Consider the following 108,368-nt stretch of genomic DNA (forward strand, 5'->3'; position numbering starts at 1 on the left):
CTCTACGATGGAAAGAGACTTCAAGTTAGAATTTTAGACAAAGTCAAGGTTGTAGAATCCTGTTGATGCTTATTGCGAGTACAGGAGTCTTATCCAATGTCAGGGTGGTCAAGCATTCATGTATGTAGAGTGGGAAAGTATTATTTCCCTTTTATGATGCAAATTGGTAGTTATTTTTTGCGATAATTACCCTCTTTTTGTTTTTTTGTTTTTGTTTTTTTATCTTGGCAACTTTCTTCTTGCTGGTTGCCCGTGCTTACCTTTATGAATAAATCCCTCGTCTTGATAACTTTCTTAGGAAAATAATTTCAGCAATTAACTACCTAAAGATGACCTTTATAAAAATGACAAGCGGCTAAACATGGTTTCTTTAAATGTTACGCACAAATGATTTACCAAATTCCAAATCTTAATCGTCTTATATTTTTGATCATTTACTCTAATGTATCAATGACCGATTAATTTTTGGAGAAACATTACCCCCCATGCCTCGATGAAAATCTAAATATTTTTGTTGAGTCAAATTGTCATGTATTATGTGTACTTTGAATTCTTTAATCTGCCCCACTCTATGATTCATTTCGCCAAATTCGGTAGAAAAGCTGCTTATGATTTTTCTTGTGAGGTCTGTGGTGGAAGCGGAATGCTTGGGCTGACAGGCCCAAGACGAAAGTCCATCACTAATCTTTTCCAAGGGTGCGGGGGAGGAGTCCTACAGTATGAACTCAACACGACTTTGATATACATCTTTTTTTTTTTAATTTCTTTCTTGGACAACATGAGAGACAAAGTGTATTGGGGTTAAGATTTTGTTGAGAGGTGGCTTTATTTTTTGTACTCCATCTTTTTGATTGTCATAGAAACTCTACTCCATCCTCGCTTGTTGATGTAGGTCTGTGACCAAACCACGTAACTCTATTTGCAACATCTTTTCTCTCCATCTTCTTTAGTTTTTTTTTTTCTGCTTCTTCAGTTTCATCTAGATCTGTTCCATCATTATATGTTCGAAAATATAAAATGCTAGGTCAGCTAATAATCGGTCAATCATCTTGACCACAACATATTGTCATAATATCTAATCCATTGACCATGCATATTAAGTACGATGCATGATGCAATTTAAAGTCAGCTAGGCATGCTATTAGCCAGCCCATAAGTTCGAATGTGTCAATCGTATTTATCAATCATGATAATTGCTATAATTTTAATTAGGCTGATCATATTTATCAACCATAATAGTAGATATAGTTTCGAATAGACCGATCATGCTAATTGGTCATGGTAAATTACTCAATCATTCTTAACAACCGTAATAATAATTATATTGTTGAATATGTAGATCATACTCATCGACCATCATAATGGCCATAGATTTGCATAGGTCGATCATATTCACCGGCGATGATGGTGGCTCTAGTTTTGAATAGGCTAACCATGCTGATTGGTCATAATAGTGGCCATAGTTTTGAATTGATTGGTTGTTTTCTTATGGACCACGACAATGACTATATTGCTGGATAGGTTGATCATATTTATCAACCATCAAAGTGCCCATTGTTTGGAATAAGTTGATCATACTCGTGAGTCAAGCTTGAGACCCAGAGAGAGGAAGACTTGGAGACATGTTTCCACCATCTACACCTTTCATCAAGCTTAAGCCAGTGACCCAACTGTTAGCCTTTGAAGTACTCCAACGGAATTTTTCGTATGCTTGTCATGCAGCTCCTTGTTCCCGAGTACTCCAGCAAGCTTCCTTTCTCTAGGCCTGCACTTCTTTGTCTACCATAAGCAACCTCATCGTCCAAGCTATATCCTCCCTAACAAAGGAGCCATACTCTTCCTTTCTCAGAACCACTACCCTGAACTTCTTATCCATTATGAGTCGAGCATTGAGGCCTTGGTCGTAGGCGAATGGTAGGAGCACGAGGGTGACCCTTAACTGGAGAGCCTCCACAAGCGAGCTCCCGTCCCATTAGGTCAAGAACCAAGTGGATGAGCGGAGGGAGGTCACAGTTGGATGCGAACGGGCTTTAGATGAAGGTTGAGATAGAGAGTTAAGTCTAGCTCGAGCCCCTTACTACCCGCTGAAGAAGGATGTCCTCTGGCCTCTGTATGGGATTCGTCATCCAGGAGGGCCTCTTGGTGGTGACGACGGCGGCGTCCTCCTCCTTCACCTCTGGTGTTCGTCCATGGGAGCTTCCACACGGCCTGGTGCTGGGCCAAGCATTGGCTTCCCTTCTTCTCTGCACCAGCTTGGACTTTGATGCCCTTAACCTCTTCGAGTCAGGTCTAACCCCTTTTGATCCCTTATTTTCATTTTTAATTTGTTTTTATTCATGCATATAATTTGGATATAAACGTATATGTTGGCTCAAGCTTGATGGACGGGACCGGGATCTTATTATGTTGGAGGGCAGTTTGTTCATTTCATAAACATCATCGACAGTGTCGTATGGGAGACAAGGATGAATGTGGCACTGCAACAAGGCTTAGGCCCTGTTTGGGGGAGCTGTTGGCAGTAGAGCTGTTGGAAGTAGAGCTGTTGGAAGTAGAGCTGTTATAAAAAGCTGTTTGCTGTTTGGTAACTACATTTCTAAAGTGCTGTGGCACTTTAACATTTGTTTGGTAAACAACTGAGAAAGTACTTTTGTATGACAAAATGACCATAAAGGACATTACTAGTATTATACAATAGTGCATAATAAAATATAATATATATTAATACATAAATATATGATATAGTATAATATTAATGTAATGTAACATAATATTATTATAATATAGTACTATAACATTGTATACTATAGGATAATAATTTAATATAATATTAAATTATTTAATATAACATAATATTATATTATATTATATTTATAGTATAATACAATAATAAATGTATAAAATATTATAATTATTAGTATAAATTAATTTTTTACTCTTTTGATGACCATTTATTTCTCTAACAAATTTTCTAACTAGGTGAAAAAATTGGTTAAATAATTACTAATATTTTTTATTTATTTATTTATTTATTATTTTATTTCATTGAAATATATTTATTTATTATTTTATTTATTTATTTATTCGTTCATTTATGTACATATTTATTTATTTATTTATTTTTCTTTTTTTTCTTTTTCGGCGGTATTGAGGAGAAGGAGATAGAGAGGGAGAGAGAGAGAGGGGGGATGGTGAGAGAGAAAGAGGCGGTGCGATTGAGATTTTTGGGAGGAAAAAGAAACTTTTAAATGGGGGTATTTTGGTCAAAAATACAGCTTCCCGACAAAGCTGAAAACAGCGTTTTCGGAAAGCTCCAAAATTGAGCTTCTGCCAAAAAGCTGTTTTCAGCTTCCCGCAAAAGCTGAAACAGCTTCTTGGAATTTTTACCAAACACACTTTTTTACCTAAAAAGTGCTTTTGGAGGGCCAGAAAGTGCTTTTTGGCCCTCCAAAAGCTCCCCCAAACAGGGCCTTAGTCTTTAAGAAAATATGAGACCTATCAGTTTGTGCATTTATTTTTATTGTAAGTTGAGGGTGTTAGTTTGGAGAGAAGGACCTTTAATAATCCTTTTCTTTTCCTTTTTTTTTGTGTGGCTTGAGACCGTTTACGAACGACCATTTTGGCATGCACATTGCACTTGACAACTTTTTGAGGCTTTGATTTTTTTTTAATTTTTTGATTTACATTAACAAAATGTGGGACGTATCTCCTAGATGGTTGATCATATAAGTAAAATTTGACATACTGGTGTAACCTATAATCGGCTACTATAGGTGTAGATTGATTTTATAATAGTCAATTATGGTGCGATTGATTAGACACTTATGCAAATGCTCATCATCCCAAAAGATCATCATAAATGTATATGAACACAAAATAAAACATGATAGATATCTTATTAATAAAGCCTAATTAATAAAATATAACTAGTGCAGCAAATTAAAAATACCTACAACAGAATATTAAAAAAAATATTGCCAATAAACTTGGGTTCCAAGGTGTGATAGCTGGCAACGATGGTAATGATGATGGGTAGAGATAATGATTGGTGGATGAAGAAATGAGAGTTGGGTAAAAGATGGTGATAGAACTAGTCGAATAATTATCTCTGCGAGTTTGATCCCTCCAATCTAGTGAGAATATTCAGGCCATGCTCTACTAAGGTATCGAGACGAAGGATGACGGGGTCGAGAAGGTGGCTCCAAGAAGAAATAGGTCAAGAAGTAGGATGAAAATGGAAGAAAAAGGATTTCTCAGGGCTTTCCCGATGATGACACTCACCTTTCTAGGTCCCCCCCCCCCCCCCCTTTTTTTTTTAATGGCTATTGTCCCTTCTTTTTTATAGGCGCCAAAACAGCTGAACAATCTTCCTAAAATTCTCTAAAACGGTTCCTATAACTCCTTCAGTAATTCTTATCCAACAACTTTTCCAATAGTCCTTATCTTTCTCCCACTCATCCTTATCTTCCGTCTATGACTATTCCATGAACAGTAACTCAGGTCGGGTTACTGTAGTACTGCCCACGCCTAGTGTCTACTCCTCACACGTTAAGAATATCCTCAATACCCTTATGAAAACTGGACTTTGAGCTGATGCTGGGTGGATCTGGAACTGCAACCGCCTTTGGTGGATCTTCATGTAACAGGTACAGGTCAGCGACATTAAAAATTGGGAAAGTCTGGACATTGTCTATAAGCTCCAATAAATAGGTATTCTCCCCCAGCCTTTGACGTATGCGGAATGGACCATACTTTCGCGGGTTAAGCTTGTTGTAACTACCCAATGAAAATCTCTCTCTCCTGAAATAGGCCATCACCAGATCGCTCTTTGCAAAGTGAACGTTCATGCGATGACGGTCAGCATCATCCTTATACCTAGCACTGGAGTCAAGCAAGCACTGACGGACTTCCTATTGGATGTGATGGACCTTGTGGAGTGATTGATCATAACCCTATTTGATTTTGATGAGCTCAAAGCATCTGAGTATATCTCTTGTTTACTAATGAATTCAATTGAGTGTTTCAGTGAAAATCTTGTCTAAAGTGTTTCTAGACTTGGTTCATAATATTTTGGATAAGTTAAGAAGTCAGTTTGAACCAAAGTCTGAGACTCGAGTCGACTCCAGAGTATTACGAGTCGACTCCAAGCGTATCAGAATCACTGGCACGGGCTCGAGGCGACTCCGGATCATTATGAGTCGACTCCGACTGAGAACAGACAGACGAGCAGAAAGCATCAACTCAAAACCTGTCAGCGAGTCGACTCCTGAAGTGCGCGAGTCGACTCCGATGTTTACCGAGTCGACTCCGGAGTAGTATGAGTCGACTCCAAGGAGTTACAGACAGAAAAGTCAGAGAGCGAATTTCGACCCTGAGATTCGAGTCGACTCCTGTGGAACGCGAGTCGACTCCGATGGTTGGTAGGTCGACTCCAAAGAAAGCGAGAGTCGACTCTCAGTGGTTCACAAAGCAAAAGTCAGAGAGCAGTTTTCGGACTCTGAGATTCGAGTCGACTCCCGTAATGCGCGAGTCGACTCCGAGACAGCGCGACCCCAAAAAGACAGAAGACCGAATTATTGTCTCTGAGAGCCGAGTCGACTCCCAGACAGCTCGAGTCGACCCCAAGGCAGCGCTATACCAAAAAGGCAGAAGGCCATGTTTCGGAAACTGAGAGCCGAGTCGACTCCAGAACAGTCCGAGTCGACTCCAAGACTGGACGAGCCAAAAGACAGAAGATCGGGAGTTCGGGCTCTGAGCGCCGAGTCGACTCCCAGGATTGTCGAGTCGACTCGAGTGGGCCAGGTTGAAAATTGGCTCCGTGGACTTCATGGGATGAGCCGACTCCAAAAATGCCAAGTCAGCTCCAGAAGTTGGCGAGTCGACTCCGGGTCAAGTCGAGTCGACTCCCAGTCGAAGAGGCCACTTTAATTCAAATCCGAAACAGTTGCCGAGTCGACTCCAGAAAAGCATGAGTCGACTCCCGCTACAGCCGAGTCGACTCCTGATCGCGCGAGTCGACTCCGACCCCCAACGGACATATTGTCAGGTTGTGCAGAGTGTGCAGAACGGGCAGAAAAAGGTGTCTAACGGCTAGTTTCCGTGGGGGATGGCTTAAATAGCCACAGAGGACTGTAGCAAGGCAGGGAAGCACCATTCCATTCAAAGAAATCAAGCATTCATTCTCTGCATACTTGTCTTCAACGAAAAGAAGGAAGAGCGCCATTAACTCCATCCAACTTCCTCTTCCCAGCATTTTAAAGAAGCCTCCTCCTGCATTCAAGTCGACCAGACATTCCAGAGGAGACTCAAAGTTCAAGAAGCCCTACTCTACTCCAACTCAAAAGTGTTTGAGGGCTCTTAACTTCTCTCTAGTTTATATTGTAGCAAATCTGCTTTTTAAGAAGCTCAGTTTTTCTGTTTGTTTCTTATTCTTTCCATATTGTCTTTGCTTGATTTAATCGGGGGATTGAATCAAGGGTGTAGAGGTTGGTTGGTGAGCCGAGTGTAAAACCAACGTGTAAGGGTTCGATTGTGATCCCGGAAAAACAATCGGGGTGGTTCTAGTCGGTGAGCCAGGAAAAACCGACCGAGTTCGTTGTGAGCTCGTAAAACAACAAGTTTGGTTGTGAGCTTGTAAAACAACCGGCTGTAATCCGAGGGGTTATAGTGAATTCCCAAGTGAGACTTGGGGAGTGGACGTAGGAGCAAGGGTTAGCTCCGAACCACTATAAAAGCCTTGTGTTTGTGATTGTGTGTCTCTTTTTTTTACTCTCATTTCATTCACAGCACATAGCAATTAATTAATCATCTTGGTAAAGCATTAATTAGTCATCCACAACGTTTTAATTGCAAAATTATTTTAAAACCCAATTCACCCCCCCTCTTGGGTTGTCTATCTGGGCAACAAGTGGTATCAGAGCCTAAACTCTTCTACCCTAAGAGTAAAAGATCAAAATGACAACCCCATTTGGATCTTCCCACATTGAGGGTCAGTCCACCCAAAGACCCCCATTCTTTAATGGATCCGACTACTCATATTGGAAGGCTAGGATGAGAATATTCATCCAAGCCCAAGACTATGAGATGTGGACCATTGTAGTAAATGGACCATACATCCCATCCATCTATGTAGAGGGTGTCACTGTACCTAAACTAGAAAAGGATTGGGATGAACATGACATGAGAAAGGCACAACTCAATTCTAAAGCAATGAATGTGCTTTACTGTGCATTAGATAGGAATGAATTCAATAGAGTCTCTACTTGCAATTCTGCAAAAGAGATTTGGGACAGACTTGAAGTGACCCATGAGGGCACGAATCAAGTCAAAGAATCCAAAATAAATATATTAGTTCATAAGTATGAACTATTTAAGATGGATTCTAATGAGACAATCACTAGCATGTTTACTAGGTTTACTGACATTGTCAATGGCCTAAAAAGCCTTGGCAAAAACTATACTAATAGTGATCTTGTCAGGAAAATTCTTCGTTGTCTACCAAGGTCATGGGAAGCCAAGGTGACGGCAATCCAAGAAGCTAAGGACTTGAACAAGCTTCCACTTGAAGAGCTCCTTGGATCCCTAATGACTCACGAGCTAACAATGAAGCAGCACAGCGAAGAAGAGTCCTCCCATAAGAAAAAGGTAATAGCTCTCAAATCTACATCATCTAACAAAGATTTGTCTTGCAGTAGCAGCAGTGAAGAAGAAGATCATGAGGGAGATGATGATGAGGCTCTTCTTGTGCGCAAGTTCAGAAAATTCATCAACCACAAGAAGTCCTATCATCAAAGGAGAGGCCCCTCAAATTCCTATCGCAAGGATAAAGGTAAGGAAAGAAAAAATGAGGGGATTGGGTGTTATGAGTGCAAGAAGCTGGGGCACATCAGAGCTGAGTGTCCCTTACTAAAGAAGGGCAGCAAGTACAAGAAGAAGAAAGCCCTTGTCACCACCTTATCGGACTCCGACGCATCATCTTCATCATCGGATGAGGAACAAGAAGAAAAGGCCAATTTCTGTTTCATGGCCAATGAAAATGAGGTAACATCCAACACGCATCTCGATTTTACCTTTGATGAATTGTATGATGCATTTAATGAACTAATGATTGAATATAAGGCCATAAATCTTAAGAATAAAGAACTAAAAATAGCTAATCAATCTTACCTACATAAATACGATAAGTTAGTTAAGGATAAGGATTGTATCACCAAAGAAAATGCAGAACTTAAAACAAGCAACCAAATCTTGATACAAAAGAATAATACCTTAACTAAAGAAAATGAAAGGCTGAACAAAGAAACAGTAGAACCCAAAAATAATAAACATATAAATGAGAGTATCACAAAAGAACTGAATGATTTAAAAGCAGAAAAACAAACACTAACTAAAGAACTTGAAAAATACAAACTCTTGGTTGAAAAATTTACATATAGTTCAGAAAAACTGAATATGATACTTAATAGTCAACGAGCAGTATTCAATAGAGCAGGTTTAGGATATAAACCTAAAAATAAGCAAGAACTTCTGAGTAACTTCTTTGTTAAAGCTGGAGAAAGCAAAACTAAGAAAGTAACCTGCTTTTGTTGTGGAACTGTAGGACATAAAGCAAATGTATGTGACTATAGGAAAGGGAAAACTAAAAGAAAAATTAAAAGGATATGGGTTCCAAAAGGAACCAATATGACTAACCATGAAGGACCCAAGAAAACTTGGGTACCTAAGATTATATGATCTGCTTGTGTAGGAGTGTCTTACAGCCAAGGTCAACAAAAATTGCTGGTACTTGGATAGTGGCTGCTCAAGACACATGACGGGTGACAAGGATCAATTCTTCACCCTTGAAGCTAAGAAGGAAGGTGCTGTGACTTTTGGAGACAATAACCAGGGTCACATCATTGGTATAGGTAAAGTTCAAATTATCCCTTCTACTTTTATTGATAATGTTCGCTATGTTGATGGTCTTAAGCATAATTTATTAAGCATTAGTCAATTATGTGATAGAGGTTATAATGTTATGTTTAAACCATCACTATGCATCATAACAAACCCAAATGACAATAGTTTAGTTTTTAAAGGAATAAGACGTGGAAATGTGTATGTTGTAGACCTTGAGGATCTTGCCAAACACAATCCATGTTTAGTTGTTAATGAAACTAAGGACAATGATGCTAGTTGGTTATGGCACCATAAGTTAGGTCATGCAAGCATGGACACAATATCTAAACTAGTTAAAAGAGATTCGGTGATAGGTTTGCCAAAATTAAAGTTTGAAAAGAATAAAATATGTGAAGCATGTCAATTTGGCAAACAATCAAAGAACTCCTTTAAATCTATAAATAGTGTCTCAACCTCTAGACCTCTAGAACTACTACACATGGACCTATTCGGACCAACTAGAACCACAAGCCTAGGTGGAAATAAATATGGTCTAGTTATTGTAGATGATTATTCTAGATACACTTGGGTCATGTTCTTAGCTCATAAGGATCAAGCTTTTTCAGTTTTCAAAAAATTTCATAAAGAAGTAACCAATGCTAGAGATACTTCAGTAATAGCTATTAGAAGTGACCATGGTACCGAATTCGAAAATCATTTATTTGATGAGTTTTGTAGTAAAAAGGGGATAACACACAATTTTTCTGCACCTAGGACACCACAACAAAATGGAGTTGTGGAGAGGAAAAATAGAACTCTAGAGGAAATGGCTAGAACCATGTTATGTGAAAGTAACCTCCCTAAGTACTTTTGGGGAGAAGCCATTAATACTTCTTGTCATATATTAAATAGAGTTTTATTGAGACCTATTATAAAGAAAACACCTTATGAACTTTGGAAAAACAGAAAACCAAAGGTAAACTATTTTCATATCTTTGGATGTAGGTGTTTTGTTCATAATAATGGGAAAGATAATCTAGGAAAATTTGATTCTAAATCTGATGAGGGCATATTCTTGGGGTACTCTACAACTAGTAAAGCATATAGAGTCTTTAATAAAAGAACCCTAGTTATAGAAGAATCCATACATGTTGTCTTCGATGATTCTAGTGATATCTCTTCTAGTAAGAGAGTTAATTTTGATGATGATACGGAAATTCTTGAAGAAAAGATTGACGAGATGACATTACAAGATAATAATCAAAAATTAATTGGAGATGCATCATCAAGCCAAGAGATTATAGTAGATCATGGGCTAACTAAGGCGTGGAGGTTTGCTCACGGGCATCCTAAGGAATTAATTCTAGATGATCCATCTCAACCCGTTAGGACAAGAGCATCCCTTAGGAACTTAAACACTCATCTAGCTTTCGTTTCACATTTTGAGCCCAAACACATAGAAGAAGCTGAAAAAGATGTAAATTGGATAAATGCAATGCAAGAAGAATTAAACCAATTTACTAGAAACAAGGTATGGAATCTAGTCGAAAGACCTTCAGAATATCCAATTATAGGTACCAAATGGATTTATAAAAATAAACTTGATGAAAATAGAATTGTCATAAGGAATAAGGCTAGACTAGTAGCAAAGGGCTATAATCAAGAAGAAGGTATAGATTTTGATGAAACCTTTGCTCCTGTAGCTAGACTTGAGGCTATTAGATTATTATTAGCATATGCATGCTCTAAGGACTTCAAACTATTTCAAATGGATGTAAAAAGTGCATTTTTAAATGGGTATATTAATGAGGAGGTATATGTAGAACAACCTCCTGGTTTTGAAAATCATCAATACCCTAATCATGTATATAAATTGAACAAAGCACTTTATGGTTTGAAACAAGCACCTAGAGCATGGTATGAGAGGCTTAGCAAATTCCTATTAGAACATGAGTTTTCTAGGGGTAATGTAGATACAACACTATTTCTGAAAAAGTAAAACAAAGATATGTTATTAGTGCAGATTTACGTTGATGATATTATTTTCGGTGCTACTAACAATCGCCTCTGCGAAGAATTTGCTGATTTGATGCAGAGTGAATTTGAGATGAGCATGATGGGAGAGCTGAACTACTTCCTCGGGCTTCAAATCAAACAGTCTGAAGGAGGCATCTTCATCAATCAAGCCAAATATATCAAGGAGATGCTTAAAAAGTTTGATATGGAGGGGAACAAGTCAATCAGCACCCCCATGAGCTCATCATACAAATTAGACCAAGATGAATCAGGTAAATCTGTAGATCAGAAACTATATAGAGGTATGATAGGATCTTTATTGTGTCTTACTGCAAGTAGACCTGATATCATGTTTAGTGTTTGCATGTGTGCTAGATATCAGTCTAATCCTAAGGAATCACATCTAATTGCAGTTAAGAGAATCTTTAAATACCTAATAGGAACTAAGAATATAGGTTTATGGTATTCTAAAGAATCTAGCCTAAAATTAATAGGATACACAGATTCAAACTTTGCTGGATGTAAACTTGATAGAAAAAGTACCAGCGGGTCTTGTCAATTTCTAGGAGAAAACTTAATCTCATGGTTTAGCAAGAAACAAAACTCGGTTGCATTATCTACTGCTGAAGCTGAATATGTTGCAGCCGGGAGTTGTTGTGCTCAAATCTTATGGATCAAACAACAATTAGAAGATTATGGCATTAAACAAGATAAAATACCCATTAATTGTGATAATACAAGTGCCATTAATCTAACTAAGAATCCAATTCAGCATTCAAGAACTAAACATATTGAGATAAGACATCACTTCATAAGAGATCATGTACTGAATGGTGATGTGACACTACATTTTGTTTGTACTGATGATCAATTAGCTGACATTTTTACAAAACCCCTAAGTGAAGAGAGATTTAGTGTGCTTAGGAGGGGATTAGGAGTGATTAATCCATGCTAGTGGTGTTTTCCACTAGTTCATTGATTTTGATGATTAGATCGTGGTTAATTTAGAGTCTCTTTACAATGATCATCAAATCAAATCATAACTTAGTGATTTTCCCTCATTCGGCACGAACATAGCATGATTTTTAGGTACGTGCCAGAGTTCGAGACGACTCGAGTAAGTTTCAGAGTCGGCTCGTAAGGGGGAGTCGACTCGCACATTTACGGGAGTCGACTCGAAAACAATGGCAGCAGAGGGGGAGTCGACTCGCATACAGTAAGGAGTCGACTCGAGGTCAACAGGCGCCTAAGGAGAGTCGACTCGCGCATATTTTGGAGTCGACTCGAGGTCGAGTCGACTCGCGACTCAGTGGAGTCGACTCGCAGTCGGGATCCGACTTTTTAACCCTAACTCCATCGTTTAGAAAACACTTATTTTCACCGCCGCCACTGTTCAAAACCCTAGAGCCGACTCCTAGAACGTCTCCGGCCGCCCCTAGGTCCTTTTCCCGTTGATCCTTCATCGTCCATTAGGATTTCATACCATTCTAGGTCAACCATGCCTCGCAAAGCCACTGTCCCAAGCCGGAAGAGGCCCCATTCCGCGACCGGTGCCGAGCGGCGTTCCAAGGCTCGGAACGACCCCGTGAGGCCACAACCTCCGGCTCGTTCCCCGCCGAGGGCCGTTCCCTCGAGGCCGTGTGCCGGGAAGGCGGTCTCCACCGGGAGATACGTCGATTTCGACTATCTCTCCCGGGAGGGCTTCACTATAGGAGATAGACTTAGGGCCCAGGGTTTAGAGTACTTTTGTTTCCTAGACCTCCCCACATATCCTGGCCTAATTAGAGAGTTCTATGGTACTGTCCATAGGGGAAATGGGGGAATAGAGGAAACCGTAGCCGGTGTCCCATTGTTTATTTCCGAGGATTTCATAGCCCAAATTCTCCACCTTCCACAGTTAGGGGTGGCTCCCACACACCCCGAAGATAGGACTGAGGCCCTTACGGCCATTCTAGGGCATCCACCCCAGTTCCCTTTAGATGAGGTGTCCGCCAACTCACTTTCAGTTGAGATGCGGCTCCTCTTGAGCATCATTTCTCGGTCTTTGTTCCCAAAGACCGAACGGTTTGATTTTGTGTCTGAGAGGGACCTAGACCTCATGTACTATATTCTTCAGGATACCCCCATAAACTTTCCCAAGATGATATATAGATACCTATGTGAGCCACTAGATAGACCTAGGCTCACCCTCCCCTATGGCATGATGTTCACCCTTATCTTTAGGGAGGCCGAGATCCCTATTCCTGAGGGGGAACCCTCTCGCGCATTGCGATGGACAGATCGCATGCGTCCGGGGACCCTACACAGGATGTGGTTTCGAAAGGTAGAGGGGACTTGGGTTAGAAAGTCTTCCACCTCCACACATACCACCAGACATTCCCCTAGTCCTGAGCCAGACTCAGATTATCCTGACTTTCCCTCCACTTCTGCTCCTACCACCTCAGCCGGACCCTCCTCCTCAGCTCCTCAGCCCATGGAGGTCCAGATCGCTCCTGAGCAGCTCCGGGAGTTGCGCCAGGAGATAGTTAGAGACCTGCGGGATGATCTACTTCGGGAGCTCCGGGGTTCAGTGCCTGCTCCCTCTCCTGCACCATCTTCAGCGTTGGTCCCTTCCTTGACAGCCGTGACTGAGATGACGGCCCATGTGCGGAAAGAGATCGACAATGTACGGTTCCTGGTCCAAGCCCAGTTCCATAGCATGAGCGAAGTCTCGAGCACCACTCGGAAGATGCGCGATAACGTCCGACAGGATATGGGCACCACTACCCAGGGGGCCGAGCGCTTGGCGAATGTGCTCATCGACAAGCTGGACACACTTCAGAAGTCGGTGACCGAGCTCGATACGACACATAGCAGGGCCACCTCGGCCATTATCCGACAGCTCGAGCACGTCACCAATGCAGTCACACTACTTGCAGAGCGCATGCCCCGGGGACCCGCATCCTCCTTGAGGAAGCCTTAGATCATTTTGTGTTATTTTGACATGTACTTTTTTGCTTTACTTATTGTATTCTAAAATGCATTTACATACACATCAATACAATGAGTAGACATATTCTCTTCAATTGTGTGCAATTTGATCTCTAAGTGATTGTTTGTTCTGCTTACCTCCTTTTTGATATGATGACAAAAAGGGGGAGAAATATTTAGTAGATATGTAAATGGAATCAACATAAAAGAATTCAAAATGAGAATCAAAAATTAAAACATAATTTGTTCTTAGTGGATTTGGTACCTCGAGGCTCATTATCTCTCTGTTGGGGCTCCTAATGGAGTAATCTTCAGAATCTATTCAAGGGATATTCCGAGATTAGCTGAATCCTACTCAAGAACAAATTGACAGATTTTCCCTCTAAAAACCAAAAATTTCAGTTCAAAAACTTCAATGCATTAAAAGAAAATTCAGAGAATCAAAACAAAGTTGAATGCATATGTTGAGGGGGAGAATCTGAATTTTTAAGAAAGCTAAATCATTAAATATATATAAGCCAAACAATTGATTGCATGATATGAAGGCTTATATAATTTCAAATGAAAGGGGGAGCTTTAATTCCAAAATTTATTGTTTCACACCTTTCAAGCTTGGATAAATTAAATAACCAGACACTTGAATTTATTTATGGATTTTATTTTTTTGTTTATTGAGCAATTCACTTTACATATACTCAATGTTTTGTCATCATCAAAAAGAGGGAGATTGTGGAGTGATTGATCATAACCCTATTTGATTTTGATGAGCTCAAAGCATCTGAGTATATCTCTTGTTTACTAATGAATTCAATTGAGTGTTTCAGTGAAAATCTTGTCTAAAGTATTTCTAGACTTGGTTCATAATATTTTGGATAAGTTAAGAAGTCAGTTTGAACCAAAGTCTGAGACTCGAGTCGACTCCAGAGTATTACGAGTCGACTCCAAGCGTATCAGAATCACTGGCACGGGCTCGAGTCGACTCCGGATCATTACGAGTCGACTCCGACTGAGAACAGACAGACGAGCAGAAAGCATCAACTCAAAACCTGTCAGCGAGTCGACTCCTGAAGTGCGCGAGTCGACTCCGATGTTTACCGAGTCGACTCCGGAGTAGTATGAGTCGACTCCAAGGAGTTACAGACAGAAAAGTCAGAGAGCGAATTTCGACCCTGAGATTCGAGTCGACTCCTGTGGAACGCGAGTCGACTCCGATGGTTGGTAGGTCGACTCCAAAGAAAGCGAGAGTCGACTCTCAGTGGTTCACAAGGCAAAAGTCAGAGAGCAGTTTTCGGACTCTGAGATTCGAGTCGACTCCCGCAATGCGCGAGTCGACTCCGAGACAGCGCGACCCCAAAAAGATAGAAGACCGAATTATTGTCTCTGAGAGCCGAGTCGACTCCCAGACAGCTCGAGTCGACCCCAAGGCAGCGCTACACCAAAAAGGCAGAAGGCCATGTTTCGAAAACTGAGAGCCGAGTCGACTCCAGAACAGTCCGAGTCGACTCCAAGACTGGACGAGCCAAAAGACAGAAGATCGGGAGTTCGGGCTCTGAGCGCCGAGTCGACTCCCAGGATTGTCGAGTCGACTCGAGTGGGCCAGGTTGAAAATTGGCTCCGTGGACTTCATGGGATGAGCCGACTCCGAAAATGCCAAGTCAGCTCCAGAAGTTGGCGAGTCGACTTCGGGTCAAGTCGAGTCGACTCCCAGTCGAAGAGGCCACTTTAATTCAAATCCGGAACAGTTGCCGAGTCGACTCCAGAAAAGCATGAGTCGACTCCCGCTACAGCCGAGTCGACTCCTGATCGCGCGAGTCGACTCCGACCCCCAACGGACATATTGTCAGGTTGTGCAGAGTGTGCAGAACGGGCAGAAAAAGGTGTCTAACGGCTAGTTTTCGTGGGGGATGGCTTAAATAGCCACAGAGGACTGTAGCAAGGCAGGGAAGCACCATTCCATTCAAAGAAATCAAGCATTCATTCTCTGCATACTTGTCTTCAACGAAAAGAAGGAAGAGCGTCATTAACTCCATCCAACTTCCTCTTTCCAGCATTTTAAAGAAGCCTCCTCCTGCATTCAAGTCGACCAGACATTCCAGAGGAGACTCAAAGTTCAAGAAGCCCTACTCTACTCCAACTCAAAAGTGTTTGAGGGCTCTTAACTTCTCTCTAGTTTATATTGTAGCAAATCTGCTTTTTAAGAAGCTCAGTTTTTCTGTTTGTTTCTTATTCTTTCCATATTGTCTTTGCTTGGTTCAATCGGGGGATTGAATCAAGGGTGTAGAGGTTGGTTGGTGAGCCGAGTGTAAAACCAACGTGTAAGGGTTCGATTGTGATCCCGGAAAAACAATCGGGGTGGTTCTAGTCGGTGAGCCAGGAAAAACCGACCGAGTTCGTTGTGAGCTCGTAAAACAACAAATTTGGTTGTGAGCTTGTAAAACAACCGGCTGTAATCCGAGGGGTTATAGTGAATTTCCAAGTGAGACTTGGGGAGTGGACGTAGGAGCAAGGGTTAGCTCCGAACCACTATAAAAGCCTTGTGTTTGTGATTGTGTGTCTCTTTCTTTTATTCTTATTTCATTCACAGCACATAGCAATTAATTAATCATCTTGGTAAAGCATTAATTAGTCATCCACAACGTTTTAATTGCAAAATTATTTTAAAACCCAATTCACCCCCCCCCCTCTTGGGTTGTCTATCTGGGCAACAGACCTGCTCATTATTGTCTTTTGCTTCGACACTTATCCGACCATGATAGAGAATGGAAGCACGTTTAAGTATGTGTGGAATAGGAAAACCATAGATGGAGACTTAGTAATAGTATGATTTATAAAGTTATTGTATGCAAATTCAGCCTGTGCTAAAACCAAGTCTCACTAAGTAGGACGCTCACTAACCAAACATCTAAGGATGTTACCAAGTGTACGGTTTACTTTTCTTCCTCTTGAAAGTTCTCTCTCTTCATTGATTGATTTCGTTTCCAATGAAAAAACTGAAAGATAAAGAGAAGGTTCCCTCGGGGAATCGAAGAAGGCACTGAAAGAGATAGTGAATTTAATTTTGTTAAGGGAGTGATAAGCATTGCTGAAGTTTAATTTTGTTCCTAATTTGCTCCAAAGAGTTTTTAAAAAATAACTAGTGAATTTTGTGTCCCTATCAGATGTGAATGATCTTGGAAAACCATGCAGTGTAACAATTTCTTAAAAAAATAAATATGCTATATGAGATGCATCAGATGTTTTCCTACATGGAATGAAATGTGCCATTTTTTAAAATTGGTCCATCACAACAAAAATCGAATCAACCTTCCTAGCTGTCATGGGTAGTCCTACAATGAAGTCCATGGTGACATCCTCCTAAAGGCCACTAAGGATAGGCAACAGAGTGTACAAGTTTGTATTCTGGACCTTTTCCTTTTCTTGTTGATAATATTGACATTTTCGCATGTATCTAATGACGTCGTCTATCATCTTAGGCCAGAAATACCTCTCAATTAGGAATCCTAAAGTGCGGCTTTGTCCATCATGAGCAGCTAACCCTCCTTTATGAAATTCTCGAATTAAAGTCTCACGCAATTCATCTCCACATATGCACAAGCGTGATCCTCTAAACAGGAATCCGTCCTGAATGTGAAAGCTATCGGACGAAACTGACCCAGTCGTCTGATATGACTCTCAAATCTCACCAAAATATGGGTCAGTAGCATACTTATCCTTCATGGCATCAAAGTTTGTAACTCACGCCCTCAAAGTGGCTAACAAATAAACTCGACGACTCAAGGCATCTGCCACTTTGTTAGTGGTTCTAGACTTATATTTCAAGTGGAATGTATACTCTTGCAGGAAAGTGGACCACTTAGCATGTCTTCTATTCATTTGTAAATTCAAGTATTTCAAAGCCTCGTGGTCAGAGTTGAGTACAAACTCCCGTTGAATGAGATAATGCATCCAATAGCGCAAAGCCTAAACGACTGCATAAAATTCTATGTCATACGTAGAGTAACGTGAATGAGTGTTATTCAATTTTTCACTAAAGTAAGCCACAAGACGTCCTTCCTGACTCAGGACAGTTCTTATGCCTACATGTGAGGCATCACAATCCACCTCGAAGACCTTATCAAAGTTGGATTATGCAAGGACAGATGCACTGATCAGCTTGGTCTTAACGAGTTGGAAACTCTTTTCTGCTGCGGGTGTTCACTTGATGGGATTCTTCTTTAGACAATCAGTTATTGGGGCTACCAAGGTACTGAAATTACGAATGAACTGTCGGTAAAATGAAGCTAACCCATGGAAACTCCTGGTTTTCGTGATCGTCTTAGATGCAGGCCACGACTCGATGGCCTTTACCTTATTAGGGTCAACCTTTATGCCCTCTGATGACACAATGTAACCCAAAAAAATCAGACTATCAGACAAAAAGACACATTTCTTTAGATTTGTATACAATTTATGGTCTCGAAGTGTCTACAACACTAGCCTCAAATGATCTAAGTGAGACTCAGGGCTAGGACTATATATCAAAATATCGTTAAAGTACACCACTATGAACTTTCTTATGAATGGTCTAAGTACCTTGTTTATGGTGCATATGAATGTACTTGGGGCATTGGATAGACCAAATGGCATGACCAACCACCCATATAATCCTTTGATTTTAAGGCAGTCTTCCAGTCATCTCTTGGGCATATCCTAATCTGATAGTACCTACTCTTGAGATCAACTTTGGAGAAAAGTAGGTACATCACATGGACTTATGCTCTTACGAATGAAACCCTTTCGTAAGAGTTCGGTCACCTGCTTGTTCAGCTCCTCGTACTCAATCGAACTCATCCTATAGTGAGGTAAGTGTGACAAACTTGCACCCAGGACTAGATTAATGTAATACTGAATGTCCCTCATGGATGTTAAGCCATCTGGAAGATCCTCATAAATTAGGTCCTTGAATTCAGACAATAAAGGTTGGACTGCCTTTGGAATCTCCACTTCCTCCTAGATCTCTTTTTCTACTACCGAGTCCTCTTTCAGTTTAGCCTTGAAAGATTTTAAATTTAAAATCAAGACCCTTTGAGTAGGTTTTTTGCCTCTTTCTTTCACAGAATTTTTCATGTTATACCCATACAATTCTTTTTATGGATAGAGTGTTATATTCATTTTATCTTTCACAAAATAATATGTATTCTTTCCTCCGTCATGTTGGGTCTTTCTATCATACTGCCAAGGCCTACCCAACAACACGTGGCACACTTTTATAGGTATAATGTCACACCATACCTGATCTTGGTAACATTTCCCAATGGAAAACTCTACTAGACACATGTGGGTGACTGAAATCTTAACTCCCTCCTTAAACCAAGACACCTTATATAGTTTATGAATCTTTTGTGTAGGTATCTTTAGTTTATCAACCATGTGTTGAGACACAAAGTTTTCAGTACTGTCACTATCAATCAAGATAGAACATCTATATCCTCCTGCAGTATCTATAGTTAAGAAAATACTTCGCCTCAACCAATTATCCTAGACAAGTTGCTTAGGTGCGACCATGACACGGTGAATCACCATGAGTGGGCCCACCTCATCACTTGTAATGTGGACATTGTCGTTCTCCAACTCATCGTCCTGTTCAGATTCACCCTCATTTGCCTCTAGATTGGGTTCATCTAAATCATTCTGGCATCCTTGCTCAATCAGATGTGACTGAGGCCGAGATTTTCTCAGGGGACATTCAGAGGATTTGTGTCCGGATTATCGGCACTTATAGCAAATGATAGTGGAATCAGGTGCTGGTGCTAGTACGCCTTTGCCTTAGTCCCATAATTCTTTATTAGAATTGGGCTTTAGGGCAGTTATGGTCTTAGTAGGGTTCTGAAAACTTATTGTCTTATTCACTGACTTTTTTCTTGGGTAGTGGAGTTTCTGTTTGAGTTCCACTTTCGACCACTGGTTCATTTTTGTTGTGCTTCTACTCTCAGTGCACGGCGATGGGCATCATCAATACTCAAGACATCGAACATCTCCACCTGGTCTAGGATGTCCCATCTCAAGCCATTGATATATCTATTGGCAACATGAATAGAGTCCTCACTAAGGTCGTTTCTTGCTTGGAGCTCATAGAACTCCTCGGTGTACTCATCCACGGTCCTAGTCCTTTGTCGGAGATTTTTGAATTTCAAATAGAAGTTTTGGCAATAATCCAACGGGACAAATCGCTGCATCAACTTCTCCTTTATCTTACTCCAGGTACGGATCTTATCCTTACCTTGTTGAACTCTTCGTTCCTGGAGTTGCTTCGACCAAACCAGTGCATGTTCCTTTAATTTGAGGATCACAAATTTGACTTCTTTATCCTCAGAAATTTTCTTCAAATCAAAATATTAGTCGATTTTGTCGACCCAATCAATAAAAGCATCTGGCTAAAAATGCCCCTCAAAATTCTCAATATCTATCTTAATGCCATCATCCCAATATCTAGCACGAGGGGGTTTTACATATGGTGGTCTCTCTCTATTTCTACATAATGGACGGTCATCTAAGTCATTTTTTATCTCATCTAACTCACTATTCTCGCCTACCCTTTGATTGACTCTTTGTCTACCTTGAGGTCTGACTCTACGTCTTAGTTCATTCTGATGATATTTCTCTCTCCCAGATCTTACTATCTCAGGTATGTTCAATTCTAGTCTAGTCATGAAATTGAAGCGGTGTTCTACCTATCGTTGGATTTGCTCTAAGGTTTGCTGTTGGGCTCTAAATACATCTTGCCAATTTTTAAACATGATTGTAGGCTAAGATTCGACCCAAAATTATTTTGAAGGTATTTCTAATGTTATGGAGGTGAAACAGATTTTTTTCAATTTTTTTATTTTTTGCCAAAAATTAATATTTTAATGTAAATATATATTTTTTATTTTTTAAATGTGGAAAATGAATGCATAATTTTTTTTTTTGTTTTCAAAATGCAGAAACTATATTTTTTGTATTTTTAACTTCAAAAATTAAAATTTTTGTAGTTTTAAATGCAGAAAATATAATTTACATTTTTTTAATCTAGAAAATATACTTCTCTGTTTTGAAGTGCAGAAATTTAATTCTCAGAATTTAAAGTGCAAAAAAAAAGAATGTTATGATGCTTAATGAAGATCTCTAGATATGCAATACCTATTGGCTCTGATACCATTTTGGTGCAACCTATAATCGACTACTACAGGTGTAGAATGATTTCATAATAGTCAATTATGGTGCGATTGATTAGACACTTCAGCAAATGCTCATTATCCCAAAAGATCATCATAAAGGTATGTGAACACAAAATAGAACATGATAGATATCTTATTAATGAAGCCTAATTAATGAGTGCGGCAAACTAAAAATAACTACAACAGAACAATAAAAAACTACTGCCAGTAAACTCGGATTCCAAGAATGTAATAGATGACAATGATGGTAATGATGATGGGTAGAGATAATGATTGGTAGATGAAAAAATGAGGGCTGGATAAAAGATGGTGATAGAACTAGTCGGATAATTACCTCTGCAAGTTTGGTCCCTCCAATCCAATGAGAATATTCAGGCCGCACTCCATCAAGGCATTGAGATGAAGGATGACGGGGTCGAGAAGGTGGCTCCAAGAAGAAATAGGTCAAGAAGTAGAATGAAAGTGGAAGAAAAAGGATTTCTCAAGGCTTCACCGACAATGGCACTCATCTTTCTAGGTTTTCTTCCTCTCTTTTTTTTAATGGTTGTTGTTCCTTTTTTTTTTTATAGGCGCCAATAGCTAAACAATCTTCTTAAAATTCTCCAAAATGGTTTCTATAACTTCTCTACTAATCCTCATCCAACAACTTCCCCAATAGCACTTATCTTTCTCCCACTTGTCCTTATCTTCCGTCCAACTGTCTATTAGTAATGTTCCATCCTCATTTCAGATTTTTCAAAAGCAAACTTAACGAAATTCTGAACTCCATTCAAATATTCGGCACTGAATCTCGACTTATTTATCCAACTTTTGTCCATTCTATTAAAATACTGATTGAATTGCAACTAATATAAAAAAAATAATAAACAAAATTAGGGTATGAATCACTAATACAAACTCATGGATCTATAGGGTGGCTTTTCAAAATTAAACTCTAATTGATATATGACTGGTTAGTTTTGCTACGTGGGGCCCTAAAGCTAGTAGGCTCTTATGGATTGGAGTTGCGCAAGCATGTAGCCAATACTTCCTAGGCCCCTTTATAGCAACCTTTGACAACATTCAGGAGTACTAAATTATAAAAAGTACCCTTCACTTTCCAAAATTCTTCTCAAACACTTTGAGGGAGGTAGATTTAGGGCACAAACAAACATGTGAAGAGGCCCTAGATCCACTAGTTCAGTCAACCAGATCACACAGACATGCAAGGAGTTCAAATGTCCATTTTTATTAGCTTTAAGCAAGAGAGAAACAAAAAGTTATGAAAAAAAATCTTCTCAAACACTTCAAGGGAGGTAGATTTAGGGCACAAACAAGCATGTGAAGAAGCCCTAGAACCATTAGTTCAGTCAATCAGATCACACAGACATGCAAGGAGTTCAAATGTCCATTTTTATTAGCTTTAAGTAAGAGAGACAAAGAAGTTATGAGAAAAGTTCTTCTCAAACACTTCGATTCCATGCCTTTACCATATATAGGAGTAGGACTAGGTCTCCACACGGATGGGAGTCCGTGTTGGATCCAGCATTTGAATGTTGGATCCAGAGAAATGCTTGAAATGGCTTTCGGTGCATCCAAAAGCCATCTTCTAATTGGTCTAAATCAGATCCACTTAGTACATTCTTTTTAAGCAAACATTGCTACCTCTAAGAAAAAATTGTATGTGCCCTCTCCAACTAGAAGATGAGTACAGAACATAGTGTTCACGCACGAAATTCCACCAACTAATAATATCTAGAGAAGTACAAAAATCGGAAGGAGGAGATAAAAGATAATCAAAACTATATTTCACCAAGTTAATTAAAATATTTAGAGATTAAAACGCTATCACGAGATCAAAATTGCGAAATTAGAACGGAATAAGAGATTCTTCTTCCATACCTTCGGCCGGAGATTCATCGGGAGAAACAGTTGGAGGAGAGGGTGGGGAGCCGGTGTGCGGAGGACGCCGAATGCTGGAGCGCCGCCGCCGGAGAGGAAGGAGGAGGGTCAGCGCTGAAGAGGAGGGAGGAGGGTCGGCTAGGGCTTGATATCGATCGAGGATGGGGGAGAAGGGGGCGGCTGCTAGGTTTTGTTTAGAATTAGATTTTCGACGACGTGAATAAGCATCGTCTTAGGTCACACACTACAACGACACTAATTAGCGTCGTATATTGCCAATGCTTTTTACAAGCATCGGCCATTTTAGGCGCTAGAGCAAAAAGTGTTGGCACAAACCAATTTTGCTGTAGTGAGTGTTCCGTAAACAGTAGCTCGAGTCAGGTTACTGTTCACATGAACAATGTTTTTTTTTTTCTCTGTGCGTATTTTTGCAGATTTATGTTGTATTTTTTTTCTTTTCTAACTTCCTTCCCCCCTTCCCCCCTTCTTTCATACATTCAACATGCACAATTCTATTTTCAAGACTATCATCCATCCTCCTTCGTTTGTAGAGATGAGTGATGACCGTGGGTATTGAAGAAAGGCCAAGGCTCAAGCAATTAAGTGTAGTGGTTTGTAGTTGAGTTAGGCTTTCTATCATACCTAGGTGGACCCTTTTTGCTCGGTAGTCCCAGTACATGACTCGACTGAAAATTCAAGCCTAAACATGGCTTTGGATGGAAAACACAGAAACAACTAAAAATATAAACTATGTACAAGATGGAGTCTGAGACTACCTTACATACATATCTTACCACAAAAAAAATGATGCACATGAGAATGCTTAAAATTTGATATAATTGGCTATTATAACACTCCTCAAACTATGGCTAAAGCTTTGTACACTTGTTAAAAACAAACTAGAGAGGGAGGGAGAGGGAGAGAGAGAGAGAGAGAGAGAGAGAGAGAGAGAGAGAGATCTTGTACGGTTAAATTCACAAAATTGAAGAGTAAGTTAAAAAGAAAGTGGTTGAGGCACAGGTGGACTCCTTTTATGTGCTTATTTATTCTTATTTTTTTTCAAAATTATTAAAAAAATTATTACATGCCTTGCAAGGATATTTTGACTTCTTAACCTCTAAACATTTTTTCTATCAAACAATGAAAAATCAAAAGATAATTTTAACCTTCTATTTTTGTCAGCCAAATAGAGCCTAAGGAGGGTAAATTAAAACAGTTTCTCAAAAAAATGAGAGATGGATGAATTAATTAGTCTTTAGTATCGACGGTGTAAACTGGCTGAGTTGGTAAAATATTTAGTAAGTAAAAAGGGAAGTCTAGGCAACTAACTACTTACTTTTGATCCTGCCTTCATCTTAATTTTGGCTAGATTTCCTTCCATCCTATTTTTCAAAAATAATACTCTTTTATTGTTTAAAATCAAAATAAGAAAAAAAATGAAGTGCAAAGAATAAATATCAAAACAAAAGAATATATATATGAAGAGCCACATGGATGGCTATCTCATGTGAGAAATTACAATAAAGGTTTCTCACCATCACTTAAATTCCTTTTAGATGAACAGACGGGTAAGATCTCTTGTTAGAAAGCATAGATATATTTGTTTTAAATTTTTTTAATTTGTTAAGCTTTAGCTTCCAAACCAGTACTTGTGATTTGCTGTGAATTTTTAAATCTCTACAAATTTGAGTCTGGCTGCAAAAATCTTTTTAGCTGAATAGAGAAGAAATTTATATAATGCAAGTCTACCTGCCCATTTGTCAAATCTACTATTTAGAGAAAAACAAATTGACTAGATTTTGGGAAAATATAAAATAAATTTTTTTTCTGAAAAAGCTTCCAATAAAAGGGGAAAATCTTACATGGTGGTCTTGGACTCTCATTTCATCGGCATGAGTGGGAATGGCTCTATACGGTAAATTTTGTCATGGGGTCAAGTAGTCGAGATCTTTGAGAAAATTTTGTAAAAACTTTGAGGCCTATGTGAGTTCATATTCTCAAAGCTTTAGGGCACTGCAACTCAAAACGTGCTACAACATAAGTTGCACTATTGACTTAAAAGGAAGCACACTTCTTGTGTTTGGAAAAGAGTTTGTGAAAAAGAGGGATATCTTTGACAAATATTCTATTGAACACCTTGCGAGCAGATGTCAGATCAGAGCACTCGATGTACATGGAGAGAGAATGTTTTGGATGAAGAGATTGGTGATGAAGTTGTTAATAAATAGGGCCTGATTGTGGATCTGGACTCCCATTGGGAGAAAGTGGGTATTGGTGCAAGCCTTGAGGATGGCAGTGAAGGTGCAATAGAGGGGTGGAGGGAATGGGCGATGATGGAGAAGGAGGGCGGCATGATGAAGTTCGAGATAGAGGAGGTGGTTGTGAGCCTCCTGATGGTGACAAGGGCGGCAATAGCATTGATGGCGGCGATGAGGAGGGACTCAAGAGCAGAGCGGGAGAGGAGAGAAAGAGGGATGCATGAGGTAGAGAGGCCTTTTGAGGTGAAGTTCAAGATGGAGGAGGTGGTCATGGACCTCTCGGAGGTAGCAGGGCCGGTAGCAGCATCAAGAGTGGCGACAAAGAGGGACTTAAGACTTAAGAGTAGGGGTGGAAAAGAAAAGCGGAAGGGCAGGAGCAGAAGAGAATTTTTTAAATTAGTATGCTTACTCATGGTTGCAACTTAACTTGTGACTATTTTAACTGCAAGTAGACCTATGGCAAGATAGCTCTAAGTTATAGTCCAATGGGTAACTTAACTTATGTGCAACTTGAGTTGTAGGCATCCAAATAAGTAGGTTGGCCTGCACCCGCAGCTCTAGTCACAGGTCTCCTAATAACCCCTAAGAGAAGCATAGGTTTTGTCTAGCTTTTGTCTTAACAGGTTGCATGGTGGGGAGGGGAAGTAAAGGCTCAAAGTTTTTCTTGCCCTCTCTTTTCTTTTAAGCAAAATGGTGGTCGCTCCACCAGGCTTCATTTCACAAAATGTAAAACAAATCATGAGAGGCCATCACGGTTGACTGGAGTATCAAAAAGAATATAAAATGGATGGAAAATACAAGAAAGAATTTAAGAATGTTAGAGGATCCAACTCCGAATAGGAATTGATTAGAAAAAAAAAAATAGAAATCTTCTCCTTGAATTTAAGGGTTTCTAATTATTACCTTACTTGGGGCCTCAAATGCTATTGATATGTGCCCTTTTCCCAGTATCTTGAACAACCAAAGTCATGACTACTTGGAAAAGAAAAGGAATTGTTAACATGTTGGTAGAAGCTGATGGAAAAGAAAAATAATGACGGGATGCAGTCGAGCTTAGCCACCTATCTATATTATGTATGGTTAATTAGTAGCTTATCTTGTCTAGGGTACTGGAAAAATCATGACTAATTAAAATAGATGCTATATTTCCCATCAATTATGTAAATGTTTTTGGAATTACATATCATAGATATCCAGTCAATCTTGTGGGATCACATACCATATATGTTTTATCAATTATGGAATTTTGTGGGATCAAATGCCATGTAGAGTCCATCCATCTTATGGGGTGTCATACCATATATATTCCCATCAATCATGGGATCATATGGGACGGCATACCAAATACATTCCCATAAATCATGGAATTATGTTTCTTTATATATATCATATTTGTGATGTGAATAAATATTACATTCACATATTTTTATATGATATTACAGCTCAAGTTTGCTAGAAGTTATAAGTTCTAATTTTTCCAGTTTAATAATTTATTTAATTATCCCTAGTTTATTTATTGTTTGATCTTATCTGTTTTTGACTCAGCTATCCCACCATAGGCATGGTCTCGTCCGCACATAAGTGGGGGTATTAAGCTTTTAAAGAGCATAGTATATATTGTTTTTCTTGCTCTTACAGGAGCACTTATGGGCTAACGTATATGCATGCTTTAGTGATTATGGAACAAAAGTACTAGATTTCGGTAACATGTAGATAATGGTAAAGAAATGATAAAGAAGAAATTAAAATAAATTATGGTGCATGAGGGTGATGCATCTCTATCTATCCCCACCACGCGGGGGGGAATTCATCATATCTATCTAAAGTTTTTATTTGCCACCATAATTTCCCCATATGAAAATACAAACTTCTCTTCGACGTGAAGCAAGAGCAAATCATATATTCTAATGGTGTAACTTAAATTTGAAGACTATAACTGCCATTTAGACCACATTCTACAAGAGGTATTAGAATGCTCGATACAATGACAATATAGTTTGCTAAGGTACATCCCGAAGCTTAAGGGGTCTGTTGATGATGTAATTCCCAAGGGGATTTCTTGAAAGGGGACAAGGTGACCGCCTAAATTTAGGTTTAGAAGTCCAATGGTTTTGTTTGAGGGGACAAGAGGCAGAATTTAAGGTGGTGGGAATGGAATGGTGCAGTGCCATGGATTATATCGAGGGAACGAATGGGTGCAGAAATCAAGAGCACCTCCCACATATCTTGGAATTAAGCACTAGAAAAAAGAATATATTAGAAATACAGGTTATTCATCTGCAGAGAAGAAGGGCCTATATATGTGTTGATTAATCTCATAAATCCCATTTGCTGTACTGTTATATTGTAGGGCTTTAAGTAGTGGCTAGTGGAGACCCGGCATAATCAGTAAAATAAGGAAATATAGCACAAACCACCAAGAAGCAGGACAGTGATGTAGCAAAAAACCATGCAAACATGAGGACCCATAAAGAAAAAGAACACGGGTGAGGCAAAGCACTAGCACAAGCAACATTATAGCCCAAAAGCCTAAGCAAAGGCCATACGAACAACCACAATACTGTGACTTCGTCGATGGCATCTAAGAATTTGACATCTGAAACACTGCAATATATCGCAGGATTACAGGGATAGCTAAATTGCAGGGAGCTGGCTAGCAAATGGACTAGCCAAACAAAGAGAGCAAGTAAATTGCTGAGACATAAGATTCTCTTTTCTTCACTACTTTCTTATAAGTGAAGCTGGTCACTCTACATCTTTTTCTTCACTACTACAAAAATTTCGCCATTGCAATGTGCACCATCATACTCATGAAACATCAAGCAGAGTCGAACAATCATGGTTAGGGTTTTTCAGCAAAGACCTCACCATTTAATGCTATATCAACCTATCGATGTATCTATATTTTGGTCCCTCTTTTCTAGTTGTTTTTTTTTTGTCATCTGAGAACCCCACTGGTTTTAAAGAAGCAAAACTCGCCACCAAGGAAAATGGAAATTGGATCAAAGAGGCATATGCAAAGCTAACAAATTGAGGAGATCAACTAGGGTTCTTTCTGGCTTGGCTGCATGACGTGCCAAGAAGAGACTGAGAAGAGGGGCTTGTGCTGCCAAGCTAGAAACAAGCAGTTCTTCGACATCTGAATAAGCTGGTAACCTTCCGAAGGGTAGTGCAGCCGGAGCAGCAGTTTTGCCTGCGTCAGTGCAAAGGGGCTCAGCTGGAGGCTGGAGAAACCCCTACCCCTCATCAGAGCCTCCCACCATTCGAACCGCTCGTGCCGCTCCCTCCTCTCCTCCCCTTCCCTGCCGACTATGTCTTCGATCTCCCTCCCAAGCCACATCTCCTCCACCTCTTGCCGCTCCCGGCTCTTGGGCGGCAGTGTAGCCTCCAAAGACTCGAAAAACGCCGCGTAGTGATCCAATGCCTCCATGAACCTTTGCAAGAATACCGGTGAGTTGTGGCTAGCCTCCCTCTCAGCAACTGTCACCACTGCTGGGTTCATCTCCTTGACCGCACGAAGGAAAGCCATAAGTTTGCACACAGGATCGTCGCTGCCTCTATCCCTCAGAAGCTTGTGCAAGAACAGCGTGCAATTCACAGCCAGGGTCTCGCCCGGGTGCGGTTGGAAAGAGCTGAAACTAGCACTAGTATCAGGATTGGTGGTAGGGAGGTGAAGGGGGTGGAATTGGAACCTGAGGCCTAAAGAGCTGGCGAATGCTTTGAGGCGGTCGCCAGTTCGGTGGAGGACATCAAGGTCGGTGCCGGTGCCGGTGATGCGGACGGACGGCCGGTTGGAGGGCTCAGAACGTTCGGCGATGGCTTGCAAGAGAGGAGGCCATTGCACACCATGCGAGGTGTCGAAGTCGAGGATGTGGATGGATTGGCGGCCATCGACGGCCTCGAGAATGGCTTGGTTGGCGGTTAGGTGAGCAAAGCGGAGGAAGGGTGTGACTTTGTTTAGGGAGAGGTAGGAGGACTGGAGGGTGTCACCATTGGACGAGAAGAATGAGGGGGGGACGAGATGAGTGAGGCTGTCGATGTGGAGCGAGAGGGCACGGGTGAATTGGTGGACGAGGCGGTCGGTGGAGTCGCCATGGGGAGAGGAGATGGTGGAGAGGAGGGAGATGATGCGGCGGGCGGCGGAGTAGTCGGCGCGGTGGATGAGCTCGGCGCAGCCGATCAGCAACTGGCAGGAACGGGTTGATGGGGCGATATGTCCACGTGGTAAGCTTTGATGGCTGGGGTGGCGGTGGTCATGGTGTTGTGCGCCGCCTCCTCCTCCGTGTGAATTCAATGAGGTGAGCATCTCAAGTAGCAGGCGGAGGTTGTGAAGCCGAGGAATGGAGTGGAGTTATGGGTCCAGCGAGAAGGCAAACATAGCATGGGAGGTTTGCGGTCCCTTGCGTTGATGAACATCTAAGAATGCATGCAGTTGCTTTGAGAGGGCATGTTCAACAAGAGACAGAGAGGAGAGCATTCAAAAGGCCCCTTTCTCTCTCCATAGTATTCTAGAGAGGGAGAGAGAGAGAGAGAGAGAAAAGAGAGCTTTATACCTTCTTTTGTCCTTTTCTAGATCCTTTGCTTTTGGACTTTGATAGCCTCTATGTAAACTGATTTAATATTAGCTTAGGAGCAGGTAAATGAAAGGGAGGAATCTAAAACATTCAATAAACTTGAGTGGCGATGCAGCAGAAGCAGTGAAAGTTAGAACCGCCAGGTTAGGAAAGAGAGAACCAAGGCAAGAGAGAGATGGGATGGTGAGTAGGGTTCCATGAGCATGTGTGAAAAAATAGATCGCCACTCAGCAAGCAAGTAATAATGGAAGGGATGAGTGCAAGAATGGTAACGATAATGACTATAAGATAAAGACACTGAGAAGCAAAAGATGCTCCTAAACTACTGCTAAAAAAGGAGGAAATCAAGAGGACAGATCTACTGCAGCAGTCTGGAGAACTTCTTTTCCAGTATTCTCTTTTAATCCTCTTCATCCAACATGCAAAGCTTTTAGCAGGTGAAGAGAAACTACTCAAACCTCCCAACTCCAACCATCTTTTGTTTTGTCACCATGTACGAACTTTGACTGATGGATTCCAGATAAAATCCTTGCAGTCTCTTCTCTTGTCATCGGTTCGAGATGAACTGCTGCAGCAGCCAAGTTATCCTCCTCTCCTCCCTCTATAAAAGGCTGAAGTCTCAAGGAATGGGCACAGCAAACAGTCGAGTCTTGATCACTGCTTGCTCCATTGTTCACTCACATCAATGTGAAAGCAATGCATGTTTGTACATCCTGGCAGCCAGCAAATGGAGTATTGCAGGTCATGAGCCAAAGAGGGTTGCTCGATCACACCCACCTCCCAATGAGAAGAAATATCATCAACAGGAACATATCGCCAACACCACCAACTCAGGGTGCCTGCTGACGCTGATTAAGATGCATTCCTTGCTTTTCTGAATGATCTTTTTTCCTCTCAACTGAACAGATGATGGAACAAAAGAGAACAACATGCATCTATGTAGCTCCATGGGGATGGGGTCCTCAAAACTCTCTCTCTCTCTCTCTCTCTCTCTCTCTCTCTCTCTCTCTCTCTCTCTCTCTTTCTCTCTCTCTCTCTTCGAGTCCCTATTAGATCAAAGAAGTGGGAAAAGATCTTTCTCACTTGAGGAAATATATAAAAGACCCGAGAATCACCAAAACTGACAGAATCTTCCCTTCCTTTCCTTTCCTTTGAACAGCATCACAAAAGGAACAAATGGAAGTTCATGGAGTAGATAGTACTGATGCAAGAAGTACGAACTAGTAAAATTAAGGACATCATGAGAGAGAATAACTAAATAGAAGGGTGACATAAGAATAAAAGCTGGTATTTTTGGTTAGTTTACCTCTATCAAATTGGATTTACTGACTTGTCATGCACATAAATCCACCCTGTAGAGAATCTTCTGCCATTTGTTGGATCCCTGTACACCTACTCTTGTATCATCAATAATTTTTCACTTTGCTTCTCTCACCGTCCAATCTCTTTTTCTGCTTGTCGCCTCATTTTCCACCCAAGGAAAATCTTATATCAGGAAGGAAAGAGAGTTATGCCAAAAAGAATAACTGCATGGGGGAGAGCTTTTTAGGTAAGAGTACTGAGTGGAGTTCAGGGGAGGAAAAGGGAAGAGAGCCATGAACTTATTGGGCCCATGAGGTTTTATTATTACCCAAAACCGGTGGAACTTAAACCATAAAAGAAGACATGGAGACATGTAATAAAAGAGAGGCCACTGGTTATGATTCTTTTCCCTCATCTTTATTTCTAGCACGCCATTGAATGAACCTCTTCCCAAGTTCCAACCCCCACCTGAGAACAGGGCTGTTGGCATGTTGGACCACTGGTTCATGTCAGGCTTGATATTTCCAAAAGTAATTGTTATCATGATAGATGAAAAAATTTAACAAAAGTTAACAAAAAGAATTGCAAATAAAGAAGCCCACATGGATTTCCTAAAGGATTTAGAAAGAAGCTTTTCAGAGCTTTGAAACCTACCTGCAGCCTTTTCTTTCCATGAAAGGTCTCTGTTGGAACTTCTCAATTCTCCACCGTGAAAGTCATTCCTATTTTCCCCTCTCATCATTATACACAACCACCCAACACCTACTACTCAATAAAGGGAGAGATTTTTTTTTCTGCAAATTTACAGCAGTTTCCTAAGAAAACTTGGTACCAAGATCCAAGAATGATACATGAGAAAGCTAGGAAAAATACAGCATCTCACGGAACGGGTGAAATATCTTTAGTAGTAGTTTCTCTATTACAAATGACCTTTTGGTTCCTCTCCATCTTTAGATGATTATATATCTGTTAAGCTAAAAGAGGTACCAAGTGAAAGCATGGATGTGAATTATATTTCAGCACTATAAAACAAATAATATTCAGCCAATGTGTAAAGAAGATGTGCTACCTCGCTATATAAAAAAAGATATCTTTGATGCTCTGAAGACATGCCACCAAAAAGGCATATCACAATCTTCTCAAACTAACATGCTTTAGGAATTTCAGTTCCATATAAATGGTGGAATCCTAACTAAGAAGGATGATATTTAGGTTCCTTCAGAAGTGTTTCCTATCTGTTCTTAAGAGCGTAATAATCTCCGAGTGTTTCTGAATCATAAGTCATATTCATATACAATAAATGTGCTCAGTTAATTTAAATTCTATCATTTATTGTCCTATCGTACTAAATTCGTGTATTTTTCAGAATTGGATTATCTTTCGAAAGAACAAACTACAACATGAACTTCTGTAGCTTAGAAATTCTATATTATTTTGACAGAGATGCTCCCTTAAGTGATAGGGAATTAACATATCTATATTTTCATATTCAAACAAATTGAGATATAACAATTTCAAGGATTTTGAACAAAATTAGTAATTAGTTATCAATAAAACACATGATTTGCCAAGGAGATCTAGTTAGTACCATAATTTATCCTGTTGATATGCATGTTTATTTCCATGCCTCTTTCATGCTTGTTAAATTTACTAGGGACAGTGGTAGAGGGGTCGTGAATAAACGTGAGTAGAAATATGGTCCACATATCTGTATTGTTGTTATTCGCATTTCTTTGCTTGTACCATGCTGGTTCTTTCTTTTTCTCTTTTGTCTTGCATTGTTTTGATTATGTTCCTTATAACTTCTTACTTCCTGTGTTATAAATTTGTTGAGCAAACTCTACATAATAAATTTATTGAAGTCAATCCATAGACAAGTACTGCATACCAGCTAAAAGGTGCAGCAGACTTTAATTGGCTGACATGTTAGATTAAGTGGGCATACTCCAGCGATTAGCAAATTGTTGGTCATGGAGGAATTTGGGAGTGGCATTCTGGATTTTCTCATAGCTCTTTTAATTCCATGAGCTATCTTATGTCTAATCTGCTGAGGTTGTCTGAATGGCAGTATTTTGGTCCAATGTCATGCTAGACAAAGATAACAAGCCATGGGTAAACATTCTGATTGAGATGGCAGATGCTGGAGACATTATAACCTCTAATAAATTGCAATCTTTAGGAAAAGGAATAAAAAAGAAAAAAGATGGCATACCATGAAAGTTTTTTAAACTGGTCTTATTATTCTATTCATGACTAAAGTTTGAGATTTCACACCAGCCAAATTAGTACAATATGATGTATGATTAAATAATCTGGGATGTATTCATCAAATGGCATCAGAAACTTTATGATATAATTTTGTCATCGCCTCCCATTGTTAACCACTATTCCTGTAGGCGGTTGCTGTAATGCGTTGTGGGGACTGTTCTGAATTCGCTGCTATTAAGCTTGGTGCTTTTATTTTGTTCCTTTAGGATATGGGCATGGGTAGGAAATGGAGGATATCAGCCAAAAATATTTTGCATCCTCGGATACTTCCCACAAGAATGAGAACCGGCTGAGAAGAGGAAGGAGGAAAAACTAGGATCACACTTTCAAAAGCAAAGGATATAAATTATGGGAAAATTGGTTTTCTACATGATAGATTTCTTTCGTATGAGTTAGAACCAGAAGAATACCAGGTGCATTTCTTCCTACGCTTGGCAAAGATGGAGTTATTCAAATGAAAAAAATCCTTCCAAAAGGCTAAACTGATGCCCGCATAGGAGCTTAACTACATGATAAGATTGTATGACTTTTGGATGAAACGAAGATACCAAGTTGATCTTATGCTAGATTTTTTTCTACTTGTTCGCTTAATTATGTCCCTTTCCCACCACCATGCTTTACTTTAATCATCATATGTGTCCTATTGATAGGAAAAAGCAGGCCTGGATTGTGATTCTCAACAAAAAAATCTTTAACAATGAACTCCATAAGATTCTCCTAGAGCTTAATTTTTAAAAAAACTAAGAGCCAATTTGCCTTTTCCGACCTAATTGCGACCTGCTAAACATACGTACATCTCCTCAAGTCCCACAGTTGCGTTTGCCGGCCGCCATGTCGCTGTCTGTGATATAAGATAAAAAGCAGATGGTATTGGGTGGGCATTTTTCTGGTAGCAACAAACAGAGATCAAGGATGAAAGATTAGCCTGAAGATGCTTTATTTCAAGTGGACTCTGACACCAGCTTGGTGGATTTAGTAGAGAGAGAGAGAGAGAGAGAGAGGTGGAAGAAAAGAGCATTACAACACGGAAAGTGGTGGCTGTAACCACCACCTTTGGATTATATTACAGAGCATTTAGTGATCGGAAGATACGACGAGGGATGCAAATGGAAGAGTGGTGTGGATGAGAATAAGGAATTATGGTGGCTTACCTCACAATTCTCCTACCCAAATATATAAGTGGACTCTGTCTGGCTGAGATTCCTCTTTCTGCAAATGCATGCACCAAGACATATATAGCAACAATACAGAATCTTTATCCTAGGGTCAGATCTAAAATCGTAAGGATTGATATCTATACTGGTTATTATTATGAAACCAGTGCATCAGAGCTCAATCCATCAAAAGATCAAATCATGAATAAGATCGATCCAAAGGGCAAAGCAGGTTTAGGATTCTAAAGTATTTGTATGTAAAGTAAAAACCAGATACAGAATTCTGGTCAAGTACATGGCAAGGTCGAGGTCTCCATGCAGAGTATCAGAGCAGCCCACTGACTGTTCTTGAACCATTGAACATTTTGGGCTCTTCAGCTATGTGCCTGCTAGTTTATTGGAAAGCACTAATAGAAGCATAACATGGAAGGAGAATAAACAGGGTTGATCATGGCAGGGAAACCTTAAAACAGTAAGGCTTCTTTTTTCATGAAAAAAATCCCATGAGGTCAGAGTTTCTCAGTGATGCGAGATACTTTTGCCTAAAGAATTATCGGAACTCTGCTACGTCTACCTCTTCGTTGACTTGAATTCCAAACCAAAAGCACTCCAAATAATATTAAATGGTATGCAGTGGCGGTTCCAGAAGATACATTATCTTCTGGCTTTTGAATACGTGATAATTTTTACCTCAAAAAAAAAAAATGATAATCTTGGAATTTCCAAGGAATTATAATGATATATATTTTAACCTGCATGAAACTTGGTACCAGCAACTTGAAGCTCAAGTATCAGAGGAGTAAATTTGTGTATCTTATTGCTCAAGGTAAAGAAAACACCTGACCGAGAGTTTGTCTCCACGCTGAGATGCTCTTCAGCGATCATACAACATTATAGCAATGCCAATGAAGTCATAAGGAAACTCTGATGAAGACAATGCATTAATAGTTCCAAAATTTATCCAGTGAAATACATCATGCAACACAATCACCGCCGGAATGCATTGCTTTCATGTGCCGCAGAACCCCCTTGTGAGTAATAAGCACGGCGACGGACACTCTCTTCAATTGTAGAGCTTCCCCCTTCTTCTGTTCCATAAATGCTCTTTTGGGCAGCATCTAAGAAATTCTTGCCTCGGGAAGAATTTGCCCGCAAAGCCTCCTGGGTGTCAGCCTCAGCTGCTCTCTTCAATCGTTTCCACCTTTGCTCCTCATGAAGCTCTGCATTGAGTTGCATTTCTCGCAGCCGGGCTGCTCGCTCTTCCTCAGACATCTTCGTAATGCCCCGACGGTGGTTATAGCCAGGCTTCTCTTGTGGATTCTGGGTATCAGTTTGCTTCAGCTTGCTTCCTATCCCAAGCTCAGAACTACGATGAAGATGGTCAGATTTTGAAAGATCACTCTTTTTGCTCGCTTCTTCCCTCTGGTATTTTGAATCTGAACGACCTCTGGATGAATGCTTCTCATGCTTTGAGTAACTGTGCCGATGAAGCTCTGATATTGAATGATCTCTCTTTCTTTTCTTTTCTTCATCGTCACTTGTCTTTTTCAAATCTGAATGAACTGTGAATGTATGTTTATCATGCTTTGAGTAACTGTGTCGATGAAGCTCTGATATTGAACGATCTCTCTTTCTTTTCTCTTCTTCATCGTCACTTGTCTTTTTCAAATATGATTGAACTCTGTATGTATGTTTATCATGCTTTGAGTTACTATGTCGGTGACGCTCAGATGTTGATTGATCCCTCTTTCTTCTCTCGACCTCACCTTCACTACTGACTTCAGAATCAGAACGAATTCTAGATGAACGCTTTTCATGCTTTAACTTGCTGTGTTCTTGCCTCTCAGATGTTGCAGTATCTCTCCTTCTCCTCTCTTCTCCACCTTCGCTTGTGTTTTCTGAATCTGAATAAACTTTGGATGAATGCTTCTCATTCTTCGACTTGCTATGGTGATGCTTGCGTTTTTTCTGTTCTAATTTTTCCTTCTTTTCTTGCTTCTGTTTTTTCTCAGCTTCTACCTGCATAATCAAGGGTGAACTTAGTGACATATAAGACACATCTATGTCAAAACATCAGGATATTCGCCTACAATATTGTAATCACTTTGACAGCCGTCAGGAAAGGCAATACATGATTCATACAAACCAATCCTAATTCAAGGGTTCATAGTTTGTTATGCTGTTTGGATTTGCTACCTCATGAAACATGCAATAGTAGAACTTTATGTTCCAATTGGTAGATGAATACAAAAGTTCAAATACACCACAATAATAAAATAGATCATGAAAGTAAAGAGGAAGAATGATATATTTTTACGTTCACGTCTCATTTTGCAATCAGCCAAAAGAAAAAAAAAATCAGCATAACAATGGAGAGGGAGACATTGGCAAGAGGGCGATGTCTCAGAAAAAGAGCAGCACAAGCATTTGTTAACATTTAAGCATGAGTAATCTAACAGATTGCTAACACTAACTATACAGTGACCATTTAATATTTTGAGAGAAACAGTCTTGTTACCTAGGAAAATCCTAGGGTTGATATTATTGTTGAGAATGATGGTTTTTGTATGGATAATTGTCGACGCACAGGGGCCAGGTGAGGTGTTAGAAAAGCTGAAGCTCAATCTTGAAAACAAGCACATTTTATTACACACATGCAGAGCACTGCAAACAGAGCTCATGGACATCCATTCGATGTACATGATGGATTAGATCTCCACATTACGTCAGCTATTGTAGAGATGAACTGTTCAAATTTGGTGGGAATCCTTGAATGCTTCAGTAGGGCACATATGGAAGTGAGAGTCAAAGCACAACAACTTCCTGATTCCTGGGTTTAGTACTGAACCAGGTGTTTAAGGCACAACAGATGGTGTAGGCACATCAGCTAAGCAAAAAGGCAATGTAATGCACCATGATATCCTTGATGGTAGAGAAATAACCGGACTAGGTCGTATTCTAGAGTACCACCAGTTGAATGAAACAAGGTGTAGAGCCCCTTTATCACAAAAAAGGCGCAGGAATGCATCATTGCTACTTAGAGCAACAATTTCTCAAATTGGATGAGTAGTTCGAAAATTCTCTTTCATAATTGTTCTTATTTTTTAATCTATCATCTAATTGTTAAGCATGTAAACATTTTAATGTCTATCAGAGGTCTTACTTGGATCTGTTTACCCAGATGTTCCTGACCATCTAGAAGAATTCATGTCGGATAAGTAATCATGGATTCAGATATGTATGATTGTATCCACCAGTCAGACACGCCAAATTCTTAGGTTCTCATCAAATTCTTCAATTGCACTTTGAGTAAACGAAGGGAGAATTGGCCTATCCAACAATCAGCTGGACCCACTACAAAGACTGGCTTTTATAGTTTGAGCTTGGTTAAGTAACTATTAAAATAACTATGTGAATTTATCATGTTTCCTACACCTTTGAGCTAATTTTATTTCAGACGAGAAACATGTGCACTGAAACAGCTTAACAAATAACATCTTTAGATATTTTCTATTATAAATATTCTAAAAAATGAATATACATTATATATATGTAGAGATAGAGAGAGAGTTTAGTTAAAATTATTCGTATCATGTATCCCCATATCTCTTACTCTCACCTATCACTGCAGCAGACATTAGATATGTGTCTGTGTCCATGCAAGAGTGAAATTTGGGTATCTGAGTTGCATTGGTAATAGTAGTAATGTTTTATGTGTTACTCTAAATGGTTGCATGGAGAGCCCCACACTACAGAATTTAAAGAAACATGATGTAAATGGACTACATGACATACAGATTTCTTGATCATGGCCATCTTAATGGGATTATTCTTTATCCTGGCTTGTGCTTCCTGCTCACGTTGTCGGATAAGAAGCAAGGGATCTGAGTGGAGTTTTCTCCAAGCATCATTTGCAGACTGAGGCTTATCCTCAAATAAAGCACCAGGGACAGCTGCCTGAGATATTTCAGAAATAAAAAGATTAGAATATTGCAGAAATATTAGAAAAATACACAAGCTCTTGATAGCATTAAAATATCAAGCAGTTCAAACTACATGGCTAAAAAGAGTACCAATATAGACAATAAAAACCCACCTTCATGCAAAATTAACAAACAAGGGACCAATAATAATCCGATAGGTGACCCCTTATACTTAAACTTGTGTTTCTCAGACTCATGAGCCCATCTCAAAGAATCCATGTTGAACAGAAATATGTTAGATGCACCCACTTATAATATTGAATGAATGCAACTTTTACAGATTGGAGGAAAGTTGGACTCCAAATGAGTTTGACCTACTATAAAGATGTTAGAAGTGGGCTACTGTTGTGTTTACTTGTCAGAGATTACTAAAGGCTGTAGGCATCAAAATAATTTAGCAAAGCATTATGATCCTTGAAACTTGAGCTAATTTTGGAGTTTGGACGAGCCAAATGCATTTAGAAACACCTTAATAAATAATTCATTTAGTGCCTGTTAATAAAAAATAAAAAATTCGTTTATATGATTTTGCTAAAATTACTTTTTTTCCTTGCTTGTCACCCTATCCTTTTGCTCTCCTCTTGCTAAGCCAGATAGTGGGATATGCGTCTGAATCTGGTTCTTGCTCGAGTCCAAGCAACACTGATCTTAACAAGAAAACAATGAACTACTAAACTACAAAGAACAAAATCTTGTACCAAAAAAAAGAACAAAATCTCAAGTTAAATAGTTGTTAAATCATTAACGGAACATCTCTCATTCCTTTTACTAATAAACCATAGCATAAGATTTTATATAATCAAACAATCATCCCAAGTGACAAAAGTGCACAATGACAAATACTGCCTATCAAATCCTCTTGATACTTCCAATAACTAATAAGATTAAAATTAAATTATTTAAATAGTATCATTTATTTCCTGGGGTAATCAATTATGGGTTCTGAATTGTATCCCAAGGCTAAGAGCATAAGCATAATCCTACCATAATCCCCTGGGTTTGATAGAGAATTGCTTGTCAGCTGATTGTTTGTTTTAATATGTTATTAAAAAAAAAAAGTTAAAATGTCATACATCATACCTCTCTTTCTCTCTCCCCGCCCCCTCTCTCTCCCTCTCCCTCTCCCCCACTTCCAGCCCTCCTCTATACATCTCCTCCACCTCCTCTACTGCCTGCTTCTGTTGGCAGCAATGATCTTCCAGCAAACTATTTCAGCCCCCGCCTGTTAATAAAAAATAAAAAATTCGTTTATATGATTTTGCTAAAATTACTTTTTTTCCTTGCTTGTCACCCTATCCTTTTGCTCTCCTCTTGCTAAGCCAGATAGTGGGATATGCGTCTGAATCTGGTTCTTGCTCGAGTCCAAGCAACACTGATCTTAACAAGAAAACAATGAACTACTAAACTACAAAGAACAAAATCTTGTACCAAAAAAAAGAACAAAATCTCAAGTTAAATAGTTGTTAAATCATTAACGGAACATCTCTCATTCCTTTTACTAATAAACCATAGCATAAGATTTTATATAATCAAACAATCATCCCAAGTGACAAAAGTGCACAATGACAAATACTGCCTATCAAATCCTCTTGATACTTCCAATAACTAATAAGATTAAAATTAAATTATTTAAATAGTATCATTTATTTCCTGGGGTAATCAATTATGGGTTCTGAATTGTATCCCAAGGCTAAGAGCATAAGCATAATCCTACCATAATCCCCTGGGTTTGATAGAGAATTGCTTGTCAGCTGATTGTTTGTTTTAATATGTTATTAAAAAAAAAAGTTAAAATGTCATACATCATACCTCTCTTTCTCTCCCCCCCCCCCTCTCTCTCCCTCTCCCTCTCCCCCACTTCCAGCCCTCCTCTATACATCTCCTCCACCTCCTCTACTGCCTGCTTCTGTTGGCAGCAATGATCTTCCAGCAAACTATTTCAGCCCCCGCCTATAACTCCACCACCACCCACTTGTCTGTTGTAACCCAACCTTCCGTCCTTCAATCACCATTCTGCTGCCCACATCAACATCCTTCATACCTCTCGACCACTTTGCCTCTTCCACCATCATCTCTTCTGCTCCCTCTGCAGCTTCCTCCACCCAACAAAGTCCTCTTTGACTCCACTCCATACCCCACCAAACATGGTGGTATTAGAGTGACAAAGGGAGACAAAGGAGCCTGAGGTCATGGCCAATAACCATGGAATGGTGAAAGACAAATTCCCTCTCTAATTAATTCACCTTGAGATATCAAAGAGGGATTGATTTTTTGTTATTTACAAAAATACCAGTATTTTGGGCCTATTCATGACCTATTGAGGTTTTTCTTTGCCTTCCAAAATCCTGGCAATTACCATTACTTGCCATAGCACTTCGACTGGAATCAGTTACTCCGAGCATTCTTGGAATCAGCTAGTCCAAGCATCCTTTGGCATATTGCAACTGTTCATAGTGAGATTAGCAGTCAATGTTAAAAGAGTAAAAAAAATAATATGGATTATGGAGAATTTGGAAAAACCCTGATCTTTCATGGTTTGGAAGTGGCAAAACTTCAACAAGTAATCCGCTCATCATTTTCATTATCTTTTTAAAAAGGATGTTCATTCCCATATTTTACATAAATACTAGTACATTGGAACATGCATTTTATACAAAGAACTCAATTTAGAAGTTGTTTGGTTGCCCCTCGATTCAATTGCATGCAACTCAATTGCACACAATTCGTTACAAGCTGCAATTCAATTGACTGCAACTGGAATTGCAGTTGTAGAAAGTGGCCTTGTTTGGTTGCCCACAAATGAAAACTGCTAATGTAATTACAGTTGTTTGGTTATTTGAAGTGAAAAGAGATGTGATTACCATGTAATTGAGCTGGTACAGTTAACCCTGAAAAACAGTTATTTGCTCACCTATTCTAATAGTATAATAGTTATCAAATTATTTGCATAATTATAATGGAAAACATTATTGCGACTAAATTATCACTGGATTAGTGTAAGAATAGTTAGTACAGTAATTATATAAATATAAAACAATTTGATATGAAAATATAATATTAATATAATAATACTTCAGAAAAATAATATAATAATATTATTGTAATAATTTAATAATAGAACAAGACAAAAATATTATAACATATTTTACTACTATTGCAATAATAACGCAAATTCATTATAATAATATTATTATATTATAGTAATATAATAGTATTATAATAGTATAATAATATTATAATATTATAATATAATACAATAACTATAAATTTCTTATAATAATATAATACAGTATAACAAATTATTATAGTCTAAAAGCAATATATTACAAAATTATAATACTATTATGATCATATAATACAAAATATTATTAAATTAGTAACAATATTATAATAACAAAAAAATAAGAATATATTACTATTATAATAATATAATATTACTATTATTAATACTTTATTAATTTATTGATCTTATAATATTAATTTAGTAATAATATTACCAAAGGACTTTCTCAATTGCAAAATTCTTCGTAGTTGGAATTGTGACCAACTTTGGCTGCAATTCCAATTAGAAGTTTTGCAGCTTCTTTTGCAACTGAACTACAACCTGCAGCTGCAGGCACAAAACACTTGTTTTGGATGCTTGCAATTCAATTACAGCCAAACTACACTGCAACCTGCCAATTGCAAGCAATTAAACAGGTGTTTAATTTTTTTTCTTAATAGGGATCGAGTAGTAGGATCACACTAGATTAGATAAAATAAGAAAAAAATCCCAAGAGGAAAGCCAGGACAAGCAGGGGACTAGGTAGGTTTTTTACAAGAGAGAGAATAGTGATTGAACTAGGATCTGAATCTTATTGATAAAAATTGAGTTTGTTGTTCCAAATACGATCATGAAAAAAATTCAATAAATAATGAAATTTTGGCAAAGCTATCTAACTAAATGTCCACCATCATGTGCAAAAGACGACTGCATTTATCATGCTCTCAAAATATTATACATATAAAGATAATTATCAACCCTAAGAAGATTATCAGCTAAAAATAACGCGTTAAAGATAAAAGACAAGGCAGCAACTAGCATGGGGTTCAAAAGAGGTGATCAAAGTAAATGAAAATGATGAGAGATGGGCGGGCCATCCAGGCCAAGCATGTATTTAGGAAAGCCAATGGGGCGGCCGATTGGGTGGCTGCCTACGCGGCCCACCACTCAGGGTACGCCCTTTGGTCGGGGGAGGGGGAGCTGCCATTGTAATTCCACGAGTTGTTGTATTTTGACTTTATTGGGTGTATTCATACACGCACTGTATGAAGCACCCGCTTTAAGCAAAAAAAAAAAAAAAAGTAAATGAAAAGCTAATTAAAAGGCAAAGATCAACTTAATGCTAGAAAAGAACAAGATATGGGCTTCAGTTTTTAGAAGCATGTCCAATAAATGTTGCATATTAGTAGTCATAGTGTATCACACTAATTCTAGGATCTAATCCAACTCTTACACCTGCTTCTTGATGTCTCACCTCCTTTTATCAAGCATCTTTCGTTATCACTCCATCTTGTTTAAGTCAACCACAATTATGTCATTAATTAATTAGTGTAAGACCAAATTTGTAATCCTTGTATTATTATTATGTGAAATGTGACAACGAAGTGACTAGAATTCTATAAATTTTTTGAAAAACCCACTTTCCTGCTCCCTCTCTAGAATACACATACAAGTCATAAAACCATTGTCAACTCAAGCGCTAGTCCCAGTAGCCACATGCATGTCAATTTTCATATCTATACAGAGTCATGTAAAATTTATGATAGTTCAGAATGTTTGAAATCCTAAAAGTTAGTAGAAATCTCCTTTGAACTAGGCAAATTTTGGACATAATAGAATTAATACATAAATGCATGTCTTATATATCAAGATATCTATGATAGGTAATTTTTAGTATTTTCTTACATATTTTTGAGATATTACTTACAGTATTTTATACTACGTTGTGTCTTCAGGTGAAGATATCTCCTTCCACTACTCGTCTACCTAATCAATAAATATTTTTCCTAATACCTGTCATATGCTCAGATACAAGTACTTCAAAACCAATACCAATCGATGAAGATCCACCATCTCCATTTCTTTTGTTTATGCAACTAAAGAGTGACTAATTCGAAGATATCAATATACAGCTAAGGGATGTGGTTGTACAGAAAATTGTTGTTTTCAAGAATTGGATATGATAAAAAATCCACATCAACTACCAAAGACTCATCCATCATCACCAGCCAGCTTTATAAAGACATTTTAATTTTTAAAATTCTAAAATGATGACATTTTGGACAATATAAACACTACTCGCCCCACAAAAAATGGAGTGTCTTGGTTGTGTCAGCAGGAAGTATTGGCACTTGACATGGCTTAGCAACATTTTGATGCAAGTGAACAACTTAGCTTAAAAATTTCTGGGACTTTATGTGCCACTAATTTTTTCTTCTCTCATTAATGTGACACAATATGAAAGACATTCCGTGATAAATAACATTGAATAGAAAGCATAATTTTGATATTCATATATTTTCAATTTATAGAGTGTATGGAAATGTCATCATGGCAGATTTTATGGAGATTGAAGTGTTAGACACTTCATGGAATACCTAAAAATTTGGAACCATGCCGATTATCTAAGAAACATTGACCATAGCTCATATTTTCCTAGTCGAATTATAATATAATACCAAAAGACAGTCCCCATAACAGCAACAGTTCAGATGAGCAAGCAAGCACAACAATGTAGGTTATCAAGTTGAAAAGCATGTTTGAAATCTTCAAAGACATGCTACATTGTATAGTCTACTATTGTCAGCACAGGCAAGCAATACATATCATATCCAAATGTCTAGTAGGTCTTGCCACTAAGATACTAGCCTTACGAAAGCTCCAAAGGGAACCAAAAGAAAATATAAAAAAATGTGTTATGAATGGTCATGCCATCTAAGCCATTTTGCTTCCATGATATTGCTAACAATACCGCTCAGAAGAGAAGTATATTAAGTGGAAAGGAAGTCTCCTTCAAGCTTGTGTAGTACGCAGTGGAAGATTTATGACATTGTTAATTACAGTAAGAGCATGATATCAACTTTAGACTACAAAAAAGCGTAACTCAGTAATAGTGCACAGCAAGAAACCCGGATGGTTGGATTAGCTACCAGTTTCGCCAGTTTCACAAGCTCTTCAGGACCTCTCAGCATCTAGTTTAGGGCCTGTTTTGTTTGCTGTAAATGGGCTGAGCAGGAGCCTATGTCCCTGAACTGGCTTTGGCTCCCCTGGGGCCGAAGCCACATCGGGCCTATTTCTCCCAAAAATGGCCCACGTGGGAAATTACTTCAGATCCACTTCTGGCCAACCGAATGCCCGAAATAAGTTTCTGTTGGCCCCAACTGAGTTCGGAGGCCCACCTACAGGCAATCAAACAGGCCCTTGGATCACCCTCCAATCCCAAATAGAAGTTTTCAAAGAAATCAAGTATTCATCTCACAAAGGTCACCTCGATTGTAAAGTAAAATCCCTAGGGCTCGTTTGGTTCGCGGGAAAAGAAGGGGGGAAAGTGTGGTCAACGGGAAAGTAATGAGATGCCTCTTGTTTGGTTGGAGTTTTCAAAGGAGAGAGAAGGGAAAGTTATATTCCCATGGGAATGTGATTCCCACATTTCATGAGAAAGTCTTTCCCATGAGAAACATGGGAAAGTTACTTTCCCATGAGGTGGGAATCACTCCATTTTTACTTTTTTCCAAAAAGTCCTTTCAGCATTAAAGAAGCATTAAAGAGGCATTAAAAACCTAATTTTTATTAAGGGCATAATAGGAATTATATATAACTTTCCTAGGAAAGTGGATGGCCAACCAAACATAAGTACCTTGGAAATTTGTCACTTTCCCATGGTCAACCAAACATGCCAAAATTACTTTCCTAGGCATCCTCTTCCTAGGAATTTGTTTCCCAGGAATCATATTCCTAGGAAGGAAAATGCTTCCCGCGAACCAAACGAGCCCCTAATCCTTCAACTGATCCAAGATAAAGTCTTCTCACAAGATGACTCGCAGCAAAGAAGTGCACTCAAGGCAGCACCTTTAGATAGGTAATCCGACTAGAACTGAACCAGATATTCCTACTGGTAATTATTATCGCCCAAAATGATACTATCTACCCTTAAAGTAGAATTAATTGAGGGAGCTAGGGCTACTATCTTCTTCCAACAACTGTACCAAGGGCAATAAAGAGGTTATCCGGAAGAAGGGGGGCATAAAAATCGTACCTTGGAGGAACTAGCCTCTGCTGTTGGTGCAGCGGCCGGGGCTTGGGGCTGGAGCGCCTTGAATCCCTCGGAACTCCCCTTCCCCACCGCCAGCCCTGACTCGTAGAGAAAATCCAACCGCTCTTGCCTCCTGAAAAACGGATCAAAAAAAAAAACAAAGAAAATCCACAACGAAACATCAGAACATCAAAAACCCCAAACCCTAACCCTAAATCTACCCCTAAGAGAGAAAGAGAGAGATTAACGTCATACGGGGCAAAGCCGGCTTGTTCTTGGAGGAGGCGGAACTCGGCGCGCTCGCGCTCTTCTTGGATCTGCTTGCGAAGCTCCTCGAGCTTGTGCTGCTCGGCCTCGTGCTTCTGCTCGGCCTTCCACACGTTCTCGATGTTGCGGAGACTCCCCGTGTGCCATCCTTTCTTGTTCAAAAACTTCAACGCCATACCAGCCCGCCTCTAATTCCAATCCAATCCCTCCCTCCTCCCTTTCGTCTTCTTGATGACCTCTCTCCCTCTCTTCTTCTCCCTTGTGCTATTCGCGGTTGGAGAAGAAAAAAGAATTAGGGCACGGGGAGAAGAGAAGGGGAGAGGAAAAGGGGGAAGCAGGATAGAAAGATCCGGTTCTGGTTACCGCCCGGTTAGGACCCGGCTTTGAGCCACCGATGTCAAAGATGTTGCGGGCATTAGTTTGCATATGGCCCCCTATAAATAGAAATCTTATATCTACAACCATCATGGTCTAAACTTGACGGGAAAGTGGACCAAGATCTAATAAAGAATGGAAGGAGGGGCCATTTGCACAAAGCCATTTTTTAACAAGCATGTGAATTGCACGTGCGGATGCTCTTCCGCCTCCTTAAATTTTTGAGGACCCTCACAAGTGAAAAATTGTACAGGTGGTTTCCTGCAATGGATCATATAGAGGAACCTCCGTCGTTCACCACGTCAGCTTGTTTTGGAATCTCAGAGCAGACACTCCAAAGGACCAAAATGGAAACAAACGGTGCTCTCATTAGATCCGAGTATTTTATAGAGGTATGCGTATAGAATATTTAGGACATATTTGCTTGGCACAAGTTAAACTCTAGAATGAAAATAAAAATAAATAACTTTTATTCTCTTATTTGATACTCAAATTTTATTTCAATTTCAATTTCAGTCACGAACTAAATATATCCCAGATAATATGTTTATTCGGATTTTCATTCTAATTCTAATCTCGATTCTGGCTGCAAACCAAACGGACCCTATTCTGATAGTCACCGGAGTGAGTCTGGGATAGGTACGATGGTCAGCCGAGACCGTTGGATGCAAAACATATTTGGAAGATTTGCATGATAGATTGACCAAAGAAACCAATGAGTTGGATCGACGTGTTGTAACAAATTACAGAACCCAATAGATACAAAATAAATGAAAACCAAAGAACACTTGGTAAAAGTATCAAAGGATATCTGTAACCAAGTAGTGAAATCATCAAAACAAAACTTACAAGCATAACCAACTCCATATCACATGTAATTTGATTTCAACACATCATCCATAGTCATCAATGGATGTCTTCAACACTACTTGTGAACTAGATTTCTCAGAAAAAGATAAGTTAAAAAAGAGATCTAAGATATGCAAATAATTTTAACTATTCAAAGTTATATGAATAAATAGAACACGAGAAAGAACAGAACGAGGATTGCCTCGATGAAATTTCCCAGAATCTGTTTTATTCACTACCATGCACAAGTATTTTGGGCCACAATGTAGTAGTGTATTGCATAATCCCCATTGATGCATGACAAGGAAAAATCCAGAGGATAGAACAGTTTTTGAGAAATACACCAAGTCCCTGAAATGCTTGAAAAGGACAAAATATAGAAAACCATACAACCACAAAACCAAGCCCCTGATAACACAATACTTATATTCACAAACATAATACGAGAGAAACAGTAACCAGAACAAACTAGCAGTAGCCTAATTCCGAATAGCACAAGAGGAATTGAAAAGGATGATGCTTGGCAAAATAAAATTAAACATACAATAAAAAAATGTCTATATTAAAAGATAGATGTGTTTCATCCAGGCAGGAGGCGAGACATAATTCACAGGCTTCTTCCAAAAAAGATAAAAATTTACAGGAGTAAAGAAACCTGTGAAGTGCGACCCTCCAACAACAGCACAATAAAATAACAGAACACAGGTTTCGGCATGCTACACTAAGAACTTAACATAAACTTGACATCAAACAAACAATAAAACAAATCCTGCTACTTTCCATGAAAGCGTAAACAAAACTGAGCCATTGGCTTCCATGAAGGCTGGTGGAGCTGAATATCATGTGATAGAATTCTTTTATAATTTCAGCTCCAAATTTCTAGAGGCTTTTCTCCTTGATCAATGGTTTGTAGTATTTGTTGCTGCAAAGAATGACCAATTTGGATTTCTCAATTCCTTGTAGGAGATGCTTGTCACCTCTTACAACCATTTTCTCCAACTGGTGGACCTTTTATCACCAGACAAGATTCTGGGAAGATTTAGAAGGGAGTTTACCCTGGTAATACCTTCGAGGGCAGACCATTCCTCCTCCTCTGCTGTGGATATGCAATCAGCAAGGCTTCTTGCGGATTGACATATTTCTGGCACTTTTTCTACCTTATGTTCCTCAGATATTGGTACAATCTCATCAGCATTGCAAAATGTATACGAATGTTCTAACGTAGAAACAGGCGTATGAGCTTCAACAGATCCATGCCCTTCTTCCTTGTCTTCTTCTTTTGAGCCCAGGACCTTTATCTCTGCTTGCTCTGCAGGCATCTCCCTGGGGTCACTCTCCTGAGATGGATCAGATGGGGATGTTGGCTCCAAAAATAGACAAACAACAGCACAGTCATCAATTTTCGATGTGGGGAATTTAAGTCGCCAAGCTCGAACCGCACAATCAACGAGAGCTCTAGCTGCAGTTGCATGAGTTGGTGCTGATGCCACTATATCAACAACCTCCTTGTTGGAGAGAACATCCCAAACCTACAAATAATTAGCTGCATGTTATCAGTTCCAAAAGTTTTTGCCTCATGCCAGACATTCATCATCAATATATCAGTCAACAGCGCATTGGATATACAAGCAGTGGGTAACTTCCCTGCCACTTCATTATCCAGAAATAATGAAATCTCATGTGGAAAAAACTCTAAACAATGCAAACATGATCCCTACAAGCATTACATGCATTAGCACATAAAAGAACAACAATATCTTTGCTGAATCAGCAACCAAGGAAAAAAAGTCTCCAATAATCTTGTAATCATGAATTTGGTAAATGAATGTATTGAGAACTTGTTAAAAAAGGATAAATACAGAGAATTGCAAAAGTAAATTGATTCATCATTCAGATACTGTGCCAGTATTACACATAGTAGTTCGAATATTCCAGATAGGAAGCATAAAGGCTAAAAAATATATATTAGCAATCTGATATTAATGCAAACAGAGTGGACTTCCTCCCTGAATTCCACGGACGACTTTGATCACATCGTGGAGGCAATTCAGCGACATACATCTTTTCTGAAACATATACTCTTCAATGTACTCAAGTTTAGGCCCAGAGTTTTCTCTTCTTCTTCTTGTTTTTTTTGGGGGTAAAGCGGGCATTTCATACATCACGGGTACAAATACACCGAATAGATAGGCCCAGAGTTTCATTATGTGCCGTAGAATATGCTCTGCCTAGCCACATAAAATGCACAGCTACCTCAAACAAATTAAAAGCATTCAGTATTGCTCACTGAAGAATATAAAAGAGGATGAAAAAGGCACAGTTCCGCTAGTTAAGGCAAAATCTATAAGGAATTACTCGCATGTAATGCAAAAAGATAATATGATGAAAAGTAATGAAAAATGTAAATTTTCAGATTGTTTATTTTCATTAAAGGTTGTGAAAGGAGGTCCATGGGCCCCAAGTTTCAGCAAAAGGATAGCCCCAGCTCAGCTGGTCAATATAGCACGCTCAGTAGTCATGAGCCAGATCTGTCACTGTGAACATATCGTTAGGTAAAATATGAATTATACTTCCAAACAATATCATTCAATATTATTCAGTATGAATGTGCTAAATCCAAAAATCATTTGAACCTAAAATAAGCCCAATTGTTAATGTGTGGGGAAAGGAGGCCAACTGGACTACATATGCCAGAAATTTAGCTGCTCATTATTTCAAGGTAGTCAGATATTATAGTAAAAAATCATAATCCTTTTTTTTTACTAAATTGACAATGATTTAATTATGCCATTCCAAGTCCAAGAACTGAAGTTTCAGTTTTGCACCACAATATATGAAACATCAGCTTTTAGAAGGAGTCAAAAAGATACCCCATCAGTGGCAAGAACAATAAACTCATCTTTCTCAGTGAGATGATGATAGGAGATATCTGGAACAGAAATTAATCCATAATCCTTCAGGCAAAAGTCTCCAAAAGCTCTGGCCATAGCCAGGCCAGGTGAGTCATTGTTTGGCAACCATACGCGTGCAACTTCTGGTTCATCCTGCAAAGCAAAAACTCTCCCTCTGCATTGCTGGATTCTGGCAGCTTCCCCTGAGACAATGTATGAAAAGGTTAATATCTATGTACAAATTAAATTGTAGTGATTGTCAACCTCAACAACAAGGGATTAGAGTTATCAGGTCACTCATTGGAAAGGGCTTTTCCAAATTGACTAGTGGAAAGTGGTAGATGTGAAGATGGTGTCATGTTAGAACCTTGGAGGAAATTCCTAGATAATTTTGGGGCATTCAACTGGGCATGATGCCAGAGACTCAAAAGAATTCTTAGAATGTCTTTGAAGCCCTATCTGGCTTATCAGAAAAGCAAAATCAGCTACTATCCAGAAGCTTGCCTATATTCTACCAAACTCTTCTGCTACACAAGACATACTTTACTGAACAGGGAAGGAATCCATACTAGGAAGATTAGGCTTCAAGTCGACAGTCAATTGTACAGCAACCAAATTATTGTCTTTATCGCGTGTGCCCATTATTGCTCTAGAGTCGCCAACATTTCCAATTATAAGATCCTGTCCCTGGAGAAGTGCAAGTTGTACAAACTATAACAGCCTGCAAATTGATGGAGGCAAAGCCAATGTTCAAAAACTTGCTAACTGACTTGGAGATCAGCCAAGTTGACTTGGTTTGGAAATGCTATAACTATAAAATTACTTCCAGGAGAGAAAAAATCAACATCTCTTGTATTATAAATCGGTGAGCATGGAATCATTCCACCAAGTCCAACCTGGAGACTGAGAAGTTTTTGAACACTGGTAAAAGCAACAAATCATTAAAATTATTGCAACTTATTACCTGTTTTACCAGAGTAACAGCTGTAGTTCCACTGCAGAAACAATCAATTACTGGATGAAGTTTTAATTCCTTATCCATCAACTTGAAAGCCTTCAAGAAAGACTGTTTAAGCGGAATATAATTCTCAGGTAGCTTTTCATCCTCATCAATGGACTCTCCCCAGTCATCATCAATGCTAATGGATGTTGTTTCTTCAGAATTCATACTCCCAGACAAGCTACCATTTTGATGAGGGCTATCATGCCCACTAACATTAGCTCTCCATTCAGTGCACAACTTAAGAGGAAGAGAATCTCTGACTTTCCTGGCAACCATATGACCAAATGGCCCATGACCATCAAATACTCCGCAGAAGATGGTGTCACTTCTCGAAGAGAAATTCTACAGTCATAAAAACAATATCAGCCACAAAGAGAAAGAGAGAGAGAGATGAATTTAAATTGCTTTTAGAAGGCATAAGAATTGGCATACTGATCAAGGTTAAAGACATGTATGATAGAGTAATATTAGATTTATGAATTAATTATGGAGGCCAGGGAATTTCTGTGGTAATGTTAACTTAAGCTCATCTCTTTTCTACATGTGTTATTGAAGAAGTAACTACTAACATCCAAGAGAGACTCTTTGGTGCAACCTAATTTTCTACGCTAAGTACCAGTTGAGGGAACTACAGATGTTACACAAATTAGTAATGCTGTTCAAACATAAAAGAAAAGATTACAATAAAGGTTTATGATCAGCTCTATTGCATGGATTGTGTGGGTATGTAGTGAGGTGTATGTGTATAAGATACGCATAATAGGTAGGATGTTAAGGTGAATGCAAGGAACTGTAAGGAAAGGAGAATGCTTTAGGAGAGGCACCAAAAGAGGACAAAGAAAGGGTATGAAGAAAAGGAAAATAAGTTGAGGTAATTAGGACATATACAAGAATGGCTAGTGAGGGTCCTAAGAGGAGTTGAATCAGTTGATGCATGATAAGAGGTTGCAGCATGAAGGAGAAATCATAGAAGACTTAAATGACAGTACTAAGATATGAATCAATGGCACTTCCTGTTTCAAGGTTGATGAGGTATAACACTTTCTTTTAGTCTTCATTATATGAGGTGAAACAATAATTTCTGGGTGATTTTCTTTTGGCCAGTAATTTTAAACAAAGCACCTACTTTGTCCAAAATCTTCCACAAATGCTAAAAGCAATAAAAAAAAAGACATCAACAAATAATAATTGATTTAAAACAACATATTTATAAGCTAGAATTATAAATATTTTAATTAAGAATGATGTGCCAAGTCCTCTTTGTTGTCGTTGTTTAGTTGAATCAATATATAAAGATTCTTCTACCCAGGGTGTCACAGCAGCTCCAATTAGTCTTTCACTTCCTAATGTCCTTCCCATCTTAAGTCATCATCTCTCTATGACTACTACTAGATCTTGGCACTTGGTCTATTCCAGAAGCTTATGATGAATGGTTGTGATCTCATCAATCAAGATTTATGCAATAGACTTGATACATATACTCCATTTGTACCATCCCCCTTCCTTTTTTTGTGTGTATGTATGTGTGGTTTTGCAACAACTATGTCCTTCAAGATGGTTGAATACAGCCAACTTTTTCCCTGCTTGAAGAGTTGCACCAATAAACCAGCAACAATTGCCAAAAGGCATAAGGTTTGAAATGTCTTATGGCCACAGAAAGAAGATTTAAATTATTGCATACATGTAACATCAAAAATGATAAGCAAGAAAAGAGAAAGAAAAGAAAAGAGAGGAAACAAGAGAGGGAAAGGAAAAGGGAACCACTACAGATTTTCTATATTAAAATTGAACAGCAAATTTGATGATAAAATATTCTAATTTTCGTTCCGGAGATAAATGTGATGCTCTTAAAGAAATAGATTTCCATTAGGTCTATGTTGCTACCACATTATAGTGCCATTTTTGGATGCACTTGATTTCCAATGGTAATTCACGGATGGGGATTCCGATGGAATCATAAACCATGAGGAATTTTTTCTTTTGGAGTCAGTTTGAATAAAATTTTATTAGTTTAAAATACCATAAAAATATGCTATTCTATGGGAATTTAAAAAAAAAATCACATTTTTCCTCTTGTTACTTACCCACATTTTGCATAAGAAGGAACTCTCCCTGTTGCACTTTTCTCAACTCATCACCCTTTCTAAAGTAAATGCCCCTCCGTCCCTCACTGCTTCTGCCTCTATCCCTGATCACTCCTCTAGCCCCACTGACTCTCTCCCCTCCTAGATCCTCTACAACTCCTCCATGGAAGACTCATTGTCTTTCCTCCCATTAGATCTATTAACGCACGTGGATAACCCATTCTCTCCCTTCTAGATTCTCCAACCCCCAATTCTCCATTTCTCTCTCAAACATCTGAACTCTACCATAGATGAGCCATTCTCTGCCCTTCCTCTAGATCATCCCACTATTACTCCATGGCCACTACCATCTTTACCCTGGTCAAGTCCCCAAATCTTCAACTTTATGATGGAGATGATTGTGGATCATAAAAAAGAGTCAAAAATTTGGGGATGGGAAGTTAGGGACAAGAAGAGATAATGCAACTAGTATTGAATGCAGTCATCTTTCCCACATAACTTCTCGTATGTAGCAAAACCATAAGTTCCAAAAAAAATTGAAGTATTTTTTTTTCCTCGGAATCATTTGCAACATCACTCCATTCCCATAATTCTTCTATTCTTTATTAACCTCTGCCAAAACATCCAAACAAGCCCTAATTGGTTCTGAATATATATCCATACACATGCCTCTGACTAGAAACAAATCAAGGGATGCTTACCCTGATTTTTTTTAATGCATTTTTTCATTGTTTTCCAAAATTATATATCTGAGCACACAAATACACAGGATATGCATATAATGTCCAAAATTAGGACCTGACATTTTGCACCGTTCGTGGGACATGCTCCAAAAGACATGTTTAAATAATTTTAGAATACTTAGTGATATTCAGTTAGTTAGATTTAATATCCTACTCTTCATTACCTACATATCTACATAACCTAGATTTAGTATAAGCTTCAAGCATACAACTCATCCTTCTGAGAACATATGATGTGAATTCAAGCGATGATACATTTGTGCACTTATATATATGAAAAATTCAATATACAGTACAGCATTGCTTTTAGAGGCCATCTAATGCTAGATATTACAGATTTCCTTGAAAATTAGAACCCAGTAACAGATAAAGCAAAATGTGACAAATACATAACCACGATGTAATAGTGACATGGTCCAAATGGCATGAATGACACAAAGATAGGAGTAGCTCTTAGTAGCAACCATGCATCATAAGTTCAAGTGGAATGTGCCATGAATTTTGACGCTGAAAAACAGACTGACATGTCCAATTACACATGAAACACTCCAAATAACGTGAATAGTGCTAAAAGTAGGAATAAGAAATTTAGTTGCAACTTTTCAAACAAAAAGAGATGGTTAATCTTATATTATTACTAAAAAAAATTAAATTTGTCAGTACATTCTTTTTTTTTCTGTTGGTGTTTCCCGCATTTCTAATTTTTCTGGGTATACCGAAAATTTATTTAAAGAGTTTCGAATTAAAAACAATATCTGAATGAGCTTAACAATTAGATAAAGAAATACATGATATTTTTTAAATACGGAGTTTAACTAATATTACCATCCAAAAGATTAGTCTCAAATGTTAATCACCAACTACGAAGGACCTGTAATTGATCACTCGATATCCTAAGATAATTATGATCCTAAGATAATTACTCCAAAAAAAATTGAGAAAATCCTTCTAAAAATATCAAAAGTAGACGTTTATAAGGAATATTGAAGAAAAAAAAGAGTATTGAAAACTTCCAAGTTCCCACCGCATCAATCATCCAGAAAAATGAATCTAAAAGTTCAAAAAAGAACAAAAAAGTCATCTCTTTTGAGAAAAATAACAAATTCCAATGTTCCTATCTCAATAGGCAATACCATTTCCTTTAATGGGTTATCTGGATTCTGGGTTTTGATAGCACCGTTAAAACACATCCAACCACGAGCAGAATGAAGATTTTAACATCAAATCCACCAGTCCCTTCTCCTCCCACGAAATCACCGCCGATAAAAACCCTCTCTTGCAACGAAAACCACAAATAGATGCCCAAAACATCAACAAATACTAGAAACAAGTTTAAGAAAACCAATACCTCCCACACGACCATTGCGTCCTGGTTAGTACCCTTCTTTCCTTGCTGAGTATACAGACAAGCCACCTCGCTGGTCCCGTTCAGGAACATCCGGCCGGGCACGCCGTGGAGCTCGTCCTCCGCCAGCTCCCCACCGCCGGCGCCAGCTGCCCGCCGATCAAACACCCCTCCCTCACCACCACATCTGCCCTTCTTCACCTTCTCCTTCCTCAGCCTCGTCGCCTCCTTCCAGCTCTTGACGCTGATCTGAGACCGGAACAAAGAGAAGGAGGCACTGCGGTCGGCCGTCAGGGTTCCCCCCGCCGCCGTCGATCTCGCCGTAGACCGGGACGACATGCACGAGCCCATCTGAGAGGAAGGCACCACTCCGCCGGCAGTGGAGCTCAGCGCATTAGAGGGCGAAATGAGAGAGACTTTTAGAGTTAATATCAAGGGGTTGTGGGCCTGCCTTGTAGGGTTTATGAGTTGGAAAATGATGGATTATATTAATGACTTGAATAATCTTTAATGCTTGATAAGTGTGGGATATAGAGGAGGAGTTTGTTGTTTCCTTTTGCTAACAAGAACTAGGGATGAGGAGGAACAAGTTTTTTTTTTTTTTTTTCTTCTGAGGGAATTTTCCTCAGCCTTAAAAAGAAATATAAGAGAAATTATTGCCGCATAGGGCATGTGGCTGTGCACGCAGCCAATGAGAGCCGCTGATTTTTACGGGCGTTATTGATCGAGCATGCATCTCCGTGCATTATTATGAAAAATGGTGATTAGCATACTAATGCATACAGTGTAAGCAATAATTTCTCGCAACCTATAAATTATGGGATGTTGTTGGATGTGGCGGGGCTAGATAGGTTTCGACCTAGTCGATGCTTAAGTTTAGCTTAGGCTGCCATTTGAAGTTTTTTAGCTGATTTTTACGAGCATTATTGATCTGGCATGCATGTCCGTGCATTATTACAAAAAATGGCGGTCGTGATTAGCATACTGGTGCGTACAGTGTAAGCAATAATTTCTCGCAATCTATAAATTATGGGATGTTATTGGATGTGGCAGGGCTAGATTGGTCTCGACCTAGTCGACGCTTAAGTTTAGCTTAGGCTGCCATTTGAAGTTTTTTAGTTTAAGCTTCTCTTAGCACAAGGCTGAACCGAAAAGCAGCAATAACGTATCAATGGCGCTAAGACTAAGAGAAAATGGGTCGGCTCACGAGGACTTGGCTCATTTTGTCAAATTATTTAACATTTTTGTCATATAGTTTTTAATGATTGTTTGACGAAGGCACAGCAAACGGCCGACCAAAACTACTATTTAGTAATTGAGCAGCGCATGTAAGCATGATATAATATGTGCAAGGCTTGAAATTTTTGGACAATGCGTGGAATTATTCAATAAGCAAGCGGCTGAAAATGGAAATCATTTTCTCTTGAAAAGTAACCAAAAGGGTGGATAGAGACAGTGAGAGGCAGATTAAATTATGCCCACCTGTGAGAAAGTTTAACCAAGGTTGATTTGTTCAAATATGGACATAGTAAACTTGTACCACTCGCTACAAATGTGCTAATCTTGTGTTTTTGTTGTCTGTTGTTGAGCTAAAAATACTATGATTGTAACAATTAGGACCTTCTTAGTCCTATCTAAGTATCCAAAATCTTTCCAATAAATAACTGATATGGAACTAAACAGGCGCATGCATAGTTCCTCATATGCTTTCTTCGTTTAAGCCTTAACGTTCTCATCAGGCTAAGATCCCAATCTATTCAAATCTAATTATAAGTCCTATGATCAGTCTGTGGTCAACCTCAATAAACCAACGTTGCAGTATTTCCTAATCTACATGGGTTATGAGCCAGATAAGCTTTGATACCATTTGTCACAATCCAGGACCTCATCCAAAAAATCTAGTCGGAAAGTATTACTTAAGTTTTTTGATTCTATATAAGTATCCAAGATCCATCCAGCATATGAGACTAAATATATGTTTGCACATATCCTCACAATGATCATCCCATATGATTAGTTATCCATTTATTTCATAAAATATGGGAAAAAATCATTAGGTTTTCTAAAAGTCCTCATGTTATTGCAGCCATGATCCATTATCCCGGATTATGCATTGAGGAAAAAAAATAATATCCCAAATGATCAGACGCATATACGAGGTTATTCACCAACCACTGTGGTTTAGGTAAATCCTATTGCGAAAACTTCATTTTCATTCTAGATATAGTAGGTCTAATATCCATGCAGGTTCCAGTACAAAATGTAGATGAAAAAACTAGAGATGATACATGAACATTGATCATGAAATAGCACATGAATCTCAAAATTCAATGTGTCTGCACACAACCTTAAAGCGAAAATGCGATAAAACTAAACCACAGCTCTTGCATGGGGAAGTCACAGCAAAGAGCAACTATCATGTTTGGATCCATGATGTAATAACTCAGGACATCACCCAAAATGGCTAGCCGGAAGGTATTATTTGGGTTCCTTGATCCTATATAAGTACCCAAGATCGATCCAGCAAATAACTAATATGAGACTAAACACGCGCCTGCACGGATCCTCACATACTCCCTCCGTTTAAGTCCTGACGTCTTCGTCAGTTTAAGGGTTAAATCTATTCAAATCTAATCACAAATACCACGATCGGCCCATGATCAGCCCCAATGGATCCGTGCTGCAGTGTCTCCTAGTCCACATAGGTTATGGGTCGGGTCCGCTTTAATACCATTTGCAACAACCCAGGACCTCACCCAAAATGGCTAGCCGGAAGGTATTATTTGGGTTGCTTAATCCTATATAAGTACCAAAGATCAACCCAGCGAATAACCAATGTGGGACTAAACACACGCCTGCACGGATCCTCACACATGACCTAAACAATTTTATTTTAAGTATAGAAATGCTTCAATTATAATTTAAAAAAGTTTCCTTTGGATCTTTATTTCATCTAAAACTAGAAGTTAATTCAAAACTAACACTAAAATAAAAGTGATAGTTTTGAACAATATTTTGAAGGTCTTGCAAGGCCCCTCTGCTTTCCTTTTGACAGGGACCAAACCAACATGATCTGGAAGTACATCCACTGTATTGATTGTTTAGTCAATTTTTCTTTGTTAAAAATCTGGTGTACAGTCATCTGTAATAACTTTGTCATGCATAAGCACAAGAACAATCGTCCATCGTTGGGTCCACTGCACCAACCCATCATGGAGTTAGACCCCACATGATTCATATCTTCCTGAAACATTGATGGGCAAGGGGTGGTAGCTAGTGTTTTGGCAAAGTTAACATGGATTCAAATCTTGCCTCGCTTTGACTTTAGTAGAATTCTTGTTTTTGGGTGGTTTCTCAGCAATTCCTTAATTTTGTTACCTTGATGGTTCTTTAAAAAGTTCCAGCAAAGTTAATCAATTGGAAGTTTTAAAAAATTCATTTATTTCAAGAACATTTGCATAAGATGCTAGATTATTGGTACTATTTGATTTTGTTTTCTCCCTCCCTTTTTTTTTTGTTGCACATGTGAATCAGTGTAGCTCTGTTAATTGACTCCTTTTATCTTCTACATTTTTTTTTTTTTGAGTATGCTGGATAAATTATCCAATTCTTGCATAAATATATCTATGAGAGTCGGTGGACAAAATACTCAAGAGTAGGATATGAGCCACAGGTATAAATTCCTACAAAGTAGTCCCTGTATGATTCACCATATATGTCACCTCAAAGAACTGAAGGGTTGAAATCATTTGCCAGCAATCTTATAGTAGGAGATGTGAATCAAAACCTGGAGATGTAGAAGCTAAAAACCACATAACAATCATCAAGGAATCTTCTTCCTTAATGGTTTGCAGGGCTTTCAAAATTTTTGTAACTTATATCAAACCTTTCCCAACTACATGCAATTCTACTATTGAAACTGTAGCATAAAGATTCTGATTCCACTTCTAGCTATAAGAAGATCGGTTGAACTTCTGATGACAAAACCAGAACCACCATAAGCACATCTATCCCAAACTCTACCGTCGAAATTTATCTTAAAAAAATAGAGTGGGAGATAGCTTTCAAGAGAAATACATCACCTACGAGAGAGCTGGCGGAAGAGAAGCGATATATTTCCCCAACCGTCAATCTAAATATTATTTTTAATTTTTTTAATTTTTCTCTTTACCTTCTTAGTAGTTTTTCGATTTAAACACACGATTAGGTGTTTATTACACCAATACCACCCAACTCTCTTGTCATCAAGTTATCAAGATGCCGTTGGGCACACGGAAACAATATTTTGATTCTTGATGTTTGATCATCTAGTTTACTACTAGACCCCATAATTTTTACAACTAGGTCAAAGTCTTGTTTCTCAAACGTATCATTGTTTCATATTATTATGTTCTTAGTGGTCTTAACAAGTGCAGCAACTTGGCAATAATAGGTAGGGAGGTCCACAACATACCACATATATGGTCAACCAAGCTCTCATTTGTGCTTCTTTTCAAAGGAGCCTAGGTATTGCAGTGACTTCCTAGGGTATAACTAACCCTTGAACCTAGTCCTAGGCTCAGGGTCACTTCCCATTTTATGAATAAATGATACAAAATAGATATTAGTCAACAACAAAATATGTAACTACATTACATACGCCTTGTTTAATTAGTGGATTCAAACTTAAAATAATGAGCAGATTTAGATGTCATTTGCTTGTCATCCGTAAATGCTACATTAGCTTGCCAATAATAAATTAATTAGATTAGGCTCAACAACAAAGAGGTATGTGGCAAGATGACGTGCTTGTGAGCAGGCATTTTTAGAATTTTCGACAACCACCAAGCCTAAGCAATTGCTTTCATGTGCTGTGAGAAGAAGAATCTTTGAAAGGATAATTATTTAGTACGCTCATTAATACTTTAGAAGCAGACACAGCAATGCCAGAATTGAAACAAAAGTCGGAGGACCGACAACCCTCCAAGAGGAAATTGAGAACAACTCGAGAAAAAAAATTTAATACTGCAAGAATTGTATAGAGAATGCAACAAAATTAATATAAAGCTAGCTATCATCGATTTTGTTATTACTACTTGTATGCTTTTGCTCAAAAATGTTTCACGACAAATAGAGACTTAATTACAATAGGTTAACCAAGGTATGCCGAATCGGTACCAGTCGACGTACCGGTGGCAACCCGAATCGAGTCGGTATTGGTTCGGACCGTACTGAACTGGTATCGACCCAGTCTGCCATGCGGGAGCGCGCCTGCATGGTTCCCAGTGTGCCAGCGCGCGCGGGGTCACTGCCCAAGCGTTTTTCCTGCGTTTTCTTGTGTTTCACAGGCGAGCCCATGCGCACGGGATGTGTTTCCCCGCGTAGGATGCACAGCCGCCTCTTTTTCTTTTTCTTTTCTTCTTTTTTTTCTTTTCCTTTTCTTCTTCCTTCTTCTTCCCGATTCTTCTCCTTCCTTCTCATTTCTTCTCCTCTCTCCTTCTCTCTTCTCCTCTCTTTTCCCCTTTCTCCCGCAAGGTGAGCTCCCCGACGAGGCCCAGTACCGGTAAGTCTTCTTCTTCTTTTCTTCTTCTCCTTCTCTTTCTCTTTTTCTTCCTCTTCTTTCTTCCTCTTTCCTCTTCTTCTTCTCTGCACGCGTGGGCACGTTGCCTCGTGCAGACTAGTGCGAACCAAACCGATTTCACTGGTATGCAATGGAAACCGACCGGTATGGGCCGGTTCAGCATACCATGGGGTTAACCATCTTAGGACCAGGACAAAGAAAGTACTGAAATACTAATCATAGCATGTAACCTTTTTTAATATGAAGTCTTCAGTCTGTTTAAACCTAAACAGTATACCAAATGGGCTATCTTAAATCAATAGAGTAGCAGTCTTATTTAACAATAATCTATATATACTCACCACCTTCTTCATTGACGCAGTCGAGGATGGGTGTTACTGAATTTTTAGTGGATGATGGCTGAAATTGGTTGGACCCAAAGCTAATTTAGATTAGGATGTGGGAGGAAGGGATTAGGCCTGCGATTTAGATCTGAAACCTAAAGGACTTCATGATAATTCGGTGTTTAAGATATTAGAGCTTTGGTATGATGAAGATTGGCGGGGTAGAAGAAGGAGCAAAGGAAGGTGCTGCAGTTTTAATAGTAACAAGATAACTATGGGTTGAATAGAAGAGTCTTATCTCTATTCTAAACCCAATGATTTCTCGACGTCTCACCAAGGAAAAAAGAAACCTTTGGAGTCTCACCAAAGGAGGAGGAAGAAGCCTCACGCCTCTCAATCTCAAGAGCAATTGAAAACCAAAATTAATTCTTAATATTATTCTTCAACCACCCCTTTATATAGAGTAAGAGGTTAGAAAAATAAAGACTCTTACAACCAAAATTTTAGGACTCAAACTAAACATGGTCTCTTTTAAATCAAATTAATCATTTGACGAAATCAGCTGATGAAATCAACTGACAAAATCAATTGACAAAATCAGCTAATGAAATCCACTAAACCAACTATGACTCTCAAATAACTAGGACTCCTTAAAGACGCATGGACTAAGAGTTCAAATTAGCTAGGACTCTTTCAAATGACACATAAACTCAATAAACAAGACTCTAAACAATCTAGGACTCTTAGACTCCAAATAAACTAGGACTCTTCAATGCCTTAGGACTCAATTGAATTAAGCATTGGAACACTTGAACCCAATATAACTAGGTGTTGAAAATATTGGACCCATTGTGTTTCGGGCACTCCCAAGTGATGATCCAAACACGACGTACATCTAGGATGACTCAGGCTCCTACTCCTGCATCAATTCTCTTCGGCTGAGAAAAACTCGACTCCATCGATTTGGGGCTGAAGAGCTCATGCAAATCTGAATTATGGTGCAGGATCTTCTTTATATTCAGCCATGAATAATCTGAAAGGGGTCGGTTCTTCTACTTCACCAAAAATTTCTGATATCCTTCTTAGCATGATGTAATCCGCTAATTGCCTTGATCTGAATTTATAAATTCTAGGAAGGGATCTTGAAAATCAGTAAAGAAATATCGTTTTAGACTTACATAAAACTCCTCGGAACAAAGAACTTGAAGATCTTGTTTAAGGTGCTCCTTGTGCTCCTCTTGGCTTTGAATAGAAATCAGATTATTCATCTCAAAACAGAACCAACCGATGCGAACACAGTTTCATCTCCATTGCTGATCTCCGCTGAATTTTCTAAACTGACTTTCTTAGGAAACTCTCCTAAAGTTACATCAGAAAAATCATCTAAAAAAGATTCAAATTCAGATGAGATCACTTCTAAAATTTTATCTTCCACGTTGGCTTCCTCCTTGTCCTCAATCTCAGCGGGTCTAGGAAAAACTTCGGAGAAGGGGAAGGGATCTTGGCAGGGTCATCATCAGATGGTGCTACTGAATTTTTAAAATTAGCGTCAAGATCTTCTTTGAATATTTGCTGATCTTTAGTGGGACAAATATCAGCGAGGTGCCCTCGGCCACCGCACTTGGAGCAATCAAATTTGCTTCTTCTTTACGGTAGAGGACTCATTATTTTTTCACTAGATTTTGTTGTTCCTCGGTTTAGATATGTACCCTTATTTGCAGAAATTTCAAATCTTATGGATGGAAAAATATCTTGAGAAGAAGAAGTGCTTTTGTTGCTGCATTTTGAAGGTCGTCGCCCAACTTGTGGTTTGACACGGTCGACGTCGTAGTTCTGCCTCCACAACATCCATCTTCCATGCTAGGGTAGCCATTTGATATTGAACTTCATCCATCAAATCATCTTATTGTCGTTCGATATTGTAGGGATAGTATTGATCTTCATAGTAGGGATCATCATAGTATGAATCATAATAGTAGGGATGGCTTCTTCTTGTACTCATGTAGATTGATTTGCTCTGATACCAATTGACGCAGCAGGGTGTTAGATGTATGCCCTAGAAGCCAATTTTGGCTGACACATTATTAATTCTAGAATATAATTTGTACTTGACTTTATTATTATTGAATAAATGAAAGGCATCTTTTTTATTCATATTATTATTGTGTCTATGAATCGTCCAAGGAATTAATAAGATGATGATGCATATTCTCAAGAGTTGAGAATTTGAGCCATGTATCATTAGTGATTAATTTCTAAACGCTCCTGATCGATGGATCATCACGAGGACGGTGATCGATCCGATGAGATCAGTGCACACATTACTTTTCTTATGGATGGACGAGACTCGAGTCCACAGTGTGGCGACACTGAAGTAATAGTGCAGGTGCTTGTTAAGAACAAGGGTACAGCGCGTGACCAATACAAGAAGTCACTTGGATGTCTATCCACTCGTCAGTGACTTGCTTGATGTTGCAGTAGTATGACTGGTCCTTTGACCTGCGGTGCTTCGGCTACTTACAGTGAGGTTATTGTAGTTTGACTGCGCACATACATGGTCTCTAGCCATATGGGTCCATACAGTATAGATTGGCTGCAATAAGTTCACTGTAGGAGTAGGGTATGCACCTATAAAGAATCTATCGACCTTGATAGATAAGGAGAGATCCTATGTGATTTATAAGACTGAGTTCGTAAGACCTCGGCCGGGGCAGTATGCACAGTGGAGAAAGAGTTTTCCACTCTCGAACTTAAGTCGAATAAATCTTCACATATGATAGACGATGGGGTTTGACGAGTTGTCCATGACCTCCGTCCTGTAGGGATCCACGATAGTAGGACTGTATCACATGATAACTGCACCTAGAGGTTCACCATTCTATTCTGCTGGGTAGCCACTACATGCTGCTAGGTGTCACTGGTGGATGGTGGGACTCATAGGGATTATCTTGATGATCGATAAACCCTAATGAGTTGAGTTGGAATCGTTCCAACCCATTGAAAGAAGTTTTCAATGATATTGTGATAGAGATCGCAATATATCTCACTACCAGTCAGAATAGAACCTATGGGGTCACACACACTGGAAGTATTGACCGATCCGATGGTTAAAAAGTGATTATGAATTACGAGTAATCAATTCGATTGATAATAAGTTGAAGAAGGAACAATGGGAATTGATTAAATGGACTTAAAACACAAATCCTACTTAGAGTAGGATTCCTAGAGTTCTAATTGGATTAGGACTGGGAATCCTATTTGGAGTAGGACTGAGATTCCTACTTGGAGTAGGATTCCTACAATCCTAATTAGATTAGGATTTTGAATTCATCTTTGGATTCCTACTTAGAATAGGATTCTTAGAAATCCTAATTGGATTAGGACTTCGGATTCAAATAAGAGTCCTAATTAGATTAGGACTAAAATAAAAAATGTCCTAATTTGGATTAGGGTTTCTTAAGTCACAATTAATTATTAATCTAATAAATCAATAAGACTCCTAATTAGATTAGGATTGAAGAGTTCAATTGAGTCAAAATTGATTTAAGTTCTAATTGGATTAGGACTTACCTAGATTGGATCCAAATTGGTTCACCCTTGGGCTAAGCCTAATTGGATTAGGGCTTGACCACATTAGGGCATTCCAAACCCTACTTAATGTGGATTAGGGTTTACCAAGAGGGAGGGGCGCAAGCCCCTCCCCTTTTGCTTCCTTGGTGCGGCATGAAGAGAGGGGGCCGGCGCCCCCTCTTAGGAAACTAGTCTAGGGCTCCTAATTTGTAGGAGCCCTAGATGGCTATAAAAAGGGACAAGGGGCCGGCGCCCTAAGAGAATAGAATTCCTCCTCCTCCAAGCCGTGGCCTCCTCCTCTTCCTCCTTGGTCTTCAGCCGCAAGCAAGGAAGCAAGAAAGATCTCTTGGCGGTCCTTTTCTTCCTCCTTCGTTTGGGATCCAACGCAAGGGAAAGCAAAGGCTGCATCTAGCCTTTTGGATCTTCTCCCTTGATCCCTTCATCTTCTTCCTCCTCCCTCCAGCATTCAAAGGTTGATTGAAAGGGAGGTGATCAGCCATCAAAGTTATCTCTGCAAAGGAGCTAGCACCCCGGGGAGATAGAAAGCTTGGATCGGTTCCTGCTTCGTGTGGATACCCGTAGAGGCCGGGCACTTGAACGGCTTCAAGCGAACCTCCATCCAAAACCACGAACTCCAGTTTGCGGTGATCATCTACCCGCACAAGGTGAAGATCTGATCTTCTAATTAGATTAAAAGTTTTTAATCCTTATCTATCTACGAACGGTTTTTGAAACACGTTCATGCGATGAACATTGATCCCGCTTATGCCGATTCCGCCGCCATCTGATTTTGTTTTGAAATATCAGCGGCATGGGCGGGTTCTAACAGTGGCATCAGAGCCTAGGCATTGTAGATTAAGGTAAGGATTAATTATTAATAGGCTTATTAGATCTGAAAATTAAATGATCATGCATGCTGAAACTTTTCTGCATGCAGATTTTTTCTAGGGTGCTGATTTTTGCATGCTGATTTTTATGTGATAAAAAGATGATTCTAATTGTATTGTTAATGGGATTACAAAGTTTAGAATCATGATTAGCATGATCAGCAACCTATGTCATAAGATAATCAATTAGTTTTCAGATCTGAAAATTATAATTGCTGCATGTGGTGATGATCATAGGATTCAAACCCTTTTGGTATCAAATGTAATGACCTGCGATGTGATCTGTAATGTCATGTAATTTTTCAGATGCTTGCATGCATCTTATTTAATATTTTGAGAGGCCTGCGTGCCTCCTAAAAGGGAGATGTAATTTATTTTTGTTTTTATATTATATCTGGTTGTATTTCTGTGATGTGATGTACGTCAACGATCAAGTCGAAGATGATGCATGAGATGAGCAGGGGTCTAAGCGATTGATGGCGATTGGATCAAGAGTTGGTCAAGGATCGAATCAAGGAGGCTTGGAACCAATTCAAGAGTTGAAGACCAGTTGATCGATTGACGTGCATGTGCTTGTAATACGATCTAACTAGAATCCATGATCATCACCTATTTAAAGTTTAGCTTTAATTATTGCTGCGATTATAACTGCCTGCAATGTGCCGTTTGCATGTGATGTGAATGAGAGTCGGGTAGATAGGTTTACATGTGATGTAGCAAACCCAATTGAGACCTAAATTAAAACCTCCTCAATCAAGTCGAGAGTGAACCGACATGAGCAAGTCATATTAGATTAATTGATCTAATTGGTGTCTAGAAAAGCATAAAAGGTGGTTACTTAATTAGGACCTTACTCTCAGAGTAAGGGGAGCCTCCCACCTGCTTACCTGGCCAATTGTTCGATTACCTCTTATGAAGAACTCAAGTTGCAAACACTAAGACCTGATTAACCAATATTAAGTCAATAGGTCTTCCACTGTAGTAGAGCTGCTAAGGTCTTTCTGATGTTGATTTGTCTCGGCTGGATACAGTGGTCAAGTTGCATCGGGGGGCTGGACCTCTCTATAGACATAAGATGTTGTAGGGTAAAGGTGGGGTTGGGCACCAATAACTATTAGGTGAGGGCCCAATGACAACTTTATTCCTACGGTTGTACGGTGGGTCTGACTTAACTAAGAAATGGGACCAATAACTGTTAGGTGAGGTTTTCATGGCTTAGAGACCAAGTTGCACTGCAACATGCTTGAGAAGCATTGTACAAGAGTTGTACATTCATCAATCTATGTGTCACCAATAACTGTTAGGTGAGGTGGCATGTAAATCGGTGGGACCGCAGTACCCACTAGAAACCCTAGTCGTGTGGAATTTCCGTTTTCCTACCAGGGGAGTGTGAGGAATTCGAGAAAATAGTGGGAGTTACATTTGTTCTAAAAGACCTTAGAATAGATTAGGATCAAGTACAAAAGTCTAACTAGAATCTTTACTCTCTGCAGATCATAATGTCAGCCTCAAACTCTTTGACCCGTATTCTTGAGACCAACCGATTGACTGGAACCAATTACAAGGACTGGCTAAGAAACCTCAAAATTGTTTTGAACTGTGAGAAACTGGGCTACATACTTGAAAATGATATCCCTAGACTACCAGCACGTCCTACTGATGATCAGCGTGTGACGCATCAAAAGTGGACGGATGATGACATCAGAGTCAAGTGCTATATCATGGCATCCATGTCCAATGAACTACAATGCCAGCATGAAAATATGAAGACTGCTAGGGACATACTGGCACACCTGCAAGAGTTGTATGTGAGCAGAGTCGCACAGCTCGTTTTGAAGTGTCCAAGAGGCTCTTCAAAACAAAGATGCACGAGGGGTAGTCCGTCCATGATCACGGTCTGACTATGATCAAGGACCTAGAGGAGCTTGAGAAGCTCGGTATGAACATGCACAAGGAATTGCAAGTTGATCTGATCCTTCAATCCCTTCCTGATTCATTTGGTCAGTTTATAGTAAACTACCACATGAATAAGATTGAATGCACTAAGACTGAACTGATAAATATGTTGGTAACTGCTGAGGGAGCCTTGAAAGGTTCAAGGGGCAATGTCCTTACTGCTGAGTTGACTTCTGGTTCCAAGAGAAAGTCTGCTTGGAAGAAAAAGAAGCCTGCTAAGAAGCAGAAGAAAGACAAGAAGCCAAAGAAGGAAGTTCAAAAGAAAAGGGCCAATGACAAAGGAAAATGTTTCCACTGCAATGTCGACGGCCGCTGGAAGAGGAACTGTCCTTCATACCTCGAGAGCCTGAAGAACAAGAAAGGTGACACACCTTCAGAAGGTATAGACTTGCTCAAAATTGAAACTAATCTAACGGTTTCTTCTACTTCTAGTTGGGTTATAGATTCTGGTTCTAGTGCTCATCTGTGCACTACCATGCAGGGTCTAAAGGAAAGTAGAAGGCTGGCGGAAGGTGCAGTAACCCTTCGGGTTGGCAACAGGGCAAAAGTTGCTGCTGTGGCTGTGGGCACCTACCATCTGCGACTACCGTCTGGTTTTAGTTTATTACTTAGAGACTGCTATTATGTACCTGCTGCTAGCAGAAATTTGATTTCTGTTTCATGTCTAGCACAGGAAGGTCATGTTTTTACATTTGACAAAGACTGCTGTTCTATTTATTTCGAAAATAAAATAGTCGCACGTGGTTTTATGATTGACAGTCTCTATCATTTGCATATGAATGTATCTGTAAATGTGTCTGAGCAAAGAGTGAGTGCCAAAGGATCCAAGAGATCCAGGGATGAGATAAACCAAAAATATTTGTGGCACCTCAGGCTTGGCCATATTGGAGAGGACAGAATGAACAAAATGGATAAAAATGGGCTTCTCGGCTCATTGACTTCCGAGTCATATCCAGTTTGCGAGTGTTGTCTTCAAGGAAAAATGGCCAGATTGCCCTTTGTAGGACAAGGGGAGAGGACCACTGAAATACTTACCCTGGTACATACAGATGTATGTGGCCCATTCGATGTGCTAGCCAGGGGACGTTATTCGTACTTCATTACCTTTACCGATGATTATTAACGGTATGGGTATGTGTATCTTATGAAATACAAATCTGAATCTTTTGAAAAGTTCAAAGAATTCAGAAATGAAGTAGAAAAATAAACTGAAAAACCCCTTAAGGCTCTTCGATCAGATCGAGGAGGAGAATACCTTAGTGGAGAATTCCGAGACTATCTCAAGGACAATGGCATAGTCTCACAATGGACTCCTCCGGGTACACCTCAACTCAACGGGGTGTCAGAGAGGAGAAATCGGACTCTATTGGATATGGTCCGGTCCATGATGAGCTTCACTGATCTACCGATGTTTTTTTGGGGAGATGCTTTACTTACCGCAGTATATCTACTTAATAGAGTTTCCTCTAAATCCGTTCCTACCACACCGTATGAGATATGGCATGGTAAGAAACCAAGTCTTGGTCATCTCAAGATTTGGAGATGTCCGGCCTACGTCAAAAGACTACAGGCGGACAAACTAGAGGCTAGGACCATAAGTGCTCATTTTATAGGATATCCTAAAGAGTCATTAGGATACAATTTTTACGTCTCAGAGGATCACAATGTGTTTGTGAGCCGTCATGCCATCTTCTTGGAAAACCAGTTTATCCTTGATAGAGGCAGTGGGAGAAAAATTGAGCTTGAAGAGAAAGTCTCTGAAAAGCAACGAGTCATGGATTCTATCGAACCCATTAATACAGAGCCAGTACACGATGTCCCTCAACCACCTCGCAGATCTAGTAGGGTCTCCCATCTTCCCGATAGATACTTAGGTATACTAGAAGAGGATACCGAGAAAATGTTCCTAGTGGGAGATAGGGATCAAATACAGGATCCCAAAACCTACAATGAGGCGATCTCTGATATCGATTCTGAGAAATGGTTGGAAGCTATGAAATCAGAGTTAGACTCCATGCATTCCAACCAAGTCTGGACCTTAGTAGATCCACCAGAAGGTATTGTACCTATTGGATGCAAATGGATCTACAAAAGGAAGATAGGTTCGGATAGAAAGGTAGAGACTTATAAAGCAAGGCTGGTGGCGAAAGGATATAGTCAACGCGAAGGCATTGACTATCATGAGACCTTTTCACCTGTAGTCATGCTGAAATCCATCCGAACATTGCTTGCCATTGCAGCATTTTATGATTATGAAATCTGACAGATGGATGTGAAAACTGCTTTCCTAAATGGATATCTTGAAGAAGATATCTATATGGAACAGCCTCTGGGTTTCACTTCCAGTGATGGACATCATAAGGTCTGCAAGCTGCAAAGGTCCATTTATGGACTAAAACAAGCATCTCGGAGTTGGAACACTCGTTTCGATGACGCAATCAAAACGTTTGATTTCATCAAAAACGAAGAGGAACCGTGTGTTTACAAAAAGGTTAGTGGGAGCGCTGTCGTATTTCTCGTACTGTAAGTGGACGACATCCTCCTGATAGGGAATGATATTCCCATGCTAACCTCGGTCAAAGTCTAGTTGTCAAAAGAGTTCTCCATGAAAGACTTTGGGGAAGCATCCTATATTTTGGGAATAAAGGTCTATAGAGATAGATCTAAAAGGATGCTTGGCCTATCACAGAAAATGTATATAGAGGAAGTGCTGAAAAGGTTCAGCATGGAAAACTCCAAAAGGGGTCTCTTACCCCTTAGGCATGGAATTCATCTCTCCAAGAAGATGTGCCCCAACACATCTGAAGAGATTCAACGCATGAGCAAGATTCCCTATGCATCGGCAATAGGGAGCCTCATGTATGCCATGCTATGTACACGACCTGATATAGCTCTTGCTGTGAGTGTCACAAGCAGATATCAGTCAAATTCAGGTGAAGAACACTGGACAGCTGTGAAGAATATTCTTAAGTACTTGAGAAGAACTAAAGATTTATTCTTGGTCTTTGGAGGATCATCAGAGTTGAAGGTAGAAGGATATACAGATTCAGACTTCATGACTGATGTCGATGATAGGAAGTCAACATCTGGATATGTGTTCTTGTGCAATGGTGATACGGTAAATTGGAAGAGTTCTAAACAACCGATCATTGCTGATTCTACTATGGAAGCTGAATACATCGCCGCCTCTGAAACTGCTAAGGAAGGCTTCTGGTTCAAGAAATTCATTGCGGAATTGAATGTAATGTCATCAGATGCCATAACACTCTACTGCGATAATAATGGCGCCATAGCTCTTGCTAAGGAGCCAAGGTCTCATCAGAAGTCCAAGCATATAGAGCGGTGCTTCCATCTCATACGCGACTATGTTGAGAAGAAGTATGTCGAAGTGCAGAGAGTAGACTCCGCGGACAACGTGGCAGACCCGTTCACTAAACAGCTAAGTCAGCAAAAGACTGAAGTCCACCTTGAGAAGATGGGACTAAGATATATGACTGATTGGCTTTTAGTGCAAGTGGGAGATTGTTAGATGTATGCCCTAGAAGCCAATTTTGGCTGACACATTATTAATTCTAGGACATAATTTGTACTTGACTTTATTATTATTGAATAAATGAAAGGCATCGTTTTCATTCATATTATTATTGTGTCTATGAATCGTCCAAGAAATTAATAAGATGATGATGCATATTCTCAAGAGTTGAGAATTTGAGCCATGTATCGTTAGTGATTAATTTCTAAACGCTCCTGATCGATGGATCATCATGAGGACAGTGATCGATCCGATGAGATCAGTGCACACATTACTTTCCTTATGGATGGACGAGACTCGAGTCCACAGTGTGGCGACACTGAAGTAATAGTGCAGGTGCTTGTTAAGAACAAGGGTACAGAGCGTGACCAATACAAGAAGTCACTTGGATGTCTATCTACTCGTCAGTGACTTGCTTGATGTTGCAGTAGTGTGACTGGTCCTTTGACCTGCGGTGCTTCGGCTACTCACAGTGAGGTTATTGTAGTTTGACTGCGCACATACATGGTCTCTAGCCATATGGGTCCATGCAGTGTAGATTGGCTGCAGTAAGTTCACTGTAGGAGTAGGGTATGCACCTTTAAAGAATTTATCGACCTTGATAGATAAGGAGAGATCCGATGTGATTTATAAGACTGAGTTCGTAAGACTTCGGCCGGGGCAGTATGCACAGTGGAGAAAGAGTTTTCCACTCTCGAACTTAAGTCGAATAAATCTTCACATATGACAGACGATGGGGTTTGACGAGTTGTCCATTACCTCCGTCCTGTAGGGATCCACGATAGTAGGACTGTATCACATGATAACTGCACCTAGAGGTTCACCATTCTATTCTGCTGGGTAGCTACTACATACTGGTAGGTGTCACTGGTGGATGGTGGGACTCATAGGAATTATCTTGATGATCGATAAACCCTAATGAGTTGAGTTGGAATCGTTCCAACCCATTGAAAGAAGTTTTCAATGATATTGTGATAGAGATCGCAATATATCTCACTACCAGTCAGAATAGAACCTATAGGGTCACACACACTAGAAGTATTGACCGATCCGATGGTTGAAAAGTGATTATGAATTACGAGTAATCAATTCGATTGATAATAAGTTGAAGAAGGAACAATGGGAATTGATTAATTGGACTTAAAACACAAATCCTACTTAGAGTAGGATTCCTAGAGTCCTAATTGGATTAGGACTGGAAATCCTATTTGGAGTAGGACTGGGATTCCTACTTGGAGTAGGATTTCTACAATCCTAATTAGATTAGGATTTTGAATTCATCTTTGGATTCCTACTTAGAATAGGATTCCTAGAAATCCTAATTGGATTAGGACTTCGGATTCAAATAAGAGTCCTAATTGGATTAGGACTAAAATCAAAAATGTCCTAATTTGGATTAGGGTTTCTTAAGTCACAATTAATTATTAATCTAATAAATCAATAAGACTCCTAATTGGATTAGGATTGAAGAGTTCAATTGAGTCAAAATTGATTTAAGTTCTAATTGGATTAGGACTTACCTAGATTGGATCCAAATTGGTTCACCCTTGGGCTAAGCCTAATTGGATTAGGGCTTGACCACATTAGGGCATTCCAAACCCTACTTAATATGGATTAGGGTTTACCAAGAGGGAGGGGCGCAAGCCCCTCCCCTTTCGCCCCTCCCCTTTTGCTTCCTTGGTGCGGCATGAAGAGAGGGGGCCGGCGCCCCCTCTTAGGAAACTAGTCTAGGGCTCCTAATTTGTAGGAGCCCTAGATGGCTATAAAAAGGGACAAGGGGCCGGCGCCCTAAGAGAATAGAATTCCTCCTCCTCCAAGCCGTGGCCTCCTCCTCTTCCTCCTTGGTCTTCAGCCGCAAGCAAGAAAGCAAGAAAGATCTCTTGGCGGTCCTCTTCTTCCTCCTTCGTTTGGGATCCAACGCAAGGGAAAGCAAAGGCTGCATCTAGCCTTTTGGATCTTCTCCCTTGATCCCTTCATCTTCTTCCTCCTCCCTCCAGCATTCAAAGGTTGATTGAAAGGGAGGTGATCAGCCATCAAAGTTATCTCTGCAAGGAAGCTAGCACCCCGGCGAGATAGAAAGCTTGGATCGGTTCCTGCTTCGTGTGGATACCCGTAGAGGCCGGGCACTTGAACGGCTTCAAGCGAACCTCCATCCAAAACCACGAACTCCAGTTTGCGGTGATCATCTACCCGCACAAGGTGAAGATCTGATCTTCTAATTAGATTAAAAGTTTTTAATCCTTATCTATCTACGAACGGTTTTTGAAACACGTTCATGCGATGAACGTTGATCCCGCTTATGCCGATTCCGCTACCATCTGATTTTGTTTTGAAATATCAGCGGCATGGGCGGGTTCTAACACAGGGGATGGGTGTTGTTGAATTTTTTGTGGATGATGGCTGAAATTGGTTGGACCCAAAGCTAATTTGGGTTAGGATGTGGGAGGAAGGAATTAGGCCTTTAGATCTGAAATCTAAAGGACTTCGTGATGATTGGACATTTAAGGGATTAGAGCTTTGGTATGATGAAGATTGGCGGGGTGGAAGAAGAAACAAAGAAAGGTGCTGCAGTTTTGATAGTAACATGATAACGATGAGCTGAATAAAAGAGTCTCACCTTTATCCTAAACCCAATGATTTTCCGGCGTCTCACTGAGGAAGAAAGGAACCTTTGGAGTCTTACCAAAGGAGGAAGAAGAAGCCTCACGCTTCTCAATCTTAAGAGTAATTGAAAACTAAAATTAATTCTGAATTTTATTCTTCAACCTTCCATTTATATAGAGTAAGAGGTTGGAAAAATAAAAACTCTTACAACCAGAATTTTCGGACTCCAACTAAATATGGACTCTTTTAAGTCAAATCAATCATTTGACGAAATTAACTGACGAAATCAATTCATAAAATCAGCTGACGAATCAACTGACGAAATCTACTAAACCAACTAAAGATATATGGACTAAGAGTCCAAATTAGCTAGGATTTTTTCAAACGATACATGGACTCAATAAACAAGACTCCAAACAATCTAGGACTTTTGGACTCAAAATAAACTATGACTCTTCAATGCCTTAGGACTCAATTGAATTAGGCATTGGAACGCTTGAACTCAATATAACTAGGTGCTGAAAATATTGGACCTATTGTGTTTCGGCCACTCCCAAGCGATGATCCAAATACGACGTACATCTAGGATGACTCGGGCTCCTGCTTCTGCATCAGTACGTACTGAATCGGACAATACGGGCCAGTTCAACATACCATAGAGTTAACCATCTTAGGACTAGGACAAAGAAAGTACCGAAATATTAATCATACATGTAACCTTTTCTAATATAGAGTCTTCGGTCTATATAAACCTAAACAGTATACCAAATGGGCTATCTTAAATCAATATAGTAGCAGTCTTATTTAACGATAAACTATATAGACTCACAACCTCCTTCCAACTATGTATCCAGTTCTTCTTCTTCTTCTTGTTCTTCTTTCATTTCTTTTTTGGTAAGCTTCCTAGTCCTTATTTATTCTATCAGAGTGTATCTTCAACTGGTAGGACCGAAATGGCTCCAAGAAAATTTTCCTAGCTCATAGAAAACAAGGTAAGAACCATATTAATGAATGCTCTGCCCTATGGTCTTTGCATCCCTGCTTCACTTAGCCACCAATCTTCTGCTTGTAATATCAATTACTTAGGTAATACATACCGCCACTTCAAAGAATCATATTTCTTGACACATTATTAATATTTTAGGACTTATCACTCCGAAGATGGCTAGATCTGAATAATTATCAAATTGGATGGAGCCCAAGACACAAAATCAGGAAACATGGGTCAAGTATGAAATGTTAATTTGAATCACTAGATTGAGCAATATGGCCAAACAAAATCGGACTGTATCTGATGTAATTACAGCACTAAACCTATTAATCGGAGTCAGAATTGGAATAGATTGAAATGAAAATTGAAAGTGGAATAGCTGATTTTGGAAGATCATTTTTTTTAAAAAAAATCAGTTTGTTAAATTAATCTGGTAGAATGGGATTTGAATATTAGAAGAGAACTCGGAATTTAGTTTTGTAGGATTAAGACATTTCCATTTCAGAGTGGAAATGGAAATGGGACTCCCTCAACCCAACGGCTGAAGTAGAAGCCACCCATTCTCATTCCCATTCCAAAGCGCAACCCCCTCCAACCAAACATGTATCACATCAGTACCATGGACACCAATAATGCTACTATCATGATAAATTACAATCCAAACCATTGCTAACCTGAAAAAATATCTGACAAGCAACCTGTATGCCTGCCTGCAGGTTATACAAGTTGATTTCGAGAGCCTTCCAGATTTCTTAACTTCACAGTTAACAACTAAGAACGAAGAGGCCTCACATCAACGTTAGCTATATCTTAATTACTCTTGCCACTTTATGCTAACTCACTCCATAAATGTTTCAAAGAAGGAAAAAAAATATGAATTTTATTTGGCCACAAATCTCAGTGTGAGCACAAACTTCCAAATTTCTTTCTACGATTGTTCAGATAAGGCACAGGGAATTCAGAGACTGAGAGAAGAGAGAGGTGATGCAGCAATGCCGAAGCCAAGAATTCCATTCAAGTGGATCTCGAACTTTTATAAAGCAGATGCTGCAGCAATGCCTATTGTTTGCAGCTGGGCAGGGAACATCATTATCCTCTCCACCCATTTCACCAACCTTCCACCAACTTTTAAATGCTAGTTTGGATTATTTTACAGCACAAGTGCCGAGCATGGACAGGGTGAAGGCTTTCACCATCACCATCCCCATTCACAGGCGGCATGAGTACGTAGGACATGCCCTCACTCTTAGGCAGGCCCAACTTGTGTTTTAGATTTGGTCCACAGAATAGTAGGAGGATGTTGTGGTTCATAAATTGGGCAGTCGTCGTCTTACATGCGTGCACGTCATGCCCATTGATCTACTGTTATGCATTAATAAAAGAATCAAGGATATCTCTTTCAAAGATATAAGCATTAAGGGCTTTTTTTTTTTGATATAAGCATTAAGGGAACCTTAATCTATGAAATATTCCATTTTTCCCCTGATGCAACGGAGGATTCATCCACCTGAACTATACATATGTAACCAATCTCATGGAGACTGCTCTGTAGATTACTGTGACAGAGATTCTTTCTGAATTTTAAGATATAGGGATAAATTACACTTACATTCAATAATTTGAAAAACCTATGCTTACGCTACTGAGGTTTATTTTTATTTAATATTTTAATATATAACTTAACATGACGTTGTCAAACTATTAACCTTAAATAGGGTTCAAGCGCCATATTAGAAAAAATTACAAAAATAACTAAAATAATCTTAAATGACCTAACAACAAACCAACGACATAAGAAAATGTGTGTATTCTCTTTTCCACTCAAGAGTAATTTTAACTATTTATATAAGGTAAATGATTTTGTTAATACCGTTACTTTAACTAGATGCAAGTGTAGATTTTGCAAACTATTGAATGTAAGTGTAATAAACGTGAATCTTAAAAAACTTTCTGACGTTTATTCCTTATTTTTTTTTATTCCCATGAATATATTTATAATAGACTGATATCACTACAACAATAAAGGGTTTTGGCGACTCTATATTGCCGACGCTACAAAAAAGCGTCGGCAAATTTTTTTCATGCAATGGTATCCGCCGACGCTTGATAAAAGCGTCGGTAAAAAAGGTTACGCAGGAAAAAAATACGACGACGCTTAAAAGCGTCGTCGGACTTCACTCCTCCCCTCCTTCAAACCCCATCGACCCCCTAACTCACGGCGACCGACCCTCTCCGTCCTCAGCCCTTTTCACCGACCTCAGCCAATCTTCTCCGACGAACGATCCCAAATCGTGTTCCTCCGCCGCATCTCCTTCCCCTTCTCCCCCTCTCCGTTGGCCAGGTTTGGGATCTTCTTCCCCTCTCCTTCCCCTATCATATTTCCATTCACCCCTCTCCGTTGGCCAGGTTTGGGATCTCCGACAAGACCGAGGCGACCGACGGCGACGACCCACCGCAACCACGGATCCACCCCGCCGCCGACTCTCGTCGCTGCCCAGAGGAGCTCTGGAGTCTGGACCCTCCCCCTTGTCGTCTCTCCCCTCATCTCATTCTCCCCACTGTCAGCCAAGGTTTCGATACGGTACGCTTCGCTCTTTCCCCTTCTGTTCTTCTCTTCATAGATCTGGGCCGCCGAACCCTGAATTTCCTTCGATTTTTTAGGGTTCTTGGCTGTTCTCTCCTGTTAGCGTGGTGGTGGGATTCGGTTGCATGTTTATTTGTCTGGCACCTTTTAGGAATTCATGATCTTTTTCATTTGCTTCTGCTTTAATTGGAAGGAAAGTTATGAGCTGTGTTTATGATCTGTTTAGGGTTCTTTTGGGGTCAAATTCGTGTTGGTGTTGCAGGATCCAAGTAAAATTAAATTGCTGATTTGCTGAGATTTTAGGGTCTCTTCTTCTCATCTTGAACGGTGTTCATTTCGATTTTGGTGAAGTTACAACTTCGCATGCTATTATGCTAGTTTTTTCAGAGGTTCTTGATGCATTAGAAGGGTTTTGAGCGAACCATATATCTATCTATCTATATATCAATTTTCAGGTTTTGGGCTGTTTTAGATGTGCATATAAGGAGAATTTCGAGGGGAAGTTGATATTATTAGTGGTTGGGTTAATTAGACGGCCGGAGGTGACCTCGAAACTAGGTTGGAGTAGAAGTTCTTACAGGTCCAGGGTTATGGATCGTCGTGTTAGAGAGTTGTCCGGCATGATGAATGGGTTGACGTATGGTGATTCTTGCTTCAGTCAGAACACCACAAATGGTTCTAGATTAGAACAGTTGCAGCCCTTCTTGTATCATAGTAGCCATATGAACTTCCCCCAAATGTTATCTGGTACCACCAACCCTATAAACCCAAATGACAATCCTTCATCTGCTCATCATCCAACTCCCGGGGGGGATAGCCCAGAAGATTGTGAGATCTTCTCGGATTTGTTTCTTGTTGGTGAATTTTTTGGATGTTTCTTGTTGGTGAATTTGTACAAATAACTCTTCGTGCTTAGTTATTGGTCTATTTGAAACTTCAGGGAGATCATATTCAAATTAAATTAGTTAGTTATTTGTAGAAAGAATTTTTAATTTGTGTTCTGTTTCTTAAATATTATTCTTTGTTTGTCATCATACATGGTCTACATGTTCTTTCCACTGTTTCTCTCAAAGTTTCATCTATTGACCATTGGCAGCTAATAATCTTTCATGGACTCATTGATGTTGTACTTGTTTTTCAATTGATTAGCTGTTTTTACAGGAAGTTCTTGCCAGCTTGCACTAACCAATTATGCATTCTTATTGGACAGAATAATTGTGCACATGACTCATGATGTTCAAGCTGATTCTTTGGATGTCATATAAATGAAGGATGCTCAGAACTTAGATTTTGATTTAAATTGGTGGTACAATGAATAGACCAAATACCCGCAACAAAAATAAGAGACAAAAGACTGAAGATAACAATGATCCTTCCTCTGAGATCCTGAGGTTTTTGGTTTCCTCTTCTACATATTGATTGCAATAATTATCTGTGAGCGTCTTTTCCGTTGCTAATGTTTTACCTTCTTTTCCCAGGAAGGTTCATTTAACTGGTGAAATCTCGAAAGGTGATATATGCCAGCTTTATTTGGTATGGAAGCCCAAATGTCATGGCTGCCGTGGAAACTCAAAAGATTCTCCTAATTGTTTTTGTGGGCTCATACCACCACCTAATGGAGCTAGGAAGAGTGGTTTATGGCAGAAGATGCCAGATATTATTCATTCTCTTGGTCCAAATCCTTGCAAGGACCTTCGTCCATCGATAGATACACCTGCAGGGTTGACTACATAAGTCGAATGCTCATGGAAGAGGACATAGATGAGAAGGTCAATAGCTATCAGGAAGAGGCGCCCACGAAATTTTTTTTTTAAAAAAAAAATATTTTAACGACGCTTTAAAGCGTCGTTAAAAGCACGAAATTTTTTTTAAAAAATAATATTAAGCGTCGTTAAAATAAAGAAATTTTTTTTAAAAAAATAATTGTCTAACGACGCTTTAAAGCGTCGTTAAAATCACATTTAACGACGCTTTAAAGCGTCGCTAAAAAGCGTCGCTAATTTCCGACGCTTTTGCAAGCGTCGGAAAACATTTTCTCCACTGTAGCATAGGCGACGCTTTGCCGACGCTTAAGAAAGCGTCGGGATGGTTTTTAGCGACGCTTAAAAGCGTCGTTAAAGGCCAAAAAAAGCGTCGCTAATGACCATTATTCTTGTAGTGTATAATTAATCCGAATTTACCAAAAACAAGACTTTCCATGAATAGCCTAGCGTTGATATTTCTTTTCATATTTTTGATGATCTCCAGGAGGTCTAGATATTGGCGATGCAAGAAGGGCAAGAGTGATACCAAGCTGTCCCAGCAAGATATTCCAAATAGATTTAGCAAAGCTACAATGCTATAAGAGGTGGTCTAATGTTCCATTGGGTTGAAGGCAACCCCCAAGTTCCTTCCCTGTTGAGGATAGCTCTTGTATTGTGCCTCTCTTTCAAACCAAGCAACAGAAAGATTCGGATCTTTCAAAGAGTGGAGGCAGATGAAGCCATGAGATCTGGTGAATCTGTAAAGAGAAGAAGTGGCAAATGATCCAGAATTATTGTCCCTTCATACTAATTGCTGATGGTGCCAATGGATGGGCTAAGGGTCTCAAAGGATCCAAAGATTCAAGTTTATGGACCACTTTGGGCTAAAAGGGTGACCAAACTGTGATGGGCATTTGGTTTGGGCCGTCAAGGACCCTGCTCTTTCTGAATTTAATGGTCTAATTATGCCTTAACATGGGTTTGACGTAAGAGAAATTATACCCTATACCGCATGCACCATATGGCCGTGCACTATACTAATCATCTTGTCTCTTTCCTATGGACCCTATTCAATCGTGTTATCTTGGTAATTGGATATAGAAAAGAGATAAGCTAATTGGCGTGTGCATAGCCACGTTGGTGCACGTGGTGTAGGATATAATTTGCTCTGATATAGGGTGCTAATTGCTAAATAAAATAGAACCCTAGATTTGGAAGGCATAGGCAGGATCCTGAGTTGATGAGAATGATTGGTTTTAGCCAAGCCAAGTTTAGGTTTGACGTACATAGCAACATCATGCTACTACCCTGATGTATTGCATCCACCAGTTCATGCACTGGCTCAAATTCCTGAAACATATTACTCCTCACTTTCATTCAATCTAGCTGCAAAGCCGCCCACAACCTTGTTCATAGTCTTGCCACTTATGTCAGTTGATGATCGATAAAATATCGTCCTAATTATTCCAAATCAAGAAAGAATTTGGCCACCTAAACCTAAAGTTTATCTGACGACCAAGTTTTCAAAACCGAAACGCAAGTTAGCTTGGCTTGGGCTAATGTCAGTTTGAGTTAGATTGTTTTTCCACAAGATTTACATGTTTAGGCTAATTGGAGCTCGGTTTGGGTTGCATTGGGAGCTTATTATAAAGTACATGTTATTCATCAACGCAGGCTACCGAATTTGAATTGGGGTTCCATCCATTTTAATCTTTAGCTAGAGGCTTTTATAGGAGCCATTTTGAATCAAAGTCAGTTCCCTGACATATACAAGCCAAGCGCAGAACCTAATACATAGCAATAAAGGGACCATGCAAGCTATACCAAGATCTAGGATTGATTTAGGGATAGGGATGCAAATGGATTGAATTAGGTTTGGTTGTGGCTGACCAGAGTCAATATTGGCACATATGGTACAGCAACTCCTGGTAAATGTACAAGTTTTTGACTGGGGACCATCAGAACCGAGCAGCCAATGCTATTCCTGTCTACTTACAGCAGTTAAAGTGGCTGTGGACTCGGTGGTTATCTCCAGGAGAAACACGAAAACTTTTATCGTGGAGTGTTTGTTAGGTAAGGGAATGGAATCCATCTACAGGGACGCACATACACAAGTGAAAGCAACTTCCACCTTGTTGTTTTGCCCAGTACCGTGGCCATCAGAATATTACTGTCTGGACTCGAGGCTTTTGCCTATGAGAAATGAAAGACCTCCAAACAAAAGTATCATCCAAAAAAAAAAAAAAAAAAATCCAAACAAACAAGTCCAGCAACATCAACAGCAATAACTGCAAACAGTTTCGGTTCTCTTTTACCTAACATGTCGATCGGCATTGTGGGGATCCGTACGGATGTATGTTTAGTCTCACATCAGTTATTCGCTGAAAAAATTTTGAATACTTGTACAAGACTAAAAAATCAAAAAAAATACCTTCTAGCTAGCCATTTTGGATGAGGCCATGGGTTGTTGTAAATAGTATTAGAACAGACCCAGCCATGGTCCATGTAGAGTAAGATTAGCCACGAGCAGATCGTAGTACTTGTGATTAAATTTTAAATGAATTTGGACTCTAAACCTGACAAGTACGTCGGAGCTTGAATGAGATAAGTATGTAAAGATTCGTGAGGACGTGATTTAGTTCCATATTGGTTATACGCCGGAGAGATCAAGTCAATAATCTATATTAATCAGTTAATATGCATGTAAAAGATTTAACTATTCTCTTGTCTCTATCACTGGAACACTAAGGTGGGACTCTTGCATGCCATTAATATAGGAGTGGCAATTAGGTCGAGTTAGACTAGATATAAGTAAGGTCAGATATAAAATAGACCAAAATTTGTTGGTTAAATAGATAAAAAAATAGATTTGAAATTGACTATTTTATTAAATAAGTAACCTAACACGACCTACAATGAGTTAAGCATTGCTATCTCTACATAGATATCGGTGGCATTTATTAGTCTCCAAACGTTTCTCCCATAGGATCAATTGGTCTTAATAAGTGTGGAGTCTATAGATGGTGGGTTTGGCAAATAAGCCCCAAGCGTACCAAAACAAATTGCAACTTAATACAATCACGAGCAGTATGACATCCAATGTTGCAGTGCCAGCATTTCCAATTTGTATGCAAGAAGACTGCAATGGATTAGGATCAGACAAGTGAGGCATGTGATGGGTTGCAATGCAAAGAACACTCATCAATGTCATGAAATAAATAGGAGAGAGAAGAACGGTCTCAAGGCATGGCTTACTATTAATTGCTCTTTGTAAGTTTTCCGAACTAGGATGATATATTACTAGGCTTTCATTCTATGATGTAATACATATACAGAGTCCAAGTGGTATATGTAGGGCTCGTTTGGTTCGCAGGAAAAGGAGGGGGGAAAGTGTGGTCAACGGGAAAGTAATGAAATGCCTCTTGTTTGGTTGGAGTTTTCAAAGGAGAGAGATGGGAAAGTTGTATTTCCATGGGAATATGATTCCCACATTTCATAGGAAAGTCTTTCCCATGAGAAACATGGGAAAGTTACTTTCCCATGAGGTGGGAATCACTCCTTTTTTATTTTTTCCCAAAAAGACCCTTCAACATTAAAGAAGCATTAAAGAGGCATTAAAGAACTAATTTTTATTAGGGGCATAATAGGAATTATACATAACTTTCCTAGGAAAATGGATGGTCAACCAAACATAAGCACTTTGGAAATTTGTCATTTTCCAATGGTTAACCAAACATGCCAAAAATACTTTCCTAGGTATTCTCTTCCTAGGAATATGATTCCCAGGAATCATATTCCTAGGAGGGAAAATCCTTCCCGTGAACCAAACGAGCCCGTAAAGTTTTGGAGTAGGAAAAATTAATATGAATACTGAATTCTATTCTACGCAATTGATTGGTAGGATATGTTAGAGAGTGAATACTCGAATATTGATGATAAAATTTATCGAGCGATGCAATGTCATTTGCTAAGATTAATTTTTTTTACACAAAAGGAAATTAAACTGAAAAAAGTAATCGACGCCGAAAATATCATTCAATGCCCTATGTTTCTTTACATGTGAACAAATTATATCAATTTTTAAGTCGCTACACCACTGCTCAATCAAAAAAACAATCAATATTAATATAAATTATATGCAAAAATAGTAAATATTTATTTTTTTATTATTATGATCTAAACTATGAAATGTATATGCCGAACATGTACATCACAAGGTGATCGTCACTAATGAAAATAACAATTAACGTTTTCTTCCGCATCAACACCAATAAGCAAATCAAATGGATAATTTTTATCGATCGAGGAATTTTATTATTAACAAAGTATATCAATTTTTATATCGCTACACCGCTGCACGATCAAAGGAACAATTAATGTTAATACAAATTATGTGCAAAAATTGTAAATATTTTATTATTATTATTATGATGCTCTAAACCATGAAATGTATATGCCGGTCGTGATCCACATGTACGTCACGAGGCGATCGTCACTAATGCAAATAAAAATTCAAATTCACACTTTCTCTGGCATCAACACCAATAAACAAATCAAATGGATAATTTTTATCGATCGAGCCGATACAACTGTTAGCAGAGTAATAAAATTTTTGAATCATTTTGGAAAAATTAATGCATGCCAACTTTTACTCGGTAATGACATGGCTGTGCGCTGTTACAGTTATAATCTTCCGTTTGTAGTAACTCCCTAGCTGTACGCAGAAAAGAAAAGAAAGGGAGGGTGACAGGAACAGTGGTGTGGAAAATGGGTAGAACAGAGAGCTGTGTGGTCACTGTGGATCACTTCTTTCTCCGATTTAATCTCCCAGCCCTAACTCGCCGGCTCTCCTCATTGCAAGGTATCTTCCATCCCATCCCATCCCAATCTCTCGCTACAACAACGGAAAATTGTCGAGGAATTAGTTCTTTGATTGAATTTATGGGGAGCTCCTTGAGGTTCACTGACGTCGTATATTGATGTAAATTGGGTTTCGTTTCGATTGTTGGATCTGCTGATATATGGAAAATTGAGGTAGAGGGGAGTTTTGGGGCAATGGATTCCTCTTTTTTCCTCTATTTGTTTTAATTTTACTATGATTTCGTGTTTATTAGGGTGGGATTGCTGGTTCCAGGATGATGATTCCTGTTTGCTTTTTTTTTTTTTTGTAAATCTCCTTGGTTCGTTATAATTAGTTCAACTTTGTGAGTTTTGGCCCCCTTTTCTCTTCCGATTAAATTGTTTTCTTGATAATTTTAGGTGTTTTCTCCTTCAATTCCTTTGTCTTGTCAGGTTTGAAATTTGCTTCTTGTTGCCCTGTTAGTTTGCTATTTTAATCTGATTGGTATAGAAATTGATTCAGTTTTTGAGTTCTGATGGTAAGTATTCTGAATGAGCTGAGACATTTGCCTTTGTGCTTGTTTATGCTTGTGTGGATGGTGGGGGTGAACTGCAAACCAAGAAGCAAGTAGTTTGTTTAGTTTTAATGGTTGCATAAACCAAGAAGTTATCTTCCATTGCCTGCTGACAGGCCCTTTTTTCCTGGGCAGGCCCCTTCCTAGTTCATACTTGCCTTTGCCAGGGCTATGGTTCCAGTTCATAGAGGGTTGACATCAAGTTGGAATCTATTCATGTAATGATCTCATACTTCAGTATTTCAAACTTCAATCTATGAATCTGACCCCATATAGACTTAGGTTGATTTCTATGTTATATGGGTGCATCAGTAGGCATAGATTTGTGTTGGCATTAAATGGTTTGAAAGACTGACTTCTAGATGTAAGCAATTCCATAATTTTATCCTTCGATCCTTGCTCCAAGTATTTAGAGTCAACCATTTGGATCCTCATGCGCTGATCCTTCCTATTAAGGTTATTAGCATAGTATTAAAATTTCAATGTTCTTTTTCTTTGATGATCTCTTTGGTTATCGTGACCATGTTACCAGGTTGAAGCTCATGGGATTGGGTGGTTTAGTTTACAGACAACCTAATTACTTGCTATTTCATGTTGTAATCAAACCTTTATTAGAGAAACTAGGTTTTTCCTTCATATGAGCCATCACATTCTGCTTTGAGCCCATGCTATAACTTCTTCTCTTTCTAGTATGTTTATTGCCTTAATGAGCATTGAAGTATTCTTTTCTTGATCGGTTGATTTCAGGCATTTTCTTGTTGGAGTCTAAGATTTTGTGCTGGAAGTTCCAATCTCTCGTATGATTGCTTCATATTTGGCCCCCTTGTGCCAATGGGCATTGTAAGGATTAGGCCTCGGGGGCCTGGAAATGATGATTCTGCAAGACAAAGTTTTCGTACCTTTCCACTCAACGAGCTCGCGCAAGAGGAGGGATTGCTCTTGGAAAAGAACCCTGATGATGCTTTTGATGACTGTGAACCTGCAGAGGTGGGTTGTGAGTTTGTCATGGTTGAAGATCAGATATGCAATGTTCCATATGAGCTTTATGATTTGCCAGATTTAAAGGAAATTCTCTCTTTGGAGACCTGGAATTCTTGTTTAACAGAAGAAGAAAGATTTTCTCTAGCAGCTTACCTTCCAGATATGGACCGAGAGACATTCTGTATTATGATAAAAGAGTTGCTCAATGGTGATAATATATTCTTTGGAAGTGCATTGGAAATTTTTTTCAATAGATTGAAAGGCGGATTTTGTTCTCCACAAGTTTCTCACCTAAGGGAAGCTCTGCAGTTCTTGCAAAGACGGGGCTATTATCATTATCTCAGATCATATCATCAGAATATGGCTCAGAAGTTTATGGACATCAAAAGGGCATGGAGCAATTGTCATCCAAACATGAGCGTTGAGGAAAGGGTACGCATTTGGAACAATAGGAAAGATTGCAGTCCTGTTTTTTTGGTTGATCTCAATGCATTTCCTGCAGAAGAAGAGATCTTAAACAAGGGCGAAAAGAACGTGGCAACCATTCCATTGTTAAAGAAGACCAGATATATGAATGAAGGCATAAATATTCATGACCCAACGGTTGTTTTGAATGATATGGCAGCAAACAAAAAGACAAAAGCAAAGGGGGTTCTGAAAATAAAACCAATTGAAATGAACACACTGCAAAATCAACCTCTGCAACCATTTCCAAGTGAGCCATGGAAGCTAAGTAGGCGGCCACCCAAAGGTGTGTTAAAAATAAAGCCTAAATGTGATCCTCTTGGTCGGCAAGAGCAATCCAGAATGATCCAAATTCCACCAGAACAAACTACAGCTGATCTATTGGGTGTTCATACCTCTAGATTCTCCACTTCACAGTTTGCTTTTCCATGGGATAAAAGGACTTTTGATGAGAGGTTACAATTTGTACATCAGACAAGCAGAGATGGAAATACTTACAGAAGTTCTGGGTTTATAGAAAATCATCGAAGAGAGGAATTTCCAAACATGGCTGCTGGACAGAGCTTCCAAAGAAAGATAAAGATGGTAAAGGACATGAGGTCAGATAATGCCATAGAGATAAATGAAGAAGTTTTTCCATTGAAAAATAACCAGAAATTGAAGATTTTTTCTCATGAAACTAGTGGGTTGGGAGAGTTCCCCAAAGGAGACAACCTTCGAAACTCAGGTCAACGAAGTAGAGTACTTCATTCTGGTTCTGCTGACTCATACCCTATTGCTCCTGAGAATCATCAAGGAGGAAGGCAGATAACCACAGTGCATTTCACACTTTCTGAAGCAGTTTCAGGGGTCCCAATTGTTCCCACTGATGAGCACCAGGCTTTTACAAAGTCTTCTGGTCATTCAAAGCATAAGCTTAGAGATAATAATGATGGAGTATTGAAAGTGCCAAGTGTCCAAATGGCTACTTTAGGGGTCGAAAGAGAAAATCTTATGTTTCCTATAACATATAAGCGGAAAAAAGCATACAGAAAGCTTAACCTGGTCGACTCTCTCAAGCAGCCACCCTTGGTAGCCGATATGGAGCCAGTAGCGCCGAGTGGAACAGTAAACATGAAAGCGAAGGCCATCAAGATAAAGTTTAAAGGTTGGAATGATAAAAATGCTGAGTACAACAAGAAATGCTGAAATGGGATGAAACAGGGGTCTATGTCAAGTTAACCCTATATGATGTAATCGATGAGCATTTTGCTGGATCCTGCAACAAATTAATGAGGTTTCAATGATTCTGTTGGTGGGATGCTGCATTGGTTGCAAACAAGCTGCTACTAGTTAGGACTGACCGTGAAAAGCAGCCAAGCACCTGCTTCAGTAGGGCGTCTGGGAAAGATTTGCTTGAAATTTCTTAAAATGTAACATATTCAGAGCTGATCATGGTTACAAAAGAATGAAGCCACATAATAAGTGGCTTTTATATGCATATAGTTATATACATAAAGCTTAGGTATTTCATTCCTTTCTCTGGGATGATCTGTATTTGTTCTGTATCCTACTATCAGCGAGTAGGCAGAAGCAAAGCTAGTTTCTTCTTTTTCTCATTACAAATTAACTCCTGCTCATTGTACGAGCTGATCCTGGCAAAACCATGCTGAGATGTACAAGTAAATTGACGTGTGTCGATTTTAGTGTCCAATAGATATTCTTGACTCTCAGCCTTCATGACATCAGCAAATTTAACTTAAGCAAATCTCAAATCGTTTCTCTATTCACGGATAACATTATACTACATCAAACTTGATCAGTTTTTGGTTGCAGGGTTGATGCAAGCTTTCCTTTTTTTATCTTAAAGCTTCCAATTCCTTAGTAATCAGCCCTTTCATCTGTGCTACTCATCTTAAGCCCAAGGGCCAGGAGATAATTTCTGAATAGTCTGAAACTACAAGTATTAGAAAATATGTTTGATTTCTTAAATAATGTTCAGGTCTTCTGATATTTCTAAATGTGGTGATCTACTTGGTGTTCTTGTTCTCCAGACTCTCTTATTGACTGTATATGTTTCTGTCTCCTTTGGTCTGTTGGCTCTCTTTATAACAGGCGTTAATTTTGTTAACACTGTTCGTAAGACAGTCTTGACTCGAGTCTTATGTTATAATATTTTTGTGACATTTTCGTTATACATAGTTTCTGATCTTTGGAGATCTTGTACTACTTAAGTGGTAGAATCATCTTGTTTACTTCTAGGAAATCCTCGTTTGAAAAAGCATTAGTATTTTAGCATCATTAGTGTTGTTGAATCTAACTTACTTTCTTTCCTTTGAAGCTTAGGTTGTTCTGGACATATTAAAGAAGTGTTGAGAGTTGCATCAATTTAGGATAAAGTGGTGAAGAACCAATTTAGGTGGCAAGGGCATGTGGAATGAAGATTATGGACACTGCAATAAGGAGATGTGCTTCAATTTCTGTTGAAGAGTATGGTAATGATTCGTGAATCAGAATTCACAGTGCCAGACCTGAAAATTTGTGATTAGGCTTGATGATTATGATTATCAAGTATTGATATGTGAGATACCCATGTTGCTAAGGATCAAGGAAAACTGTATCTTATTCATGGAATGCATTTTCTAGGGCAGCTTGGATAGAGACTTGAGAGGTTTAATATCAATATAATCTCGACTCCTTCGAAGATAAATGTTACTCTTAAACTCCCATCGGCAATTTCATCGACCATGTAAGGGGGCCATATTCATTGAGTGCATTTTTCAGGGCACTTTTTTTTTTGTAGCAACAATCTTATGGAGACTCAATAACCTTAATCTCAACATCTATCCCTTCAAAGTAAGTGAAGACTACTAAATTGTTTTGGGGCAAGGTTTTTCCAGAGCCCCTCATCATTAGCTTTCTTCTGCTGCTATCCAAGCCTTCCCTTCTAGAAGCCTGTCTGTGCTGTATCCTTTTCCAGCAAGTGAAACATTGCCATTGATGCTCTTATTCCTTGATACTTTCTTGATATACAGTCATTTAGTGATGTTGTTTTTTTTTTTTTTTGATAAAAGCAGCATTTCATATAGCTCTAACTTGAGTACATTCAGCCATATCAAAAGAAAGTAAAGCGTACAGGGTAGGAGGAATATCTCCTACAGATGTCCATGTGACCTCCCCGGAGTGCCGGTTAACAAAAGAGGCAACCCAGTCTGCTGCACTGTTTGCCTTCCGAAAAATATGTAAAGCCCGGAAATCACTCGATTCCTGCGCTAGTCTCCGAATCTCACGGATGAGAGGATTACTATCACCATATCTGTCCGCTCCCCGAATCCACTCAATCACCACAGAGGAGTCCCCCTCAAGGCATATATGCTCAGCACGGAGTACCTGCCTCGCATAGAATACAAGATAAGCTGCATCTTGTTCCGCATGCATTTGGCAATTTGCTCCTCTTTTTCTATTCTCAAGGCTCTGAAAGCTGAACCCTGTTCCGTGATTGCCTTCTGTAATATATTCACCAGTTCTTCTGGAGAAACTGGTGCTTACACTTGAACAGATGTAGAAAATAGAAGTTTTACTTTATTATAAAGTGCCTATTTTTCAAAAATTGTTATCGAGAAATATGTTTTCAGTTCCTGTTGAAGAACTGCAATGCAAAGAAGGCACGCCACAGTACAATGGTAAGGTTGTTCCTTTATGATCTAGGTGTCATGAGTTCGAAACATAGTAGCAGCCTCGTATATAAGGATAAAGTTATATACATCCAAACCTTTTCAAACCTTGTGGTGATGGAAGCCCCGTGCACTGGAATGTTCCTTTATTTTTTTGTTTTCTTTTGTAGAAATGCAGACATTTTTTCGTTTTCTTTTGTAGGACTGCAATGGCAGATATAGAACAGCACAAATGGGAAGCTGACTGTTTTTAGCATGACAGCCATATCTGTGCCTTCTTTTTTTTTCAACTGCTCTCCATGATACAAAGCTTGTGTCGACAAACCCTACCACCGGCTGTGAACAAAGTGTGTCGTAGTGAAAGGTAGCCGTGCAGGGGTTGTCGGGAGCATGGAGGTACGCAAAAACAAGCTTCAACTCATCCTTTCAGATCTTTAGAGCTCGAAGAACCAAGATGCATAGAAGAATGGAAGGTTGCTGCCATATTTTTGATCCAAGAGAGTCATAAAATACCATTTCTCTGGGATGATCAGAAGGCCTGGCTGCTGCTGGGATTGCAGATTCTGAGGACCTCGTCTTGGAGCTCCATGGCTTATTGCTTTTGACATCCCTCCTATTATTCTGAGAGGAAGTCTTACCGTCCGGCAAAGTTAATCATGTGGTCAGCTCTATAATTTTAATGTACAGTTGAAGTTATTGATGCTCAAGAAATCATTGCACTTGCTTAGAGGGAAAAGAGGGTAAAATAAATCAGTATGACATATTATATTGCATTTTAGACAACTCCATTCGAACAACTGCACAGGAGGCTGTGCATCTCACATTCCTCTCATAAATACACACTACTTTTAGTGAATATACCACTCCATATTCACTCTCATAAACAACCAAGAAATGCATCAACTATAACTTTAAATTTACTCTATACAATCATGGTTGATGAGACCATGGCCATCCGATAAGAACTTATTCATCTGTATTGACATATTTGGTCAAGTTTCCCCAGAAAAATCCAGATGCCAAGAGTTGCAAAGTTCTGACGACATCTGGCAGATTTAACTTTGGTTGTGTTGCAGAGGAATTTAACATTAGAGATTTTTAGATCGGAAAGTCACTCGATTTGATTACAAAGAGCCATTCTCTGTTGATGATAGAAGCCAACAGTTTCTGCAGGACAGCAAACTTATATGCTCAATTGGCGAAGCAGTCTCGAAAGAACCACCTGCCATCACGGAAAGCTTAGAATCTCCTCAAAAAAACCTACAAGTCAACCTTCAAGGAAAGAATCAAAAGATAAAACATGACTCATGCTGTAGCTTCCACCGACTACCAACCAAAATATTACAAGGCAATCTGTCATGAAATAAAGATAAAATGCAACATCCTCTGTTTTTATAGGCAGGCTGGCTGGTCCCTCAAATAGCACTTTTTATTCACCATAAATCAGTGATATGGTTGGTTTTCTATTCATAGGGGAATCCATGTATAGAAAAGATGGGGGAGGATGAACATAATTTGAACAATAATGAGCATGATATTGAATTTGAACTGTTATGACCCCCCAAAATGGGAGAATTCTTGGACAAATAATGCTGCGACTTTTTGATCATGATATGAATAATTGTACAATGGTGTGGAGGCCGGTGGAATTGGCATGGCTTGGAATTAAAAACCAAATTTGCTGGAGTCATGCAAATTTGCCGACCAAGCCCATGCCAAGCTACAACCCTGGCAACTGCTAGCTCACAAACACAGCCTTCCTGCCACTGCGAAGATGTCCCAATATGACCTCCAAGACATTCTTATGCCCCGATTTCTCCAGGCCCCATCGAGTCATCTCAGAAGCCAAATGGGACTTTCTGCTGCTATTCTTCTCAAATGAGGCACCCCCACAGCTGAATGGAAAATAGTACATCCCTGAAACACCAACTCAACCATTTGGTTGGGGAGGTCTATTGTTTGGTGGGACAGATGGGTTGACTTCATTGACAATTGGTGCTTGAAGATGTGGATTCCACCGGTCAAAGATGATCCTCCCTCCTCGTCCAATCCTCCCTTGGAAGCGGTAAGGTGGTGCAACCGAACCATTCTCTGCAGGAGGATCCGGTGGCTGCACAATGCTGGCAGCAGCCAACTTATCTGGATCTAGAGGTCTTGTGAATAGCAAAACAGGTTCATCTAGGTCCTGCATTGACACCACATTTCATATCTCCAACTAAACTAGATCTAAAAGAGGTTCCAGGTGTAAAGTGGGAAAGGAGGAACATGATAGCTTTGGAGCTATTATATGATATAACAGAAGATCATAGTACCTTCTTGCGAAGCCATCCATGTGGTAAAGGTCTTCTTCTCATTTCTCGCTTCATTTGTCCTGCAGGGACCACTATCAGCTTCGAATCAGTGAAGGGTGGATTCTGCACTGCAGCAGATTGTGCACGTCGGTGACCACTTGTGGTGTCATCAGAGTCCAAAAAATCATCCTCGCTTGATCCAAATTTCCATGAATTGGATGGGAAGCCAGATAATGCAAATCCATCTTCGATAAGTTGTGCCTCATGCTGAAAGCAGTGCAGAGGTTGTTAATAACCCAAATGCTAATTCAGATCATCTCCACAAAAAAAAAGAGGCCTTCTACAATTACATCACAAAAATGAGAGAATGCCTCCATAACTTTCATCCTCTTAATATGAAAACTGCATTGACATACTCAGGAATTCATTCAGTGCATGTACTGACAGCAATGACATTTCACAAGATTGGTTGGCATCATTGATGAAATTTTTTTTGCTTGATAACATAGTAGGAACTGTAGGTGTGTCATGCCCAAGAAAGATGCCCATAACTATTAATAGATATCTCTTAAGCTACAAATCATACCAAGCTGCTGTTTGGATGTGTGGCTCCCCAGTAATGTGTGATAACCACCAGGGTCCAAGGTCAAAGAAAGGTGGGGAGTGGAGAAGTTGGCATGATAAATGGAGACTGCAAATCCCACAATCCCAAGGTTTTAGGCTCTACTGAAATGCACTTGTAAATTTTGGAATTGCAGGACTGACAGCCTCCCCTTCTTCTACCGATTTCTCCCACTACCCTCCTACTCCTTCAGTGATCCATCGAGACAGACCCTAATGCAGAGGTAAGTGATATCATTATGCCCTAGTTGGAGAGGCTCTGATTGTCCATGCACCATCCCAATTTGCTGGGTTGCATATGTTTGAAGACCCAGAATACTGAAGCTCAAACATATCTTCCAGAAGAAATGAAGGCATACGATACATGAACAGACAGATCAAGAATATAAAAACAGCACTCAGGATTTCAGGAATCAGGAGCATGCACCATTTAGTCCAGTGAAACCAAGTTTTCCTTTTTCATTGTAAATGCAGTCCTTAAACTGTCTACCGTCAGTTAGAAAACTACCATGCCTAAAAAGGTTTGCTGGGGTTCTAATCTTCTAAACATCTTCCTTACAAGAATCTCTACAATATTATTCACTCACTATGAATGAAACATTATTACAAAGAAGAATTCCTGACATTTAATCTCCAAAAGGTAGTTATATTTTCCAAGGAACTCTCTAAAATGAAACCAAAATACACTCCCAAATTAAATGAACAAATAGCAGATCCACTAAAAAATAACCATACAGCAAAACAAGACTAAAAAACAAATGGTAAGCAAATGATTCCAATTATATTTTGTTCTACAGCAACCTCACGAGTGTAAATTGTGTTGTTGAAAATGGAGGATCAATGACAGGATACATGTATTAGCCTATATGAAATACTGCAGTTACTTCAACACGTTTTGACAGATAATATGAAATCAAATTTACAATCAAGGTACGCCATACTGTACCGAACCGGGCGGTATAGAGTATATCGTACCCTACCAGTTCGGTATCAATATGCAATAGAGGGGTGTACCAACATTCGGTACGCCAAACCGACTCCCATACCGGGCATACTGACACAGTAACAGGATGGCACTGGTACAGGGCCCAGTACTGAGACGGCGTACCTTATTTGCAATACATGTAAATAAAGGTCCCTACGTCCAGTCCTAATCTTATCATTCAAAGTAATGTCACTATAGTCTTGGAAAATATTATCTTATAAAACTAAACATAAGCCCTTGTTCAGTAAAGAATGGGTGGGCAAATAAAACATACAACTATTCAGCCCTTGCCCATAAACTGCTTGTGATGAATACATTTTTCTTACAAGAAATTAAAAGAGGTATGACTCTGTTACTTTATATTACATAGACTGACCAAATTGAAGAAAGCAAGAGGAATACACAAGAAGGGATATACCCTATATTTGATTTGAATCCTTTGAAGGCTGACCTCACTCTCCATGACCTCTCGCTTCTTCTCTTCCCTCTGCATACAGAAGTAACGTAGAGAAGTTGAATTTTGTGGGCTTGCATGACTAATTACCATTGCAATATTATTAACTTTAGAACAGCAAATAAATCACTGAAACTAAACCTCAATCAAAGCCTCCAAAACTGTCCTTGCCTGATCCAAGTTACGCCTGACCTGAAGAAACTTTAAACATCAGCACTAATTTGATATATATATATATATATATATATATATATATATATATATATATATATATATATATATATATATATATATATATATATATATATATAATTATTTAATGCTAAAATATGTGCACAGATGGCGGATTACGCGATGAGAAATGCCAATATTTGTGATGCTATTATTCGATATGAATAATGTTAATATCCAACCACTAGCACTGAAAATAAGAGACAAAATAATGCTATTTTAGTCAACCAAAATTGCAACCATATGAAGAAATGATGGATGTGTATCAAGATTACATTGCCAGTATGAATATGTTTGTATGATCCTTAAAAAAGCATTAAAAGAAGTCGTTCCAAACTTCATGGTGTAAAGAAATAAACAAATAAATTGTGAAAATGAATCTAAGATTAAAAATAAAGCAGCCAATTATTGGAGCCAAACACCTATAATTTGTCCTTATGATAAAAAAAATGACATTCCTTCAGTAACAAACTTTAGAAAGGGCTCACTCTTCATGAATAAGCAGTAAAAATCTGCAAAATTATTAAATATGTGCTGAATATGAAGGGTTTGTCTGTAGATTTCCTAGAACTCAACATTTGCAAATGCACTAGCTTGTTAAAAGGAATAGCTGGAAAATCATTATATCATTCCATAACATGAAATTTATTTTTCAATTAACAAATTATACTTTTCATACTTTCTCACATGGAATGCCTAGACCGGTACCGGAACCACTAAAAAACCGGTATTTTCCGGTTTTTTAGCCGAACCGGCCGGTTCGGAGCCCGTACCGGCCGGTACCGGCCCCGTACCGGAACCACAGCGCCTCGCGCTGTGGTTTTTGAAACCACCGCGTACCAGCCGGTACGGTACCGGTACCGGCCGGTATGTACGTACCGGCCGGTACGGTACCGGTACCGGCCGGTATGTACGTACCGGCCGGTACGGTACCGGTACCGGCCGGTATGTACGTACCGGCCGGTACGGTACCGGTACCGGCCGGTATGTACGTACCGGCCGGTACGGTACCGGTACCGGCCGGTATGTACGTACCGGCCGGTACGGTACCGGTCCGGCCGGCCACCGGTACGCCGACCGGCCACCGGTACGGCGGACCTTGCTTTCTCATATTGTAAATTTAGGAACTTTTTAAAATTCTAATTTTGAGATCTAAAACACTATTGAAATTAAGCTACATAAAGCAAAAAAGTGACCATACCTTGGCCAAATCTTTATTCGTTTATCTTTAGATTCTCTTGATTCTTTCATATTTTCATTTATTAATATGGTGATATTTCAGAAGTTTGTTCAAATAAAATTCTGAAGAGTCACGGAATCATTGCAAGTTGACAGAAGTCCCTTTAAATTGAAACAGTAATGTCTTAAATGTTTTAACGATATTATATAAGGGTCATTCTGAAGTGATGAGATCTAATAGATTTTACAAGTCCTGAACTGAACAATAATCTTCTTTAGCAGTAGATTCTGCATAGCTTTCTTCTTTGTCATGCCTTGCATGAACACCCACACAACATTTATGTCACGTGAAGCAGGGATTGGTTGGCAAGCAGCATTTTTACTAAATGATAAAAGATACACAGCCTAACACCAACATAAAGCATTGAAATTAATGGCTCATGAAATCCCAAGTAAATTATGGCAGGCAGCATGCGAACAATTATGCAGGTCATACCAGTTAGAACAGTTACCACTAAAAATAAATCCATATTATCAAAGACCAAAAGTAACAACCAAACTCATACGAGTAAAGGGCACACTGGCAGTTATACAAAATCCATGAACAATTTTTTGATTAAGCAACATGCTGCAAGAAGGAAAAAAGTAGATTCTTCACCTGGCGAAGTTTTTCAAAGGATTGGACATTGTTCTCCCGCCTTTGCATCTGAACAAATTGAAAACCATAATAGTGTAAAATGACCTTAAAAGTCTCATTTTTGGGTTTAAGTTTGTACACATCGAATGGGAACATTTAGAGGATACAGCATGGTCTTCTTGAAAACCAATGAACATTTCAAAATTCAAATGAATATTTAAACTACTCTGCTTACCCTTCTTGTGTGAAGGCGGTGAGCTTTTTCTCTTGGTCTAAACACATTGTATGGATTTGTATCATTAACTGGTGGAGGAGGCTGCGCAAGCACAAAAATCAAGAGAGAAAAGTAGGTTCCTAGTTTGCCAGAAGAGTTAAAAAAGGATAAAATTCAAATTTGCTGAGAAAGTAAATGAATTAGATGAATCGTCGACAACATAACAAGCATGAAGACTCAAGGGCAATGAATTAACATTTTCTTTTAGATTTAATCATTCATTTTATACCAGTATATCTGCCAAAGGAAACAAATCTAATAGAAAATAACAAATAAAGTGGAAAAATTCAAAAAAACAAACTTTGAAGAGAAGAAGGGATTAAAGCAAAGCCTTCAGGGTTAGAGTCAACATATTCAAGTAATAAAAATATATTAGGAAAACAAGATGCTCCTGCAGGACGATTACCTTTCTCATGGAGATGGAAGACTTTTAGTTAGCAACATGAAAAACGAACTAAACTGATGATATTGATAGACGATGAAGGAAAAGGAAAGGGGATATCCAGTATACAGCTCAAGAAAAGAAGCAAATGCCAAAAATTGACATGGCAGAGACCGTTTGGTAGTTCTCTATTAACAGATACAAAGGTTTGACCAAGCACTGAGGGTGAAAATGGACCGGCTAATATCCATCTAGATTCGTTTTCGGATCTGAATCTATCCGGATATGGATATAAATTTGAGTATCCAACCAAAATCCATATCCGTATCCATATCTATCAAAGAGAAATGGACATGAATATGGATAAACAACTATCCGATCCGTATCCCAACATCCGATTCTATTTGTAATCCTATTTAATGTAATATAGTAATCATGAACTTTTAAGAAAAATAGATGACCCCATTAACATGCTATTAACTTGATTTACCTTCTACTTAGCAATTTCTTTGATTATGTGGTCATAAAGTTTAATTATCCGACTTATATCTATATTTATATCACTACTTTCAGTATCCAATTTATATCCGTCTCCATTTAAAACAAATATGGATATGAATTTTTGCATCCGACTAACATTCATATCCACATCTGTATTCGTGAAACAAAACAAACTTTAACCGAGCATCCATATACTGGTATCCAATCCATATATAATCCAGTTTTAGCCCTACCAAGCAAACTCCTTCGAAAACATCTGTAAGTCAAAGAATGCCAAGGAAATTGTACTATAATTATTCAAACTTGAACTATAATTATTCAAAGCTAAAAGGTCATGTATCTCCTTTGCTTTTATTGCAAGTCAATAATCATGTAGCAACCAACTTGAATTTGATGTTTCTTAATGGCCTTCTCGTAAAGTAGATTGGAAAAGTATGTCATCCTTGACTGGATCTAAAGTAGAACCATCAATTACCAATGGGAATAATGAATGAAGAAACTACAACTAATTACTTAATAGCATAGCTACCCAGAGATCACAAAGCCCCCCTACAAAATGAATTTATGCTATCTACAGAGACAAAGTAGATGAGACCGGAAGAAATGGGTTTATTTTTATGTATTTAATAGTTATTACAACAAACACTAAATAGCTGCTATTTAAAGCAACGACTAATATTTGGAGAGGGATGATTGCACCTGCAAGAAACAATAAACCTAGGCATCCTTGTCAAATTTCTTAACAAATACTTATTGATGATTCAATGAATCATCCTAATTGCTTCTACAACTTATTTAAAACAATAATACTGCTTTCTCAAATCTAGTTTATCTACTAAAATTTCCTATATATAATTTTTATTATTTATTTTGATTGCAAATGCTAACTTTCTGGTATCTTCTCTATAAGAAGAGATTCCCAACTTTGACCACGTCTCATATTCAGACAGAGAGGCTCCTTCTTTCTAAGGTCTTCTTATCTTCTTGAGATTTTAGGTCGCTGCTAAATTCAAATTCAGATTTAAGATATATCCTGCTTAATGTATTAGAATGGGAGTGAATCTTTCTCTAAATACAGCACCAACATACATGCCTCAATTGACCTAACTGATTATTTATTGTTTTTTGGACAAAAAGATAGCTGACTACTTATCATTCTTATATTTCATTTTAATAATATTTTAGCACTTTAAATTGCAATAGCTTTTTGAACATTAAAGACTGTACTAATTACATTCAGAGAATATGAAGTGAAGAGCTAGTATGAACATCAACAAGAATACCAAATGTAAACAAACACAGGATTTTGTAATCAAACATACGGAATATACAACTAGGTTCATATTTAAGATCTTATGGCAGTTCTGCACCAAATGCACCAGAAATCTTAAGAGAACAGGTGCCCTTCCTTGATAAGTTGATATATAAGATGGTATACAAAATTTCACTTCCTCAACATAGCATAAAATATACATGAATGAGATGCTAGAGATCACATCAATGATCAAACTGATAATATTATTCTGTTTTATATAAGAAAAAGTGATGGTACTAACCTGCAAGCGCCGCAGGATAGGTTTTTGCCATTGCTCTCGCTGATAAAAGATAATAAAGCATGCATAAGAATACAGGCTACAACAGAAACAATACCTTTTAGTAAAATCAGCACATGTAATCTATATTACATTAAGCTACAGTTCAAATAAGTCCATCACAGTGTCAGAAAAAATACACATAAATTTACCATGAAAAATAATGCCTGCAGTAATCACCTCACAGAGCATGAAACATACCTTTGCTTTCCAGTAATTGTATACAGAAGGGAAAACTGCAGATCTTACAGAGTGGGCTTGCAAGGCCTGCAACATGAGGCAACTCTAAGAAATCACAGGGGATGATTGAACAAAACGATATTAGGAAGATCTTAATCCAGAACACTCAAGCATCGTAGTTGATAACAAACTGTCATAGCAAACAAATGAAACAGGGCAAGCTCTGCTACCAAAAAAGCTTGATATTGCCATGCAACTTAGTACTGTTGCTAGTGCATGCCAAAATTGAAGGTTAGAGAGGGCAGTAGTGATTAAATAGAGTTGAGAACTTGAGATAAAGGAAAATCACTGGCTTAAGACTATAATTCTTCAATTTTGGCATGCACTAGAAACAGTGACGGATAGCCCCCAGTTTTGCCATGTGCAATGCAATCTGAAGAGTATCCCAGTAAAGGGTTTGTCCTAGAGATTGTCATTTCAGAAGTTTTCAGAAGAATGAAGCCTGCATTTGCCTTTCTGACAACCACAAGTTCATGCCACACTAGGAGTAGCCGTATTACGTCATATTATCATCCTAACTTTTCTTCCATCAAAATAGGGTCTGGTATGGAGCAAAATTCTAAGTTGACTAAGCTCCATGGAAGTCTTGAGTAAATTTTAGTGACTGATTGCAAACATGACTTCATACTTCCAACACTAGACAAACTTATGCAAAAGAGGAGGCTGCAGCCTAGAAGGCTACATGATGGATGGAAGACCTATCCTACTGGTTGCAATTTTAACTCTTGCAATTTTAACTTTTTTTGGTTGGAAAGAGTCTCGATTGAGAGGAAAGAGGACAATATTTTAAATAGGGAACCATGCTTAACTTTAATGTACAAACTACACACCAATAGGACAAATCCACAGTAACGAAACTGAAGTAGTCAAACTACCTGCTAAAGGAACTCCCATCATGAAACAAGTAGAGAGGGTAGAGGGGGAAGAAGTGAAATGGTCCCTTGCTTCAACTTTAGTTTCAGTTCATGAATATAACTATGTTCATAATTCTGGTTATATATAAAACTAATATTTGTGCAACAAAAAAAGAACAATATGCTGAGATAGATATCATTCAGTATACAAGTCATCCATCAAACAGTGGGCATGCAAGGCCCCACTCCAAACCAGTGAAGCCTCCCTAAGAGTAAACTTTATGTTATTGTGCAGATAGAGATCATGCACGTCTAAGGCATTTACTTGCTTCCCATTTCTGAGTATCCATGCATTGCATGTTCAAAGACTAGTCCATTTTAAAAGTCTACCGTGCATTCTGTTTGAGCAATCTAGAACTACAGACTGAAAATTTTGGTTCATATAAATACACCTTTTTTTCACATACACTCCAATCAATTTTAGAAAGGAACCAAATAGATGGAGTATATTTGTTACAAACAGGAATATATTTATTAGAGAAGCATCAAAACTTGACAGGCTTCACTATTGGTCCATGATTGAAAAACACGTACCGTGTATGGTACCGGTATGCTTTAATCAGCTTTTAGACATATAGAGAATGAAGTAAAAAGAAATCAAATATGTTTAACAATAGTAATTTCTGTTTTGTACAAGGGAAGGTCTGCCAGTAACAAAAAAATGATAGTCATATACGTGAATATTCAAAAGGTGACTCCATAAGATGACCAAGAAGTACCTCAGCTGCAGTATCTAGCTGTAAAAGAACAGGAACAGAAGAACCAAAAGTAGGAGCTATGATTCCTGCTCTTTCTCGAGCTTTATGATCCAAAACCTCCAACTTAAACAACAAAGTCTCAAACCTGAATTATAACCATATGTAGATGACAATTAGCATTGAGAACATGAGAGGATGTAATGTGAAACAGATACATGAAATATTTTGAAATGTTTTAAATAAACAATTGCTAGCACATTGTGAGGAAAATATTTACTTTTCCCTTAAATGGGCCCAATTCTGACAACAGACTGCCATTCTAATGTTGACACACTAACATAATATTCCATATAATTCCAAAAAAAGACTGGAAAACGTGTACAAAGACCAGTTCATCTCTAAACTGCATAACTTTGGTGCATTTCAGAAACCTGATCACTACGTTTAAATTGTGAGTTTCAAAATATGTTCTATATGCAAAAACACTAATTACATCCAGTAGATTTATCACTCATTTCTACATGTGAAGAAAATACTTACATCCCCATGACAGAGAAACTTTGAGAAACCTCCCACTGAAATGGCATTTAGACACTATCTGAGTGACCACCAAAACAGTCTTTCTAATATTGAGTAAAGATGCTCAGACTCAGCCATTGACATCAGAAAATCATAATGAAGCATTAAGAACATAGACGTACATCCAACAAATAGACACATGACGGCTTATTGATTACCAATTCATCTTGGATGCATCATTTCATAGATTTTATATTTTGTCCAACTCAACAACTTTTACATTTTACAAAAATGATTCCTTTTCACTTTTAACTTTATGTTGGACACAGAATGATGTTTACACAGGAAATATAATTTTGCTAAGATATCACTGCATAAACATAAAGACTTCCTCCCCTCATCCTATTTCTTGCTCGACTATTTACTAGTTCATACAGAATTAGAAAGCCAAATGCAAGTGATTAAAGAGCCATATCGAATGGCGAATTTGTTATTACAGACATGGAACTTTGATCAACTAGGAGTTTTAAATGTACCTTTCAGGTGCAAGGATTTTCTTTTCATGGTTGAGCTCTTGAAGCCAATCCTCATCCTCATTGTCCAGGTCATACTCAACAAACTCCCTGATCTCTGCCCTGGCTGCAAGGATGAAGCAACTCCAAATATAGTTAGCATCATTAGACACAATGGAAGGATGATTTCCAATTGAAGAATGTCAGTAACAAACCTCCTCTTCCACGTAAATATGACGGAGGCTGTGCGAAAGTGCGAGAGTAGTCTCTTTCATACGTACCCACAACATTGAATTGTGGAGTAGGTATCTCAGATGAACTTTTCTTGAGAGAATTTTGATGCATCTAAAAAATGTGAACAAAGATAGGTAAGTCATTATTCTCATCAAACACAAGCAATTATAGGAAAGATTTGAGTTTTTCCCTACTTTGTGTTTCCATAAATACTCGCATGCGCAAACCAAAGTGAATGATGCACTTAGAATTTCCAAATATGGCATTCATGCAAATAAAGGACTTATTAACTCCAGAATACCCCTCCACAACCAGAAAGATTTTCTTTAAAGTTATATGAAGGACAGAGAAGACCATAGAAGGTCTAAGCAACATAAGAAAAAATGAAAAGGCAAAAAAAAAGGAAGAAGCAGACATTCCCCACTCAAATCATCATATTTGGAGAGGCTGACTGATGGATGTATAAAATCTATGGCAATTTTTAACATTGTCTCAACTAAAAAGAAAAGAAAGGAAAAAAATAAAAGCCTCTCTAATCTTGTGAGTTCGGGCTAGATATGATGCGAAGTAGAACTTGAGTTTTCATTAGGGGTCTTCCTGCAATACAGACTTTGACATCCATGTTTGACATGATGTGCTGACTCTAGCACTGAGAAGTTATTATGAAGCAGCATGCAATTCTAGGAGTCCACTGTCTATTGCAGGCAGGCCCCAATCAGAAACTCGGTTTCTACTTGGCAGCAGACCTGAACTGCACTCCTCTCTTGTTAGCTTTGAAAATAATAGGTCTTGACATGAAGTACCAAGCTAGAACCAAAATTAACATATAATCAGATGGCTGTATAATGTTAAATACTACTCATAAAGGACCATTAAAAAAAGGTTTCTCCAGATTATCATTAGCTGTGGCTTCTTTTAAAAATGACAGAAAGCAAGAATACAACAAACAAATCCTTAGATTTGGGGGATGTCATGGCACTCTGATTCTCACAAGACCATCATTTAAAACACTCTTTCAGGAATCTGGCATATGTCAGTTCAACAAAGGTGTTTGCAAGTCTCCTAGAAGGTCAATTGCCTTTCGCCCACTTCTACAGCGAGACAATTATCACATGCAGTGCTAAATTTCCAGACAAAAACCGAAGCAACTATACTAAGAGCTAATATTTTGTCACTAATACAATTCACCTCTCCAATAAATCAGAAAGTAATTAAACGGGGGCCTAGTTAAAGATGAAAAAGGAGATCACCCTCTGAATTTAATTAAGTCTATGACAAGAGCTCCCTTAAGCATTTTGTAGCCATATAACGTGATTGTGATGGTGTCACTCTTATCAAGGATTCAATGCAATTATGAGCAAAAGAAGCATAGTCAAGAAACTCTTCACCATCCAAGGTGTCATCAAGGCTACAAGGGCATTTAGCCGGACTGCCCCTCAGGAATACCATTTCAAAAGCCTCAATCACCAACAAGAAAAGATATTGCTTTCTGCTAAAGAATATGTCTATCCAACCAATATAGAAGGGCTCGAAGAGGAGTCACCAGAATTACTCGTTTTAAAGAAAGAAGTACCTGAATTCCAGCTAAATGTGCAGCTGTATGTATGTAACTCACTTGCTAGCACGATCATCATGCCATAAGAGCAAAAGAAGAAGCAAGATGGAACTAAGGAAGATAAATTCTAGTTGCCATTCAAGCCATCAAAGTTCAATCAGCATTACCTCATTGTTGGCCTCAGGAGCAAGCCGGAGCAACTGGGAGTTGCGGGTAGAGGAAGAAGTGCTCGGTGCCTCATCATCCTCAAAGTCCTTGATGGATTTGAGGATTGGGAGCTTCTTATGGATGTCAAGGGGACGAGGCCTGAACGACAACCTACTCATGTCCGCTCATCTCCTGTGCAATACTCCCCCCACTCTTCCCCTGCTCATGCCAAGACCTCCAATGCCGCACGACAAACTCAGGACCAAACACAAGCGAGCAATTCACCACTCCAAAGCTACTAACAAACCCAGATGAAATGAATAAAAAGCGCAAAAGCAGCTCAACAAGCACGCTACCTCAGCATTCAGATCATTACAACAGAGTGCAGAGCCTACCAGACACCACCGGATTCAAAAAAGGAATAGAGAAGCAATCCTAATAAGCCCCGAGTTAAGAACCCTACGCCCAATTCCCCAAATGGGAGAAGAAGGCCTTAAAATGCGAGTTTTCCCCTGCTCGGGGATGCCCTAGTTTTCAAAAAAACCGAGGAAAACCGCACAAGGGACCGTTTGTTTTCGAATTTTCGACTCCAATACAAATCCCAACCCAGGAATCGAATCGAGAAGAAGAAAGAACGGACTCCCCTCTCCAAATTGGGGGCTTCCAGGCCGCACCGGCCCGAATCCAGGAATTTAGGGCACGGAATCTCGCGGGGAGGGATTCAGCGTTCTAGGGATTTAAAAACCGAGACGCAAATCGATATCTTTATCAAAAAAACAAGGAGAAATAAAGCGAGGAGGTGGAAAATTTCTAGGGTTTTGAGTTGCTGTTTCTAGGGTTTGAAAGGAGGGAAAAGGAGGGAAGCGACGCGGGGAAGAGCAGGGAGAAAAAGAGGGTGGTGTCCTCGGGGTTCCTCTCTCACTCTCTCTCTTCGATGCGTCGAACGACTACGAGAGATCTACGGCTGGATACGAGTATCTACGGTTGAGTATGAGGATCGTAGGGCTGAGAAGGCTCGATGGAGGACGTACATAAATACTACGGTGATTTGAAAGAGAAAGATGGCTAAATTTACCTAGGCCTCGTTTTCTCTCTCCGTGTCCGACTCGGTTTGGCAAGCAAGGATCGTGTTTTGTGGACGGATGGGCAACGGCCATGCAAGGGAAGGAGGCTAAATGAGGGCGTGAGAGGGCCTTTGAAACTTCATATAACATTATAACAATGCTTGCATCTTTTCTTTGGGGTGCCACTGGGGCCCTCTACATTAGTAGCATTTCTAATTCCTCTTTAGTGTCAAAAATCGAGGAAGATACCGCTTTTTCATTTTTTTACCTTTGGTTAAAAAAAAAATATTGCTTATTCCCAAGGCTTGTAAAATACTTTGAATAAGTTTTAGTTTATTTTTTTAAAAAAATAAAAATATGCCGAACGTAAAAAAACATTGTTAGCGTTAGGAATATATGAAGAAATGCTTATGTGAACAATTCAAGCGACTAATGCTATAATAATCCTTTCCTCTAGAACTACTCATATTGTCAATTTGGTATGAGAACATGTTGTCCATGTTCTTATAAATTTATTGCAAAATAAAATTATTTTAGTATATTATTCTTATGAGAACTTTAAGTGCAATGCATGTACTTTTCTTACTATAAATATAGCTAATTCTTGGCATATGTTTTTGTATGAAAATTAAGAGCAAAGATTATGCTATCTCTCCTTATGCTCAATGAACAATAGCAATGTAATCCAAGATTTGCTTCCACGTTTTTCTATTTTATTTTTAATTATTCAATAGTATCAAGCTCACCATTGATTTTAGGACTGAAAAGAGATTTAGATTAAAGATTGGATCAATCAATTTTTAGTTCCAAGTCCATTAATACCTTTACTTGCACACCCTTAAGCCTATAATTCTTGCCACGGTATCAAAGAAAAAGACACCAACTACTCTTTTCTTCTATACCACCATCAACTAGAGGTGGGCATTGGACCGAGCCGCCCATGGCCCGGCACGAGGTGGGCATTGGACCGGGCCGCCCCTATAATTCTTGCCACGATGTCAAAGAAAAAGACACCAACTACTCTTTTCTTCTATACCACCATCAACTAGAGGTGGGCATTGGACTGGGCCGCCCATGGCCCGGCACGAAGCGGCTGGCACGGCCCGCTTGCTACAGTAACGGACCATGCTAGGCACAGCTCATAAAAGGGGGCCGGGCTGGGTTAAGAATTTCTGACCCGCGGGCCAAGCCTGGCACGGCCCATAAGGGCCCGGGCTGGCACGATTCGTGGGCCAAGCACGGCACGGCCCGCGGGCACAATTTTTTTCCCCAAAATACCTCTCAAATTAGCCATTTTATGGCTGTTGGGAGGGACAAAATGGGTAAAAAGCCACAAATAGCTGTTATGGGCCAAAAAATAGCCGTTATGAGCCATCCATAACGGATATTTTTTTTTGGACAGGCACAGCCCGTGCCGGGCCCGGCATGGCCCGCCACCCTATGGGCCTAGGGCCGTGCCGAGCTTAGCCTTTAGGTTAAGCGGGCCGTACCTGTTTAGTAACAGGCCGGGCCAGGCACGGCCCGTTTCGTCTGTGGCCCGGTGGGCCTGGACCGGGCCGGGCCCGACACGGCCTAATGCCCATCTCTACCATCAACCATCCCTTACTTTGATCCTGTTATCGATTCCCCCACCACCCTACCCAGGCCCGGCCCGGCCCGATGCCCATCTCTACCATCAACCATCCCTTACTTTGATCATGTTATCGATTCCCAACCCCCAACCCCGCCCCCCCCCCCCCCCCCCCCCCCCCCCCGTATTATTAGTCCTCATCTTCTTTTGCATCTCTTTTGCATCATGGAGCACCACCCTCCCTCTACTCGATGCTTAACTATAAATTCCCTTCTTAGCATATTGGCAGCCACCACTTTTAGGACCCTCTTTCGTAAATCCTCCAACTCCTCCTTATCGGCCTTGGTTGTGTTTTATTTTAATCATTGTGAAATATCATTAAAACAAAAGGAGAAAAAAATGGACCAAAAAGAAGGAAGTGGATTTAAATAATAGAAATATTAAAACTCTATCTTGTCTATCATTTTGGAGAAAGTAAAAAATAAATAGCATAATTTGTTTTGCAATTCTATTAATTGAATTTGAAATCTTCCAGAAATCATTTAGGATCTTGATGTTCAAATAACATGGAATACAAAGTTTGGAAGTGGAGGGAGAGGGAGGGGGGTGATAGAGAGGGGGAAGGAGAGAGAGAGGAGGAGGAGAAGAGGAGGAGGGGCTTTCACAAAAATAAGTATTAAACATTTAACTGTTACCTCAAATCATAACCATTTACCATTGCTACAGATTAAATAAGAGACATCCATTTCAAAAATATGAACCATCCAAAAAAAATATAAGATAATGAAGCAAATCCATTGTAATCCAAATAAATTTATTGTCAGCCCCTTGATAGTGTCTTTATCCAAAATTAATAAATTGAAATTGGCCACTCATTAGTAGTCTATGTTTCTCCTTTTTAATCTTTGAATTGCACTATGATAAACCAGATTGGATGGTGCTTTTTGATTCAATCTTTCTACATTGAAACTTTCTAATAGTTATTTTTGGCTCAACTAATGTACGTGAATGTAAAATTTTTTTAAAATCCTAAAACTAAGGTTGAGAAGATTATATCTATCTTCTAATTTGTAAGGATTATATATCTTTTTCTATTTAAACAAGCACAATGAAAGTAATTATAATCATAGTTATCCATTTTTTTTTCAACTATTTGAGGTTGGCTTTATATATCCTTATTCATCAGGTATTTTTGGGACCGTCTTCGGTATTAAATTCTATGTTTAATGATGTTGACAGAAGAAATGGTTTGACCAAGAAAATAACGCATGTTTGACCATGATTATCATTGATATTCCTCATGTAGTATGAGGTGCATATATGATTTAGTAGGTTTGGATGCTCCATGATAAGAAAAGATAGAAAGTATTATGTAATCATTAATTTTTAAAATATTTCCATTTTCTTTTGTTTATTATGCAAACATCTATTTCTAATCAATTATTTCTTTTAGTAGTTGCTACATGATGTACATAACAACTTATTGTGATGCTCAAATGAAAGATAGTCGGTACGTTGCAAGAACATATAAATCTCAAATATGTGGACATCCCTCACCTAGAAATGTCATTAGTTTCAGCTATCTTGGTTTTTATAGTCTTACCAGTATTGCATTGAGAAAATAGATTTGGAGTCGTCAATTTCATCTCATGCATATGGATTGCTCGACCATTGTGCTTAGATTGCAATATGTTCAATTTTTGTTTATTTGAATTTTCTTACCAAAAAAGTTGATAACTATTACACGCATGTTGCATATTGGTCTCAACGGATCTCATCCATGCTAAGAACTAATAAAACAATAATCTTATCATATAGCATAACTATCTCATTTATCACGTATATACTATAATGATTTCAATGTTTATTACCAATTATACGCAGCAGTCACATGTAACAATAATATAAGTACTGATTATTTGAATAAATTCCTTGCTGGTTACACAATTTATTGAGAAAATAAGTTCTTAACCTTTTGTTCCCATTAATTAGTTAAAATTCTGAGCTATAGCATGAGACGAAAGCATCAAGTAATTATATCAATTAAATCTATACCTTCTTCAACATTTTGGTCTCCTGTCCACCTATTTGTTTCAACATAACGACTTGAACAATGTTTTCCTGACATTTTCTACTAGATCCTTTGATCATTACCGGTGTTGGCAATGGAATCATTTT

General features: G+C 39.0%; 4 protein-coding genes, 1 long non-coding RNA gene and 1 pseudogene across 10 annotated transcripts; 2 read left to right on the forward strand and 4 right to left on the reverse strand.

Moving 5' to 3' along the window:
- Positions 1-27,771: 27,771 nt before the first annotated feature.
- LOC103718946 (scarecrow-like protein 18 pseudogene) lies at positions 27,772-31,776 on the reverse strand (annotated as a pseudogene). The gene has a single exon (XR_015975204.1). The product of XR_015975204.1 is annotated as a scarecrow-like protein 18 pseudogene (transcript).
- Positions 31,777-35,284: 3,508 nt separating this feature from the next.
- LOC103718939 (uncharacterized) lies at positions 35,285-46,417 on the reverse strand. Its single transcript, XM_008807954.4, has 4 exons — positions 46,027-46,417; positions 45,775-45,904; positions 38,289-38,450; positions 35,285-36,512 (listed from the first exon to the last, which is right to left on the reverse strand). Exons 1-4 carry the CDS (start codon positions 46,212-46,214, stop codon positions 35,481-35,483), a joined length of 1,512 nt encoding a protein of 503 aa, XP_008806176.3. The 5' UTR covers positions 46,215-46,417; the 3' UTR covers positions 35,285-35,480.
- A 1,379-nt stretch (positions 46,418-47,796) lies between these two features.
- LOC103718938 (putative protein phosphatase 2C 66) lies at positions 47,797-55,867 on the reverse strand. Its single transcript, XM_008807953.5, has 5 exons — positions 55,332-55,867; positions 51,118-51,498; positions 50,723-50,840; positions 50,133-50,356; positions 47,797-48,791 (listed from the first exon to the last, which is right to left on the reverse strand). The coding sequence occupies exons 1-5, from the start codon at positions 55,677-55,679 to the stop codon at positions 48,243-48,245; spliced, it is 1,620 nt and encodes a 539-aa protein (XP_008806175.3). The 5' UTR covers positions 55,680-55,867; the 3' UTR covers positions 47,797-48,242.
- Positions 55,868-76,955: 21,088 nt separating this feature from the next.
- On the forward strand, positions 76,956-80,066 carry LOC148714624 (uncharacterized). 2 transcript variants are annotated; one of them, XR_015975205.2, is made up of 5 exons: positions 76,956-77,092; positions 77,158-77,332; positions 78,546-78,726; positions 78,814-79,104; positions 79,583-80,066. It is a non-coding gene; the product is annotated as an uncharacterized LOC148714624 (long non-coding RNA). The 2 variants fall into 2 exon arrangements; XR_016399198.1 differs by having other exon boundaries at positions 78,814-80,066.
- Positions 80,067-83,776: 3,710 nt separating this feature from the next.
- Positions 83,777-88,626, forward strand: LOC103718937 (uncharacterized). Of its 4 annotated transcripts, none has more exons than XR_015975206.1 (3): positions 83,799-83,938; positions 85,239-87,349; positions 88,263-88,626. XR_015975206.1 is itself a non-coding variant. In XM_088715687.2 (3 exons), the coding sequence occupies exon 3, from the start codon at positions 85,323-85,325 to the stop codon at positions 87,123-87,125; it is 1,803 nt and encodes a 600-aa protein (XP_088571813.1). In that variant the 5' UTR covers positions 83,869-83,938; positions 84,627-84,709; positions 85,239-85,322; the 3' UTR covers positions 87,126-87,649. The 4 variants fall into 4 exon arrangements, 3 of the variants coding, with proteins under 3 accessions (XP_008806173.1, XP_088571813.1, XP_008806174.1); XM_088715687.2 differs by lacking the exon at positions 88,263-88,626 and adding an exon at positions 84,627-84,709 and having other exon boundaries at positions 83,869-83,938; positions 85,239-87,649; XM_008807951.5 differs by lacking the exon at positions 88,263-88,626 and having other exon boundaries at positions 83,777-83,938; positions 85,239-87,649.
- A 2,243-nt stretch (positions 88,627-90,869) lies between these two features.
- LOC103718936 (uncharacterized) lies at positions 90,870-104,804 on the reverse strand. The gene is made up of 12 exons (XM_008807950.5): positions 103,577-104,804; positions 101,836-101,965; positions 101,645-101,747; positions 100,611-100,734; positions 98,939-99,004; positions 98,702-98,740; positions 96,224-96,304; positions 96,010-96,057; positions 94,083-94,133; positions 93,906-93,974; positions 91,903-92,148; positions 90,870-91,775 (listed from the first exon to the last, which is right to left on the reverse strand). The coding sequence occupies exons 1-12, from the start codon at positions 103,733-103,735 to the stop codon at positions 91,521-91,523; spliced, it is 1,371 nt and encodes a 456-aa protein (XP_008806172.1). The 5' UTR covers positions 103,736-104,804; the 3' UTR covers positions 90,870-91,520.
- Positions 104,805-108,368: the final 3,564 nt, after the last annotated feature.

The sequence above is a fragment of the Phoenix dactylifera genome, chromosome 2 (assembly GCF_051530095.1).
Source record: "Phoenix dactylifera cultivar Ajwa chromosome 2, Ajwa_hap1_PhDact_Kaust_v1.1, whole genome shotgun sequence".
NCBI lineage: Eukaryota > Viridiplantae > Streptophyta > Magnoliopsida > Arecales > Arecaceae > Phoenix > Phoenix dactylifera.

Excerpts from the sequence above, each read along its gene's own strand:
- LOC103718939 (XM_008807954.4), bottom strand. The coding sequence starts at position 46,214 with ATGGCGTTGAAGTTTTTGAACAAGAAAGGATGGCACACGGGGAGTCTC. Across the intron at positions 45,905-46,026 it reads GAACAAGCCGGCTTTGCCCC|GAGGCAAGAGCGGTTGGATT; the intron begins GTATGACGTTAA and ends TCCGTTTTTCAG. Across the intron at positions 38,451-45,774 it reads CAGAGGCTAGTTCCTCCAAG|GCAGCTGTCCCTGGTGCTTT; the intron begins GTACGATTTTTA and ends GAAATATCTCAG.
- LOC103718938 (XM_008807953.5), bottom strand. The coding sequence starts at position 55,679 with ATGGGCTCGTGCATGTCGTCCCGGTCTACGGCGAGATCGACGGCGGCG. Across the intron at positions 51,499-55,331 it reads ACGCAATGGTCGTGTGGGAG|AATTTCTCTTCGAGAAGTGA; the intron begins GTATTGGTTTTC and ends TTATGACTGTAG. Across the intron at positions 50,841-51,117 it reads CTGTTACTCTGGTAAAACAG|GGACAGGATCTTATAATTGG; the intron begins GTAATAAGTTGC and ends GCACTTCTCCAG.
- LOC103718937 (XM_008807951.5), top strand. The coding sequence starts at position 85,323 with ATGGGCATTGTAAGGATTAGGCCTCGGGGGCCTGGAAATGATGATTCT.
- LOC103718936 (XM_008807950.5), bottom strand. The coding sequence starts at position 103,735 with ATGAGTAGGTTGTCGTTCAGGCCTCGTCCCCTTGACATCCATAAGAAG. Across the intron at positions 101,748-101,835 it reads ATATTTACGTGGAAGAGGAG|CCAGGGCAGAGATCAGGGAG; the intron begins GTTTGTTACTGA and ends TCATCCTTGCAG. Across the intron at positions 91,776-91,902 it reads ATGGATGGCTTCGCAAGAAG|GACCTAGATGAACCTGTTTT; the intron begins GTACTATGATCT and ends GTGTCAATGCAG.